The following is a 144179-nucleotide window of genomic DNA, read 5'->3' on the forward strand; positions in this document are numbered from 1 at the left end:
AGCCCTTTATGCCTTGGAGGTGCTGGCCTGCCCGGCAGCCAGCGTCTTGTCTGAACGTGTATTCAGCACTGCCGGGGGCGTCATTACAGACAAACGCAGCCGCCTGTCTACAGCCAATGTGGACAAGCTGACGTTCATAAAAATGAACCAGGCATGGATCCCACAGGACCTGTCCATCCCTTGTGCAGATTAGATATTAACTACCTCCCCATAACAATATATTATTCTACTCCAGGGCACTTCCTCATTCAATACTATTTTTATTTTCATTTTACCATTATATTGCGGGGCAACCCAAAGTTGAATGAATCTCTCCTCAGCCTGGGTGCCGGGGCCTAAATGTGTGACAGTGGCCTGTTCCAGTGGTGGGTGACGTGAAGCCTGATTCTCTGCTATGACATGAAGACAGATTCTGTGCTGACATAAGGCCAGATTCTCTGTTACGGGACCTCTCTCCTCTGCCTGGTTGCCTTTGCCCAAATATGTGACAGTGGCCTGTTCCAGTGGTGGGTGACGTGAAGCCTGATTCTCTGCTACGACATGAGGACAGATTCTGTGCTGATATAAGGCCAGATTCTCTGTTACGGGACCTCTCTCCTCTGTCTGGGTGCCGGGGCCTAAATATGTGACAGTGGCCTGTTCCAGTGGTTGGTGACGTGAAGCCTGATTCTCTGCTATGACATGAAGACAGATTCTGCGCTGACATAAGGCCAGATTCTCTGTTACGGGACCTCTCTCCTCTGTCTGGGGTGCCGGGGCCTAAATATGTGACAGTGGCCTGTTCCAGTGGTGGGTGACGTGAAGCCTGATTCTCTGCTATGACATGAAGACAGATTCTGTGATGACATAAGGCCAGATTCTCTGTTACGGGACCTCTCTCCTCTGTCTGGGTGCCTGGGCCTAAATATGTGACAGTGGCCTGTTCCAGTGGGTGGGTGACGTGAAGCCTGATTCTCTGCTATGACATGAAGACTGATTCTGCGCTGACATAAGGCCAGATTCTCTGTTACGGGACCTCTCTTCTCTGTGTGGGTGCCGGGGCCTAAATATGTGACAGTGGCCTGTTCCAGTGGTGGGTGACATGAAGCCTGATTCTCTGCTATGACATGAAGACAGATTCTGTGCTGACATAAGGCCAGATTCTCTTTTATGGGACCTCTCTCCTCTGTCTGGGTGCCGGGGCCTAAATATGTGACAGTGGCCTGTTCCAGTGGTGGGTGACGTGAAGCCTGATTCTCTGCTATGACATGAAGACAGATTCTGTGCTGACATAAGGCCAGATTCTCTGTTACGGGACCTCTCTCCTCTGTCTGGGTGCCGGGGCCTAAATATGTGACAGTGGCCTGTTCCAGTGGTGGGTGACGTGAAGCCTGATTCTCTGCTATGACATGAAGACAGATTCTGTGCTGACATAAGGCCAGATTCTCTGTTACGGGACCTCTCTCCTCTGTCTGGGTGCCTGGGCCTAAATATGTGACAGTGGCCTGTTCCAGTGGGTGAGTGACGTGAAGCCTGATTCTCTGCTATGACATGAAGACTGATTCTGCGCTGCCATAAGGCCAGATTCTCTGTTACGGGACCTCTCTTCTCTGTCTGGGTGCCGGGGCCTAAATATGGGACAGTGGCCTGTTCCCGTGGTGGGTGACGTGAAGCCTGATTCTCTGCTATGACATGAAGACTGATTCTGCGCTGACATAAGGCCAGATTCTCTGTTACAGGACCTCTCTCCTCTGTCTGGGTGCCGGGGCCTAAATATGTGACAGTGGCCTGTTCCAGTGGTGGGTGACGTGAAGCCTGATTCTCTGCTATGACATGAAGACAGATTCTGTGCTGACATAAGGCCAGATTCTCTGTTACGGGACCTCTCTCCTCTGTCTGGGTGACGGGGCCTAAATATGTGACAGTGGCCTGTTCCAGTGGTAGTGTCACGAGGGTATCAAGAGCCACGTCTGATTCCGTTATACCCGGGGTCAGGAGGTCGCAGCCGGTGGCTGCGCGCTCTAAATCTAAAGATCACGTTGTTTCTTAGTGATTGTTTTCTGTGTTTGCCTTGCTATCCTTTTTGTCTCAATCAGGGATCCGTAGCTTCTCCTCCTCAGCTGTTTCTTGTCTGCCACTCCCAACCTCCTTATATTCTCCCCTCACTCTTCTCTAGTTGCCAGTTATAGAGCTTCCTGCCTGGACATCTATACTGACCCACTGGAGTTGTGAATCCTGGTTGTCGTTCCAGAGTGCTTCCCTCCGGATCCCGGTTGGGCTTCTTGTTGTCTCCTGTTGTCGCCCACCTGGGATTATATGTTGAGTTTGTATTGTCTGTCCTTCCCTTGGTGTTTTCCTTTAGAGCTAGTGGTGCGGACTAGTGTTCCCACCGCCCTGTTCACTATCTAGGGCTCAGCTTAGGGAAAGCCAGGGCTTTAGGCACGTGATCGGCGTACGGGTGAGGAACCCGTCTAGGGACGTCAGGGCAGCCAGGTGCCAGCCGCTAGGTGAGTCAGGGGTCACCACCTTCCCTCTCACTTGGCAGGGCCTTCCTTGTTCCCTCCCTCTGTGTCACGTATGTGATAGTCACGCCGACCGTGATATTATAACTGGCCTTTACTTTTTGAGAAAAAAAAAAAATATTTTTTTTTTTTTCTCTACTTAGAATCCAATATGGATCCTATTGCTGCCTTGGCGAAACAGCTTCAAGGCCTGTCTTTGGAGGTGGCAGGATTGAAGGCGTCTGTCCTCCAACAACAGCAGCAAATGCAGCAGACCGCACCCCCAGCGGTTGCTATGGGTAACCAGGTTGTTACAGAACCCAAGGTTGTTCTTCCTGACAGATTTTCTGGGGGAAGGGACAAATTTGCGACGTTCCGTGAGGCCTGCAAATTATACTTTAAGTTGCGCCCTTACTCCTCAGGTAATGAAGAACAGCGGGTTGGGATTGTCATTTCCCTGCTTCAGGGGGACCCACAATCCTGGGCGTTCTCGTTACCTCCTGGTTCCCAGGCTCTCCGGTCAGTGGAGGGATTTTTTTGGGGCTTTGGGTCTCATATATGATGACCCTGACCGAGTCGCCCTGGCTGAGTCGAAGTTACATAGACTCCTACAGGGAGATCGGTCAGCAGAGGAATATTGCTCAGAGTTCCGTAGGTGGGCTACGGATACTCAGTGGAACGACCCGGCTCTCAGGAGTCAGTTCTGCTCTGGGTTATCTGAAAGGGTTAAGGATGCACTGGCGCTGTATGAGACCCCCCTTTCCCTTGATGCTGTTATGTCCCTCTCTATCAGAATAGATAGGCGTCTTAGGGAGAGATCGAAAATTCCTGAGCAATTGGTTACCTCTCCCAAGCAACAATTAGTCTGTACTTACTTAGATGAGCCTATGCAGCTAGGCGGAACTTCTCGTCAGGTCCGTCCTCCTGAGGTTCGCCGTAGGGGGGGGGGCTTGTTTTTTCTGTGGGGGGAAGGGTCATTTCATTAATGTCTGTCCCTCCTTTGTCAAAAACAAAAGACCGTCGGAAAACTACTAACCCCAGGCTGTGCGGAGGATGTCAGCCGGGGGGTATACGTTTCCTCCATACGAACATCTCAATTTGTGTTACCAGCGGTTATTGTTTTTGGTGTTAAGACGGAGTCTATTTCTTTTTTTCTAGACAGTGGAGCAGGGGTAAATTTGATAGATGCCCATTTTGCCCGCACTATGGGTTTGTCTCTCTGTACGCTGAAGAGACCTATTCCTGTATTCGCTATAGATTCGGCTCCTCTATCTCAGAGAAACCTCACCCACATTGTTCATAATTTACACCTTCGGGTAGGGGACCACCATAATGAGTGTCTTTCATGTTACGTTCTGGAGGGCCTTCCCTCTCCTGTGGTATTGGGTCTTCCCTGGTTGGTAGCGCACAATCCAGTGGTGGATTGGCAGGCCAGGGAGATATTGGAGTGGAGTGAGCATTGCAGAGAGAATTGCTTAAATAACAATTGCTTAATCGCCTCCATAGCTTCCCTACCTACATTTATTTCGGACTTTGAGGACGTTTTTTCTGAAAAGGGTTGTCAGAAGCTACCACCTCATCGTCCTTATGATTGCCCGGTTAACCTGATTCCCGGTGCAAAATTACCCAAGTCCAGGTTGTATAATCTTTCGGGTCCCGAGAGACAAGCCATGAAAGATTATATCTCCGAGAGTCTGGCTAAGGGACACATCAGACCCTCTTCTTCACCCGTGGCTGCAGGGTTTTTCTTTGTTAAAAAGAAAGATGGGGGCCTGCGTCCTTGCCTAGATTTCCGTGAGCTAAACCAGATAACCATCCGAGACCCATACTCTCTTCCTCTCATTCCTGACCTTTTTAATCAGATTACGGGTGCTAGGTGGTTCTCCAAACTTGATCTTAGGGGGGCCTACAATCTGATTCGTATCAGGGAAGGGGATGAGTAGAAGACAGCTTTTAACACCCCTGAGGGTCATTATGAAAATCTAGTTATGCCTTTCGGTCTGACCAATGCCCCCGCTGTCTTCCAACATTTCGTTAATGATATTTTTAGTCATCTCATCGGCAGGTTTGTAGTCATATACCTAGATGATATCTTAATTTATTCGGCTGATCTGAAAACACATGAGGTGCATGTCAGGCAAGTACTGCAGGTCCTACGGACGAATAAATTATATGCGAAAATTGAAAAATGTGTCTTCGCCGTTCAGGAAATACAGTTCCTGGGATATCTATTATCTGCTTCAGGTTTCCGTATGGATCCTGGGAAGGTCCAGGCAATTTTAGATTGGGATCTTCCTGAGAACCTTAAAGCCCTACAACGGTTTTTGGATTTCGCAAATTTCTATAGAAAGTTCATTAAAAATTATTCAGTGATCGTTAAACCCCTTACCGACATGACTAGGAAGGGGACTGATTTTTCTAAATGGTCTGACGCCGCTAAAAATGCATTTTCCTCTCTAAAAGAGAGGTTTACCTCGGCACCTGTTCTAATTCAACCTGATGTCTCCCAGCCTTTTATTGTTGAGGTAGATGCGTCAGAGGTGGGAGTGGGGGCTGTATTGTCTCAGGGTCCGTCTCCTGGCAAATGGCGCCCTTGCGCTTTCTTTTCCAAAAAATTATCTTCTGCAGAGAAGAACTATGATGTTGGAAATAGGGAACTGCTGGCGATTAAGCTGGCGCTTGAAGAGTGGCGTCACTTCTTAGAGGGAGCAATCCACCCGGTCACGGTGATTACGGATCACAAAAACCTTCTGTACCTAGAATCGGCTAAGCGTCTCACCCCTAGACAAGCTAGGTGGTCGCTATTCTTTACCAGATTTAACTTTGTAATCACCTATCGTCCTGGGGCAAAAAATACCAAGGCAGACGCGTTATCTCGTAGTTTCCCTGGAGGGGGTAATGCTAGTGATCCGGTACCTATTTTACAAAGAGGAGTGGTTGTCTCTGCTGTACACTCTGTTCTAGAGGGAAAGGTGTTAGAGGCCCAGGGGGACGCCCCGGCCTCTTGCCCCTCAGAAAAATTGTTTGTACCGTTTAACCTGCGTCTTGAATTATTAAAAGAACATCATAATTCGGCACTTGCTGGGCACCCGGGTAGTAAAGCAACCTTGGAGCTATTATCTCGTCGTTTTTGGTGGCCAAGGTTGCGTCAGGATGTAATGGATTTCGTGTCTACTTGCTCTACTTGTGCACGCGCGAAAGTCTCTCATACACGTCCAGCAGGGTCTTTATTGCCTCTTTTTATCCCCAATAGGCCATGGACACATCTGTCAATGGATTTCATCACTGACTTACCGTTGTCTGCGGGTAAAACAGTTATTTTGGTAGTAGTAGACAGGTTTAGCAAAATGGTACACTTTATTGCGCTACCCGCACTTCCTAATGCTAAAACTCTTGCTCAGGTGTTTATCAGTGAAATCGTGAAGCTTCACAGGGTCCCTTCCGATGTGGTTTCGGATCGGGGAACCCAGTTTATTTCTAAGTTTTGGAAAGCTTTTTGTTCCCGTTTGGGGGTACACTTGTCCTTTTCCTCAGCTTTCCATCCTCAGTCGAATGGACAGACTGAGCGTACCAACCAAAACCTAGAAACATATTTAAGGTGTTTTGTGTCTGAAAACCAAGAGTTGTGGTCATCATATTTACCGTTAGCTGAGTTTGCCATAAATAATCATTATCAGGAGTCCACTGGCAAGTCACCATTCCTTGGTGCATACGGTTTTCATCCCCAATTTTGTACTTTCAAAGAGGGGGGGTCTTCTGGGGTTCCCGAAGAGGAAAGGTTTTCTTCATCTCTTTCTTCAGTATGGCAGAAGGTGCAAGTTAACTTGAAAAAGATGAGTGGTAAATATAAATGCATGGCCGATAAGAAACGGTCGCCAGGTCCGGACCTAGGGGTGAATGACTATGTGTGGTTGTCTACTAGGAATATTAGGTCCTAGGTTCATTGGCCCTTATAAAATAGTAGCCGTCATTAACCCTGTGGCTTTTCGCCTGGAGCTACCTCAGACTTTTAAGATCCATAACGTCTTCCATAAATCGTTACTCAAGAAGTATGTTCCACCTCTAGAACCATCACCGCTGCCACCTCCTCCTGTTATTGTGGATGGTAATCTGGAGTTTCAAATAGCCAGAATTGTTGATTCTCGTCGGGACCGCCGCTCTCTTCAGTATCTGGTGCATTGGAGGGGTTACGGTCCCGAGGAAAGAATGTGGGTTCCAGCGTCAGAGGTAAACGCCAACAGGTTAATTCAGGCTTTCCATGCCTCTCATCCGGAGAGACCTGGTCCTGAGTGAAAGGGGGAGTACTGTCACGAGGGTATCAAGAGCCACATCTGATTCCGTTATACCCGGGGTCAGGAGGTCGCAGCGGGTGGCTGCGCGCTCTATATCTAAAGATCACGTTGTTTCTTAGTGATTGTTTTCTGTGTTTGCCTTGCTATCCTTTTTGTCTCAATCAGGGATCCGTAGCTTCTCCTCCTCAGCTGTTTCTTGTCTGCCACTCCCAACCTCCTTATATTCTCCCCTCACTCTTCTCTAGTTGCCAGTTATAGAGCTTCCTGCCTGGACATCTATACTGACCCACTGGAGTTGTGAATCCTGGTTGTCGTTCCAGAGTGCTTCCCTCCGGATCCCTGTTGGGCTTCTTGTTGTCTCCTGTTGTCGCCCACCTGGGATTATATGTTGAGTTTGTATTGTCTGTCCTTCCCTTGGTGTTTTCCTTTAGAGCTAGTGGTGCGGACTAGTGTTTCCACCGCCCTGTTCACTATCTAGGGCTCAGCTTAGGGAAAGCCAGGTCTTTAGGCACGTGATCGGCGTCTAGGGACGTCAGGGCAGCCAGGTGCCAGCCGCTAGGTGAGTCAGGGGTCACCACCTTCCCTCTCACTTGGGCAGGGCCTTCCTTGTTCCCTCCCTTGTTCCCTCCCTCTGTGTCACGTATGTGTCACGTATGTGATAGTCACGCCGACCGTGATAGGTGGGTGACGTGAAGCCTGATTCTCTGCTATGACATGAAGACTGATTCTGCGCTGACATGAAGCCAGATTCTCTGCTATGGCATGAAGAGACTGATTCTCTGCTGACATGAAGCCAGATTCTTTGCTATGGCATGAAGAGACTGATTCTCTGCTGACGTGAAAGCCAGATTCTCTGCTATGGGACCTCTGTCCAATTGATATTGGTTAATTTATATTTTTTTAATTTTAATTTTAATTCATTTCCCTATCCACATTTGTTTGCAGGGGATTTACCTACATGTTGCTGCCTTTTGCAGCCCTCTAGCTCTTTTCTGGGCTGTTTTACAGCCTTTTTAGTGCCCAAAAGTTCGGGTCCCCATTGACTTCAATTGGGTTCGGGTTCGGGACGAAGTTCGGGTCGGGTTCGGATCCCGAACCCGAACATTTCCGGGAAGTTCGGCCGAACTTCTCGAACCCGAACATCCAGGTGTTCGCTCAACTCTAAAAATATGTCATATTCTAGGTTCTTCAAAGTAGCCACCTTTTGCTTTGATTACTGCTTTGCACACTCTTGGCATTCTCTTGATGAGCTTCAAGAGGTAGTCCCCTGAAATGGTTTTCACTTCACAGGTGTGCCCTGTCAGGTTTAATAAGTGGGATTTCTTGCCTTATAAATGGGGTTGGGACCATCAGTTGCGTTGAGGAGAAGTCAGGTGGATACACAGCTGATAGTCCTACTGAATAGACTGTTAGAATTTGTATTATGGCAATAAAAAAGCAGCTAAGTAAAGAAAAACGAGTGGCCATCATTACTTTAAGAAATTAAGGTCAGTCAGTCAGCCGAAAAATTGGGAAAACTTTGAAAGAAAGGGCTATTTGACCATGAAGGAGAGTGATGGGGTGCTGCGCCAGATGACCTGGCCTCCACAGTCACCAGACTTGAACCCAATCGAGATGGTTTGGGGTGAGCTGGACCGCAGAGTGAAGGCAAAAGGACCAACAAGTGCTAAGCATCTCTGGAAACTCCTTTAAGACTGTTGGAAGACCATTTCAGGGGACTACCTCTTGAAGCTCATCAAGAGAATGCCAAGAGTGTGCAAAGCAGTAATCAAAGCAAAAGGTGGCTACTTTGAAGAACCTAGAATATGACATATTCTCAGTTGTTTCACACTTGTTTGTTATGTATATAATTCCACATGTGTTAATTCATAGTTTTGATGCCTTCATAGTCATGAAAATAAAGAAAACTCTTTGAATGAGAAGGTGTGTCCAAACTTTTGGTCTGTACTGTATATACGTGGCAGAATGAAGGGTTAAAGAAACAGATGCCTCCGTACCGGCCTGTGAATAAGAAATATTAACAGTCTGGACAGTCTGCGTCTACAGTTACTCCTATTTCATCCTCTTCACAGTCTTTTTTGGAGATGGGTTCGGCAACAGCAAAAGAACCTGATGGGGTGGCAGAAGGCACCACAGATGGAGGACACTCCAAATCTCTAAGACTGACAAAACCAATGGCACTTCGCAAGAAGGGCATCCAGTCCTGATGGATAATGAGTCAGAATGTAAATCTACTGTGGTAAATATATCCTCTGTACCTCTGTCTGATATGCAAAATGATGTGCTTTCTAAGGGTCTTTCTTTTTGTCCCTCTTCCAGAGTTGATTGGTTTCAGTTGGAGGTCGATCTGCAGCGCCTATACAGGAACATCGAACTTAAGGTTTGGTTTGCGGACCGACCTCCTACAGACCAATCGATTGGTATAGTGACACGTACTGAGTTGAGGTTGAAGTCATTTGGATTATATACTAAGAGTGATTTCACACCTCATAGTAATTTACCTGCACTTGATACATTTATTAAAGCCATTTCTGTGGATATGACCACCTTGCGCAATGAGGTTGCCAATATGCCTCTTAAACATCCCAACATGACTACCTCTAATATTAAATTGCTTGAGGGGTTTTGACATTACAACAGCCTCACAATTAAACCCGCTGACAAGGGGGGTGCGGTTGTTGTCATGGATACCTCCAAGTATATCTATGAAATCAGGAGGCAGCTGAGTGATCAGAATGTGTACAAGGCATTGATGGGTGATCCAAGATTTGAAATTGCTCGACATATCAAAAAGGTCCTTGATGTCGCTTTGAGTCGGGACATTATTGAGGAGGAGCTTTATTCTTTTTTGGTTTTACAGCATCCACGTATACCTGTTATTTACGTGTTACCAAAGATTCATAAATCGATGGTTGACCGTCCAGGTCGACCTATCGTTGCTGGTACTGGATCAATTTTTTCTAACATCTCAATTTTTTGGATCGCTTACTCCGTCAATATGCAGTTAGTGCCAGATCCTATATTAGAGATACGGGTGATTTTCTTGAAAAAATCGCCGGAATCACGTTACCTGATGGTTGTCTTGTGGTCTCTTTTGACGTCAGGAGTCTTTATACTTCCATTGACCACACAAGGGGGGTGTCTGCTGTCCGGAGGCAACTGTTGGACAGTAAATACTTTGTGGAGTGTCAGGACTTCATTATCCAATTATTGGATCTGGAACTGAGGAATAATAATTTTTTGTTTATGGATGATTTTTTTCTGCAGTTACGAGGGACCGCCATGGGGTCAAATGTGGCGCCCACCTACGCCAATGTCTTCATGGCGGCCCTCGAGGAGGACCTTGTCTATGTATCCCACCACTTCAGTCTTGTACTGGGGTGGTGGCGGTACATAGACGATGTCTTCCTAATTTGGCATGGTGACTCTACTTCTCTTGAGTCATTTCATACTTTTTTTAATCAATTGGATACCGACATTGCATTTACTTTGACATATTCTGGCACTCAGGTGCAATTCCTTGATACTACGGTTACTATGGCTGGTGACAAACTATCCACTAATATTTTTACTAAACCAACTGATTGCAACACCTTGTTGCATTATAATAGCTGTCATCCTAGGTCTACTATTGATTCATTACCATATAGTCAGTTGCTTAGAGTTAAGAGGATAGTACAGGACTCTGAGATACTACCCACTCGCTATGCCCAGATGGTGCATAAGTTTCGACAGAGAGGATATCCCTCTCCGGTGATTAATAAACATCTGAATAGAGTTAGTGTCATGGATGAGATTTGCAGATAACTGGAACTTATAAATAAATGAGCGACTTACTTGATCCCAAACTAAGGAGCTATTAGGTGAGCCCTATTAAACCCTAAGAGCTCTCCCTGACTGCTATGCATATACAAGTGTCTCGATGGTAGACGATTGCATGCCCACGTACCTAAGCCTGTGTGACACCTGAAAACCCTATAATAGTGAGGGGACACGACCACCGGCTCCCTGCACTTAATACGGAGGGAGTCAGGGTCACCTAGAATCAAGCCAGCAAGAAAACACAATAAAGTAAAGGACTTATCTGAGCAAACAGCAGACACAGCCTCCAGCAGTGAACACTTCATCCAGGAAGTAGTATAAACCGCAAAGTGAGGCAGTATGGGAGAGAATATAAAGGAAGACGATTATGTCTAAATAAGTGACACCTGGCAGAAGGAAAGGAGATGAGAAAGTGAAACCAAAACAATGAACATCATACAAGAGGTAGAGAAGAACGTCTGCCAGACCTTCTCACAGAAGTGGCAGTGACAGTTAGGGATCCACAGCAGATTGGAACTGACACCGTATCCAATAAAGCGGTAAGGATTCCGTTTATATTCACATATTCTGAACAAAGTGGGATGGTTGCCAAGATCATTCACAAACATTGGTCCATATTGAAAAGCAATCTGCCGCATATTGCAGCTTTCACTGTACCCCCCCTTTTATCCTATAGGCGCCCCCCAATTTGCGTGACAAATTGGTTCGGGCTGACATTCCAGTCAAAGGTTTGGTACAAACTCACATTGGGTCCTGAAGAAGGGGATGTTACCCCTGTCTGAATTGTGTGAACTATTAATTTATGATCAAGGGAGACAGATTTATCCATCCCACAACAGGAACCCGTTATGACATTCGTTAATTTCTGACATGTGACAGTGCATATGTTGTTTATGTGCTTTCGTGTCCATGTGGTCTCCTATATGTTGGAGAGACCACATGTGACATGAAGACACGTTTAAACAACCACCGTTTTTCTATTAGACGCAAGAGGAAAGATTTGCCAGTTGCAAAACATTTTGTTGAGGCAGGCCATAGTGAGAAGGACCTGAAATTCATGATATTGGATCAGATCAATTTGTCAAGGGGGGGGGGTTGATCGGACATTGGCTCTCAAGCAGAGAGAGCTACGTTGCATTCATCGCCTACATACTCTAAAACCATTTGGTCTTAACGTCGAGTTCAAATGGAGTGTGATATAGATGTGGGTTTCTCATCATCCTGCTGTTTTTTTTTTATTCGTGTCCTGGTTATGTCAATTCAATTGGTGCTGTACATCTAATTTTGATAAATGTATTTATATTTATCTTTTTCTTTATCTTTTAGATCTTATCTATCAATGCTTTTGTAGCGGTTGGGACAGATGGCGGATGCGGAATCCTTGGTCTTTTTTCATATGAATCTTGGGAGGGAGGGGACTCATAAGGCACAATTATTTTAGATTAATTATTATTATCTATTATTCTGGCCGCATGTATAGGGCTTTGTAAAGTGAGTGGTGGTCCAAATTTATCTGTCTGTAGAGTCTAGGGGAGATTTTGGGCTAGGATGTTTTGGGCATGGACGTGTCCTGGACCTCCTTCCCGTTATAGGCCTGTGGTGATGGTCATGGAAATGATATAACTACTGGTCTCTCTCTATTTACTCTCAATATGTAGGGCATCTATCTTATAGGGGTTTTTCCCCTTGTGTGTTCTAATACAAAAGATACCATGATCGCTCCAGTATATATCCTGAGTACAGCGGCTAGATGGGTGTCTTTATTTATTCAATTTGGACATCCATTCTATTGGTCTTTTGACCTTTTTTTCTTCCTTTTCTTTTCTTTTGTGCCTTCTGTTTTTCCCTCTCCTTGAAGTTGTGACTGCGTTGCCTCCTTTTTTCTGGCCGGTATTCGCTTTGCCAGCGGTGTGCGGCTGGCTGTTGCTGGGGCAACGACGCCAGTATAACTGGTGTTGTTGGCCTGTGTGCGCTTGCCCCGCCCCGCCCCGCTGGCGTGGCGAATCCAAGCGCTGCTCTCGGCTTGGTCTCGCGATGGCTGCACGAGTCATGTGGATGGTCAGGTGATCAATCACGTGGCTCTGGTGGCGTCTCCTGGCTCTGTCCGTTTGAGTTGCGGTTGCTAGGTTTTTGGACGTGTGCAGTCTGACTTGGAGGACGTGGATTTTGGCGCCGCTAGTCTGTCTCCGCTGAGTGAGTTTTTATTTTTTATTAATTATAGCTATTGCTGATACTTATGCACAGGTGATGTAACACTGCCTTAATGAGTTCAATTTACACAGTTTATAGTATATATTTGTACTAATCATGAATATTGTTGATTTGCACATTTGAATACAATCATGTAAACCATATTATTGATACACTGAACACTGTATGAAGATATTGTATGTATTTTAACACTTATTTTTATGATTGCATTGTTTATTTATTGATTGTCACTATATTTGCTGCTATGTATTCTGGGTATATATACCCCTGTGAGACACCATGTTTTATGCTTGATAAAGACTGCATTGAGCAGTTCAAACATTGCAGAGGGGTCAATAAAGGGTCCATTATTTTTTCACTTTACTTCTGGAGTGCTGCCTCATCTTTTGAATGTATATATATATATATATATATATATATAATATATTTTTTTTAACCTTATTTTTCTATCTCTTTTTTTTTTTTCTCTCAACAGTGCAACAATTACTTGTAGTAAAGTGGCCACTAGAGGGAGCAAACATGGGAACTGTAACTCTCCTCCTGCCTGCAGTACCTGACAGACCACTAACGGGGCACCAGAGACACCTACCTCGCTAGCAGCACGGCGGCCCGTGCCATACATTACAGGTGTGAGATACGTGAATCGATTCAGGATCGCGCTGACCCCTGCTCCCTACGATTCATGCCGCGTGGGAGCCGAAGCTGCCGGGCAGAACGCTCCGGTGCGGTGTAGCTCCCCCTTACCTTACCTTACCTTACCTAGGGAGCCGGCACCGCCGGCCGGACTTACGACATCGGAGCTGCGATACAAGGCAGCCACTTGCCTGTTCTTGGCGCGAGTTTGTCGGCGAAGTTGTGAGGCACGAAAATTTCTCTGGCTAGACGCTAAAGCTGTAGCGTTCCCCCACACATAAACGACGCCAGTGCTGAAACAATGTTCGTTGAGGGAGGGGGCATTCTGCCATGATATAGGAGCGGTGCCCCTCCCACAAATACAGGCCAATGAATCGGCCTTAAAACATATATTTCTCTCAAAATTTAGTGCAACATAAAACATAAACAAAAACTGGAATTTGCGCTATATGTCTGTTCAGACATAATTAGTCTCTTTCATATTATAAGCTCCCCTTATATATAATTTACTTACAGTTCTGAAGACTCAGTGGTGCTGGCTGGCTTAACCTCAGGGGTGCTGGCTGGCTTGGCCTCAGGGGTGCTGGCTGGCTTGGCCTCAGGGGTGCTGACAGGCTTGGCCTCAGGGCAGAAGGAGTGTGGGAGACTGTTGAGACCTTTTATCTCCAAGCTGCTCCGGAAAAAATAATATTTTCATTATACCTCAGGTCAGACCACCAATGTTAATCAGACATCAGCTAACAGCCCCAATAAGATCCCCAATGTTAATAAGACCCCAATAAGACCTCAGATAACAACTCGTCACAGGTCTGTGTGGCACATTGCTTATGCTTATAGCAATGCGCCGCACAGACCTGTGACGAGTTACAAGAAGATGGAGCGCTGGGTGGCCACAGCGCATGTAAGTATGCTGCTGCAGAGTAACTGGCCATGGCAGACAGGACTTCAGTAGCGTCCTGGCTGCCATGGTAACCAATCGGAGCCCCAGCATTACACTGCTGGGACTTCGATCGGAACTGCCGCTGCCACCAATGATGGGGGGAGGGTTGGTTGGGGGGAGAGGCCGCCCCCTATCACACCACCACATGATTTATTTATTTTTTTAAATCCTCAGCCGGCGGTCCAGGCCCCCAGTGGCGTAGGGCCCCATAGCCATAGCTATGGCTGCTATGGCGATCCCTATGCCACTGAATCTAGGACTGGGTGATTGGTATTCTTATGAATATAAGGGGACACAATCTAACTAGAGAGTTCTTCAAAATTTGATCCGGCTGCTACGCCAAATTTTACCAAAAAAATTTGCTTTGTGGCATGAAGCGCATTTCTTTGTAAGTATCAGGTGCAATGACAGGGAATGGCGATTGCGCCCCCTCATCATTGAATCTCTCAGATGCTGTGTTAATTGCTGATCGCGGCATCTGAGATAAATATTAAGGCCTTTCAGGGGTTGATCAGTTAAAAAAAAAAATTACATTTTACTAACCTTATCCATTTCAGCGTGAAGAGGCTGCTGCGGCTATGTTGCTTGAAGATCCAGCACAAAATGACATCATACGTCACCGCGCACAAGATTTGACGCCGGATCCTAAAGCTTGATGGCCGCGATGGCTGATTCGCGCTCAAGTGGATGAGTATGATTTTTTATTTTTTATTTTTACTGTCATTTCAGTGAAAATTGATTCGTTACCACGAAGCACAAGGAAATTCGCCTTTGTGGCCAATTGGATTTTCCCTAAAATTCGGATCAAAGTCCACTTCTGATGCTTTGATTCGCTCAACACTAAATTTAACATTAAAGGATTAATTATTCTCAGGAATGTATAGGATATGTAAAAACATTCTGATCAATGGGGGAGGTAAACCACCACAGTCCCTAAAATGAACAGGGATAGATTTCCCTACTGTAGAGTGATGCACCTGGCCACCTACAGTGAAGGAAACTGCAACACCACTCCATTCAAATGTATGGTACAATGTTGTAATTCCCTGCCCAGCGGGTGCTCAGGAGCTCCACTGTTCAGGAAAATCAGTGCAATACAGACCCTTCCTTCTATTACACCGTATAGGTACTGGCTTTCAGATCCCCATCGATTAGAACATGATAGTCATGGCCGTAACTAGAAAAGGCTTGTCCCCATAGCAAATGTTCTCCTCAGCAGCAGGCACGATACAGTGATGTCATCACACCTTCTGAGCTGAGCAGGAGAGTGCAGAGGACTGGAACAGGCCGGAGGATGATCATCAGCCCATGCGCTCTCCTACTTAGCCCAGCAGGTCCGATAATGTCAGTACATTGTGCCTGCTGGGAAGATTACAGGAAGGGGAATAAGGCCATAAGGGCTCGTAGACACAGCAGTTGGATTCAGTCCTGCATTTTGGGCCTGAGTCATGTATTATGGCCCAGGCCTCACCTCACCTAATCATTACTGTGTGTGTGTGTACTGGCCTGTAAGTCTTGATCCACCTGCTAGTGTGGGCCATACAGGGAGCGCAGAATTATTAGGCAAGTTGTATTTTTGAGGTTTAATTTTATTATTGAACAACAACCATGTTCTCAATGAACCCAAAAAACTCATTAATATCAAAGCTGAATATTTTTGGAAGTAGTTTTTAGTTTGTTTTTAGTTTTAGCTATTTTAGGGGGATATCTGTGTGTGCAGGTGACTATTACTGTGCATAATTATTAGGCAACTTAACAAAAAACAAATATATACCCATTTCAATTATTTATTTTTACCAGTGAAACCAATATAACATCTCAACATTCACAAATATACATTTCTGACATTCAAAAACAAAACAAAAACAAATCAGTGACCAATATAGCCACCTTTCTTTGCAAGGACACTCAAAAGCCTGCCATCCATGCATTCAGTGTTTTGATCTGTTCACCATCAACATTGCGTGCAGCAGCAACCACAGCCTCCCAGACACTGTTCAGAGAGGTGTACTGTTTTCCCTCCTTGTAAATCTCACATTTGATGATGGACCACAGGTTCTCAATGGGGTTCAGATCAGGTGAACAAGGAGGCCATGTCATTAGATTTTCTTCTTTTATATCCTTTCTTGCCAGCCACGCTGTGGAGTACTTGGACGCGTGTGATGGAGCATTGTCCTGCATGAAAATCATGTTTTTCTTGAAGGATGCAGACTTCTTCCTGTACCACTGCTTGAAGAAGGTGTCTTCCAGAAACTGGCAGTAGGACTGGGAGTTGAGCTTGACTCCATCCTCAACCCGAAAAGGCCCCACAAGCTCATCTTTGATGATACCAGCCCAAACCAGTACTCCACCTCCACCTTGCTGGCGTCTGAGTCGGACTGGAGCTCTCTGTCCTTTACCAATCCAGCCACGGGCCCATCCATCTGGCCCATCAAGACTCACTCTCATTTCATCAGTCCATAAAACCTTAGAAAAATCAGTCTTGAGATATTTCTTGGCCCAGTCTTGACGTTTCAGCTTGTGTGTCTTGTTCAGTGGTGGTCGTCTTTCAGCCTTTCTTACCTTGGCCATGTCTCTGAGTATTGCACACCTTGTGCTTTTGGGCACTCCAGTGATGTTGCAGCTCTGAAATATGGCCAAACTGGTGGCAAGTGGCATCTTGGCAGCTGCACGCTTGACTTTTCTCAGTTCATGGGCAGTTATTTTGCGCCTTGGTTTTTCCACACGCTTCTTGCGACCCTGTTGACTATTTTGAATGAAACGCTTGATTGTTCGATGATCACGCTTCAGAAGCTTTGCAATTTTAAGAGTGCTGCATCCCTCTGCAAGATATCTCACTATTTTTGACTTTTCTGAGCCTGTCAAGTGCTTCTTTTGACCCATTTTGCCAAAGGAAAGGAAGTTGCCTAATAATTATGCACACCTGATATAGGGTGTTGATGTCATTAGACCACACCCCTTCTCATTACAGAGATGCACATCACCTAATATGCTTAATTGGTAGTAGGCTTTCGAGCCTATACAGCTTGGAGTAAGACAACATTCATAAAGAGGATGATGTGGTCAAAATACTAATTTGCCTAATAATTCTGCACTCCCTGTATATCAGCCCCTACATCAGTAGTTCCGCCCCCAGCAATAAGTGAACAATTCATATAGCAGAAAAACTCCTTTAACCCTTTTATTATGTGGCAATTTTCCGTTTTCGTTTTTTAGCTCCCTGCCTTCCCAGAGCCATAACTTTTTCCTTTCACATGTCTGTATGAGAGCTTGTTCTTTGCAGGACAAGTTGTACTTTCTAATGCCACCATTTAATGTTACATAGGATGTAGTGGGGAAAAAATGGGGTGGAATTGAAAAAAAACAACACAATTCTGCCACAGTTTTACAGGTTTTTTTTGTTTGGCATTCAACTGTGTGGTAAAACTGACTTGTGCTCTTCATTCTCCAGGTCAGTATGATTCCAGCGATACCACATATGTATAGTTTTTCTTACGTTTAAGGCTACATGCACACGACCGTATGTGTTTTGTGGTCCGCAAATTGCGGATCCGCAAAAAAAACTGATGACCTTCCGTGTGGCATCCGTTTTTTTTGCGGATCCGTTTTTTTTGCGGATCCATTGTAATAATGCCTTTCCTTGTCCGCAAACTAGAAAAAAATAGGACATGTACTATTTTTTTTGCGGAGCAACGGAACGGACATACTGATGCGGACAGCACACGGTGTGCTGTCCGCGTTTTTTGCGGACCCATTGAAATTAATGGGTTCGCATCCTATCCGCAAAAAAAATGGAACGGACACGGAAACAAAATACGGTGGTGTGCATGAGGCCTTATACTGGTGAAAAAAAATATTTTTTTCTTTTCATTGCCATATTCTGACCCCCATAACTTTTTTACAGTTATATCTTCAGAGATGTGTTCTGGCTCATTTTTTGCACAACGATCTTTAGTGTTTGATAATACCATATTGGGGTGTGTATGACTTTTTGATAATTTTTTTATTAAATTTGTTGGGAGATAAAGTGATCAAAAAAACTACAAATCAGCCATTTATTTTTTCCATTATGTGATTCGCCGTATGGGCTAACTTTTTTATATTTTAATAACATGGGAATTTTGCATGCAGCGATACCAATGATGTTATTTTTAATAAAAATTGAAAATTGTATTTATTTTTATTTTGGGGAAAGGGGAGAGATTTGAATTTTTATATATTTTTTTAAATGTAAAATATATTTTTTTGTGTAATTTTTTTTTTTTTTTTACTTTTTGTTATGTGGACCACAACTTGCAATCATCAGATTGCAACTTATACAGAATAATGGAAAAGGACCATGGCATCTCAGGGGTTAAATGTCCATGGTTGGCATTACCACTCATCACAGACATTAGCTGCTGGTGTCTGCTGTATGAAACAGCAGACACCAGCTTGCTATGGAGCCTGCTTTGCTCCAGAGCAGGTGCCATCTTTAAAGACCCGACATGCACCGCACATGTCGGGAGGGGTTTAAAGAGGACTTGTTTTTACCTTCCTGAGCCTATTTTTACAAATCTGATGTGTCATTTTGTGTTAGTAACTTTGGAATGCTTTTACTTATCCAAACGATTCTACAAATATTTTCTCATGACACATCGTATTTTATGTTAGTGGTAAATGTGGGTTGATATATTTTACCTTCTTTTATTTAAAAAATCCAAAATATACAGAATTTTTTTTCGACGTTTAGCCCTAGCCTAAAAAAGCACAATGTGCATTTGAGCCCCAATTTGGTGGTTTACACCTTTTGTGCTCGCAGCTGGGGAGGATCTTCAGTGAAATAATACATGGAACCTCTCAGAAGTGACCCCATTTTGTAAACTCTTCTCCCACTAACGAATTTCAACTTTTGGGGGTCTGATCCCTTTTAGAATATAGTCCAATGCAGGCTGTACTGTACTTCATTGGAACTGTCAGTGTCCTAGCACAGCGTTCCCCAAACACCAGGCGGAGGCCTCATAGGCTGAAGGCTGCGAGGCAGTGCTAAGTTGCAGGATGGACAACATCATCATGCCACCAGAGACCCAGCACAGGAGGTTGCAATGATGAGTGCTACTACCTGTACCGTAACACAGGAAGCTGGGGCAGCAAGCTGGAAGAGGCATGCATTGCAGACTGATGGAGGGGGTGAGTTTTTTGTTCTTTTTTTTTTTTTTTTGTGAACACTACTGGGGGCGCTTAGGTGGAGGGGTTGGTCCATTACATTCTGGTGGGCATTATAAGTAAAGAGGCACTACTGGGGGCATGCTACAGTATATTTAAAGAGACCATTAGTGGGAGCACTAAGGAGGAGGGGTTATTATTATTAATATTTGGTATTAAAGCACCATTCATTCCATAGCGCTGTACATATAATTATACATACATAATACAGACAATTGCACTAAGCATGAACAAGACAAGTTACAAATTGGTACAGAAGGAGAGAGGGCCCTGCCATGAGGGCTTACAATCTACATGGTATGGGACAAGGACACAGTAGGTGAGGGTGAAGCTGGTCATGGCGGTATAGAGGCAGCAGGGTCACTGGTTGTAGGTTTGTCTGAAGAGGTGGGCTTTTCAGGTTTCTTTTGAAGGATTCCACTGTAGGTGAGAGTCTGATATGTTGGGGTAGGGAGTTCCAGAGTGTGGGGGATGCACAGGAAATATCTTGGAGGCGGTTGTGGGAAGAGGTAATAAGAGGAGAGGAGAGAAGGATGTCTTATAAGGATCAGAGATTAGGTGTGGGGATGTATCAGGAAAGTAGCTCAGAGATGTATGGAGGGGACAGGTTGTGGACAGCCTTGTATGTATTTGTTAGTATTTTGAACTGAATTCACTGGGCAATGGGGAGCCAGTGAAGAGATTGGCAGAGGGGAGAGGCAGAGGAGTAACAGGGTGAGAGGTGGATTAGTCGGGCAGCAGAGTTGGGGATAGATTTGAGGGGTGCAAGAGTGCTAGATGGAAGGACGCAGAGGAGACTGTTGCAGTAGTCTATACCGGAGATGATGAGGGCATGTACAAGCATTTTGCAGACTGCGGGAGATGTTTTTGAGTTGGAGGCGGCAGGTGGTGGAAAGGGCTTGGATGTGTGGTTGGAAGGAGAGGGCAGAATCCAAGGTTACTGCAAGGCAGCGGACTTGGTTGACCGGGGAGAGAGTTCCGCCATTGATTGTAATAGATAGGTCTGTTGGGGGAAATTGAGCAAGATGGGGGAAAGATGATGAATTCTGTTTTATCTATGTTAAGTTTTCGAAAGCGAGAGGAGAAGGAGAAGGATCTTGGAAGATAGGCATTGTGGGATTCTGGATAGTAAGGTGGTGATGTCTGGACCAGAGAGGTAGATTTGTGTGTCGTCAGCATAAAAGGGATACTGAAAGCCATGGGACACCATGAGCTGTCCCAGGCCAAAAGTGTAGATAGAGAAGAGCAGGAGTCCTAGGACAGAGCCTTGCGGAACACCAACAGAGAGGAAATGAGACGAGGAGGTGGTGTGAGAGTGGGAGACGCTAAATTTCCGGTATGTGAGGTATGATGTGATCCAGGAGAGGGCCAGGTCAGTGATGCCAAGAGATGAGAGTTTGTAACAGAAGGGAGTGGTCGACAGTGTCAAAGGTAGAGGACAGGTCAAGGAGAACGAAGACAGAGTAATGTTTTTTGGTTTTGACTGTTATTAGGTCATTGGTGACTTTGGTAAGGGCAGTCTCAGTTGAGTGGTGGGGTCGGAAGCCAGATTGTAGCCTGTCAAAGAGGGAGCAGGAGGAGAGGTGACAGTTCAGAATGGACATGTTGCTCAAGTAACTTTGAGGCATACGGAAGAAGTGATATGGGGCGATAACTGGACAAAGAAGATGGGTCAAATGAAGGCTTTTGAGAATGGGTGTAATGGTAGCATGTTTGTGAATTATTTACTGGGGGGCACCATATGTAAAGAGGCTCTACTGGGGGAGGGGCCATAATTAAATATACCACTACTGGGGCGTTTCACTATGTTTAAAGAGGCCACTACTGTTGGGCACTTTATATAAAATGGGCAGTACTGGGGGACACTATATTGTGAGGAGGGCACCACTGAGGGCCATTATATGTGAAGAGGCCACTACAGGCGGGCACAATATGTGAAGAGGTTGTTATTGAAGGGCATTATATGGAAAGTGGGCACTACTGCATAGTTGCCAACTTTCCCGAATTGGCAGGGACTGTCCCTGGTTTTCAGAGACAGTCCCAGCAAATTCTAGATGTCCCGGGACAAAAATAGGTGTGGTTAATGATAACCACGCCCATACATGGGCATTTATGGGCAGAGTTAGGGGTTTTCCGCAGCAGGGTTTTCAATGTCCCGATTTTTATCAATCTAAATGTTGGTAAGTGTTACAAACCAGCGGGTGTAAACCCACTGTTCCACGTGTCCTACCTCCTCTAAGGGCATTGTCTAAGTGAACCCCTTATTCTTCACAGTGCTCCTGTTTGTGGAATTAGACTTTCACCGAGGGGAACACCAGGTCGCTATCTCTTGAGGAGAATTGGCACACATGGCAGCTGGTCTAGGCGGACCAGGAGGTACCTGAACAAGGTACCAGAGGTACAGACGTAGTCGGCTGGCTGAGTCATAACCAGGATCAACAGTGCTGGACTGAAGGACGAGGCAGAGTCAAAGTCAATCAAGCAATTGGTCAGGCAGCACAGGAACAGGTTAGGAAATACGCGTCAACAAGAGGAGAGGCAAGCAGGCAGGGAGGGAGGGATCAAACAGGTAGCGGAGTCCAGAAACACAACTTAGGTACACAAGCAGAGATATCAGCAACCTTAGCAGGACACAATGACCTTGAAACTGAGGAATCTGGGAAGGGGCTGAGCCTCTTATATATGTGCAGGAGGGCTAGGATTGGTCAGCGAGGTCACATGATCTAGCACATAAAGCATAGGAAGTGATGTTCGCTGGCCCTTAAGGAAGTGTTGCAGGTAATAAGCAGCAAGCATGCTGTGGCCAGGGCTGAAAGGAAACTGTGGAGCGGATCCCAGAACAAATAGTACCTACTGTACAAGGACAGAGCCCAGGACTGCAGAGGTGAATGGGGAAGCACTGGCAGCAGATCACCGCTGAACAAGGAGCTTGGGACCGTGGTGGTAAGCAGGGGAACAGCGGCGCACAGCAGCCACTGTTACAGTAAGTATGTTACTGGGGGGAGTTATATGTAAATAGGGCATTACTGGGGTGGCATTATATCTACTGGGGCCTAAATGGGCATGATTATTAAGAAGCGCATAAAAGGAGGCATTATTACTAAATAGGTGTGTTCAATTATGCAGAAAGAAGTTGTGGTCAAGAGATGTCATCAAAGTGATCTGTGCAGGACTGAGAAAAAAGGAAATAGAACACCTCCAGCCAGAGGAGACATCATCTGCAAATCACTGAGTGGGGGCTGAAACAGGATTATTAATGACTGTGTTTTGTTATGTGTGTGCGCCCCACTGACCCCCCCCCCCCCCCCCCCCCACACACACACACACACACACAAACACACACATACAATGGGACATAGGCAAATTATTTTGCATTAAACTGGTCCCTGGTACATAAAAAGGTTAGGGGGACCACTTTCCTAGGATCCCCCAGCTATGCTGAAAATCTCCATGCTGGCGGATTAACCCTTAGATGCCATGCTCAAAGCTTACTGCTGTCAGTAAAAGCCAGGACCTGCTACTAATCAGGTTATGTATGGTGATGGTCGGGAAACCACTTCCTGGAGTGCCATACATGTACCATGCTGGTCAGGAAGGGGATAAATAGTATACATTTTTAATATATTGGTTCATTTGAGAGTAGTTAAGTAAAATTAAGGGAAAAAAATGCCACTCCTCCTTTGGGCTCTCACAGTTGTCATCCCCCACCCACAGAGATTGGTCACATTCTGGATCTGATCTGTACCAACCTCTGCTTCCCAACCTCTGCTTCCTATCTAACCTTTCTAACTCGCCTCTCCTCTTATCTGACCACAACCTACTCACCTTCTCTTCACTGATCTCTGCTGCTGCTCCCCCGGTCCACACACTAGCACACCCCCGCAGAAACCTTAAACATCTTGACTATCGCTTGCTTTCTGACCTTCTTCTGCTACTCTCTACCATTTGTTGCCTCCAGGATGCAGATGTTGCCACCACTCTGTATATCACCACAATAAGTACAGCTCTGGACTCTGCTGTCCCCTCACACACAACAAAACCTGAAAAATCAACAGACAACCCTGGCACACCAGCCTGACCAAAAAATTCAGACAAACATCCAGGGCTGCAGAGCGGCAATGGAAGAAATCTCATTCTAAGGATCACTTCACCACATACAAGCAATCCCTTCTCATTTTTAAATCATCACTCGCTGATGCAAAACAGGCCTACTTCTCATCTCTCATATCTTCCCTGTCCTACAACCCTAATTTTTTTTTTTAACAATTTCAACTCTCTTCTCCCCCAGAACCCCCACCCTCACCTCTCATGTCAGCTGAGGACTTTGCAACATATTGCAAACAAAAGATCGTCAAGAGAGATGAGTGAATTTCTAAAAAATTTGATTTGGACGGTTCGCTGAATTTTCCAAAAAGATTTGATTCGATCTGAATTTATTTGTGGTGAATCACATTAAAAAAACTGCTGTTTCCTAGCTACAGAGAACCTGTATAGTGGTGTAGAACAATGTGCCTTGCAGAAACACGCATAGGGAGTCTGCTGTGGTAGTGAAACAATACTATGAATCACTATGACACACAGATGACAGACGTCGCTTTTAAAATCACTGCACACTTCACTTATTTAGGCAGTTTTGGGGCCAAAACTGACCAAATAACTTAAGTGTGAACTCAGCCTTACAGGTCAATGTTAGTGCCAGGTATAAAGAACCGTGCAGAGGCCCAAGATCCTACTATAGCATGAAAGAGTGCACTCCTTTTACACCGATTCACCGATTCCACATAGATTTATACAGAACCTGTTCTATTAAACGCTTATACAAGTAGAACCCCCCGACTTATTTGGGCAGTCACGGGGGCAAAACTGACCAAATAACTCACATATGAACTCATCCTTACAGGTCAATGTTATACGCCAAGAAGAAGCGCACTCCTGTTACACCGTCGTCAGCTGATTCCACATAGATGTCTACAGACCCTGTTCTATAAAATGCTTATACAAGTAGAGCCCCCTGACAGAGTGGAAAGGGTGTCAGCAGTAAGTTTGTGTTGACGTCACTGATTATTTTGCCCTTCCTCTGATCGGTCAGAAGAATAACCCCCCAAAAAAGAATCCTGTCTGTTGAGCATCTGCCTTCACTTGGTCAGCATTTGGTCAGTAATTCATCAGTATTGCTAAAGCAAAAAAAAACAGGAGTGGATACAAAACAGAGATGCCACGTGGAATATTTGCATGTCTTCTGTAATTTTTACCCACTCCTGCTTTTGGCTACCAAATCATAATACAATTCTGATGCAAAATAGGGACAATGTCATACAGGCCTTACAGCTGCTACATAGACATAGATTTGTTGTATATGTATTTCGCCATAGTGATGTGCACCTACATACGGGTTGTGCTGACCCAATCCCCCACATTTTTTCTTTGTAGCATATAATGGAGGCGTGGCGATCTCCTTTGAGTCATGCACACCTGACCAGTCAATCTGTCCTGGAGGCTGGTTTTAAAGTCAGTATAAAACTGAGTCTGCTTATATAGAACCTACCAGTAGCCATGTGGCTCCAGGAGAAGTATATGGTGGGCTCAGCATGCATGTTGGTACTTGCATCCCTGGATCCGATGAAAGCTGTAATGGCACCGGACGGGGTTAAAAGCAGAGTGTGCTTGGCTTGCATGCTGACCTGCATTCCCTGGACTTTGTGTGGCTGTCATGGCCCATGAACAGGTAGGAACTAGTGTTAGGGACCACTCTAATGAGACGACCTTGACGCGGTGAGTGGCTTATTACGCTTTGGCCAAAATGTACACCAATGTCTCATCCAGCATGGAGGCAGGGCAGAGTGCTGGATGTAGTGTGCGATCACATTTGCATTTTCCGTTTATAGATCTGTTGTGCGTCTCATTTTTCCCTCCTTCTGACATATCAGAAGGGTCAAATAAATGATGTCAACCAGGCCAAAAATGCAAAATAGTGGCCTAGTCATGGAGTGGGGAGGGTGGGAACAGCATGGGAAGTCCACAGAGTGGCCCAATAACAGAGTGTTGTGGTGGCAGCAGCCTGAGGAGACCACAGAGTGGCCCAGTGACAGAGTGGTAAGGTGGCAGCAGCATGAGGAGACCACAGGGTGGCCCAGTGTCAGAGTATTGAGGTGGCAGCAGCTGTCACGGCGGGGAGTGGGGAAAACCCCCCACCGTGCGGCGTCAAAGGGTAAAAGGGGATCAGCCTGGCCAAAAGGAGTAATAAGGGAGCAGGTCACCTCCTACAGCATCCCTAATCCTCTCCCTGACTCCTCACTGTATGAGCGGACCCCGATGGTAGGACGACTCATACTCAGGATTCCTAGAGACCCTAAGTCGCCCTGGTAATCCCTCACCAAGGAGCAGGGAAGAGACGACCTGTTCATCCCAGTCATGGAGGAACAGGAGTCTCTATCTGAGGCCAGGGTGCAAGGAGAGGGGAACACATACAGCAAAAGGAAATGGCAGGTAAGCAAAACCAATAACACACTTACCTGCCACAGACACACTGACACACACCACAAACCACACAGGAACCCAGGACACAGCACACACCACAAACCACACAGGAACCCAGGACACCATAGCTGCAATAACATGAGACAGGGGAATGTCTAGTAAACATGACACCAAATACCACCAGACATGTAACACAAACTAGATATACAAACACCCTGAACATAACCCACTCCATACAAATAGGGACAGGAAGGGAAAGAGATACCGGAATGACATTCATGACCACAAGGGTGGCCCTCACTGGACAGATGTAACAACCAGACAAGGAGCTTAACTCCAGCACACACCACGGCTGGAGTACAACTGACTCCTGACCTAAAGCCACAGGTATAAGAAGCACAAGTGACCACACCCAGCAAGGTAGTTAACCCTTAGATCACCAGACAGGGGAAGGAAGCCACTTAAAGGGGAAGTGCACACACAAGCATACCAAACCACGTAACCACCGGCAACAGCATGCATGGCAACCATGTCACAGCAATCACCCAGAAGGCCGAGACACTGCCACCGCATGCTCTCACAGCAATACATTGCCGCCAGCAACCGCAAGTGTGGCAACAGCGTCACAGCGTACACCATAGGCCGTGACAGTAGCATTAGGAGACCACAGAGTGGCAATGTGGCAGCAGCATGAGAAGACCACAGAGTGTTAAGGTGTCAGCAGCATGAGAAGACCACAGAGTGGCTGAGTGACAGACTAGGGAGGTGTCAGCAGCATGAGAAGACTACAGAGTGGCCGAGTGACAGACTAGGGAGGTGAGAGCAGCATGAGGAGACCACAGAGTGGCCCAGTGACAGAGTGTTGAGTTAGCAGCAGCATGAAGAGACCACAGAGTGGTGATGTGGCAGCAGCATGAGGAGACCACAGAGCGGTGAGGTGGTAGCAGCATGAGGAGACCACAGAGTGGCCCAGTGACAGAGTGGGGAGGTGGGGGGCAATAGTAGTGCCAGCTGAAGATGGTGGGAGGCAGTAGGAGCACCTGGCAGTAGGTGTGGCATCAGGCGGGTGGCAGCATCAGAATAGTAGCTGAAACAAGTAGTCAGAAGAAACAGGTCTCTTTTGACAACGTTTGGGTGTCACCATGGATGATCTAGTCTGATGCATCAGGCACTAGTGTTTGAAAATACTGGCTGATCCATGCCTGATTCATCTTTACAAAGGTTAGTTTCCCCACACTTTGGGTGGACAGGCGAGTTCTCCTTGGGGTAACTATGGCCCCTGTCGCACTAAACACCGGCTCTGTTGCCACACTGATGGCCAGGCAGGAAAGCTTGAAGCTTGTCCAGCGCAAACTCGGAAAGTTGTGGCCACCAATCAAGTTTAGCTGCCCAGTAGTCCAGGGGATCTTCGATGTGGGGTGGCAAGGTGCAGTCCAAGTATTGCACAACCGTCTCGTTCAGGTTCTGATCTATGTCTAGTAGTTCAGTTTGTACTCCCTCTCAGCGAATGCAAAAAATGCCCCCATTTTGGACCATTTGCGCAAGTGACTCGGAGAGACTCCCTGCTTCTATCTCCACTGCATACTGCCACAATGTGTCTTGGTTCATCTTTCTCATATTTCTCATCACCCTGTAGCTTCTCTGGCTGCTCCTGCTGCTCCTCTCCTGTCACCTGTGTAGAAAAAACAGCTACACTGTGCTCGAATGTCCTCCCCCTCCTCCTCCTCCACTAGTTCAACCCCCACAGGGCTCATGTGGCCAAGAGATGTAGTCGCCATGTCTCCTGTCCCCTGGCCAGCGATATTTAGCAGGATCTGTTCCAGGAAATGACTCATTGTTCATCCCGTTGTCCTGGCGACTGATAAATAAAGTGACCTCCTCAAAGGGCCCGAGCAAATGGCAGCTGCCACTGGCTAATATCGAAGTTACACAGGGGAGTACCTCTGTCTGCCTGTATCATCAAGAAATTGTTTATGGCCTTTCTCTGTTCATATAATCTGTCCTACATATGGAGGGTGGAATTCCAACGAGTGGAAACCTCACATATCAGCCTATGTTGGGGGACCCCGTTCTTCCGCTGCAGCTAAAGGAGGGTGTCCTTTGCAGTGTAAGAGTGGCTGAAGTGCATGCAAAGTTTTGTGACCATTTTCAGGATGTCTTGCAGATGGGGTGAATACTTCAGGAACCGCTTTACAACCAAATTGAACACGTGCGCCATACAGGGCGCATGGCTCAGCCCTCCTTGATGCAGCAACGACACCATGTTCTTCCCGTTGTTGGTCACCATGGTTCCAATTTTGCAGGTAGGCTCCTGCAAAGCGGGTGCTCTACCCTGGGCACGTCTGGCTCCTGACCTCCCACTGCTGCCACCCTGCTGACTCATGGCCACGCTACCACCTTGCTGGCTCAGCCGCTGCCTCATGCGCAAGCTTCCTCCCTCTTCTCCTGATAATGATGATGAAGCAAATTCTTCAACCGGCGCCCAAATGAGATCGGCTACATCGTTATCATCCACTACTCTCTGCATGTCACTGATGTCCCCCTCAACAGTCTTAGGGCCAGGAGCCTGACCGCTTGCAACACCTGCTCCCACGCGACTCTCATTATCACTACTTGCCAGCCTACCGGAGGAAGTGGCAAATGTCTCCTCCAGATTTTGGCTGGGCAGTAGCTGCTGACTGTCCTCTAGTAGCTCCTCCTCGCTGAAAAGTGGAGCCGAGCCTACAGCATATAATACTTCTCACGCTGAGGGAATAGAAAATGACAGGCAGGTTCAGGACAGGTGGGGCACAGGGCCTGCTCCCGGATCATGCCAACTAAGCGTTGTGTCAGAGGAACCCACCGACTCTTGGCTGGGGGTGTCTGATGTCACTTACGACGAAGTCGAAGACCTAGTCAACCATTTAAGCACCGCTGGGCTGCTGGTCAAGACAACACTGCTAGATGACACTGGGAGCTCAGGCCTCTCACTGCGACTCCTGCTGTCACCCCACCCCCCTTCTTCTGCTGCTATTTCTGCCTGCGACAGATACATTTTGGCCACATCCTGTTCCCGTTGAAGGACCTGTCACCGGTCTGTCTGACATACTGTATAATAAGAGAATTAAATTAAAAATAAAATAAGGCACCCCAAAAAAGGAAGGTACAATGTAACTTCACTGCAGAACTGCAATTAAGACGTATTCTTTTTCCTATTAATACACCCCAAAAAAAAAAATATATACAATTCACCGCAGAACTGCTAATAGGACATACATATATTTCCTATTAATACACCCCATAAATGGCTCTAGTACACTGTAATTTCACTGCTAAACAGCAATTATGACATATATTTTTTCCAATTAATAACCCCCCCAAAAAAAATATAACAATCACAATTCACTGCAGAACGGCTAGTAGGACGTATGTATCTTTCCTATTCATACACCCCGTAAATTGCTGTAGCACAATGCAACTTCACAGCTAAACGGCAATTATAACATGTATTTGTTCCTTTTTTTTTGCCTATTAATACACCCTCCAAAAAGTGTAAAACAATGTAAAATTCACCGCAGAACGGCTAATAGGACATATGTATCTTCCCTATTAATACATCCCGTAAATGGCTATAGTACAATGTAACTTCAACGCTGAACGACAGTTATAACATATATTTTTTCCCTTTATTTTCTATTAATACACCCACCAAAAAAAGGTAAAACAACATAAAATCAACGCAGAACAGCTAATAGCATGTACGTATATTTCCGTAATATGTAAATAGCTGCATCACACAAAACTTGAGCCCCAATAACAACTAAGGTTTGCTGGATTTACTGATGCATCATATAGTGCAAACAACCTAAAAACAGCAGTATAACTGCAATTTGGATCCCCAATTAGTGCAGCATGGTGTAATAAAATCACTCCTGTTATCCAGGCTGTACACTCTCCTATTGCAACCTGTTTTCCTTTTATAATGTGGACGAGCCTCCCTATGCTTTCCACATGTTTAAAAAAAATGCGGTTCGTTACCGCGAAGCGTGAGGAAATTCGGCTTCAGTGCGAACTGAATTTTTACTGTCTATCACAATCAATGGCTGCACACTCTCCCCGGTCAACCAAGTCCGCTGCCTTGGAGTGACCTTGGATTCTGCCCTCTCCTTCAGACCGCAAATCCAAGCCCTTTTCGCCACTTGCCGCCTCCAACTCAAAAATATCTCCTTCATCCACACATTCCTCAACCATGAGTCTGCAAAAGTACTTGTACAGTGGATATAAAAAGTCTACACACCCCTGTTAAAATGTCAGGTTTCTGTGATGTATAAAAATGAGACAAAGATAAATAATTTCAGAACTTTTTCCACCTTTAATGTGACCTATAAACTGTACAACTCAATTGAAAAAAAACTGAAGGTAGAGGGAAGAAAAAATATAAAAATAAAATAATAGGGTTGCATAAGTGTGCACACCCTTAAACTAATACTTTGTTGAAGCACCTTTTGATTTTATTACAGCACTCAGTCTTTTTGGGTATGAGTCTATTAGCATGGCACATTTTGACTTGGCAAGATGCCCACTCTTCTTTGCAAAAAATACTCCAAATCTGTCAGATTGCGAGGGTATCTCCTGTGCACAGCCCTCTTCAGATCACCCCACAGATTTTCAATCGGATTCAGGTCTGGGTTCTGGCTGGGCCATTCCAAAACTTTAATCTTCTTCTGGTGAAGCCATTCCTTTGTTGATTTGGATGTATGCTTTGGGTCGTTGTCATGCTGAAAGATGAAGTTCCTCTTCATGTTCAGCTTTCTATCAGAAGGCCCCAGTTCCAGCTGAAGAAAAACAGCCCCACAGCATGATGCTGCCACCACTATGCTTCACTGTAGGTATGGTGTTCTTTTGGTGATGTGCAGTGTTGTTTTTGCGCCAAACATATCTTTTGTAATTATGGCTTCCAAGATTTCTCCCTTGCATCCCCCTTAATCTGGAACTCTTTACCCCAACATATCAGACTCTTACCTACAGAGGAATCCTTCAAAAGAAACCTGAAAACTCTCCTATTCAGACTAGCCTACAACCAGTGACCATTTTGCCTCTATACCGCCATGACCAGCTTTACCCTCACTGGTTGTAAGTAAGTTGCGATACCAGACACAACCTATGGACAAGAGTAGCTCCAATTCCCATTAAAAAAAATAAAAAATTTCTAAGCTCAGAAAATCCCTTTAAATTATCAATGACTGATGCAATTTCATTGAACACTGAAATTGTGTTTTTTTCCTACAGTGTAAACTCAATCTCTGGCATATATGTAGTTAATTAAATTTTACAATTCCCTACACAGCTGGACACTGGATCCATTTAAATCTCCTTTAATTATTTGGCCAGACACATTGCTGAGTGGATGCCTAATGGAGGATTATAGTGTTTGTAGTATGATCCCTCAAATATCAAGATTTACAATACTTAGAGGACTTCAGAAAGGAGCTCAGAGCGGATAATTTCTTTGTGTTTGTATATTTTTATTGTGCCAAGGGCATTTGGATAAAAAAAAAACTGGATCTAAAGCCATGGAAGCATGATGAAGCATAATAAGTACAAATACAGCAATGAAAATTATGAGAGTTATAGAGGCTGCCTGGATTGCTGATAAAAATGAAATGTTACTTATTAGTGTTGGGCGCGAATATTCGAATCGCAAATTTTAATCGCAAATATCGCCACCTCAAGAATTTGCAAAGATTTAGAATATAGTGCTATATATTCGTATTCGCGAAAATTCTAGATTTTTTTTTCATCGGAACCCATGATCCCTCCCTGCTTCTTGCTTGTGGGCCAATGAGAAGGCTGCAATGTTATTGTCTGAGCTTAGCAACATCCCTAGCAACCAATAGGAAAGTTGCCTACCCCTTACTATATAAGAACCTCCCCAGCAGCCATTTTCTGAAGTTTTTTAAAGTTCTGAGAGAGACAGCAGTGTCATTGCTGTGCTCTCTGCTTTCCTGTGTCATTACATTAGATAGTTAGTTAGCTCATATACAGTACAGACCAAAAGTTTGGACACACCTTCTCATTCAAAGAGTTTTCTTTATTTTCATGACTATGAAGGCCTCAAAACTATGAATTAACACATGTGGAATTATATACATAACAAACAAGTGTGAAAAAACTGAAAATATGTCATATGCTAGGTTCTTCAAAGTAGCCACCTTTTGCTTTGATTACTGCTTTGCACACTCTTGGCATTATCTTGATGAGCTTCAAGAGGTAGTCTCCTGAAATGGTCTTCCAACAGTCTTGAAGGTGTTCCCAGAGATGCTTAGCACTTGTTGGCCCTTTTGCCTTCACTCTGCGGTCCAGCTCACCCCAAACCATCTCGATTGGGTTCAGGTCCGGTGACTGTGGAGGCCAGGTCATCTGGCAGCACCCCATCACTCTCCTTCATGGTCAAATAGCCCTTACTTTCAAAGTTTTCCCAATTTTTTGGCTGACTGACTGACCTTCATTTCTTAAAGTAATGATGGCAACTCGTTTTTCTTTACTTAGCTGCTTTTTTCTTGCCATAATACAAATTCTAACAGTCTATTCAGTAGGACTATAAGCTGTGTATCCACCTGACTTCTCCTCAACGCAACTGATGGTCCCAACACCATTTATAAGGCAAGAAATCCCACTTATTAAACCTGACAGGGCACACCTGTGAAGTGAAAACCATTTCAGGGGACTACCTCTTGAAGCTCATCAAGAGAATGCCAAGAGTGTGCAAAGCAGTAATCAAAGCAAAAGGTGGCTACTTTGAAGAACCTAGAATATGACATATTTTCAGTTGTTTCACACTTGTTTGTTATGTATATAATTCCACATGTGTTAATTCATAGTTTTGATGCCTTCAGTGTGAATCTACAATTTTCATAGTCATGAAAATAAAGAAAACTCTTTGAATGAGAAGGTGTGTCCAAACTTTTGGTCTGTACTGTATATAATACAGATAGTTAGTGGGAGATAGTCAATGTAGGCAGTGGTGTAGCGTGGGTTGCCAGCACCCGGGTTAAACCATGTATTGCGCCCCCCCCCCCCAACCTGTGGACATGCCCCTTTTTACAGATAATGTAGTAGTCCTATGTAACACAGTGATAACTCTCTGAGTACAGATAATGTAGTAGAAGGGTGTGAGGCCCCAGAATTCAGAACACACACAGTGTGACCTGAAGTCTGGGGCCAGGATGTGGCAGGGTGGGCCATATTCTCAATCCACCCCTCAACCCTACCGTTAAACAAATATGTGTTTGGACATTACATACATCACTACAAAATATACAGAATAATACAGCACCACATACCTCATACATCCAGTGATGTCTCCTGTGATGTAGACTTTCCTCAACGTCTTCATTCAGAGATAAGACCACCATGACACCTTCTTTCAGCTGCGTCTCATCTCTGCATAGTTTTATTATTATTAGTTATTATTATTATATATAATGGCCCCGTCTATATAATATTTAATGGCCCCCTCTGTATAATATATAATGGCCCCTCTGTAATATTAGGATATATAATGGGCCATTATATATCCTAATAATATGGAGGGGGCCATTATATATTATAATAATACAGAGGGTGCCATTATATATCCTATTATTACAGAGGAGTCATTATATATAACAATTATACAGAGGGACCATTATATATTATAATTATACAGGGGGGTATTATATATTATACAGAGAGGCCATTATATATAATAATTATACAGGGGGACCATTATATATTATACAGAGGAGCCTTATATATTATACAGAGGGGCCTTTATATATAATAATTATACAGGGGGGCCATTATATATTATGCAGAGGGGCCATTATATATAATAATTATACAGGGGGCCATTATATATTATACAGAGGGGCCATTATATATAATAATTATACAGGGGGACCATTATATATTATACAGAGGAGCCTTATATATTATACAGAGGGGCCTTTATATATAATAATTATACAGGGGGGCCATTATATATTATGCAGAGGGGCCATTATATATAATAATTATACAGGGGGACCATTATATATTATACAGAAGGGCCATTATATATAATAATTATACAGGGGGACCATTATGCAGCCAGCCAGTCGCAGGGGACACGTGAGGTGCATGGTGGACCGATGAGGGGCCAAATAGTATAACACACAGTTCAACAGTTTACTCACCGTTAGCAGATAGCCTCCCTGGGCTGGCAGCACAGTGTTGAGGTGGACAGCACGAAATCCTCCGGGGCACGCTCTGTGGTTGGAACCATGGTGGTTGAGGTGCCCTTGATGTTAGGGGTGCTTATGGTACTTGTTGCGGCTGAGTTCCTTGATGTTTTTTGTCGTGACGCCATTACCATTATTGGTGGTACAACCATAGGTAGTAATAATGAGGTAGACAGTGGTAAGATGCAACTCACAACTTTTACTTTGGATGTCTTTTAGTTGCAGCAGTACAATTATGCAGTCTCTAGATGGTACAGAGTTAATTCTGCAAATCCACTGTTTTAGGCTGTTTAGATTTCGTGGCTTTGGAGCAGTGGTTTACTTCAATGTCAGTGGAACTTCTGGTGAGGTTGCCGGAGGCTAGGGTATCCTTCACCTAAAATATCCCAAAGGTCCTTTATGCCTGGTTTACAGCTTTTATCCTTTGGATGAATTTGAATTTGTCCTTTTTCCTTGTCCCTTTCTGGGCTAAAACTTCTCTTTAGAGCTGAAGTGCTGGATCTGCATCTTTCCACTCTCTCAGTATCATTCTACTTACTGATCTTCACACTGACCTCTGGTCTCAACTGAACTCCACTTTTAATCTGCCTAATCTCTTCTGTCCCACTAGGCCTGACCTGGATATATATAGGACCTGAACTTTATTCCCATCTAGTGGTGGGATGTATAAATTACACCTAATAGGCCTGTTAACAGGGATTTTGCAGATACATAAATGCAAAGTTATACCATACTGTACAATGCAATTGTTAGGATCAAAAAGTACTTTTAAGCAGTGCCCACACACACGTAATGGGACGCTGCAATTATATATTATACAGAGGGGCCATTATATATTATAATTATATAGAGGGGGCATTATTAATGGTCCCCATGTATAATTATAATATATAATAGACCCTCTTTAAAATGTATAATGGCCCCTTTGTATGATATCTAATGGCCCCCATTCCTTCGCCCACCTCTATAGTGCCCCCAGTATGGCCCCTAGTACCTACATAAAAAAAAAATATATATACTTACCTCTCTTCATCGCCTCTTGTAGCCTTTGCTCAGGCGTCCCGGCTCAGACGGTCAGGAACACATCACCGTGCCCTCCTGCACCACGTCATCTCGCGAAAACCAGCGCAGGAGATCATGGTGATGTAATCTCGATCAGGGCTGGCCTTAGGTGTTCAGGCGCCCTGTGCGAGCTAATCTTGTGGCGCCCCCCCCCCCCTGGTTCACCTAAACATACACAAAGAGGAAAACAATCTTTGTAACAAACTGTTTTTTTCTAATTACAGATAATTTAAGTGCAAACAAGTACAATCATACCCAGTGTCACCCATAGCCAGTCTCCTGCCCTCCTTAATCATACCCTGTCACCTTTACCCAGTCCCCTGCCCTCCTTAATCATACCCTGTGTCACCCAGAGCCAGTCCCCTGCCCCCCTTAATCATACCCTCTCACCTTTACCCAGTCCCCTGCCCTTCTTAATCATACCCAGTGTCACCCTTACCCAGTCCCCTGCCCCCTCAATTAGACCCTGCCCCCCTAAATTAGGCGTGACAGACACTGGGTATGATTAAGGGGGCAGGGGACTGAACAAGGGTGACACTGGGTATGATTAAGGGGCAGGAGACTGGCTTTGGTTGACATTGGGTATGATTAAGGGGGGCAGGAGACTGGCTATGGATGACACTGGGTATGATTAAGGGCCTTATAATGTTCCAGTAAAAAGGGACCCCAATAATGTGCCAGTAAGTGTCCCCATAGATGCCCCCCCATCATGAGCCAGTACCAAGTGCCTCTCTCCTCCCCCCCACATGTCCCAGTATCATAGTGCCATCTCGCCCCCCCAAAGTGCCAGTATCATAGTGCCCTCTCCCCCCCCATGGGCCAGTATCAAGTGCTTCTCTCCTTCCCACCCCCCATGTGCCAGTATCAAGTGCCAAACCCCCCCATGTGCTTCTCTCCCCCCCATGTCCCAGTATCATAGTGCCATCTCGCGCCCCCAAAAGTGCCAGTATCAAGTGTCTCTCTCCTTCCCACCCACCCCCCCCATGTGCCAGTATCATAGTGCCATCTCCCCTCCAATGTGCCAGTATTAAGTGCCTCTCTCCTTCCCACCCTCCATATGTGCCAGTATACTAGTGCCATCCCCCCCTTAAAAGTGCCAGTATCAAGTGCCTCCCCCCCATGTCCCAGTATCATAGTGCCATCTTCCCCACAAAAAAGTGTCAGTATCAAGTGCCTCTCTCCTTCCCCCCCATGTGCCAGTATCATAGTACCATCTCCCCCCCCCCAATGTGCCAGTATCAAGTGCCTCTCCCCCCCCCCCATGTGCCAGTATCATAGTGCCATCTCCCCCCCAATGTGCCAGGATTAAGTGCCTCTCTCCTTCCCCCCTATATGTGCCAGTATCATAGTGCCATCTCCCCCCCTCCCAATGTGCCAGTATCAAGTGCCTCTCTCCTTCCCACCCACCCCATGTGCCAGTATCATAGTGCCAACCTCTCCCATGTGCCAGTATCAAGTGCCTCTCTCCTTCCCCCCATGTGCCAGTATCATAGTGCCAAACCCCCCCATGTGCCAGTATCAGGTGCCAACACCCCTCCCCCCATGTGCCAGTATCAAGTGCCTCCCGCTCCCCCCATGTGCCAGTATCAAGTGCCTCCCGCTCCCCCCATGTGGCAGTAACAGTCGGCAGTAAAAAAATAAAAATACTTACCTCCATGTCAGCGATTCAATGCAGCCTCTCCCGGCCTCTGTCCCGCGCTGTATGTCCATATATGGAGTCAGTGATTGTGTATTCTAATTTAGCCTTTATTTCAGAGAAGTTTCTGCTGGGACTCAAACCCACGACCTTCTGTATCCGAGGCAAGGCACTTAACCACACAGCTATAAGAGCTGCATAGCCACTGCCTGAAAAAATATGAGACTTCTACTGTAGACTCGTTTATAGCTTTGATATCTAGTGTACATCCATACACATGAGAGCTGCCCCAGCGCACTCAGCTCTGCTATATCTCTATATATGATAGCTGCCCCAGCACACCCAGCTCTGCTACATCTATACACATGACAGCTGCCCCAGCACACCCAGCTCTGCTACATCTATACACATGACAGCTGCCCCAGCACACCCAGCTCTGCTACATATATACACATGACAGCTGCCCCAGCACACTCAGCTCTGCTATATCTCTATATATATATCTACTGTATAGTAATACTTAGAGATATATATATATAGCAGAGCTGAGTGTGCTTGGGCAGCTGTCATGTGTATAGCTGTAGCAGAGCTGGGTGTGCTGGGGCAGCTGTCATATATAGAGATATAGCAGAGCTAAGTGTGCTGGGGCAGCTGTCATATATATATATATATATATATATATATAGTACTGGGTGTGTTGGGGCAGCTGTCATGTGTATAGATGTACACTGGCTATAACAGCTAACAGAGTCTACAGTAGAAGTCTCATATTTTTTCAGTGGCTATGCAGCTCAGCACAGCTCGCACACCCCAAAGGCTGGCCCTGATTGCAATCTCCTGTGCTATTCTACTGCTTCATAGGCTTCAGGCCTGGCCTGAAGCTTATGAGACAGAAAAAAGGGGATGGGAGCCATAGGCGCTCCCTACAATTTGGTGCCAGGCGCACTCCGCCTGCGCCGTGCGCTTCTGTATTCGGCTCAGGAGCGGTCCGACAGTCACTGCGCCTGCGCCGAATACAGAAGCGCACGAAGCAGGGGCGGGAATTCGAGCTGGAGCGAGGTTGGCTGTCAATCAAGAGGAGCGAGGCGGGCTGGAGGGAAGCGGTGGGCGGCAGAAATAGTGAGTAGACGGAGCCTCTAGGTGCTGAAAAGATGCCTCCATAGCACCTAGAGGCTCATTTGCATATCAATAAAAGTATGTTTTTAAGCTTAACGGCAGCAGACAAAGGTAATACAAGCTTACAGCGAAAAATGTCAAACGCTGGTGGTAGATACCCTTTAAAGGAGTTTTCCACTGTTACAAGTAGAGATGAGCGACGTTTTCAAAAATTCGATTTTTGCTTTGTTCTGAATTAATTAATCACAAAACATGCTAAATCGGCTATATCCCAGCCTACAGAGTGTGTTTCTCTGTGTACATCACTGTGCATTGCAGCAACATGCATAGCTAGTCCTTTCCGGTAATGAAACAGTTACTGTGTGTCAGTATGACAAGCACATCTCATATAGTATATGGACGAGCGAATCATTGTGCAGGCCACCAACAGTCCTAGCTCAACCAAAGGAAAAGCATACAGCACTCTTTAGTAAAAGAAAAAAAAAACACTAGGCCCCCCTGCAAGACCTGTGTCCCAATTACTCTTTAGTAGAACAACAGAAGGGCATAGAGGTAGTGCTACTTAAGTAGTGGAGAAAAAAAAAGTACTTATAAGCCATGTTGTGGCATTGCAAACACATGCTTTTGAGTCACTTCTTTTAGCTGTAAATTGACTGCGTCACTATTAGACTCAGTTCACACTTCGCTTAAATGGTAATTTATGGGTCACAAACACAGAACAGGTGCAGATCTTTTCATGATACCTTATCTGAGAGTAGGATTGGCTCCTGGTTTTGGCTCACCATACAGTAACTGACCAAATAACTGAAGTGTAAACTCAGCCTTAGGGCTCATTGCCCGGCCGTGGCCGCATTGCAGCCTGCAAACAGCGGGTCCGCAATACACGGTCACCGGCAGTATGCACTTGAATGGGTCCGCAATCCAGGAGACACGGATTGGAAGCCCATGGAAGCACTATGGATAGCTTCCATGGGTTTTCTGTAAGTGCCTCCACACCGCAAAAAGTCCTTGAGACTGACAAGCAGGGGCGTACATAGAAATCATTGGGCCCCATAGCAAGAATCTTAATGGGGCCCCACTAACTCCGTCCACTGGCCCATCCCACCACCTGCCCTGGCTTCTCCCCTGCCATACCCCCAGCAGTTGCAGCCGTGTAGACATTAGGAGCTACTTTCACACTTGCGTTTCTATTTTCCGGTATTGAGATCCGTCATAGGGTCTCAATACCGGGAAAAAACCCGCTTTTGATTGTCCCCATTCATTGTCTGAGGGCACTGTCCACTATAAGCAGCACACAGGGGGTGCTATGGTGGTGCTGGCATAATAGTATACCAGTGCCACCATAGCCCCCCTTGCCTTATGAACTGTCAGAACCTCCTAATGCATACCTCAGCTGCTGCAGAACATATAAAGCTTCGTTCACATCTGTGTTGGGGCCTCATTCGTGGATCAGGTCATAAATGCTGGACACAATTTTATAGCCTGGAAGATGGAAACCTGACAGATCTCATCATAGTCAGCGGGATCCGTCAGGTGTTGTCGTCCATGAAGTGCCAGATCCGGAACTGCAGTGATTTTCGTTGTTGTGCTCCTATGACGGCAGAACAGCGACCGTCACCAGCACAGAAGTGAACAAGTAATATACACCTCAGCTGCTGCAGAACATTATAATAGTGACAAGGGAACTACAAGTCTCATCATCACCAGATTATTATTGGAAATTAGGGAGCAACACAGGGAGAGGTGAAAGTGGAGAGAACTACAATTTCCAGCATGTCCAGGCTGTTATGATCAGATACAAGTAGATATTACACAGAGTATAAGGCCGGGTTCATATCACCGTTTAGTTTTCAGTTCTTCTAATCCGTCAGATAAACAGAAAAAGAAAGAAAAAAAAATGATCCTGTATTTCAAGCATCAGTTCTGCACATTTGGCATCCGTTTATGCCATTTCTGTCGGAGATCCGTTATTTTAGACAGAAAAAAGTCCTGCATGCAAAACGGAAAACTAAACTGTGATGAGAATCCAGCCTAAGAAAAGAGAACTACAACTCTCAGCATGTCCAGATTATAGGACATCATCTAGTTGTACCAGGTAAGAGCTTTAAAAAGAAATAACTATAACCCCCAGTATGGCCAGACTTATTATGGGTCATCAGTATACATTCCAAAGAGAGGGTATAAGAGGAGAGAACTACAACTCCCAGCATTGCCAAACTGTACTAGGGCATACGTTTAAATTACATTGAGAAACATATAATACGACAAAACTACAACTCCCAGCTTTTCTAGGATGTTATGTTATCCCAGAACACCACTAACCTCTCCTTCAGGCACCACACAGAAGCTCCGCCCCCTCACAGTGATATGCCACAGGTCTTTCACCAGTCCTCTGCACTGGTCACATGATGATGACATCACCAAAGGTCCTTTAGACTTCTGCTGCTCTGCTATTCATTGGCTTCCTGCACTGGTCACATGGTTGGTGACATCACCAAAGGTCCTTCTCCACCTCTTACTTTCTCAGGTAGCCATACAAGTGTAATTAGTGGGCGGGGCCTATCCTCCACTGCGGGCCCCCTTCCCCCAGGGGCCCCATAGCAGCTGCGTGGTCTGCCTCTATTGGAGGTACGCCACTGCTGACAAGTACTTAATATGTAAGCCCTCGGATAAAGGGAATAACTTGGTTATCCTTGATCATAAAACATACGTAAAAATGTGCCACAACAGATCCAGCTGAAGAGTTCCATCAGTCCCTTGAACAGTTACTGATGGCGGGTTTTGAACAGGGGTTACTGTCTAGGTAAGAGATTCAATTCATGATACCTAGGCATCCACAAATACCTACATTTTACTCACTCCCGGAGATTCATAAAGGGGCATCCCCTCTCAAGGGTAGACTAATAGTATCAGGTATAGACTCTATTTCTCAAAATACCAGTATATACATTGATAAAATATTGTGCCCTTATGTACTGTTGTTACCATCGACATCCGTGATACTACAGATCTTCTAAACAAGATAGATAAAATCACTGTGGAGGACCAGACTTTGCTAGCATCTATAGATGTAGAAGCACTCTATAGTAGCATCACACACAAATGTGGCCTCTTTGCAGTGCAATATTTTTTACAAACTAGGGGGACCCAATATGGACCCCATAATCAACTGGTCCTTAAACTCCTAGAGTTTGTACTAACACACAATTATTTCACATTTGACTCCAAATTCTACCACCAGCACATGGGCACCGCGATGTGGAGTCCCTGCACGCCAACATATCCAAATCTGCTCCTGGGCTGGTGGGAGGACTCAATAGTCTTCAAGGAAGAAAAGGTAGCTTGGACATCTGAAATCCTATACTAGTGACGATTTATAGATGACGTCCTTGTACTCTGGAATGGAACAAAAGAGTCATTTAGAAAATTTGTGGAGACCCTGAATGAAAATCAGGTGGGTCTTACGTTTATTTGGGAGGCAGATGAGAAAATGATTCCCTTTCTAGATATAATGATAAAAAAGGAAGGAGGTTGCCTACAAACTGAGATCTACCGTAAATCCATGGTTACAAACAGTTTTTTAAGGTGGGAAAGCTATCACCCACTACCACTGAGAAGGGGGATCCCAAAAGGACAGTACATGAGGGTGAGAAGAAATTGTTCAAGGACCCATGTGTTGTTTGAGCAAGCATGAGATCTTAAAACCAGATTCCTTGAGAGGGGATAACCTGAGAAAGTATTAAGGGAAGCTTTCAGATATTCCCTCTCATGTGATAGGGACTCCCTGCTACAATCCAGGGATAAAATCAACAGCGAACAGGATCAAATACTGTTGATAGCAACATGCGACAACCAGCATGAATGAGTTATGAATATTCTGCGAAAATATTGGAGGGCCCTACTTATGGACGCAGACATAAAATAGATAATAGCCCCATATCCATCAGTAACATTTAGGAAGGGCAGATTGGTGCACAGTATGTATCGGAGACCCAGACTGGAAAACACTTGTTTGGACCGTAAGCCACTGGGAATATACAGGTGCGGTAGTTGTATTGCTTGTCTATACATCCTAAAGTAAACAAAAATTACCACTGTTACGACTGGAAAGGATTATTTAATGAGGGACTTCACTAACTGTAGATCTTAGGTTGTGGTCTATATGTGCACATGTAGTTGCCCTTTAAATTATGTGGGGAAAACCAAAAGGGAGTTGAAAAGAATAATTGGAGATCACCTAGGGCAGGGATCGGCAAACTGTGGCTCTCCCGCTGTTGTAAAACCACAACTCCCAGTATGCCCAGTCTGCCTACAGCTATCTAATATATAGGACCGCGGCACTCGAATTTAGTAAATAGTTATATTTATTTATTTTTCCATCCAGAAATAGGCTGAGGCCATCCACCGCACCAGACGTGTCCAACATTCAGGCCGTGAACAAGGTCTCGGGATGAGACTGAAACGTTGGCCTCAGCCTATTTCTGGATGGAAAAATAAATAAATATACAGTCCTGATCAAAAGTTTAAGACCACTTGAAAAATGGCAAAAAATCATATTTTACATTGTTGGATATTAACAAGGTTACAAGTAGAGCTTCAACATGCAACAAGAAGAAATGGGAGTGAGACAAAACATTTTTTGAGCATTCAATTTAATGAAAACAATGAATAAACTGAAACAGGCTGTTTTTCAGCTGATCAAAAGTTTAGGACCACACCTCCAAAAAAAAACTAAACCCCCCCCCCCCAAAACGGAAATCCAACTTCCAAACATAAACTCAGTAATGAGTAGCTCCGCCGTTATTGTTTATCACTTCCAAAATTCGTTTCGGCATGCTTGATGCAAGCGTTTTCCTGAGGTGAGTGGGAACATTTCTCCAAGTGGTGAAGACGGCCGCACGAAGGCCATCTACTGTCTGGAACTGTTGTCCATTTTTGTAAACTTCCCTTGCCATCCATCCCCAAAGGTTCTTAATTGGATTTAGATCAGGGGAACACGCAGGATGGGCCAAAAGAGTGATGTTATTCTCCTGGAAGAAGTCCCTTGTCCTGCGGGCATTGTCTACTGTAGCGTTGTCCTGTTGAAAAACCCAGTCATTACCACACAGACGAGGGCCCTCAGTCATGAGCAATGCTCTCTGCAACATCTGGACATAGCCAGCGGCCGTTTGACGCCCCTGCACTTCCTGAAGCTTCATTGTTCCACTGAAGGAAAAAGCACCCCAGACCATTATGGCGCCCCCTCCACTGCGGCGCGTAGAAAACATCTCAGGTGGGATCTGCTTGTCATGCCAGTAACGTTGGAAACCATCAGGACCATCAAGGTTAAATTTTTTCTCATCAGAGAATAAAACTTTCTTCCACCTTTGAATGTCCCATGTTTGGTGCTCTCTTGCAAAGTCCAAACGAGCAGTTCTGTGGCGTTCAAGGAGACGAGGTCTTTGAATACGTTTTTTGTTTTTGAAGCCCTTCAGTCTCAGATGCCGTCTGATGGTTATGGGGCTGCAGTCAGCACCAGTAAGGGCCTTAATTTGGGTCGAGGATCGTCCAGTGTCTTGACAGACAGCCAATTGGATCCTCTGGCTCAGTGCTGATGAAATTTTTTTGGGTCTTTAACTTGACTTTTTTGTTCCATAACCCTCAGGATCATTTAAGAAATTCCAAATGACTGTCTTACTGCGTCCCACCTCAGCAGCGATGGCGCGCTGTGAGAGACCCTGCTTATGCAGTTCAACAACCCGACCACGTTCAAAAAGGGAGAGTTTTTTTGCCTTTGCCATCACAATGTGTGACTACCTGACAGAAAATGACAATGAATCCACATCTTTGCACAGATTTGGCCTTTTAAAGGCATGTGGTCCTAAATAGGGATGAGCGAACCCGAACTGTATAGTTCGGGTTCGTACCGAATTTTGGGGTGTCCGTGACACGGACCCGAACCCGAACATTTTCGTAAAGGTCTGGGTTCGAGTTCGGTGTTCGGCGCTTTCTTGGCGCTTTTTGAAAGGCTGCAAAGCAGCCAATCAACAAGCATCATACTACTTGCCCCAAGAGGCCATCACAGCCATGCCTACTATTGGCATGGCTGTGATTGGCCAGTGCAGCATGTGACCCAGCCTCTATATAAGCTTGGGTCACGTAGCGCTGCACGTCACTCTGCTGATACAAGTGTAGGGAGAGGTTGCAGCTGCGACGTTAGGGCGAGATTAGGCAGTGATTAACTCCTCCAAAAGACTTCATTCAGTGATCGATCTACAGCTGTGGATCATTGAACTGCTGCTATTCAATTGCTCAGTGTTTTTAGGCTGCCCAGAGCGTTTTTTCAGTCACTTTTTTCTGGGGTGATCGGCGCCCATTTTGGTGCTTGTGGTGCGCCAGCACAAGCTGCCACCAAGTACATTTAACCATCAATAGTGTGGTTATTTTTTGCTATATCCTACATCAGGGTCAAGCTTTCATCAAGTGCATTTAACCATCAATAGTGTGGTTATTTTTTGGCCATATACTACATCAGGGGCAAGCTGAGCCTGTCACCCAAGTGCATTTAACCATCAATAGTGTGGTTATTTTTTGCTATATCCTACATCAGGGTCAAGCTTTCATAAAGTGCATTTAACCATCAATAGTGTGGTTACTTTTTTGGCCATATACTACATCAGGGGCAAGCTGAGCCTGTCACCCAAGTGCATTTAACCATCAATAGTGTGGTTATTTTTTGCTATATCCTACATCAGGGTCAAGCTTTCATCAAGTGCATTTAACCATCAATAGTGTGGTTATTTTTTGGCCATATACTACATCAGGGGCAAGTTGAGCCTGTCACCCAAGTGCATTTAACCATCAATAGTGTGGTTATTTTTTGGCCATATACTACATCAGGGGCAAGCTGAGCCTGTCGCCCAAGTGTATTTAACCATCAATAGTGTGGTAATTTTTTGGCTATATCCTACATCAGGGTGAAGCTGTCATCAAGTGCATTTAACCATCAATAGTGTGGTTATTTTTTGGCCATATACTACATCAGGGGCAAGTTGAGCCTGTCACACAGCGCCTAAAAAATAGGCCTCACATTTATATTCATCCAAATCTGTCATTACTGCTTTAGCTGGTCAAGTTATTTAGTGTCCGTCAAAGCACAGTTTTTGTTCTGGGTTGAAATACAATTCCCAATTTTGCAATTCTCAAAATGAGTGGTTTCTGCTGTATCAGGCCTACTTTAAATCTATCCCTAAAAGGGTATATTAGATTCAAGGTGCTGATAGGGTAATTCTGAAGAACTTCACACACACGCTACAGTGCAGATCCAAGTCTAATTCTGTGATTAAACGTATACCTGTCACCCAGCGCCTAAAAAATAGGCCTCACATTTATATTCATCCAAATCTGTCATTACTGCTTTAGCTGGTCAAGTTATTTAGTGTCCGTCAAAGCACTGTTTTTGTTCTGGGTTGAAATACAATTCTCAATTTTGCAATTCTCAAAATTTGTGGTTTCTGCTGTATCAGGTCTACTTTAAATCTATCCCTAAAAGGGTATATTAGATTCAAGGTGCTGATAGGGTAATTCTCAAGAACTTCACACACACGTTACAGTGCAGATCCAAGTCTAATTCTGTGATTAAACGCATACCTGTCACCCAGCGCCTAAAAAATAGGCCTCACATTTATATTCATCCAAATCTGTCATTACTGCTTTAGCTGGTCAAGTTATTTAGTGTCCGTCAAAGCACAGTTTTTGTTCTGGGTTGAAATACAATTCCCAATTTTGCAATTCTCAAAATTAGTGGTTTCTGCTGTATCAGGCCTACTTTAAATCTATCCCTAAAAGGGTATATTAGATTCAAGGTGCTGATAGGGTAATTCTCAAGAACTTCACACACACGCTACAGTGCAGATCCAAGATTACTGCTTTAGGTGGTCAAGTTATTATATTGCGGGGCAACCCAAAGTTGAATGAACCTCTCCTCTGTCTGGGTGCCGGGGCCTAAGAATATCTGACAGTGGCCTGTTCCAGTGGTGGGTGACATGAAGCCTGATTCTCTGCTATGACATGAAGACTGATTCTCTGCTGACATGAAGCCTGAATCTCTGTTATGGGACCTCTCTCCTCTGTCTGGGTGCCGGGGCCTAAAAATATCTGACAGTGGCCTGTTCCAGTGGTGAGTGACATGAAGCCTGATTCTCTGCTATGACATGAAGACTGATTCTCTGCTGACATGAAGCCTAAATCTCTGTTATGGGACCTCTGTCTGGGTGCCGGGGCCTAAAAATATCTGACAGTGGCCTGTTCCAGTGGTGGGTGACATGAAGCCTGATTCTATGCTATGACATGAAGACTGATTCTCTGCTGACATGAAGCCAGATTCTCTGCTATGGGACCTCTCTCCTCTGCCTGGGTGCCTGGGCTTAAAAATGTGACAATGGACTGTTCCAGTGGTGGGTGACGTGAAGCCTGATTCTCTGCTATGACATGAAGACTGATTCTCTGCTGACATGAAGCCTGAATCTCTGTTATGGGACCTCTCTCTGTCTGGGTGCCGGGGCCTAAAAATATCTGACAGTGGCCTGTTCCAGTGGTGGGTGACATGAAGCCTGATTCTCTGCTATGACATGAAGACTGATTCTCTGCTGACATGAAGCCTGAATCTCTGTTATGGGACCTCTCTCCTCTGTCTGGGTGCTGAGGCCTAAATATATGACAATGGACTGTTCCAGTTTTGGGGGACGTGAAGCCTGATTCTCTGCTATGACATGAAGACTGATTCTCTGCTATGGGACCTCTCTCCAATTGATATTGGTTAATTTTTATTTATTTTATTTTTATTTTTATTCATTTCCCTATCCACATTTGTTTGCAGGGGATTTAACTACATTTTGCTGCCTTTTGCAGCCCTCTAGCCCTTTCCTGGGCTGTTTTACAGCCTTTTTAGTGCCGAAAAGTTTGGGTCCCCATTGACTTCAATGGGGTTCGGGACGAAGTTCGGGTCGGGTTCGGATATCGAACCCGAACATTTCCGGGAAGTTCGGCCGAACTTCTCGAACCCGAACATCCAGGTGTTTGCTCAACTCTAGTCCTAAACTTTTGATTAGCTGAAAAACAGCCTGTTTCAGTTTATTTGTTGTTTTCATTAAATTGAATGCTCAAAAAATGTTTTGTCTCACTCCCATTTCTTCTTGTTGCATGTTGAAGCTCTACTTGGAACCTTGTTAGGATCCAACAATGTAAAATATGATTTTTTGCCATTTTTCAAGTGGTCTTAACCACTTGCCATCTGGGCCATTTGCCCCCTTCCTGACCAGCCTAATTTTGCAAAACTGACATATCTCACTTTATGTGGTAATAACTTTGGAACGCCTTTACTTATCCAAGTCATTCAGAGATTGTTTTCTCGTGACACATTGTACTTCATGATAGTCATAAATTTGAGTCAAAATATTTCACCTTTATTTATGAAAAAATCCCAAATTTACCAAAAATTTTTAAAAATTCGCAATTTTCTAAATTTCAATTTCTCTGCTTTTAAAACATAAAGTGATACCTCATAAAATATGTATTACTTAACCACCTCAGCCCCCATAGCTTAAACACCCTGAAAGACCAGGCCACTTTTTACACTTCTGACCTACACTACTTTCACCGTTTATTGCTCGGTCATGCAACTTACCACCCAAATAAATTTTACCTCCTTTTCTTCTCACTAATAGAGCTTTCATTTGGTGGTATTTCATTGCGGCTGACATTTTTACTTTTTTTGTTATTAATCGAAATTTAACGATTTTTTTTGCAAAAAAATGACATTTTTCAATTTCAGTTGTAAAATTTTGCAAAAAAAACGAGATCCATATATAAATTTTGCTCTAAATTTATTGTTCTACATGTCTTTGATAAAAATAAATGTTTGGGTAAAAAAAAAATGGTTTGGGTAAAAGTTATAGCGTTTACAAACTATGGTACAAAAATGTGAATTTCCGCTTTTTGAAGCAGCTCTGACTTTCTGAGCACCTGTCATGTTTCCTGAGGTTCTACAATGGCCAGACAGTACAAACACCCCACAAATGACCTCATTTCGGAAAGTAGATACCCTAAGGTATTCGCTGATGGGCATAGTGAGTTCATAGAACTTTTTATTTTTTGTCACAAGTTAGCGGAAAATTATGTTTTTTTTTTTCTTACAAAGTCTCATATTCCACTAACTTGTGACAAAAAATAAAAACTTCCATGAACTCACTATGCCCTGCAAAAAAGTGTCACACATGTGGTATCTCCGTATTCAGGAGAAGTTGGGCAATGTGTTTTGGGGTGTCATTTTACATATACCCATGCTGGGTGAGAGAAATATCTTGGCAAAAGACAACTTTGTATAAAAAAATGGGAAAAGTTGTCTTTTGCCAAGATATTTCTCTCACCCAGCATGGGTATATGTAAAATTACACCCCAAAACACATTCCCCAACTTCTCCTGAATACGGAGATACCACATGCAGCTTAGGTGGACAAAGGGGCCCACATTCCAAAGAGCACCTTTCAGATTTCACCAGCCATTTTTTACAGAATTTGATTTCGAACTCCTTACCACACATTTGGGCCCCTAGAATGCCAGGGCAGTATAACTACCCCACAAGTGACCCCATTTTGTAAATAAGACACCCCAAGGTATTCGCTGATGGGCATAGTGAGTTCATGGAAGTTTTTATTTTTTGTCACAAGTTAGTGGAATATGAGACTTTGTAAGAAAAAAAAAAAAGAAAAAAATCATCATTTTCCACTAACTTGTGACAAAAAATAAAAAATTCTAGGAACTCGCCATGCCCCTCACGGAATACCTTGGGGTGTCTTCTTTCCAAAATGGGGTCACTTGTGGGGTAGTTATACTGCCCTGGCATTCTAGGGGCCCAAATGTGTGGTAAGGAGTTTGAAATCAAATTCTGTAAAAGTTGGGGAATGTGTTTTGGGGTGTCACATTCCCCAACTTTTACCCCAAGGTATTCGCTGATGGGCATAGTGAGTTCATGGAAGTTTTTATTTTTTGTCACAAGTTAGTGGAATATGAGACTTTGTAAGAAAAAAAAAAAAAATCATAATTTTCCACTAACTTGTGACAAAAAATAAAAGATTCTATGAACTCGCTATGCCCATCAGCGATTACCTTGGGGTGTCTTCTTTCCAAAATGGGGTCACTTGTGGGGTAGTTATACTGCCCTGGCATTCTAGGGGCCCAAATGTGTGGTAAGTAGGTAAATGACCTGTGAAATCCGAAAGGTGCTCTTTGGAATGTGGGCCCCTTTGCCCACCTAGGCTGCAAAAAAGTGTCACACATGTGGTATCGCCGTATTCAGGAGAAGTTGGGGAATGTGTTTTGGGGTGTCATTTTACATATACCCATGCTGGGTGAGAGAAATATCTTGGCAAAAGACAACTTTTCCCATTTTTTTATACAAAGTTGGCATTTGACCAAGATATTTATCTCACCCAGCATGGGTATATGTAAAATGACACCCCAAAACACATTCCCCAACTTCTCCTGAATACGGAGATACCACATGTGTGACACTTTTTTGCAGCCTAGGTGGGCAAAGGTGCCCAAATTCCTTTTAGGAGGGCATTTTTAGACATTTGGATACCAGACTTCTTCTCACGCTTTGGGGCCCCTAAAATGCCAGGGCAGTATAAATACTCCACATGTGACCCCATTTTGGAAAGAAGACACCCCAAGGTATTCAATGAGGGGCATGGCGAGTTCATAGAAAAAAAAAAAATTGGCACAAGTTAGCGGAAATTGATTTTTTTGATTTTTTTCTCACAAAGTCTCCCTTTCCGCTAACTTGGGACAAAAATTTCAATCTTTCATGAACTCAATATGCCCCTCAGCGAATACCTTGGGGTGTCTTCTTTCCAAAATGGTGTTATTTGTGGGGTGTTTGTACTGCCCTGGCATTTGAGGGTCTCCGCAATCATTACATGTATGCCCAGCATTAGGAGTTTCTGCTATTCTCCTTATATTGAGCATACGGGTAATGAAATTTTTTTTTTCCGTTCAGCCTCTGGGCTGAAAGAAAAAAATGAACGGCACAGATTTCTTCATTCGCATCGATCAATGTGGATGAAAAAATCTCTGCCAAAAAAAAAAAGGAGGGGAAAGGCGTCTGCCAGGACATAGGAGCTCCGCCCAACATCCATACCCACTTAGCTCGTATGCCCTGGCAAACCAAATTTCTCCATTCACATCAATCAATGTGGATGAATAAATCATTGCCGGGATTTTATTTAATTTTTTTATATACAAAGTGTTTGCCAAAGCATAGGAACACCGCCACCTCCTCAGCTCATATGCCTCGGCAAACGTATCTTTTACTGCAGAGGAGAAATCTCGTCTTGCAGCGCCACATACACCAACTTGCATGTAATCTGACAGCAGCGCAATGCTTCTGTCAGAATGCACATCAGTGCTGCAGCTAGTCGATCAGTTGGTCCACCTGGAAGGTAAAAAAAAAAAAAAAGAAAAAACCAGGCCGCAACACAATAATTTTATTAACTTTGGAAGAGAACATATAAACTTTAACTTTTTGAACTGAACATTAACCTTTTTGCTTACTGGTGTTTTTTTGTTTTTTTTACCTTTATAGAACAAACCTCTCCTTCCCCATGGGTCAATGTGCAAAGCGCAAATCGCCCAAAGATGTGGCGAAGTACGTTATGCACTTTGTCCCATGTGAAAGGAGACGTTTGCAGCAGCTGTGAGTGAATGGGCCCTAATAGCCCTGTGTGCCTGTCCTGGTGAGATGTTATCCCTATGCTAGGTGTACCTGTGTGTGGTACTTCCGGAAACACTCTCCTAAGCATAGGGCAGGGTGGTCAGGACAGTCAGGACAGAAATAGCGGGTGTCACGCCTTATTCTACTCCTGCTACAGACACAACATCTTTTTCGGGGTGACGGTTGGGTTGAGGTACCAGCAACGAAATTGGGGAAATGTCGCTCGTGTAGACGGCTAACTACACTGGTGGATGGGGCCACAGAACCTTCTGGATACAGGAAGTTCTCGATGATCTCTTCCTGGAATTTGAGGAAGGATCGTGTTCTCCCAGCCTTACTGTAGAGAACAAAACTATTATACAGAGCCAAATGAATCAAATATACAGACACCTTCTTATACCAGTGTCTGGTTCTGCGGGAAACTAAATACGGAGACAACATCTGGTCATTGAAGTCCACCCCTCCCATGAGCAAATTATAGTCGTGGACTGAGAGGGGCTTTTCAATGACACGGGTTGCTCGCTCAATTTGGATTGTCGTGTCTGCGTGAATGGAGGAGAGCATGTAAACGTCACGCTTGTCTCTCCATTTCACCGCGAGCAGTTCTTCGTTACACAAGGCAGCCCTCTCCCCCCTTGCAAGACGGGTGGTAACGAGCCGTTGGGGGAAGCCCCGGCGACTAGGTCGCACGGTGCCACAGGCGCAAATCCGTTCTAGAAACAAATGCCTAAAGAGGGCCACACTTGTGTAGAAATTGTCCACATAAAGATGGTACCCCTTGCCAAATAAGGGTGACACCAAGTCCCAGACTGTCTTCCCACTGCTCCCCAGGTAGTCAGGGCAACCGACCGGCTCCAGGGTCTGATCTTTTCCCTCATAGACACGAAATTTGTGGGTATAGCCTGTGGCCCTTTCACAGAGCTTATACAATTTGACCCCATACTGGGCACGCTTGCTTGGGATGTATTGTTTGAAGCCAAGGCGCCCGGTAAAATGTATTAGGGACTCGTCTATGCAGATGTTTTGCTCGGGGGTATACAAATCTGCAAATTTCTGGTTGAAATGGTCTATGAGGGGCCGAATTTTGTGGAGCCGGAGAAAAGCTGGGTGGCCTCTGGGACGGGAGGTGGTGTTGTCGCTAAAATGCAGGAAACGCAGGATGGTCTCAAATCGTGTCCTGGACATAGCAGCAGAGAACATGGGCATGTGATGAATTGGGTTCGTGGACCAATATGACCGCAATTCATGCTTTTTAGTTAGACCCATGTTGAGGAGAAGGCCCAGAAAAATTTTAATTTCGGAAACTTGGACTGGTTTCCACCGGAAAGGCTGGGCATAAAAGCTTCCCGGGTTTGCTGTTATAAATTGTGTGGCATACCGATTTGTTTCTGCCACAACTAAGTCTAAGAGCTCCGCAGTCAAGAACAGCTCAAAAAATCCCAGGGCCGAACCGATATGAGCCATCTCAACCCGAACTCCAGACTGGGCGGTGAAAAAGGGAACTAATGGTGCAGCTGAAGTTGGTGACTGCCAATCAGGGTTTGCCAGCACCTCAGGGATTCTAGGGGCTCTACGGGCCTGTCTGTGCGGTGGCTGCGACGGGGTAACTACTGCACGTGTCACCGTACCAGCTTCAACTGCCCTTCTGGTGCTCGCTACTTCACCATGTTGTATGGCAGTGCTGGTACTAGGTCCAGGAAGGGCTGCGCTGCTGGTGTATGCCTCACCACGTGATCCGGCAGCGACAGCCCCACTCTGCTGCTCTTGAAGCGGATCCTGCGCAACCTGTGGTCTAGCGACACGGGGCCGGGTACGCCTGGTGCTATCAGGGACCTCAGCCTCTTTGTCCGAACTTTGGGTCAGAGAGCCACTGCTTTCTACAGGTTCATATTCTGACCCGCTAGATTCGTCAGATGAGGGTTCCCACTCCTCATCCGACTGGGTCAGAATCCTGTAGGCCTCTTCAGAAGAATACCCCCTGTTTGACATTTTGGACTACTAAATTTAGGGGTATTCCCTGAGACTACCCAAGAAAAAAAGCAAGCCTGTCTTACAAAGGGGAGGCTAGCGAAGTACCGGAGGCCGCTGCGGTTGATAAAAAATATCAAAACTGATTTTTTTATCGCCGCAGCGCGTGTAAAGTGAATGTGCAGTGATCAAAAAATATATATTTTTCGTCACTGCGGCGGGGCGGGCGTGGGTGAACGCACGTGTGGGCGACCGATCAGGCCTGATCGGGCAAACACTGCGTTTTGGGTGGAGGGCGAGCTAAGGTGACACTAATACAATTATAGATCTGACCATGATCATTTTTGATCACTTACAGATACTATAAAAGTACAAATGCTGATTAGCGATACGCTAAACAGCGAATAAGTGACTGAGGTGCGGTGGGATGGGCGCTAACTCATGCTAAACTACCTAACCAAGGGGCCTAAACTATCCCTAAAACCTAACAGTCAATACCAGTGAAAAAAAAAAAGTGACAGTTTACACTGATCACTTTTTTCCTTTCACTAGTGATTGACAGGGGCGATCAAAGGGGTGATCAAAGGGTTAATTGGGGTGCAGGGGGGTGATCTGGGGCTAAAGTGTACTGTTGTTGCTACTCACAGTTCAGTCTGCTGCTCTGCTGGATCCAACCGACGAAAAGGACCAACAGAGGAGCAGACAAGCCATATAACAGATCATATTTACTAATATGATCTGTTATACGGCTTGTGATTCGTCTTTTTGAAAATCGCCAGCCTGCCAGCCAATAATCGTTGCTGGCAGGCTGGTGACAAAATTGTTCTTTAACTTTTGCCGGCCCGCGATGAGCATGCGCGGGCCGGCTTTGAGCGAAATCTCGCGTCTCGCGAGATGACGCACGGATGTGTCCAGGAGGAATGAATCAACCACCTTCCGGACGCATCCGTGCGTTAGGCGGTCGGGAGGTGGTTAACATTCCCCATATGTCTACTTTATGTTGGCATCATTTTGGAAATGTCATTTTATTTTTTTAGGACGTTTCGAAGGCTTAGAACTTTAGAAGCAATTCTTCCAATTTTTAAGAAAATTGCCAAAACCCACTTTTTAAAGACCAGTTCAGGTCTGAAGTCACTTTGTGGGGCCTACATAGTGGATACCCCCATAAATGACCCCATTGTATAAACTACACCCCTCAAGGTATTCAAAACCGATTTTACAAACTGCGGCGGGGCGGGCGTGGGTGAACGCACGTGTGGGCGACCGATCAGGCCTGATCGGGCAAACACTGCGTTTTGGGTGGAGGGCGAGCTAAGGTGACACTAATACAATTATAGATCTGACCGTGATCATTTTTGATCACTTACAGATACTATAAAAGTACAAATGCTGATTAGCGATACGCTAAACAGCGAATAAGTGACTGAGGTGCGGTGGGCTGGGCGCTAACTCATGCTAAACTACCTAACCAAGGGGCCTAAACTATCCCTAAAACCTAACAGTCAATACCAGTGAAAAAAAAAAAGTGACAGTTTACACTGATCACTTTTTTTCCTTTCACTAGTGATTGACAGGGGCGATCAAAGGGGTGATCAAAGGGTTAATTGGGGTGCAGGGGAGTGATCTGGGGCTAAAGTGTACTGTTGGTGCTACTCACAGTTCAGTCTGCTCCTCTGCTGGATCCAACCGACGAAAAGGACCAACAGAGGAGCAGACAAGCCATATAACAGATCATATTTACTAATATGATCTGTTATACGGCTTGTGATTCGTCTTTTTGAAAATCGCCAGCCTGCCAGCCAATAATCGTTGCTGGCAGGCTGGTGACAAAATTGTTCTTTAACTTTTGCCGGCCCGCGATGAGCATGCGCGGGCCGGCTTTGAGCGAAATCTCGCGTCTCGCGAGATGACGCACGGATGCGTCCAGGAGGAATGAATCAACCACCTTCCGGACGCATCCGTGCGTTAGGCGGTCGGGAGGTGGTTAACATTCCCCATATGTCTACTTTATGTTGGCATCATTTTGGAAATGTCATTTTATTTTTTTAGGACGTTTCGAAGGCTTAGAACTTTAGAAGCAATTCTTCAAATTTTTAAGAAAATTGCCAAAACCCACCTTTTAAGGACCAGTTCAGGTCTGAAGTCACTTTGTGGGGCCTACATAGTGGATACCCCCATAAATGACCCCATTGTAGAAACTACACCCCTCAAGGTATTCAAAACCGATTTTACAAACTTTGTTAACCCTTTAGGCGTTCCACAAGAATTAAAGGAATATGGAGATCAAATTTTTAAATTTCACTTTTTTGGCAGATTTTCCATTTTAATAAAATTTTTTCTTTAACACATCGATGGTTAACCGCCAAACAAAACAAAATTTTTATTACCCAGATTCTGCGGTTTACAGAAACACCCCACATGTGGTCATAAACTGCTGTATGGGCACACGGCAGGGCACAGAATAAAAGGAACTCCACATAGTTTTTAGATGCCATGTCCCATTTGAAGCCCCCTGATGCACCCTTACAGTAGAAACTCACAAGAAGTGATCCCATTTTGGAAACTAGGGGATAAGGTGCCAGTTTATTGATTTTTGGGTACATATGATTTTTTGATCATTCATTATAACACTTTATGGGGCAAGGTGACCAAAAAATTGGTTGTTTTAGCACAGTTTCTATTTATTTATTTTTACAGCGTTCACCTGAGGGGTTAAGTCAAGTGACATTTTTATAGAGCAGATTGTTACCGACGTGGCAATACCTAATATGTATACTTTTTCTTATTTATTAAAGTTTTACACAATAATAGCATATTTGAAACAAAAAAATTATGTTTTAATGTGTCCATGTTCATCGCCATCGCTGCTGAGGTGGGACGCAGTAAGACATGTTCATCACTATTGCCTAATATTATAAAGTAAAAAATACAATGTCTCCTATCATTAGCTGCAAAACATGGCTGGGATTTACATGGCTACGATTTTAAATTAAGCTCTAAAACCCAACCAAAATGCTGCTCCAGGTATAGACAAATCACAATTAAACAATCACATAGGCATAGTCCAATGCATACTAACCCAAAACCAAGGAGGAATGAGGTTTCCCCTGACGTACTGTACGTCTCGCCTTGCTTTTTCAACATATTGGTTTACGTTTGTTGTTTTTGGTATTCTATTTTATGATGGGGCCCACATATGAGCGAATTGCTGATTATTAGGACTACATGGGAGAAAATTTTGGGGAGAAGTTAGGAGGATATATAAGTGATTAAAGGGCTAGTACAAAGTTGCACCTATTCCTATATCAAAGGAGGCCACTCATTACCAATGTAGCGTTATTAGAGAAGGTTTACTGGATTCTATTACAGTATTGTCTGCTTGAGCCTATTTAATCTAAGGTCACCTGATGAACCATTACATCATAGGCATTGGAAAAACGCATTGGGAGCGACTTAGGATCTGGAAAATTAGAAGCTGGCATATCATAGGTAAATTTTAGGGTATTCTGAGGGCTTAGCCGCCGAGAAGTGGGAATATCCCTTTTGGGGCGAGTGTTCTGCTTGTAGGCAGGGGTAGTGCAAGGGAGAAATCAGGGACAGCTGACCCGACTTCACAAATGAACCCCACTTTTCCTCAAAAATGATACTGAAATGAAAAAAAAAAACTATCAAAGGAAAGAGATCCATGAAAAGAAATCTACATTTGTCTGCTTACTCTGATAACGGTGTATGACGGGCTTGATAATTTACCCTAAAATAACCTAGATTGAGTGATATGATGCCATAAATGTGCTTTATACATATTTTTTTGAATATAGAGTTATATTTATGTGGTTTTAATAGTATCATTAAAAGTAAATTTTTAAATAGGGGTGAATTCTCTTGTAAGTTATTTTATAATATACTTAACCGTAAAGTGGCCAAAGAAAATTCTATTGTTTGCATTAGAGTTGAGCGAACACCTGGATGTTCGGGTTCGAGAAGTTCGGCCAAACTTCCCGGAAATGTTCGGGTTCGGGATCATAGCAGAGAATCGGGCTTCACGTCAGCAGAGAATCAGTCTCTTCATGCCATAGCAGAGAAAATGGCTTCATGTCAGCAGAGAATCAGTCTTCATGTCATAGCAGAGAATCAGGCTTCACGTCACCCACCACTTGAACAGGCCACTGTCACACATTTAGGCCCTGGCACCCAGACAGAGGAGAGAGGTCCCGTAACAGAGAATCTGGCTTCATGTCAGCACAGAATCAGTCTTCATGTCATAGCAGAGAATCAGGCTTCACGTCACACACCACTGGAACAGGCCACTGTCACATATTTAGGCCCCAGCACCCAGACAGAGGAGAGAGGTCCCATAACAGAGAATCTGGCTTCATGTCAGCACAGAATCAGTCTTCATGTCATAGCAGAGAATCAGGCTTCACGTCACCCACCACTGGAACAGGCCACTGTCACATATTTAGGCCCAGACACCCAGGCAGAGGAGAGAGGTCCAGTAACAGAGAATCTGGCTTCATGTCAGCACAAAATCAGTCTTCATGTTATAGCAGAGAATCAGGCTTCACGTCACCCACCACTGGAACAGGCCACTGTCACATATTTAGGCCCCGGCACCCAGACAGAGGAGAGAGGTCCCGTAACAGAGAATCTGGCTTCATGTCAGCACAGAATCAGTCTTCATGTCATAGCAGAGAATCAGGCTTCACGTCACCCACCACTGGAACAGGCCACTGTCACATATTTAGGCCCCGGCACCCAGACAGAGGAGAGAGGTCCCGTAACAGAGAATATGGCTTCATGTCAGCACAGAATCAGTCTTCATCTCATAGCAGAGAATCAGGCTTCACGTCACCCACCACTGGAACAGGCCACTGTCACACATTTAGGCCCTGGCACCCAGACAGAGGAGAGAGGTCCCGTAACAGAGAATCTGGCTTCATGTCAGCACAGAATCAGTCTTCATGTCATAGCAGAGAATCAGGCTTCACGTCACCCAACACTGGAACAGGCCACTGTCACATATTTAGGCCCCGGCACCCAGGCAGAGGAGAAAGGTCCCGTAACAGAGAATCTGGCTTCATGTCAGCACAGAATAAGTCTTCATGTTATAGCAGAGAATCAGGCTTCTCGTCACCCACCACTGGAACAGGCCACTGTCACATATTTAGGCCCCGGCACCCAGACAGAGGAGAGGTTCATTCATCTTTGGGTTGCCCCGCAATATAATGGTAAAATAAAAATAAAAATAGGATTGAATGAGGATGTGCCCTGGAGTACAATAATATATTGTTAAGGGGAGGTAGTTAATGTCTAATCTGCACAAGTGATGGACAGGTCCTGTGGGATCCATGCCTGGTTCATTTTTATGAACGTCAGCTTGTCCACATTGGCTGTAGACAGGCGGCTGCGTTTGTCTGTAATGACGCCCCCTGCCGTGCTGAATACACGTTCAGACAAAACGCTGGCTGCCGGGCAGGCCAGCACCTCCAAGGCATAAAAGGCTAGCTCTGGCCACGTGGACAATTTGGAGACCCAGAAGTTGAATGGGGCCGAACCATCAGTCAGTACGTGGAGGGGTGTGCACAGGTACTGTTCCACCATGTTAGTGAAATGTTGCCTCCTGCTAACACGTTCCGTATCAGGTGGTGGTGCAGTTAGCTGTGGCGTGGTGACAAAACTTTTCCACATCTCTGCCATGCTAACCCTGCCCTCAGAGGAGCTTACCGTTGGCGACCTCTTGCTCCTCCTCTGCCTTCGCCTTGGGCTTCCACTGGTTCCCCTGTGACATTTGGGAATGCTCTCAGTAGCGCGTCTACCAACGTGCGCTTGTACTCGCGCATCTTCCTATCACGCTCCAGTGTAGGAAGTAAGGTGGGCACATTGTCTTTGTACCGGGGATCCAGCAGGGTGGCAACCCAGTAGTCCGCACACGTTAAAATGTGGGCAACTCTGCTGTCGTTGCGCAGGCACTGCAGCATGTAGTCGCTCATGTGTGCCAGGCTGCCCAGAGGTAAGGACAAGCTGTCCTCTGTGGGAGGCGTATCGTCATCGTCCTGTGTTTCCCGCCAGCCACGCAACAGTAATGGGCCCGAGCTGCTTTGGGTGCCACCCCGCTGTGAACATACTTCATCCTCATCCTCCTCCACCTCCTCCTCATCATCGTCCTCCTCGTCCTCCAGTAGTGGGCCCTGTCCCGGCCACATTTGTACCTGGCCTCTGCTGTTGCAAAAAACCTCCCTCTGAGTCACTTCGAAGAGACTGGCCTGAAAGTGCTAAAAATGACCCCTCTTCCTCCTCTTCCTCTTGGGTTACCTCCTCTTCCATCATCGCCCTAAGTGTTTTCTCAAGGAGACATAGAAGTGGTATTGTAACGCTGATAACGGCGTCATCGCCACTGGCCATGTTGGTGGAGTACTCGAAACAGCGCAACAGGGCACACAGGTCTCGCATGGAGGCCCAGTCATTGGTGGTGTAGTGTGCTGTTCCGCAGTGCGACTGACCCGTGCGTGCTGCAGCTGAAACTCCACTATGGCCTGCTGCTGCTCGCACAGTCTGTCCAGCATGTGCAAGGTGAAGTTCCACCTGGTGGGCACGTCGCATATGAGGCGGTGAGCGGGAAGGCCGAAGTTACGCTGTAGCGCAGACAGGCGAGCAGCGGCATGGTGTGAACACAGGAAGCGCGAACAGACGGCCCGCACTTTATGCAGCAGCTCTGACATGTCGGGGTAGTTGTGAATGAACTTCTGCACCACCAAATTCAGCACATGCGCCAGGCAAGGGATGTGCGTCAAACCGGCTAGTCCCAGAGCTGCAACGAGATTTCACCCATTATCGCACACCACCAGGCCAGGCTTGAGGCTCACCGGCAGCAAACACTCGTCGGTCTGTTGTTCTATACCCCGCCACAACTCCTGTGCGGTGTGGGGCCTGTCCCCCAAACATATGAGTTTCAGAACAGCCTGCTGACGTTTACCCCGGGCTGTGCTGAAGTTGGTGGTGAAGGTGTGTGGCTGACTGGATGAGCAGGTGGAAGAAGAGGAGGAGGAAGCTGAGTAGGAGGAGGAGGAGACAGGAGGCAAAGAATGTTGCCCTGCGATCCTTGGCGTCTGAAGGACGTGCGCCAAACAGCTCTCCGCCTGGGGCCCAGCCGCCACTACATTTACCCAGTGTGCAGTTAGGGAGATATAGCGTCCCTGGCCGTGCTTACTGGTCCACGTATCTGTGGTTAGGTGGACCTTGCCACAGATGGCGTTGCGCAGTGCACACTTGATTTTATCGGACACTTGGTTGTGCAGGGAAGGCACGGCTCTCTTGGAGAAGTAGTGGCGGCTGGGAACAACATACTGTGGAACAGCAAGCGACATGAGCTGTTTGAAGCTGTCTGTGTCCACCAGCCTAAATGACAGCATTTCATAGGCCAGTAGTTTAGAAATGCTGGCATTCAGGGCCAGGGATCGAGGGTGGCTAGGTGGGAAATTACGCTTTCTCTCAAATGTTTGTGAGATAGAGAGCTGAACGCTGCCGTGTGACATGGTTGAGATGCTTGGTGACGCAGGTGGTGGTGTTGGTGGTACATCCCATGTTTGCTGGGCGGCAGGTGCCAACGTTCCTCCAGAGGCGGAGGAAGAGGCCGAGGCGGCAGCAGCAGAAGAGGTAGCAGGGGGAGCCTGAGTGAGTTCCTTGTTTTTAAGGTGTTTACTCCACTGCAGTCCATGCTTTGCATGCAGGTGCCTGGTCATGCAGGTTGTGCTAAGGTTCAGAACGTTAATGCCTCGCTTCAGGCTCTGATGGCACAGCGTGCAAACCACTCGGGTCTTGTCGTCAGCACATTGTTTGAAGAAGTGCCATGCCAGGGAACTCCTTGAAGCTGCCTTTGGAGTGCTCGGTCCCAGATGGTGGCGGTCAGTAGCAGGCGGAGTCTCTTGGCGGCGGGTGTTCTGATTTTGCCCACTGCTCCCTCTTTTGCTACGCTGTTGGCTCGGTCTCACCACTGCCTCTTCCTCTGAACTGTGAAAGTCAGTGGCACGACCTTCATTCCATGTGGGGTCTAGGACCTCATTGTCCCCTGCATCGTCTTCCACCCAGTCTTGATCCCTGACCTCCTGTTCAGTCTGCACACTGCAGAAAGACGCAGCAGTTGGCACCTGTGTTTCGTCATCATCAGAGACGTGCTGAGGTGGTATTCCCATGTACTCATCATCAGGAAACATAAGTGGTTGTGCGTTAGTGCATTCTATCTCTTCCACCCCTGGGGAAGGGCTAGGTGGATGCCCTTGGGAAACCCTGGCAGCAGAGTCTTCAAACAGCATAAGAGACTGCTGCATAACTTGAGGCTCAGACAGTTTCCCTGATATGCATGGGGGTTATGTGACAGACTGATGGGCTTGGTTTTCATGCGCCATCTGTGCGCTTTCTGCAGAAGACTGGGTGGGAGATAATGTGAACGTGCTAGATCCACTGTCGGCCACCCAATTGACTAATGCCTGTACCTGCTCAGGCCTTACCATCCTTAGAACGGCATTGGGCCCCACCAAATATCCCTGTAAATTCTGGCGGCTACTGGGACCTGAGGTAGTTGATACACTAGAACGTGTGGCTGTGGCAGAACGGCCACGTCCTCTCCGAGCACCAGAGGGTCCATTAACACCACCACGACCATGTCCACGTCCGCGTCCCTTACTAGATATTTTCCTCATTGTTCCCGTTCACCACAATAAGAAAAATATTATTCGGGCCAATGTATTGAATTCAAATTCAGGCCTTTTTTTACAGACACCTAACACTATCTGGCTATCTATTTAGGTACCGTATTACACTAATACAGGCACACCAGTAATGACAGATTTAGCTGAATATAAATGTGAGGCCTATTTTTTAGGCGCTGTGTGACAGGTATATGTTTAATCACAGAATTAGACTTGTATCTGCACTGTAGCGTGTGTGTTAAGTTTTTCAGAATGACCCTATCAGCACCTTGAATCTAATATACCCTTTTTGGGATAGATTTAAAGTAGGCCTGATATAGCAGAAACTACTAATTTTGAGAATGGCAAATTTGGGAATTGTTTTTCAACCCAGAACAAAAACTGTGCTTTTACGGTCACTAAAAATAACTTGACCAGCTAAAACAGTACTGATTTGGAGGAATATAAATGTCAGGCCTATTTTTTAGGCGCTGGGTGACAGGTATACGTTTAATCACAGAATTAGACTTGTATCTGCACTGTAGCGTGTGTGTTAAGTTTTTCAGAATGACCCTATCAGCACCTTGAATCTAATATACCCTTTTAGGGATAGATTAAAAGTAGGCCTGATACAGCAGAAACCACTTATTTTGAGAATTGCAAATTTGGGAATTGTTTTTCAACCCAGAACAAAAACTGTGCTTTTACCGTCACAAACAATAACTTGACCAGCTAAAACAGTACAGATTTGGTTGAATATAAATGTGAGGCCTATTTTTTAGGCGCTGGGTGACAGGCTCAACTTGCCCCTGATGTAGTATATGTCCAAAAAATAACCACACTATTGATGGTTAAATGCACTTGATGAAAGCTTGACCCTGATGTAGGATATAGCAAAAAATAACCACACTATTGATGGTTAAATGCACTTGTTTGACACAAGCTCAGCTTGCCCCTGATGTAGTATATGGCCAAAAAATAACCACACTATTAATGGTTAAATGCACTTGATGAAAGCTTGACCCTGATGTAGGATATAGCAAAAAATAACCACACTATTGATGGTTAAATGTACTTGGTGGTAGCTTGTGCTGGCGCACCACAAGTCACAAAATGGCCGCCGATCACCCCAGAAAAAAGTGATATAAACACGCTCTGGGCAGCCTAAAAAAAGTGAGCAATTGAATATCAGCACTTCAATGATCCACAGCTGTAGATCGATCACTGAATGAAGTTTTTTGGAGGAGTTAATCTGCCTAATCTCGCCCTAACGTCGCAGCTGCAACCTCTCCCTACGCTTGTATCAGCAGAGTGACGTGCAGCGCTACGTGACCCAAGCTTATATAGAGGCTGGGTCACATGCTGCACTGGCCAATCACAGCCATGCCAATAGTAGGCAAGGCTGTGATGGCCTCTTGGGGCAAGTAGTATGATGCTTATTGATTGGCTGCTTTGCAGCCTTTCAAACAGCGCCAAGAAAGCGCCGAACACCGAACCCGAACCCGGACTTTTACGAAAATGTTCGGGTTCGGGTCCGTGTCACGGACATCCCAAAATTCCGTACCAACTCGAACTATACAGTTCGGGTTCGCTCATTCCTAATAAGAAGTTCTGAAAATGTCGATGTTTAGAAAGATGGATCGAAAACATAAAGAAAGATAAAAATGCATATGCGTTTTACTGTGACTCATATAATATATGAGGAGAATACATTGAAAGTATGGAAATCGCATATGCGTCTTTCTACAAATACACATTTGGACTGTTGCTATTCCGAAATCCATATTCAGGTCTTCTGAGTCCCTCACTGTCCCAGCATGCAATCTACCAATTAACGATAATATAAAAAGGACATTTGGTCATCACTGTCTGTACCACTGAGGAAGGGGCGTTTATACCCCGAAACGCGTATGGTAAACAGACAGTGAGGGACGGCAAAAGGAAGAGACTTATATCTATAACTGGACGCAAAACAAATTTGAAAATCCCGCCTGAAATTGGTAGATTACCTGACCATCCAGCAAACCACGTGGGACGCCACAAGTAGGTCCTGGAAGGCCAAAGCGGCAAGTTTGCTGCAAACGAATATCCTAGAACATGGAGCGATCTCTACAGATAGACCTGATTCACAGGTCCTTGCAGCTCACAATAGAGCGCTACACTGCAAAGCGGTCCATAGGAGCGGTAAAGTACCTTGCGAACATTATAATTAATATTGACTCTTTACCTTTGTGTCACTATGCAAATTTCTGATGATCACTACATATGCCTCTGAACTCACACTGCTGAGGACAATTGATAATAGTTAGGCTCACCAGGGCCTCAGAGACTCAGTGCCATTCAAGTAGTTTTAGTAACATGATATTTTAGTATGTATTGTTTTCACTTTTACTGTATTGTTTTATGCAACATGTTGTAATATTTTAAAGTGTGATATAAATAATTTTCAGACATCATTTTATCCTATTCTATTTGATTGCCTGATATTGAGTGACGCCCAACCCTATTTAAAATTTAGGTAGCCAACACTGATTTGTGTTATTTTTTATTTTTAAATTGGGGTATCCCCCAAAATATTGGGACATATAAAAAAATAAAACTAAGAATATGTGCACTTGAGAATAAATGGTTGAGGCTGGTATAAATGTCTACTCTGCACAAGGTACGGACAAGTCCTGTGGGATCCATGTCTGGTTCATTATAATAAACGTAAGCTTGTCCATATTGGCTGCGGCCTGTGATAATGCTCTCTGCCGTGCTAAACACACGTTCACACTATACACTGGCTGCAGGGCAGGTCAGCACCTCCAAGGCTGGCAAAGCTTTTCCACATTTGGGCCATGCTAACCCTGCCTTCTCAGGTGCTGGCGGTGCCCCAGCTACGTTGGCGACCTCTTCCTCCTCCTCTGCCTTCGCCTTGTGCTTCCACTGTGCCCCCGCTGTCAGTGTTGATCACAAACTTTCGAATTGCAAATTTTTATCGCGAATATAGGTACTTCAAAAATTCGCAAATATATAGAATATAGTGAATATATAGATTTTTTTATTGTGAAATTTCGTAATGCAAATTTTTATCGCAAATTTTTCAATTGCCGAGTAAAAACATGATTCCTCCCTGCTTCTTGCTTGTGGGCGAATGACTAATTGGCCCACAAGCAAGAAGCAGGGAGGAATCATAACTTTAAATGGGAAAAATTATGAATATTCAAAAAAACTAATATATAGCACTATATCGAATATATTCATTTTTTCGAATATTCATAATATTCTAAAACAAGAATATATAGCAATATAGCGAATATTCGAAAAAAATACGAATATAGAGCAATTTAGCTAATATAGTGCTATAATCTTCTTGTCTAATAGTTGTAATTTTTTTCTCATCTGAAGTTCAGATTGGAAAAAAATTTCAACTATTGAAAAAAAAGATTATAGCAAGAAGCAGGGAGGAATCATGTTTTTGCTTGGCAATCGAAAAATTCGAGATAAAAATTTGCATTACAAAAATTTGCATATTACGCGATTATTACCTTGTCGATTTTTAGAGTAAAAAAATCGTAGAATATAACGAATATTTAAATTCACAAATATTCGCGAATATTCTACAAAATATTGGCGAAATATCGCGAATTCGAATATGACCCCTTCGGCTCATCACCATCAGCAGCGTGCGCTTGTAGTCGCGCATTTCCGATCAGTAACAGATGTTTTCACCAAATTTAGTTCCCTGTCAGCAATGCAGAGCAGGGGTTCATTCACGGCAAAAGGGGGTTCATGTCACCCAGCAATAGAACAGAGGATTTTGAGAGATTTAGGCCCCTGTCACCCAGGCACAGCAGGGGTTCATTCACGGCAAAAGGGGGTTCATGTCACCCAGCAATAGAACAGAGGATTTTGGGAGATTTAGGCTCATGTCACCCAGGCACAGCAGGGGTTCATTCACGGCAAAAGGGGGTTCATGTCACCCAGCAATAGAACAGAAGATTTTTTGAGATTTAGGCCCATGTCACCCAGGCACAGCAGGGGTTTATTCACGGAAAAAGGGGGTTCATGTCACCCAGCAATAGAACAGAGGATTTTGAGAGATTTAGGCCCCTGTCACCCAGGCACAGCAGGGGTTTGTATATGCCAAAAATGGTAAAATGTCACCCGACAATTGAAAATAAGAATTTTTTCAATTTAGGGCACTAAAATTTGAACTTTTTTGCATTAAAATGGCTCTAAAATAGCCCTTGACTAGAAAAGACTAGAGGGATGTAAAAGGCAGTAAAATGTGCTTAAGAGCATGGCAACTGCTCTGCAAACAAATGTGGATAGGGAAATAACTTAAAATGAAATAAAATAACAAAAAATTACAAATTATTAACCTGCAACTCAGAGAAGGAGGTGGATATGGAGTCGGAGGTTCAGGAGGCGGTGAATGTGGTGACGGAGGTGGTGTTGTTGGTGGCACATCCTCTGTTTGCTGGGCGGCAGGTGCCAACGTTCCTCCAGAGGCGGAGGAAGAGGCCGAGGCAGCAGAAGAGGGAGCAGGAGGGGCCTGAGCCCTTTCTTGGTTTTGAAGGTGCTTACTCCACAGCAGCCTTTGTCTCGCATGTAGATGCCTGGTCATGCAGGTTGTGCTAAGGTTCAGAACGTTAATGCCTCGCTTCAGGCTCTGATGGCACAGTGTGCAAACCTCTCGGGTCTTGTCGACAGCACATTGTGTGAAGAAGTGCCATGCCAGGGAACTCCTTGAAGCTGCCTTTGGTGTGCTCGGTCCCCGATGACGGTGGCCAGTAGCAGGCGAACTGTTTTGGCGACGGCTGCTCTGCTTTTGCACCCTGCTCCCGCTTTTGCTACGCTGTTGGCTCGGTCTCACCACTGCCTCTTCCTCCGAACTCTGAAAGTCAGTGGCACGACCTTCATTCCATGTGGGGTCTAGGACCTCATTGTCCCCTGCATCATCTTCCACCCAGGCTTCCTCCCTGACCTCCTTTTCGGTCTGCACACTGCAGAAAGACGCAGCAGTTGGCACCTGTGTTTTGTCATCATCAGAGACGTACTGAGGTGGTATTCCCATGTCCTCATCAGGAAACATAAGTGGTTGTGCGTCAGTGCATTCTATGTCTTCCACCCCTGGGGAAGGGCTAGGTGGATGCCCTTGGGAAACCCTGCCAGCAGAGTCTTCAAACAGCATAAGAAACTGCTGCATGACTTGAGGCTCAGACAAGTTCCCCGATATGCACGGGGGTGATGTGATAGACTGATGGGCATGGGTTTCAGGCGCAACCTGTGCGCTTTCTGCAGAAGACAGGGTGGGAGATAATGTGAACGTGCTGGATCCACTGTCGGCCACCCATTAGGCCCGACCAAATATCGCTGTAGATTCTGGCGGCTACTGGGACCTGAGGTAGTAGGTTCAGTAGGACGTGTAGCTGTGGCAGAACGGCCACGTCCTCTCCCTGCACCAGAGGCTCCACCAACCCCACCACGATGACCATGACCGCGTCCCTTATTAGATGTTTGCCTCATAGTTAGCGTTCACCAAGCAAAGTAAAAAGTGGTTAAGTCTGTTAAAAATAATTAACCGCCAATAAAAACCCTGATGTAGGCTATTCCACTCAATTTATATATTTTTTTACTCTATATGACAGCGGTATTTGTGGCCTAAATTTCACAGTCACTAATGCACGTCTAATCCCAGATGTGCACTATATCAGAGGTTTTTTTTTAACCCCAGTAAGCAAAAAGCCATATTTCTGGCCTAAATGTGACACTCACTTATGCACGTGTAATCCCAGATGTGCAGTATATCAAAGGGTTTATTCAGCCCAGTATGCCAAAGCCGTATTTCTGGCCTAAATGTGACAATCACTTATGCACGTGTAATCCCAGATGTGCAGTATATCAGAGGGTTTTTTCAGCCCAGTATGCCAAAGCCGTATTTCTATCCTAAATGTGACAATCACTTATGCATGTGTAATCCCAGATGTGCAGTATATCAGAGGGTTTTTTCACCCCAGTATGCCAAAGCCGTATTTATGGCCTAAATGTGACAATCACTTATGCATGTGTAATCCCAGATGTGCAGTATATCAGAGGTTTTTTTAAGTCCAGTATGCCAAAGCCGTATTTCTGGCCTAAATGTGATAATCACTTATGCATGTGTAATCCCAGATGTGCAGTATATCAGAGGCTTTTTTCACCCCAGTATGCCAAAGCCGTATTTCTAGTCTAAATGTGACACTCACTTATGCACGTCTAATCCCAGATGTGTACTATATGAAACAGATGTATTTTTTTCACCCCACTAAACAAAAAGCTGTATTTCTGGACTTGCAGATAGCCTGTGCTGGTGCACTATCGTTGCATGAAATTGGCTCAGGGCAGGCTTAAAAAAAATGTGCACTGCACCCAAAAAACACATTTGCTGTAGATCGCTGAGTAAAGAAGCAGTTCTATATCTTCATAAGATTTCTCCCTGATCTCTCCCTCACAGCAGCTGCAGCCTCTCCCTACACTAATCCGAGCAGAGTGACGGGCGGCACTACGTGACTCCAGCTTAAATAGAGGCTGGGTCACATGCTGCAGTTAGCCAATCACAGCCATGCCAATAGTAGGCATGGCTGTGATGGCCTTTTGGGGCAAGTAGTATAACGCTTGTTGATTGGCTGCTTTGCAGCCTTTCAAAAAGCGACATATAAAATAGCCGAACACCGAACCCGAACTTTTTTTGTAAATGTTCGGGTTCGGGTCTGGGTGTCGAAAACCCTAACGTTCGGTGCGAACCCGAACTTTACAGTTCGGGTTCGCTCAACTCTACTGATAAGTGTGTGGAAACTGCATATTTGCACATTAATGGTTTTTGTTGCTATGGAATATGCACCATTTTTGGATATGAAATATGGAATAATTAAATTCATTTGTTGAAGAGTCATGTCTTCTATCTATATATTGAGCTACCAAATTAGTACCAGACAGAAAAAGTAAGAAAAAATTAAGAAAAACTTATGTTTACTATATGTAGAAGTTTGTCCTTATTTTTTGGTGATATATATCTATATATTGATGTGAGTATTGATCTATAGACACACATGCCTGCAGTGATCCAGTAGATTGCTGGTTTTACTACCATTAGCATATTTTACTCCAATATTACTACTACTGCCCCTACACAGTAATACACATAAATCCACTGCCTTGTCTGTTTCATGCTGTGCTGCTACTGCTGATTGTTGCAGCCACATGCCTCTATTACCCTACCCATTCCACATCCACACTGTACTGGTGCTGCTCACAATTGAAAGGGATAATTTTTGTAGGCTCATTCAGAACAAGCCACTCTTTTTGCTTTGATATATAAAATTGAAACAAGGTGGTAATTTGAATTTTAACCTCTGTCAGATGATATTGGGGGAAAGAGGGATTGGGCATGTTGAATTTTAACCACGAAACCTTTTTCTTAAAGGAGATTAACCCCCAGAGGTGTCTGTCAGCTCTTTTGCTAGAATGCTGGTGTATCTTTTGATCCCCTAAACTTTAATCCGGCACTGGATAAACTTTGGTGTACCCCATAAGAAGGGATGCACATTTCCACAGTAAATTCCCAGGTTATACTCACCTAATGTAGCCTTGGATTGATGGCAACAATGTAGCAGTAGCAAATGTAGTCTAGTAACAAGCAGAAGTTAGCTACAGGAGGTCAGCAGTCAGTGGCATACCTAGTATGAAGTAAGACCACATGACTGCTATGGGGCCCAGTGAATAAGAGGGCCAGTGCAGCACATTTTTTTGCAGCCAGCACTTGGGGGAACTCAGTGCATCGATAATTTTACAGTTTGCATTCATTTCAGTGGTAACTTTAAATTTCATTCCTTTGCACTGCGCTCTATCTAATGGTGGCTGCTGGCAGCTAGTTTCATTATGTATTATATAAGGGGAATCTAAGGCTTACCTGTTCCACTTTTTCCAAAATAAAAGTTTGCTAAATTGGGTAAGGTGAAGTTTGTCTTTTTAAAATTATTATAACAATTTTCTCAACTTTATAAAAAAAAAAATTGGCACACAACTCATTGGAGGGGGCATAAGCTCCGTGTTCACCACTAGTAGAAGTACCAGGGGCAAATGCAGTGGCTGGGTTTGGAGTGGCCCCAATGATACGATAAGTCCCTGAGACACCGTCAAGTGGTCGCCACATGTTCCTGCTCTCCAGAAGGGTAGGTAAGGTGTAGTGCACCCCAATGTGAAATAAGTCCAGAGAGTCAGGGTCTGAAGTTAACCAATGTGCTTCTTTGCTGGAGGAATTCAGGTGCAAAACAATACAAGCGAGGCATAGGGCTGGCTTCTCCAGTCGCCTGCCTGGCAGAAAAAGGGTTTGATGCCGAGGAAAGGCCTAAGCTAGCTGTCCCTCTCTCTTTCAGAAGGTTGGTATACTGGTCAAAGGCCCACGGTCTGTAGCTCAGTAGTCCAGGTGGCTCCTTGGTCACAGGGCTGATGACCCATGGTTTGTGGCTCAGCATCCTCATCTCAGTGTCTTGTTCGGGTCACTCATTAAGAATGGCAGAGTTTTCCCCTCCAAGCACTGGCCATGAACTGCATAAAACTAGGGGCTCTGACTGCTCCCCTTATATACCATCTCTAGCTAAACTTTGCCATTACAACAATTTCCATATGTCATAGACTTACCTTAGAGCTTCAATGATACATAATGGCAATCACAAAATTTCCAGACAAAAACAAGTTCCAGACATAACAACAGAGCTAAATGAGACATTCAAAAAGTCAGTCTGTCTGGTTTTGGTGGTAAACAACGTCTGGCTTTTTCCCTCAAAAACATGATCCTCTTTAAAGCCTATCGCAGCTGTGGAAAATTACCAGCTTCTTATTAAAAGTCCCAAAAATCATTCAGTATTCATTAATCCTTTCCACAGAGCCTCACAAATACAGTGCAAATGAACAAGAGATATCATAACATACATATAAAATGCATTTACATAGTATTAAACAGTGCATGTTAACCCTTTCAAGTGACAAAGTGAGAAGTTTATAACTTTGCAAAGGGGAACAGGCAAATGTCCACAAATGTTCAGACTTCAGAGTGTCCCTGCTCCAGGGAACTACACAAATAGAACATCAAAATAAAAAGAAAGCCAGAGAAGCGATATAAGTGTACTTTCACACTAGCGTTAGAAGAATCCGTCAGGCAGTTCCATTGCCGGTACTGCCTGCCGGATCCGGATATCATTTGTTTACGGCTCCAGATGCGGATCCATATGACAAATGCATTGCAATACTGGATGCGTCTCTCCAGTGTCATCCGGAAAAACGGATCCGATATTTATCTTTTTCACAGATTTAAAGGTCTGTGCATGCGCAGACCGGGAAACCGGATCTGTTTTTCTGGAACACTTGGTACAGGATCAATTGAAAGAAAATTTGAAGGGCACCCATTATCACGCCATTACAGGGAGAAACAGGGAGGTGGAGACTTCATCAAAGTTATGTCGAGATTGGAAACTAAATGGATTTTCAATATGGACACATTAGCCCCATCTGGTTTAAACATGGAAATATAATTATTTGCGTTTGATTGAGAGTACAGCAATAGGTCCACACCAATAGGCATCAGAAAGATCATAATATATTAGGAAGCAGCAAACAATAGGCTAAATCAGTGAAGGTAATAGAAGGCATACATAAAGGGGAGTATCTAGTAACACCTACCAGTTTTCCTGACAAAGGAGAGCGATCTATCCGAAACGCGTTCAGAAGCATTGTGGTACCTGTTACAATTTGTAGTTACAGAAGTGACGTCCAGTGATGGTCAGTTCGCAGTGTTCGCCAGTGAACACATGCAGGCTGCCATCTTTAGTAAGGTAGACTCACCCGTCCGGCGATGCACAGGTAAGCCCTTACCTGTGCCTCTGCCGGGAGCCGGTCTGAAATCAAATGTGGTAACCGGGAGCAGGCAGTTCCAAGAACAGGCACTGGGGGCCTTCATCGGGCTGTTCTTGGAACTGCCTGCTCCTGGTGACCGCATTTAATTTCAGACCGGCTCGCAGCATAGGCACAGGTAAGGGCTTACCTGTGCATCGCCGGACAGGTGAGTCTACCTTACTAAAGATGGCAGCCCCCATGTGTTCGCTGGCGACCACTGCGAACTGACCATCACTGGTGACATCACTCCTGCTCCGTGTGACCACGAACCTCAACTTTGCATTGACAAAGTCGCACCACCGGCCGGGGCACGACTCCTAACTCTAGATATTAGACCCGTACCTGTAACAACCCTACACTGTGCTATAAAAGAATGAGGATCCTGTGGAATGTGAAGTCATTGATAAGGTAACTTGGACTGATCATACAGTCAGGTCCATAAATATTGGGACACCGACATAATTCTAACATTTTTGGCTCTATACACCACCACAATGGATTTGAAATGAAACAAACAAGATGTGCTTTAACTGCAGACTGTCAGCTTTAATTTGAGTGTATTAACATCCAAATCAGGTGAACGGTGTAGGAATTACAACAGTTTGCATATGTGCCTCCCACTTGTTAAGGAACCAAAAGTAATGGGCCAATTGGCTTCTCAGCTGTTCCATCGCCAGGTGTGTGTTCCCTCATTATCTCAATTACAATGAGCAGATAAAAGGTTCAGAGTTCAAAAAAGTGTGCTATTTGCATTTGGAATCTGTTGCTGTCAACTCTCAAGATGAGATCCAAAGAGCTGTCACTATCAGTGAAGCAAGCCATCATTAGGCTGAAAAAAACAAAACAAACCCATCAGAGAGATAGCAAAAACATTAGGCGTGGTCAAAACAACTGTTTGGAACATTCTTAAAAAGAAGGAATGCACCCGTGAGCTCAGCAACACGAAAAGACCTGGAAGACCACGGAAAACAACTGTGGTGGATGACCAAAGAATTCTTTCCCTGGTGAAGAAAACACCCTTCACAATAGTTGGCCACATCAAGAACACTCTTCAGGAGGTAGATGTATGTGTGTCAAAGTCAACAATCAAGAGAAGACTTCACCGGAGTGAATACATAGGGTTCACCACAAGATGTAAACCATTGGTGAGCCTCAAAAACAGGAAGGCCAGATTAGAGTTTGCCAAATGACATCTAAAAAAGCATTCACAGTTCTGGAACAACATCCTATGGACAGATGATACCAAGATCAACTTGTACCAGAGTGATGGGAAGAGAATAGTATGGAGAAGGAAAGGAACTGCTCATGATCCTAAGCATGCCACCTCATCAGTGAAGCATGGTGGTGGTAGTGTCATGGCGTGGGCATGTATGGCTGCCAATGGAACTGGTTCTCTTGTATTTATTGATGATGTCACTGCTGACAAAAGCAGCAGGATGAATTCTGAAGTGTTTCGGGCAATATTATCTGCTCATATTTAGCCAAATGCTTCAGAACTCATTGGATGGCGCTTCACAGTGCAGATGGACAATGACCCAAAGCATACTGCAAAAGCAACCAAAGAGTTTTTTAAGGGAAAGAAGTGGAATGTTATGCAATGGCCAAGTTCATTACCTGACCTGAATCCGATTGAGCATGCATTTCACATGCTGAAGAGAAAATGCCCCAAGAACAAGCAGGAACTGAAGACAGTTGCAGTAGAGGCCTGGCAGAGCATCACAAGGGATGTACCCAGCGTCTGGTGATGTCTATGCGTTTCAGACTTTAGGCTGTAATTGACTGCAAAGGATTTGCAACCAAGTATTAAAAAGTGAAAGTTTGATTTATGATTATTAGTATTATGTCCCATTACTTTTGGTCCCTTATCAAGTGGGAGGCACATATGCAAACTGTTGTAATTCCTACACAGTTCACCTGATTTGGATGTAGATACCCTCAAATTAAAGCTGACAGTCTGCAGTTAAAGCACATCTTGTTTGTTTCATTTCAAATCCATTGTGGTGGTGTATAGAGCCAAAAATGTTAGAATTATGTCGGTGTCCCAATATTTATTGACCTGACTGTATCTCTGTGGGGAGCTTTCCAGCAGGGGGAGGGTTGCTTGCAGCTACTTTCAATATAGGGAGAGCGCGGTATCACTGTTTTTATTTTTAGATTGTGTACCCCAGTGCAACAGTTTCTTTGCGGTTTTGCTGCGATACTGCAGCTACATAGTGAGGAGATAAGTTAGCGCTATTTGGATTAAAATTTTTGAACAGTGTGTGCAACTATATCTAAAGTTATTAACTTTTTGAGATCTTTCTTTATTGATCCATTTTATTTTGTTTGTTTGCTTTTAAAGGATGAAAGGCTGAGAGCATTTTTTATTTGGTTCCCAAGCCGGAACGTATGCCCTAGTTTACCAGTGCAAGATTAAAAATGAAGATTAAAGAAGCTTTATCATTTATCTTACAAATGTAGTTTGGCTTAAATAAACTAGATCTATAAAATATATTCCTCCTTAAATAACTCGCTAATTTATGAACAGCAGAGACGAACAACCTTCAAAGTTTACTAAAGTCCTTGATAAACCTGATATGGAGGTAATATGAGAATCTGGAGGCAAAACAATGCTTACTTCAGAATTCTTAACTGCTCTTACTCTTTAAGAATGCCACAATAAAACACCTTTAGGTATTCAAAATCCAGAATGGAGCCACCTATTAGTGTAAATTAGGGAGGGGGATTTAAAATTCAGCTTTTCCTTGAAGTTAACTCTGCCTACTTATACATTAAAGCAGTTGCCCCATATCGACCTTTCATGGTGTGTCTATAATGACCCCTCCCCCAATGCCTGGGCCACTTGTATACATTATACTTACCTGCTCCCTGGCTGTGCCACTCCGGATCCCTGCATGAGCCCCCCTAGTGTCACCCATGATACTAGAGAGGCTCGTCCCCATCGTGGCCTGCTATTGGCTGCTCCCCCCGTCGCTGGATGTTTTCATCTGCATGATGGAGAGATGCAGCGGTGGCCATGCAGGGATCTGGAGCAAGGCGGTTACCAGGGAGCAGGTAAGTATAATGTATACGAGTGGCCCGGAAATTTTAGAGCTTCTCTACTCTTTCCATAAGTCCTATAACAGTGAATTGGAACTACTCAAACAGCCTAGCGCAGCACGCTACTCTGCTGTTGCTTGTCCGTTTCCGTAATTTTGCCTCCCGTTTGACTGTTGCTGTGGGTTATTCAGTCTCAGCCCTGAAAGATTGTGATAAGACAACCCCTTTAAGATTTGCCTGGTGGAGGCAGGGTGCAAGGCAGGAGGAGAAGAGCAGGGTCAGAAGGATGGTGATGTCACGGACCAGGCCTGCTTAGTTAGAATAAACAAAATCTCTCTTTACTAAATAGACGATCAGAGTTGCAGTAGAAACATAAGCAGTAGACACTGTTTCAAGTAGTTCACAAGGTAGTAATACTCCAGAAGGTTTTGTATCAGGGGTAGACAGTGCATCTAAGTCTCTCTCTAAATATATTATGAAATCTTCCCAAATTGACCACAGGCTTGCAATTACTCAAACTTTCTGCAGTTCCTAGTTGCAGGGTACAGGCCTCCAATTGATAGCCAGTCCATCTCAGAAGTGTGGCGGGCACCAGAATGAATAAACCCAGACCACAAGCAGTAAAGTAAAAAATTATAAGCGTGTGTTACCTTTACTGTCCAGATAAATTCAATACTTCTTTCTTTTAGAGGTAGCTTGAAGCAAAGTTTTCCTTTCTGATATACTTTGAGTAACTCCTATTCACTACAAAGGCATTTAAAGAAACAGTTAAGCACCAGCCCGCTCTGCAAGGTTAGCCTTCTTGGGCTGGCATTTAATCCCATTTCACCATGGAAAAGGCGAGATTGGACAACCCCTCTAATTGGAGGGGGAATTTGTGCAAGTCATCATTTAGGATTAAGGAGTTTTTGTGAAATATGTCTAAAATTAGTAGGGTTTTTGTCATCAGTCAAACCTGAGAGAACAACAGGAGCGCTAGGCTTGGGGTGCCCATGGCAATCTGGGTAAACACACTCTACATTCTTAAAGCTGATGGTAGTGAAGCCAGGGTGGCAGATGCCGAAAGAAACTTTGTCTCCAAGGGCTCACATGCTTGAAACAACCCAAAAAAATTGTGTAGAAGAAACCAGGGAAATAGACACCTTTGGGGGGTACTTATTAAAGGATTTCCTCAGGATATGTTATTAATATCTGATCAATCTGGCTCTGACTCCTGACATCACTACATATTAGCTGTTTGAAGAGATTGTGGCGTTCCAGTGAGCACTGCGGTTATCACATAGCATACCAAGCATAGCACCATCCATTATGTGTACATATTGTACAGCTGAACTTGGTATTGCAGCTCAGGTCCATTCACTTGAATGAGGATGAGCTGCACATAGCCAACCCAAAAACAAAACCAATAACCCCAAAGAAAAGTGGGAGACACACATATAAAATATATGTAATTTATTAAGACATGATCAAATAACAAATATTATATGAGACATAAGGCACAAGTGTACAGGAGGGGGAGAGACCTCATATAAGGAGGTCAGATACAACCTCTCTCCCAAACACCCAGCTGGCAGGGAAAAAGAGGTCACAGCCCTAGGTATACATCAGCATGAAAATTGTGAGAACTATAGGTTCACTCAAAATAACATGTACTGGTATGTATGTTGCATGCACAGAAAGAAAAATGAAAAAAATGTACAAATAGCACAAGGCAAACTATCCCACCCAAAGACCTGGGATGGCCGCATAAAGTATGCACATAGCCATTGAACTGTAAAATACAGACAGAGGCAAGTGTGCCAAGTGCAAGTGGTAATAGAAATATAAAAGGAAAAATAACAACTAACTGAGCAAAACAACAAAACATGTATTACCCATGATATGCTAGACCCAGAGCGTGTGACGAAAAGCTGCACCTCGGCATACGTTTCACCTGGAGAGGCTTCGTCAGGAGGTAAAGTAACAAACTGAGTTCATCCTTAAATGGTGTGGTCCACAGCTGGCAGCTGATTAGCGCATCCGCCCAGTGTTGCAGGGATGACATCATAAAGACGCGCCACCCAGCTTACAGAGCAAGGCGAGGCACGGTCTGGTCATGTGACACGGTGGGCGTGCCTCGCCTTGCTTGGGAAAACTTTGAAAGTAAGGGCTATTTGACCATGAAGGAGAGTGATGGGGTACTGCGCCAGATGACCTGGCCTCCACAGTCACCGGACCTGAACCCAATCGAGCTGGTTTGGGGTGAGCTGGACCGCAGAGTTAAGGCAAAAGGGCCAACAAGTGCTAAGCATCTCTGGGAACTCCTTCAAGACTGTTGGAAGACCATTTCAGGGGACTACCTCTTGAAGCTCATCAAGAGAATGCCAAGAGTGTGCAAAGCAGTAATCAAAGCAAAAGGTGGCTACTTTGAAGAACCTAGAATATGACATATTTTTAGTTGTTTCAAACTTGTTTGTTATGTATATAATTCCACATGTGTTAATTCATAGTTTTGATGCCTTCATAGTCATGAAAATAAAGAAAACTCTTTGAATGAGAAGGTGTGTCCAAACTTTTGGTCTGTACTGTATATATATATATATACAGTACAGACCAATAGTTTGGACACACCTTCTCATTCAAAGAGTTTTCTTTATTTTCATGACTATGAAAATTGTCGATTTACACTGAAGGCATCAAAACTATGAATTAACACATGTGGAATTATATACATAACAAACAAGTGTGAAACAACTGAAAATATGTCATATTCTAGGTTCTTCAAAGTAGCCACCTTTTGCTTTGATTACTGCTTTGCACACTCTTGGCATTCTCTTGATGAGCTTCAAGAGGTAGTCCCCTGAAATGGTTTTCACTTCACAGGTGTGCCCTGTCAGGTTTAATAAGTGGGATTTCTTGCCTTATAAATGGGGTTGGGACCATCAGTTGCGTTGAGGAGAAGTCAGGTGGATACACAGCTGATAGTCCTACTGAATAGACTGTTAGAATTTATATTATGGCAAGAAAAAAGCAGCTAAGTAAAGAAAAACGAGTGGCCATCATTACTTTAAGAAATGAAGGTCAGTCAGTCAGCCGAAAAATTGGGAAAACTTTGAAAGTAAGGGCTATTTGACCATGAAGGAGAGTGATGGGGTGCTGCGCCAGATGACCTGGCCTCCACAGTCACTGGACCTGAACCCAATCGAGATGGTTTGGGGTGAGCTGGACGACAGAGTGAAGGCAAAAGGGCCAACAAGTGCTAAGCATCTCTGGGAACTCCTTCAAGACTGTTGGAAGACCATTTCAGGGGACTACCTCTTGAAGCTCATCAAGAGAATGCCAAGAGTGTGCAAAGCAGTATTCAAAGCAAAAGGTGGCTACTTTGAAGAACCTAGAATATGACATATTTTCAGTTGTTTCACACTTGTTTGTTATGTATATAATTCCACATGTGTTAATTCATAGTTTTGATGCCTTCATAGTCATGAAAATAAAGAAAACTCTTTGAATGAGAAGGTGTGTCCAAACTTTTGGTCTGTACTGTATATATATATATATATATATATATATATATATATATTACAGATAGTTAGTGGGAGATGGTTTTGCTGTCCATACATACATTCTACATACATGGTGTCATATACTCCATTCCAAAACCTCAATTATATTAAATTCATAAATAAACAACAACTCTTAAAGTATTAATTGTTTTATTAATGGATAAAAATAGCCACGGTGTATTAATGTTACTTTAAATTAACAGCAATAAACCATACTAAATTACTTTTCCAATTTAAACCAAATCAATTAATTAATATTTACTTAGTCCACTCAAAGAGTGACTCATACCCCATACTAAACACTGTGACATTAATTGAAAAGGGGATGGAAGGGAGGCGGATTAACTGCTGCCACTTACGTGAGTGCGCAGCAACTGACAAATCCTTTCTTTTATAGGTGTCCTCAAGATCGTTTGTTGATACATAATCCAATCAAGGTGAAGATTAGCTTTTCTTAGTATCTCAGACTGCACCATTCACATCTGTTACCAGGTAAGAACATGCACATGCTATAATACTTGTACACACAAATAACTAGGGGTCATGACACCATGTCCCCCCCTTTATTTGCATACGCAAAAAGGGTCAGATCATGGTGTCATATACTCCATTCCGAAAACTCTATTATATTAAATTCATAAATAAACAACAACTCTTAAAGTATTAATTGTTTTATTAATGGATATGAATGGCCATGGTGTCTTAATATTACTTTAAATTAACAACAGTAAACCATGCTAAATTATTTTTCCAATTTAAACCAAACCAATTAATTAATATTCACTTAGTCCACTCAAAGAGCGACTATTACACCTAAACTGCCATATAGCAGAGCTACATGGCTAACAAATACTGCAGCCTCTTTCAATCAAGTTCTGTAGTCCTACATTGAAAATGCCCAAGCCTATGTCAGATAATGACTGTTTTGATGAATTGTATAAACCCAATACAAATCCTTCTACACTGCGTGCAGAATTATTAGGCAAATGAGTATTTTGACCACATCATCCTCTTTATGCATGTTGTCTTACTCCAAGCTGTATAGGCTCGAAAGCCTACTACCAATTAAGCATATTAGGTGATGTGCATCTCTGTAATGAGAAGGGGTGTGGTCTAATGACATCAACACCCTATATTAGGTGTGCATAATTATTAGGCAACTTCCTTTCCTTTGGCAAAATGGGTCAAAAGAAGGACTTGACAGGCTCAGAAAAGTCAAAAATAGTCAGATATCTTGCAGAGGGATGCAGCACTCTTAAAATTGCAAAGCTTCTGAAGCGTGATCATCGAACAATCAAGCATTTCATTCAAAATAGTCAACAGGGTCGCAAGAAGCGTGTGGAAAAACCAAGGCGCAAAATAACTGCCCATGAACTGAGAAAAGTCAAGCGTGCAGCTGCCAAGATGCCACTTGCCACCAGTTTGGCCATATTTCAGAGCTGCAACATCACTGGAGTGCCCAAAAGCACAAGGTGTGCAATACTCAGAGACATGGCCAAGGTAAGAAAGGCTGATAGACGACCACCACTGAACAAGACACACAAGCTGAAACGTCAAGACTGGGCCAAGAAATATCTCAAGACTGATTTTTCTAAGGTTTTATGGACTGATGAAATGAGAGTGAGTCTTGATGGGCCAGATGGATGGGCCCGTGGCTGGATTGGTAAAGGGCAGAGAGCTCCAGTCCGACTCAGACGCCAGCAAGGTGGAGGTGGAGTACTGGTTTGGGCTGGTATCATCAAAGATGAGCTTGTGGGGCCTTTTTGGGTTGAGGATGGAGTCAAGCTCAACTCCCAGTCCTACTGCCAGTTTCTGGAAGACACCTTCTTCAAGCAGTGGTACAGGAAGAAGTCTGCATCCTTCAAGAAAAACATGATTTTCATGCAGGACAATGCTCCATCACACGCGTCCAAGTACTCCACAGCGTGGCTGGCAAGAAAGGGTATAAAAGAAGAAAATCTAATGACATGGCCTCCTTGTTCACCTGATCTGAACCCCATTGAGAACCTGTGGTCCATCATCAAATGTGAGATTTACAAGAAGGGAAAACAGTACACCTCTCTGAACAGTGTCTGGGAGGCTGTGGTTGCTGCTGCACGCAATGTTGATGGTGAACAGATCAAAACACTGACAGAATCCATGGATAGCAGGCTTTTGAGTGTCCTTGCAAAGAAAGGTGGCTATATTGGTCACTGATTTGTTTTTGTTTTGTTTTTGAATGTCAGAAATGTATATTAGTGAATGTTGAGATGTTATATTGGTTTCACTGGTAAAAATAAATAATTGAAATGGGTATATATTTGTTTTTTGTTAAGTTGCCTAATAATTATGCACAGTAATAGTCACCTGCACACACAGATATTCCCCTAAAATAGCTAAAACTAAAAACAAACTAAAAACTACTTCCAAAAATATTCAGCTTTGATATTAATGAGTTTTTTGGGTTCATTGAGAACATGGTTGTTGTTCAATAATAAAATTAATCCTCAAAAATACAACTTGCCTAATAATTCTGCACTCCCTGTAATTCCAAATGTCGAACAGATAATTTGTTATTAGCCGCCATGAATTTTTCTATATTCTTATTGATACGTATCCTAATTTTTTCCTTAAAACTTAAGCTTTTTGAGTTCCAATCCCATTTGGGTACAATTTCGGAGAAAGCCAGTTTGGATTGTGGGAAAAGTATACAAATTTTTAATAAGGTATCTTTTAATTCATTTATGAATAGATGTGTACTAACTCTGCCCAAATCATTTAATCCAACATGTAAAATTATCAAATTAGGAACTGGCCAGAGGTTGGCCAAAGATAGACAAATAAAATAAGTGTTTTTTAAATGAAGGTCTAAATTACCTCTCCAGAATATAACAACATTACTACCGAAACCTAAGTTATCAGATTTGAATTTCAACCTTGAAAGATTACTGGCCGAAGTGATAATTTTGTCTCCAATAATCCATATAATCTTTAATTCTGAAAAAGAGATTAAAACAATAAATCAGGCCTAATGTATAACCTGTATCTATTACAGTTCCATCTACTGATCTTTTTTATGGTATTCTCTTTGAGTTCAAGTTTGTAAGCAAGCGTAGCGGCTCCAATTCTAAAGAATTGTGCTGATATTTTGTCTGTATGCAAATTAAAGTGTTTTTTGCATTTAGAAAGTATAAAATTTAATTGGAATCTGATTAATGGGGTATTATCTGAATGTATAAAAAGTGGCCCCGGAAGTTTAGTCCTTTTACTTAGCCAATCTTTTAATGCCAGAACGGGACATATCATTGAATATTTAAGATCCTTCAGACTACACCATATACCTTTTGCTTGTTGATCAGTTTTGGATCTTTTTAAGAAAATACAAATTATTTTTGAATAAATAAGAATGTCATCAATTAGTAAGGGTGCTTCTGATGATCTATTTGAGCAGTAAATTCACTAATACGAAGCGCACCGAAAAATGAAATTAAAAAGGCCGCTTTAAAAAGTGATGTTTCATAAGGAGAATGGTCGGTAAGTATTCAACAAATTTTTGTGACATTTGTAAAGATAATGGTCTTGTTCTAATTTTAACTGGGTTAATTCTTTTAGATCCTTTGATAATTTGTTTTATCAGAAAATCGGACGTAAAGGAAGGGATATTAAGTATTTTTTGAAAGAAAGATATAGCAGATAAAAATTTTTTGAATATACTGTATATTCCTTTTTTTCCTTTTTTAAAAAGATTCTGAATAAAAAGGATAATAGGAAACAATTAAATTTATAGAATGAACAGAAATTACTCTACATATGCCATGTGGCTGAATAACCAGCCCATGTAGAAGGAGCAAGTGCATTTCTAATTAGCCAGTTGATAAATTTTGTATCAATTTCCATAGATTTTGTGGGCATGGGATTTCTTCCTTCTCGGCATCCGGTACTAGTTGTTGGAATAGTGTAAAATTCTGGCGAGATAAAGAGTCAGCAATTATATTTGATCTTCCCTCCACCTCCAAATATTTAGCTTTAATCCATATATTATTTTTTAAACATATTAAGACTATTTGAAAAAACGGGGTTAGATGTCGCACAAGGATATCTGAAAACCAAAAAAGGTGCACCTTACCAATCGAAAACTCTCACTCGATCACTATAAAATAAGAAATGAAGGAATAAAGAGCAGGGCACTCTCAGAAATTTCGGACCATTAAGAGAACCATTGTAAAATATATATTTATTGATATACTGAATATTCTAAAACGATGGAACTCGCTATAAAAACATATAAAAACCTAAATGTTAGTAAATGAAAGCAGTTGATATATCTGGATAGCAGTAAATTTGGTCTAGACAATATTCAATTAAATAATACGCAGCCCCAACAACAGTATATCGATGGTGATGATCTAAAATGGCCAAACTAAAATAAATCGAAGGTAAATATTGAGTCCACCTCTATCATTCAATGGTGGTTCCTTAATATTTTTCACACCAAAGCCAATCCGTCCTATGAATACTATTTTAAAAAACTCTCCTGAGCAGAGCGGCGTCCCGCTCAATTATAATGAGTAGCGGCGTCCCGCTACTTTGAAGCTTGCAAGCGATTATAAAGTTACCTTTTATCCAGCTTCCATCGAGTCAGTCTTAACCAAGCTGTGGGATCTTGCTGCTCCCTGCGTTGTGCTAATGATGTTGTCGCACATACAATATCGGGAGCTTTTTCTTCTAGTGAAGACCACGCTGGCGGCTTATTGTTCCACACGTGGGCCAGTTGGTATCCCGGTCCTTTCTTGTGTTTGGCCGTCAAATCGCGCGGGTAGCTTTCGAAGGTGATAGATCCCACTTTTTTCGGGTCGGTTTGGATCGATGGATGTTGATATATCTGGTCACAAATGGCGGGGGATGTGGCAACAGACGCGTTTCGGGGTATGTTCATTCACCACTGAAGGGGTGGTCTAGAATATTGTCTAGACCAAATTTGCTGCTATTCAGATATATCAACTGCTGTCATTTACTAAGATTTAGGTTTTTATAGGTTTTTATAGCAAGTTCCATTGTTTTAGAATATTCAGTACATCAATAAATATATATTTTACAATGGTTCTCTTAATGGTCCGATATTAAGACTATTTGTCTTAATAAATTAATTACCAAATCAGATTTAGCTGATAAACAATTCATAGCAAAGTCCACACCCTTATTGTCAGAAAAAAATAAGATGTTTTTGTTACTGAATTCACTTTGCCAGATCGTTAAGGATACTAAAACTGGAAAAAGTTCCAAAAAATTTATATTTTTCGCAATTGGCTCATATAACCAATCATTCGGCCATTTCTCTGTGGACCCCTGTTTTCTAAAAATTGCACCATGACCTATTGATGCAGCTGTGTCTGTAAATATCTGTAGTGAGTCGGAAACAATGAAATCCTGTGGCCATATGGATCTACTGTTAAAATCCTCCAAGAAACATAGCCATATTTGTCGTCTTTTAATTGCTTAGTTAAACAAACATAATTGCATGGGTGTTTCTTTTCTGCAGTAGCTGCAAACATCCGCTTTGAAAATATCCTACCCATTGGAATAACTCTAGATATAAAATTTAAAGATCCCAAAGCAGATTGTAAATGTTTCAGTGTAGTTGTATTGGACTTCAATAGATTGTGTAGCAAAATCATAGGAGAATTTTTTTTATCCTCAGGGATTTTGAACTCCATTCGATTGGATCAATCTCTATACCCAAAAATGTTATATTTCTTGTAGGATAAACATTTTTTTTCTTCTGCTAGAGGGATTTTAAAATAATCATAAATTGTTTTAAATACATTGAGTAAATTAATACAATCATCTGATTTATCTTTTTAAATGAATAAAAAAAAATCACCCAAATATTGGATTGTATAACCTCCGTTGGTATGTTTTTCAAGCATCCAATGCAGAAAGGTTGAAACAGCTTCAAAATAGTAGCATGATAATGTAAAACCCATGGGAAGTGCTCTATCGTAATAAAATTTACCTTCAAATTGAAATCCAAGGGAATTATAACCAGACGGGTTAATAGGTATTAGTCTAAATGCTGATTTAATGTCTGTTTTTGACATAAGCGCATTTTTTCTGGCTTTTATAAGTAAAGATGAATTTGTATCAACTAAATCATTTAAGGATCCATCTTTTGGATAAGATAAATTGTGTATAAGTCGGTAAGTATTTTACTCCTTTTTTGGGACTAAAGCTAACGGAGATAATCTAAAATTATCAAAAGGTGGATGAGAAAGAGGGCTGGCTACTCTATTTATAGATATTTCCTTGTTTATTTCTTCTAAAACCACATTTTTATTAACATTAACAGATTTAGAATTTTCAACAAATGAACATCCTGACCCAGAAAAAGTAGGTACGTAGAAGCCGTGAGTGAATCCTTCAATTAATGTTTGCGCTTTCATTTTGTCTGGGTAGATTCTTAAATAATAAATGAGTCTTGGCAGAATCATGGGAGTCACCTCCTCTATTGGGTTCTTTGTTTGAATGATGCTGTCCATGTTTTTTAAAACATTTGGATGCTGGGTGGTTACTAGTGCAAAAAGTGCACTCGTGCTTGTGTCTAGTTCTTTTGCCATCTGCAGATAGATTTATTGAAGTCGAAACAAATACCTTTTTTGGGAAATTGTTGGCGAAAAAAATTAGACCTTTGGGGCAGCATGAGATTAATCCAAAGGCCTACATCTTTGGATCCCCAATTCAATTCGGGATATACAGATAATTTTTGTCGGTAGGATTCGTCACATGTAATCCAAGAAGATCCACCAATATTTTTATAGGCTTCTAATACTGTATACTATCTAAATGGTGGAATAATCCGCTACAATGTGACGGTTGTTTTTCGCCCATAACTGTCGCATAAATGCAGCCAGTTTAAAAAGGATTTATTTTGGCTTCTTTATCTTTTTTCCTCTTCTTTTTTTTTCAAGTTTTGCTATTTCTTTAGAAGAGGGAAGAAGAGAAAATATATCGATATATACTCTTTTCCAAAATTTTTATTTTGTTTGGAAGGATAAATGGAAACCTAGGGGTGATATGTGGCAGGGCATGGTTTCTTTTAAGGATGTTTCTGGAGAAGACCAGACAGGATTTGCATTTATAGTGTTCTCCGTTTGAGAGATAAATGAAATAAAGTCCTTAAATAACTGAACTTTATCAGAACTGAAAGTGTCAGTATTCAAGGACTAATTCTTATTAGTTAAATCAGTATCTTGTAAAATAACTTCATTAATTTGTGTTGGTACATCGTAATTCTCACCATCCTGTATACTTGTAGTATCCCCAGGTTGATTGACAGTTTCCTGTGTCCTAGCTGTTGCTAAAGACGACCGTTGGTAAGTGTTCTGTTTCTTCTCCTTGCTTCTCGAGCTGTGTGGCACAGAAAAATTAATAATACAGCATTTTACGTGAAGTTGTGGTGGAGAATAATTTTGTGACGGTCACGTACACTACATACAGGGGGGAGGATAGTGACCACTGCGCTCCACCCTCACCCCTGGCCCTGCCTACTTGCCTCGCAAGTCCTAATGACAGGGGACAACTATATGGCAGTCCCTAACTTAGGATACGTGCTGGGAAGACAGACAAGACAAATAACGGAATGTGAACGGACCGGGTCAGAACCAAGAGAGCTACGCAGTACAAAGGGTTAAGCAAAGAATGCTCAGGAGAAGCCGGTATCAAATACCAGAAGAGTAGAGAAGTACCAGAGGAGTCCGCAAAGAGTAGTCAGGTGGGAGCCGAGGTCACAATACCAGGAAGGATGCGCAGTACAGGAGGAGCAGGCAAAGGATCGTCAGGGAACAGGATCAGGTGAGTAATCAGTAGTCCAACAAATAGCCAGGAACCTAGAATTAACAGGCAACCTGTGGCCAGCAGGCTGCCTGTATTTATAGTGGGGTCTGAGGATCATGTGACGCGGCCAGTGTCACATGACCGACAGACAGACAAGTCGAGCACCGAGTGATCAGCTCGGCACTCAAGGCAGACCTAGGAGCACGGAGCCTCCCAGCTAGCAAAGCCGCCCTGGAAACGACGCCAAACACAGATCCTCGCTCCTGAAGCTAAGCAGCAGGTCTGCGGCTGATAAGAGACCGAGTGCGCCTTTGGCGCCCCGTGACAGTACCCCCCTTTTATGAGGGGCCACCGGACCCAAGACTTCAGGCGATGGCCTTTCAGGGTGTTCTAAATAAAAAATTTGAACCAGTCTAGGAGCATGAACCTCCCTAGCAGGAACCCAAGATCTTTCTTCGGGTCCATATCCCTTCCAGTGAATCAGGTACTGTAAGGAATTACGCACTCTCCTAACATCCACTATCTTAGACACCACATACAGCATCATTAACAAGAACCGGCGGAGGCGAGGCTTTCGACGTACAACAGGTTCAAAATATTTTTTAAGTAGAGATTTATGAAATACATTATAAATGTGGAACGACTCGGGCAGCTCCAACTTAAACGATACCGGATTAATCACCTCTGTGATCTTATACGGTCCAATAAAACGAGGAGCAAATTTTCTAGAAGCTACCTTGAGAGAAAGATTCTTGGAGGACAACCATACTTTATCCCCAACCTGAAATTTCACCCCCTTGGAAAGTCTCCTATCAGCCTTGAGTTTTTGGGAACTTTGAGCCTTTTCTAGGTTCGATTGAACCCGGGCCCAAACTGTGCACAGTTCGGAGGAGAGTTTATCCGCCTCAGGGTTAAAGGAGGAGACGGACGACCCAGAATGAAAACGGGAATTAAACCATGGTTACAAAAGAAAGGGGAGACCCCAGCAGAAGAATTAACATGGTTATTCAAAGCAAATTCTGCCAACGGAAGGTATTTAACCCATAATTGCTGGTCATCAGCAACATACGACCTCAGGAATTGTTCCACAGACTGATTAAGGCGTTCAGTCTGCCCATTACTCTCAGGGTGGTAGGCGGAGGAAAAAGACAACGAAATCTGACATCTTTGACAGAAAGCCCTCCAAAATTTGGACACAAACTGCACACTCCTGTCAGATACAATATTTTCCGGGATACCATGTAACCGTACAATTTCTTTCACAAAAATAGACGCTAGGGTCTTGGCATTCGGGAGTTTAGACACAGGAAGTAAATGAACCATCTTGCTAAACCTATCGACCACTACCAAAACCACAGTCTTACCCTATGCCGGTGGCATGTCAGTAATAAAGTCCATCGAGATATGGGACCAGGGTCTACTGGGAATGGGTAGGGGTCGTAGATTACCAGCAGGGCGAGTCCTAGGTGTCTTAGACCTAGCACAAACCTCACAGGCTGACACGTAGGACTTGACATCCCTAAATAGAGTGGGCCACCAATAAGATCTAGAAACCAGCTCTCTAGTGCCCTCAAAACCAGGATGTCCACAAAAGGCAGAATCATGACACTCACCCAACAGCTGGAGACAAAATTGTATGGGGACAAACAACTTATCTGTTGGGGGGGTTGCCGATGCCAGATGTTGTTCAGCCTTAATGAGATCCGAGATATCTTGGGTTAAGGCTGCTATGAAGATATTTGCTGGTAGGATAGATTCAGGCAATGCCTCTGTAGGCTGAAAAGCATGGAAGCTCCGAGATAATGGATCAGCCTTCACGTTTTTCCTTCCAGGCCTGAAAGTAATGGAGAATTCAAAACGAGTAAAAAACAGTGCCCATCCAGCCTGACGGGGATTCAACCTCTTAGCAGATTCGAGAAACATAAGGTTCTTATGGTCAGTGACAACAGTTACACAATGCCTTGCCCCCTCCAGAAAATGCCTCCACTCCTCAAATGCCCACTTAATGGCCAGCAACTCCCGATTCCCTATGTCGTAGTTTCTCTCGGTAGAAGAACATTTTCTGGAAAAGAATGCACACGGTCTCAGGTTAGTTAAACTAGCAGGACCTTGTGAAAGGACTGCTCCGGTGCCGTCCTCGGACGCATCCACCTCCACAATAAAAGGTCTCTCCTGATCAGGCTGGATCAGAATGGGAGCGCTACTGAATGCCTTTTTTAGTGTTTCAAACGAAGTAATGGCCTCAGTAGACCAGTTCTCCAAATCCACCCCTTTCTTAGTAAGGTCAGTCAACGGTTTAGCAATAGAGTTGAGCGAACACCTGGATGTTCGGGTTCGAGAAGTTTGGCCGAACTTCCCGGAAATGTTCGGGTTCGGGATCCGAATCCCGACCCGAACTTCGTCCCGAACCCCATTGAAGTCAATGGGGACCCGAACTTTTCGGCACTAATAAGGCTGTAAAACAGCCCAGGAAAGAGCTAGAGGGCTGCAAAAGGCAGCAACATGTAGGTAAATCCCCTGCAAGCAAATGTGGATAGGGAAATGAATTAAAATTAAAATAAAATATATAAAAATAAACCAATATCAATTGGAGAGAGGTCCCATAGCAGAGAATCTGGCTTCACGTCAGCAGAGAATCAGTCTTCATGCCATAGCAGAGAATCTGGCTTCACATCACCCACCACTGTAACAGGCCACTGTCACATATTTAGGCCCAGGCACCCAGGCAGAGGAGAGAGGTCCCATAACAGAGATTCAGGCTTCATGTCAGCAGAGAATCAGTCTTCATGTCATAGCAGAGAATCAGGCTTCACGTCGCCCACCACTGGAACAGGCCACTGTCACACATTTAGGCCCCTGCACCCAGACAGAGGAGAGGTTCATTCAACTTTGGGTTGCCCCGCAATATAATGGTAAAATAAAAATAAAAATAGGATTGAATGAGGAAGTGCCCTGGAGTACAATAATATATTGTTAAGGGGAGGTAGTTAATGTCTAATCTGCACAAGGGATGGACAGGTCCTGTGGGATCCATGCCTGGTTCATTTTTATGAACGTCAGCTTGTCCACATTGGCTGTAGACAGGCGGCTGCGTTTGTCTGTAATGATGCCCCCTGCCGTGCTGAATACACGTTCAGACAAAACGCTGGCCGCCGGGCAGGCCAGCACCTCCAAGGCATAAAAGGCTAGCTCTGGCCACGTGGAAAATTTGGAGACCCAGAAATTGAATGGGGCCGAACCATCAGTCAGTACGTGGAGGGGTGTGCACAGGTACTGTTCCACCATGTTAGTGAAATGTTGCCTCCTGCTAACACGTTCCGTATCAGGTGGTGGTGCAGTTAGCTGTGGCGTGGTGACAAAACTTTTCCACATCTCTGCCATGCTAACCCTGCCCTCAGAGGAGCTGGCCGTGACACAGCTGCGTTGGCGACCTCTTGCTCCTCCTCTGCCTTCGCCTTGGGCTTCCACTGGTTCCCCTGTGACATTTGGGAATGCTCTCAGTAGCGCGTCTACCAACGTGCGCTTGTACTCGCGCATCTTCCTATCACGCTCCAGTGTAGGAAGTAAGGTGGGCACATTGTCTTTGTACCGGGGATCCAGCAGGGTGGCAACCCAGTAGTCCGCACACGTTAAAATGTGGGCAACTCTGCTGTCGTTGCGCAGGCACTGCAGCATGTAGTCGCTCATGTGTGCCAGGCTGCCCAGAGGTAAGGACAAGCTGTCCTCTGTGGGAGGCGTATCGTCATCGTCCTGTGTTTCCCCCCAGCCACGCACCAGTGATGGGCCCGAGCTGCTTTGGGTGCCACCCCGCTGTGAACATGCTTCATCCTCATCCTCCTCCACCTCCTCCTCATCCTCGTCCTCCTCGTCCTCCAGTAGTGGGCCCTGTCTGGCCACATTTGTACCTGGCCTCTGCTGTTGCAAAAAACCTCCCTCTGAGTCACTTCGAAGAGACTGGCCTGAAAGTGCTAAAAATGACCCCTCTTCCTCCTCTTCCTCCTGGGCCACCTCCTCTTCCATCATCGCCTTAAGTGTTTTCTCAAGGAGACATAGAAGTGGTATTGTAACGCTGATAACGGCGTCATCGCCACTGGCCATGTTGGTGGAGTACTCGAAACAGCGCAACAGGGCACACAGGTCTCGCATGGAGGCCCAGTCATTGGTGGTGAAGTGGTGCTGTTCCGCAGTGCGACTGACCCGTGCGTGCTGCAGCTGAAACTCCAATATGGCCTGCTGCTGCTCGCACAGTCTGTCCAGCATGTGCAAGGTGGAGTTCCACCTGGTGGGCACATCGCATATGAGGCGTTGAGCGGGAAGGCCGAAGTTACGCTGTAGCGCAGACAGGCGTGCAGCAGCAGGGTGTGAACGCCGGAAGCGCAAACAGACGGCCCGCACTTTATGCAGCAGCTCTGACATGTCGGGGTAGTTTGCGAATGAACTTCTGCACCACCAAATTCAGCGTCAAACCGGCTAGTCCCAGAGCTGCAACGAGATTTCGCCCATTATCGCACACTACCAGGCCAGGCTTGAGGCTCACCGGCAGCAACCACTCGTCGGTCTGTTGTTCTATACCCCGCCACAACTCCTGTGCGGTGTGGGGCCTGTCCCCCAAACATATGAGTTTCAGAACGGCCTGCTGACGTTTACCCCGGGCTGTGCTGAAGTTGGTGGTAAAGGTGTGTGGCTGACTGGATGAGCAGGTGGAAGAAGAGGAGGAGGAAGCTGAGTAGGAGGAGGAGGAGACAGGAGGCAAAGAATGTTGCCCTGCGATCCTTGGCGGCGGAAGGACGTGCGCCAAACAGCTCTCCGCCTGGGGCCCAGCCGCCACTACATTTACCCAGTGTGCAGTTAGGGAGATATAGCGTGCTTACTGGTCCACGTATCTGTGGTTAGGTGGACCTTGCCACAGATGGCGTTGCGCAGTGCACACTTGATTTTATCGGACACTTGGTTGTGCAGGGAAGGCACGGCTCTCTTGGAGAAGTAGTGGCGGCTGGGAACAACATACTGTGGGACATCAAGCGACATGAGCTGTTTGAAGCTGTCTGTGTCCACCAGCGTAAATGACAGCATTTCATAGGCCAGTAGTTTAGAAATGCTGGCATTCAGGGCCAGGGATCGAGGGTGGCTAGGTGGAAATTTACGCTTTCTCTCAAATGTTTGTGAGATGGAGAGCTGAACGCTGCCGTGTGACATGGTTGAGATGCTTGGTAACGCAGGTGGTGGTGTTGGTGGTACATCCCATGTTTGCTGGGCGGCAGGTGCCAACGTTCCTCCAGAGGCGGAGGAAGAGGCTGAGGCGGCGGCAGCAGCAGAAGAGGCCGAGGCGGCAGCAGCAGAAGAGGTAGCAGGGGGAGCCTGAGTGACTTCTTTGTTTTTAAGGTGTTTACTCCACTGCAGTTCATGCTTTGCATGCAGGTGCCTGGTCATGCAGGTTGTGCTAAGGTTCAGAACGTTAATGCCTCGCTTCAGGCTCTGATGGCACAGCGTGCAAACCACTCGGGTCTTGTCGTCAGCACATTGTTTAAAGAAGTGCCATGCCAGAGAACTCCTTGAAGCTGCCTTTGGGGTGCTCGGTCCCAGATGGCGGCGGTCAGTAGCAGGCGGAGTCTCTTGGCGGCGGGTGTTCTGATTTTGCCCACTGCTCCCTCTTTGTCTTTTGCTATGCTCTTGGCTCGGTCTCACCAATGCCTCTTCCTCCGAATTCTGAAAGTCAGTGGCACGACCTTCATTCCATGTGGGGTCTCATCGTCCCCTGCATCGTCTTCCACCCAGTCTTCCCCTCTGACCTCCTGTTCAGTCTGCACACTGCAGAAAGACGCAGCACTTGGCACCTGTGTTTCGTCATCATCAGAGACGTGCTGAGGTGGTATTCCCATGTCCTCATCATCAGGAAACATAAGTGGTTGTGCGTTAGTGCATTCTATCTCTTCCACCCCTGGGGAAGGGCTAGGTGGATGCCCTTGGGAAACCCTGGCAGCAGAGTCTTCAAACAGCATAAGAGACTGCTGCATAACTTGAGGCTCAGACAGTTTCCCTGATATGCATGGGGGTGATGTGACAGACTGATGGGCTTGGTTTTCATGCGCCATCTGTGCGCTTTCTACAGAAGACTGGGTGGGAGATAATGTGAACGTGCTGGATGCACTGTCGGCCACCCAATTGACTAATGCCTGTACCTGCTCAGGCCTTACCATCCTTAGAACGGCATTGGGCCCCACCAAATATCCCTGTAAATTCTGGCGGCTACTGGGACCTGAGGTAGTTGGTACACTAGGACGTGTGGCTGTGGCAGAACGGCCACGTCCTCTCCCAGCACCAGAGGGTCCACTAACACCACCATGACCATGTCCACGTCCGCGTCCGCGTCCCTTATTAGATGTTTTCCTCATTGTTCCCGTTCACCACAATTTGAAAATGGCAAATTTGGGAATACTTTTTCAACCCAGAACAAAAACTGTGCTTTTACGGTCACTACAAATAATTTGACCAGCTAAAACAGTACAGATTTGGTTGAATATAATTGTGAGGCCTATTTTTTTCGCGCTGTGTGACAGATATACCTTTAATCACAGAATTAGACTTGTATCTGCACGGTAGCGTGTGTGTTAAGTTTTTCAGAATGACACTATCAGCACCTTGAATCTAAGATATCCTTTTTGGGATAGATTTAAAGTAGGCCTGATATCGCAGAAACTACAAATTTTGAGAATGGCAAATTTGGGAATAGTTTTTCAACCCAGAACAAAAACTGTGCTTTTACGGTCACTACAAATAATTTGACCAGCTAAAACAGTACAGATTTGGTTGAATAGAAATGTGAGGCCTATTTTTTACGCGCTGTGTGACAGATATACCTTTAATCACAGAATTAGACTTGTATCTGCACGGTAGCGTGTGTGTTAAGTTTTTCAGAATGACACTATCAGCACCTTGAATCTAAGATATCCTTTTTGGGATAGATTTAAAGTAGGCCTGATATAGCAGAAACTACTAATTTTGAGAATGGCAAATTTGGGAAAAGTTTTTCAACCCAGAACAAAAACTGTGCTTTTACGGTCACTACAAATAATTTGACCAGCTAAAACAGTACAGATTTGGTTGAATAGAAATGACCTGATGTAGTATATGGCCAAAAAATAACCACACTGTTGATGGTTAAATGCACTTGGGTGACACAGGCTCAGCCTGCAGCTGATGTAGGATATATCAAAAAATAACCACACTATTGATGGTTAAATGCATTTGGTGGTAGCTTGTGCTGGCGCACCACAAGCCACAAAATGGCCGCCGATCACCCCAGAAAAAAGTGATATAAAAACGCTCTGGGCAGCCTAAAAAAAAGTGAGCAATTCAATATTAGCACTTCAATGATCCACAGCTGGAGATCGATCACTGAATTAAGTCTTTTGGAGGAGTTAATCTGCCTAATCTCGCCCTAACGTCGCAGCAGCAACCTCTCCCTATGCTTGAATCAGCAGAGTGACGTGCAGCGCTACGTGACCCAAGCTTATATAGAGGCTGGGTCACATGCTGCACTGGCCAATCACAGCCATGCCAATAGTAGGCAAGGCTGTGATGGCCTCTTGGGGCAAGTAGTATGACGCTTGTTGATTGGCTGCTTTGCAGCCTTTCAATAAGCGACAAGAAAGCGCTGAACACCGAACCCGGACTTTTACAAAAATGTTTGGGTTCGGGTCCGTGACACCCCAAAATTCGGTACGAACCCGAACTATACAGTTCGGGTTCGCTCATCCCTATTTAGCAATTACTGAAAAATTCTTAATAAATTTACGGTAGCAATTGGCAAAACCTAAGAACCGTTGTAAGGCCTTTAAGGATGAAGGCCTTACCCATTCCTTAATAGCTAGTAAGTTACCAGAATCCATCTTGAAGGCGTGAGGGGTCAGGACATGCCCTAGAAACAGTATCTCCTGTACACCAAGGACACATTTCTCTTGTTTAGCGGACAACTGATTCTCCCTCAACACCTCTAATTCTTGTCTAACATGAGACACATGAGATTTGAAATCAGGAGAAAATATCAAAATGTCGTCAAGATAGACAATGACAAATTTACCTAAAAACTCTCTAAGAATATCATTCATAAAGTTTTTGGAACACAGCTGGGGCATTGCTGAGTCCAAAAGGCATAACCTGATATTCAAAGTGTCCTGCCAGGGTATTGAACACCGTCTTCCATTCGTCTCCCTCCTTGATTCGGATTTGATTATATGCCCCTTTCAGGTCAATCTTAGAAAACCAGTTTGCCCCCAGAACCTGGTTAAATAATTCCGGAATCAATGGGAGAGAGTATCTATTCTGGATAGTGATCTTATTTAATTTCCGGTAATCTATACAAGGCCTAAGACCACATGCTTCTTCTTAACGAAGAAAAACCCCGCTCCCATAGGAGAGACAGAAGGTCTAATGTGCCCCTTACCGAGGCTTTCCTTAATATAATCCTCCATGGCCTTGCGTTCGGGCTTAGAGAGATTATATATACGCCCCTTAGGAAACCTGGCACCTTCTACTAACTCTATGGCGCAATCATAAGGTCTATGGGGTGGTAGAACATCCGGGGTAGGTGATGAGAACACATCAGAATATTCCCTAATGACCGTGGGTAATATATCAGATTCTACTGAGACCCCAGCTTGTACCACAGACAAGCACGAGTCACACTTAGGTCCCCATTTCACCAATTTCCCCCTGGACCAATCAATAGTGGGTTTGTGTAATCGGAGCCAAGGCAACCCTAGTACCACCTCAACCGGTAAGCTCTCCAGGACTAAGAGGGAACATTTCTCAGAGTGGCACACCTCCACGGGTAAAGAAATCTCTGAGGTACGTGACCTCACCATACCACCTACCAGGGGAGTGGCATCAATAGCCATGACATGGATAGGTGTAGGAAGAGAAAAAATTGGAATACCCAGTCTAATGGCGTACTCAGCATCAATAAAGCTGGCCGCTGAACCAGAGTCAATAAAGGCCTTACCCGGCCATTTATTAACCCCCAGATATATTGTTATAGGTACCAAAAGATTACATTTCGTAATATCAGGGTGTATCTGGTCTTTAGGTTGTCTTGCCTTAGGAGACTTAACGGAGAGGGCCTTCTTAGGACACTGGTTGATCCAATGGTCAGGATCTCCGCAGTAAAAACACACTCCACGTCTGCGGCACAGATTCCCTTGAGTCATGCCGACCTGCATGAGTTCTTCGGTAGAGACCTCAGCGTTGTTTCTGGGATAGACCTCAGGCTGGACCGCCATCTGAGAAGAGAACTGTCGTTCCTGTCCTCTCTCTCTAACCCGTCGGTCAAGTCGGACTACAAGGGTCATCATCTCCTCTAGAGTCTCTGGAAGCTGATAACTCACTAGAAGATCCTTTAAGTTATCAGACAGACCTGACCTGAACTGACTCTTAAGTGCTGGTTCATTCTATCCTGAGGGAACACACCACCTTCTGAATTGGGTGCAATACTCCTCTGCAGGTAGATCGCCTCCGCAGGTAGATCGCCCTGAACCAGTGTCCTGTCTGGTTCATCATACAGGGTACCCAGGGCCTGAAAAAAAACCTCCACTGATGTTAAACAACTGGCGTCAGCAGGTAAAGAAAATGCCCAGTCCTGGGGATCAGCCTGTAACTGGGAAATGTGAAATGCCCACGCGTTGACTCTCTGGGCCAGAAGATACGGGGCGCAAACGGAAAATAAGTTTACAATTTTCTTTAAAGGAAAGAAACTTCTTCCGATCTCCAGAAAAGGGCTCAGGAAGCTTAATCTGGGGCTCTTAATGTGGACTGGAGGCCTGAGGGATGGAAGTACCTTGTCCTAGCTCAAAAGAACAGAGTTTCTCCCCTAGCTGCTGCACCATCTGCGTCAGGTTAGAGACATGGTCAGTCAGGGTCACCAGAGGATTTATGATACAGTGGTTACGTTACGGCCTGTTAATCTGTGACGGTCACGTAGATACTACACACAGGGGGGAGGATAGTGACCACTGCGCTCCACCCTCACCCCTGGCCCTGCCTACTTGCCTCGCAAGTCCTAATGACAGGGGACAACTAGACGGCAGTCCCTAACTTAGGATACGTGCTGGGAAGACAGACAAGACAAATAACGGAATGTGAACGGACCGGGTCAGAACCAAGAGAGCTACGCAGTACAAAAGGTTAAGCAAAGAATGGTCAGGAGAAGCCGGGGTCAAATACCAGGAGAGTAGAGAAGTACCAGAGGAGTCCGCAAAGAGTAGTCAGGTGGGAGCCGAGATCACAATACCAGGAAGGATGCGCAGTACAGGCAAAGGATCGTCGGGGAACAGGATCAGGTGAGTAATCAGTAGTCCAACAAATAGCCAGGAACCTAGAATTAACAGGCAACCTGTGGCCAGCAGGCTGCCTGTATTTATAGTGGGGTCTGAGGGTCATGTGACGTGGCCAGCGTCACATGACCGACAGACAGACAAGTCGAGCACCGAGTGATCAGCTCGGCACTCAAGGCAGACCTAGGAGCAGGGAGCCTCCCAGCTAGCAAAGCCGCCCTGGGAACGAGGCCAAACACAGATCCTCGCTCCCGAAGCTAAGCAGCAGGTCTGCAGCTGATGGGAAACTGAGTGCGCCTTTGGCACCCCGTGACAAATTTCTTCTTTCTTTCCTGGATTTTTTTGTAGGAGGGGGAAGAGTTGGAGCTAGGCTGAAAGTATGCGCAGCTGCGACATCATCTCTAGGTGCCGACTCTGCGCTCCTAGATGAATTGGCAGCGTAGACCAGATAAGTAGCTAACAGATCGGGATCTTCACATGAATGATCTTCCTGGAGGCATCTTTTAAGCCAGGCTTCTCCTCCTTGAGCTTCTGCCTTTGTTATAAATTGCTTGAGCAGATCTTCCATTCTACTCTATAAGTATGGGTCTGGATTAACTGCTGCCACTTATGTACGTGAGTGCGCAGCAACTGACAAATCATTTCTTTTATAGGTGTCCTCGAGATAGTCTGTTGATACGCCCTCCAATCAAGATGAAGAGTCGGTTATCTTAGGATTCCAGACTGCACCATTCGCATCTGTTACCAGGTAAGAACATGCACATGCTATAATACTTGTACACACAAATAACTAGGGGTCATGACACCATGTCCCCACTTTATTTGCATATGCAAAAAGGGTCGGATCATAGTGCTGTATGTGCTACATACATACATACATAGTGCTATGATGTCACAAGTTCACAACAATACTTAGCGCACCAATCAATAATAAGTAGTCAGACCTGTTAAAATGTGAAGTTGCACGCATTGCACCAAAATATTCGCATCATTAGTGCTAATTTCGCAATCGCAAATATATTGGAGCACTCTATCTGCATATAAAGCCATTGTAATGTTCTGCCGTGCCAACCATTTTCTCCAGTCTCAGGAAACTTCTAGCAGCTTGAAAAATGTAGCTATAGTGACCCACGCCTTTATTTCATGCGCATTATGCAAATATTACATTGCCAATTTTTCGCAATCAAAAAAATCATCTCGAATTCGCAAATTTGTGAATATATGATGGATATTCTACCAAATATTTGCGAAATATCGCAAATTCGAATATTGCCCCTGCCGCTCATCACTGTAAGGGAACACATTGTGCCCCTAGTTCACAACCCCAGGGAGCAACAGCCTGGGGGGGTACATCATGACACATCATCATCATGGCCACTACTACTCCCATCTGCAACGGGCGCCTCCCCCTAGGGCCCTCGATATAAAAACGCGTCCCAGATGTAGGAATGCTGAGTGGTAAGTGCGTCTTTTTATGTGTGTCACTGTGCTCCTATCTGGATATGGCTGGACCCCAGGCTTTGGCTCCGAACAAATAAATAGGAGGAATAATTGAGGCATTTTTAAAAATAACTTGAGTCCAGACCTTGTATGTAGTTGAACAGCAGCTTTACTTTGCGTAAACGTTCTCCAAAACTGTTTACAGATCTTCTCTTGGTCCCAGCAGGCTTTAGCATGAAACTGGCTGGCAAACTCGACTCTGCTAAATCTGTTTCTCTCTGGCTCTTCTGTACTGACAAGGCTGACTGTATGACTTTTAAAATATGAGTGAAACTGGATCGCACCTCCTCAATACTATGTTTTTATCTAATAACTGCTTCTCAGCATAATTAACATCGCTTCTCAGCGCAATTTATAGTATACCTACCCCTATGTTGCATATTGTACATGAGGCATTGGTATACAATTTGATCATGACAGAGTAAGTTCCCATTCAAAGAGGCAACCTTGTCGTGGTGAGTGGGCCTATGCTTTTTGATCAAATTGTATACTAATGCCTCATAAACAGCATGCAACATAGGGGTAGGTATATGATAAATTGCGCTGAGAAGCGATGTTAATTATGCTGAGAAGCAGTTATTAGATAAAAGCATGGTATTGAGGATGTGCGATCCAGTTTCACTCTTATATTTTACACGTTTTGTAGAATCTTTGCTTTACCCCCCCCTCTTGTATCAGCACTCCTCCCCATTCGGAGACTGCATAAGGGTGTATAAATTCTTACCACCTCTCAGTTGGAGTTCCTGAGAGCATGTGATAAGGTGAGCTTTGACAACTGTTCACATAGTGTGGTGCTGTGCGGCGGCCATTGTTGCTCTGGTGCTGTGCTGGTGGGTTGGTGGGGCCCAGTCCCAGGGTGGCTCAGCCAGACAGTGGGGGCGTTGCTTGGCTGCTGGGTCCCGCTGCCTATTGGTGCAGTGCTGCAGCGCCGGTGGTCGCCGCAGAGCGCCGCGCCAAATTTAGAGTAGGTTCCCACTCGAGGAGTCAACCTTGTCATGGTGAGTGGGCCTATTTTTTTTAATCAAATTGTATACCAATGCCTCATGTACAGTATGCAACATAGGGGTAGGTATACTATAAATTGCACTGAGAAGCAATGTTAATTATGCTGAGAAGCAGTTATTAGATAAAAGCATAGGATTGAGGATGTGCGATCCAGTTTCACTCTTATATTTTACATGACTGTATGACTTTGCTTCTTCTTGTTTGCTGCACTTCTCTTTGTATGGTTTGTCTCTAAATTAGGCAAGAAAACTTTCCTCCTGGCTCATGAGGCTCTAAGCTTTGGCCTTCATGGCCAGCAGAGCTGAGGGTGCTCTGGCTGGCTTGGGCACATACAGCAGAGACATATTCCCTGCACACCTGTCCCTTAGCAGGGGGTAAGCTAGACTGACTAGAAACTGGGACCTACCCTTCCTGCAGGAAGTAGGACTCGCCCACTTCTCTCCGGGGGGGGGGGTTAGAATGGAATGGGATGCTCCATTCTACCTAACTGCAGCTCTGCCGTGAACTAGGCACATTACATGGGAACATAACAGTTACAAACATTAGAAATGCACAGTTTATAGGACCTTAACAAAATACATAAGATGATGTTTGCTAGCCCATTAGAGATAGTAGCAGGGTGCAGAAGTGGTAATGCCACTCTGGGGCGTTACACATCATCTGCTACGGCAGCTCAGGGGCTTGCTGCACATTAAAACTGCTATATCAGTGTCTTTCTTGTTGGCTGTCTTCACTTATTGAAAGTCCAGATTAATAAAAGACAGTTCTGTGAATTGTATTGATTTTATTAGGGGCAAACAAAAATAAAATGCTATTCAAAAATTTTTTTGCACAGTAAAAAAAAAAAAATTCTCAGGTTACAAAATTGTCACCTCTGCTCGGTCAACAAGACGGCCCGGCGTGAAATCAGTGTGTGTTGTATCTTACACGAGAGCCTAAATAATATGTCTTTACTCCATCTCAATTTTATTTCATTGACATGCAGGTGGTTTATGGTCTCCGCTCTACACACCATTCTGTCTAATCTTTCTGGTCACTTGATAGATTGAAATGGATGCAGATATTTTTGTAATTGCCTTCTGATATCTACAATTATGCTCTCTTTCTGTTCTATCTACGTGAGTAGCTGCTTCAAATTTTATTGAACAAGGCCTTTGCTTTCAGTGACTACTGATGCACAGGCTCACTATATTTTTCTCAAATGGCAAGCATCAATTGAGTCAAATAGAACAGGCTGACACTGATGACATTAGAAAAAAGACAAGACAGGGGAAATAACAGAAGAGTGTAGCTTGTTATTCCGGAATACTTTCATGATATCATGATCTATAATATTTGATTTTACATTAGTTTGACTCTGCAGTTAAAGGGGTTTTCCGGGAGTAGAATATTGATGACCTATCCTCAGAGTAGGTCATCAATATCTAATCGTAGGAGTTCACCACTCAGCATGATCACCGATCAGCTGTTTGAAGAGGCTGTGGCGTTCTGGTAAGCACTGTAGCCATCTCACAGCTCAGCAAGCACAGTGTCATACTTTACAGTATATAGCAGCCCTTGGTATGGCAGCCCAGGTCTATTCACTGAGCTGCATATAGGCCAAGTGACAAATGAATGTGACATAACCGGCCTATGAAGAGACCGGAGTGCTGTGGCCTCTTCAAGCAGCTGTTTGTCGGGGAGCTGAGAGACGGACCCCTACTGATCAGATTTTGAGGACTTATCCTGAGGATAGGTCATCAGTATTCTACTCCTAGAAAACTCCTGCCCAACTAAAAGTTATATGCCATTCATCTGACATAAAAAATGCACAATTTCGAGCAAAGATGTGTGACCTTTTGAGCTTCTACACCACGGTTGGCGTTTTTCTGAAAAGTGGGTGAGGCACTGGTAGAGCTTAATGAAAAGGGGCGTAGCCATCCACAAACAAGCAAAATTGCTTTAATTTAGGAATTTAGGCCAAAATTTGACATACATTTGAATTTCTGGTGCACGAAGGTCCAGAGATGCACCTAAATTATATGAGACTTGCATCTCTTAATAAGGTGTACCAAACTCCACAAAATCAGTACTACCATGTGAGACATTTATGAAATATCAAAGTTAAAAGCCATAAATATCAAAAAGGTGTCAGTTGTACTTCCAGGACTCTCACCTATAATGAGATAAGGGGGTTCCTTGCTCTCCAGTTTCTCCAGAAAGCTTTCCCCATTGTAGCTTGTGAGTTGCTGAATTTGACGTTTCATTTATCATAGAAATTACAATGAATGTTGGAGTATCACATAGAAATCAGGAAATCCCCTTTCTGACAATACAGGAGTGCAGAATTATTAGGCAAATGAGTATTTTGACCACATCATCCTCTTTATGCATGTTGTCTTACTCAAGCTGTATAGGCTCGAAAGCCTACTACCAATTAAGCATATTAGGTGATGTGCATCTCTGTAATGAGAAGGGGTGTGGTCTAATGACATCAACACCCTATATCAGGTGTGCATAATTATTAGGCAACTTCCTTTCCTTTGGCAAAATGGGTCAAAAGAAGGACTTGACAGGCTCAGAAAAGTCAAAAATAGTGAGATATCTTGCAGAGGGATGCAGCACTCTTAAAATTGCAAAGCTTCTGAAGCGTGATCATCGAACAATCAAGCGTTTCATTCAAAATAGTCAACAGGGTCGCAAGAAGCGTGTGGAAAAACCAAGGCGCAAAATAACTGCCCATGAACTGAGAAAAGTCAAGCGTGCAGCTGCCAAGATGCCACTTGCCACCAGTTTGGCCATATTTCAGAGCTGCAACATCACTGGAGTGCCCAAAAGCACAAGGTGTGCAATACTCAGAGACATTGCCAAGGTAAGAAAGGCTGAAAGACGACCACCACTGAACAAGACACACAAGCTGAAACGTCAAGACTGGGCCAAGAAATATCTCAAGACTGATTTTTTTAAGGTTTTATGGGACTGATGAAATGAGAGTGAGTCTTGATGGGCCAGATGGATGGGCCCGTGGCTGGATTGGTAAAGGGCAGAGAGCTCCAGTCCGACTCAGACGCCAGCAAAGTGGAGGTGGAGTACTGGTTTAGGCTGGTATCATCAAAGATGAGCTTGTGGGCCTTTTCGGGTTGAGGATGGAGTCAAGCTCAACTCCCAGTCCTACTGCCAGTTTCTGGAAGACACCTTCTTCAAGCAGTGGTACAGGAAAAAGTCTGCATCCTTCAAGAAAAACATGATTTTCATGCAGGACAATGCTCCATCACACGCGTCCAAGTACTCCACAGCGTGGCTGGCAAGAAAGGGTATAAAAGAAGAAAATCTAATGACATGGCCTCCTTGTTCACCTGATCTGAACCCATTGAGAACCTGTGGTCCATCATCAAATGTGAGATTTACAAGGAGGGAAAACAGTACACCTCTCTGAACAGTGTCTGGGAGGGTGTGGTTGCTGCTGCACGCATTGTTGATGGTGAACAGATCAAAACACTGACAGAATCCATGGATGGCAGGCTTTTGAGTGTCCTTGCAAAGAAAGGTGGCTATATTGGTCACTGATTTGTTTTTGTTTTGTTTTTGAATGTCAGAAATGTATATTTGTGAATGTTGAGATGTTATATTGGTTTCACTGGTAAAAATAAATAATTGAAATGGGTATATATTAGTTTTTTGTTAAGTTGCCTAATAATTATGCACAGTAATAGTCACCTGCACACACAGATATCCCCCCTAAAATAGCTAAAAACTAAAAACAAACTAAAAACTACTTCCAAAAATATTCAGCTTTGATATTAATGAGTTTTTTGGGTTCATGAGAACATGGTTGTTGTTCAATAATAAAATTAATCCTCAAAAATACAACTTGCCTAATAATTCTGCACTCCCTGTATATGGAGCTCCCAGGGACAGCTACACAGTGGACCATAAGTATTTACCTGTTTCTGTTCTGAAGAGATATGCCACACATCTTTTCTTCGACATGAAAAATACAAGTTAGCAGTCACCAAAGACAAACTTATATTGTGATCAGAAGGGTAGGGGTCAAACATAGTACCATTGCTGACTGTGTCCCCCAGTCTTCAGGTTATGTACCCGTGGTATAAATGGCTCAGACCCCTGCTGAACTAGACTATAACCTACACTTTGCCACCATCCAAATATTATTAAACTACAGTAGTTTCTAGCCTGTTGCCAAAGAGCAACTGGTGTGTGTTTGTGTGTGTGTGTGTGTGTGTGTGTGTGGGGGGGGGGGGGGATACTCTTATTTAAACTACTGTAAGAGGAGAAGAGGGTAGAGACCAGAATGTGTAGCTGTCTAGGGAATAAAAAAGAGATGCCAGTGACTGGGAGAAGGCAATAACATAAAATTTAAATTTAAGCTGGGTGCAATATCTGAAGTATATTGCAAAAGAAAAGGGCAATCTTGAAGGAGACAGTAAGCCTGTAAACTTTTAAGGGGACATTAAGGCAAATTTACTAGTAGTGATAGACGAACATCGGTCGGGACATTTCGCGAACACACGTTCACGATCAAATATTCGTAAACCACGCGTTCGCGGCGGGCCCCATTCACTTTAATGGCAGCCAAACCTGAAAAACCTTCAGGTCATATTTGCAGCCACCAAATACTTACTAGACGTGCACAAATAGTCCCACAACAGGGACAGAGACATACCAGAGGGGGGTCAATGGCAAAAATTCCCACAAAAAATATGTATTTTAATCAGGGGCCATTTTTATGCTTCTTAAAGGGAAACTCTCAAAATTGTGCTCTGCAGGAGCCTAGAAATTTTTTATTTTAGGCTACGGGAGTACAGGCCCCAAAAAGTAGGCATTCACCTGACAGAAAAGAACAAGTGATTCTGTGGCTGGAGGTATATTAGGCGGTCAATATATAACAATTTTACTGTAGGCCAGTACAGGCACCAAAAATGTGGCATTCACCTGACAGAAAAGAAAAAGTGATTTTGTGGCTGGAGGTACATTAGGCGGTCACTGAATAACAATTTTACTGTAGGCCAGTGAGTACAGGCACCCAACAATTATGCATTCACCGTACAGAAAAGAACAAGTGATTATGTGGCTGGAGGGTACATTAGGCGGTCACTGAATAGCAATTTTACTGTAGGCCAGTGAAGAAGAGGCCCCCAAAATTAGGCATTCACCTGACAGAAAAGAACAAGTGATTATGTGGCTGGAGGTATATTAGATGGTCACTGGATAACAATTTACTGTAGGCCAGTGGAGTATCAGGCCCCAAAAAATTAGGCATTCACCAGACAGAAAAGAACAAGTGATTATGTGGCTGGAGGTATAATAGGCGGTCACTGGATAATAATATTAGTGTAGGCAACTGGAGTAGAGACCCCAAAATTAGGCATTCACCTGACAGAAAATAACTTTTATGCCGCTGTATATACATAAGAAAAGGACCATGCCTTTGGTCTGTGTGGTGGTGGATATGTGTGGGCTGGCATGAGGAAATTCAATTACCCTGGTCGTCACAGGTGTTGAATTCCTCCGAGATCCATGCCTCATTCATTTTTAGAAATGTGAGGTAGTCCACACTGTCGTGAGCTAGGCGAGTGCACTTTTCGGTCACAATCACCCCTTGCTGCACTGAACGTCCTTTCGGACAGGACACTCGACAAGGGGCAAGAGTTCCATGGCAAATTGTGCCAGCTCTGGCCACAGGTCAAGCCTGCACACCCAGTAGTCCAGGGGTTCCTCGCTTCTCAAAGTGTTCACATCGTCGGACACATGTCGGTCTAGGCGTTCCCTGAGGCTGGATCCTGAGGGCGGCTGTCGATGGGTTGCAAGAATGATCTCATATCCGAAGTGACCAATACATCTTCAAACGCCCTCTTCTTGCAGGCGCGGTAGGATTGGTACCCGCACCTGTTTCGCTGTGGGTGGAAATTCCTCTGCCAGCACCCGCAACAGCGGAATGCAGCATCTCTTGCAGCAATGCCTGGAAATGATGCATTCTGACAGCCCTCTTTGATGCTGATAAACATGTCCGCCATCTTTTGTGTTTGTACCGGGGTCAAAGTACGTTGCCACCCAGTACTGGTCCTTGCCCTTTATGCTTTTTATGCGGGGATCCCTCTTCAAACACCGGGAGCATGAAGGCCCCATTTGCACTAAATTGAAAGTGGTGGAGCGCCCTGGCTCCTGTTTTATTGCCCAGGAGAATGTCGTCCTCGGTCTCCTCCGCCCAGCCACGGACAACACCAGGGATCCCCGAAAAGTTTAAAGTCCTCTCAAAGCTGCTCTTCTTGCTCCTCTTCTCCCCCAGCCACCATCCTACTCTGACTAATCTTCACATTCCTTCTGACTTGTCTCAGATGGAGTAGCCCCCTGGAATTCATTCAGCATTGCGGACTTCCTCATCTTTCAGCTCATGCTCCTCGACAGCTTGATCAATGACACAACGCAATGAATGCTCCCAGAAAGAAGGTGGAAGGTACAATGTCAATGATGTTGCCCTGGCTGCGACTGACCAGTTTGGTGATCTCATCAAATGGCCGCAGAAGTCTGCATGCGTCACGCATGAACAGCCACTGGTCGTGGTAATAAGAAACCAAGCTCCCCAGAATCTGTCTTATTGCAGACTTCGTACAAGTACTGTAGTCATTAACAGCACGTTGCTGCTGGAGCAGCCTATCAAGCATATCAGTATTTTGTGGAAGCAGGTATATAGAACCCCTTAACCAATATTTGGTGGAGGCAGGTATATTGCACCCCTCCAATCAGTATTTGTGGAAAAAGGTATATAGAACCCCTTAATCGATATTTGTGGAAGCAGGTAATATCGCACCCCTCAACCAGTATTTTGAGGAAGTAGGTATATGAAAACCCCTTAATCAGTATTTTGTGGAAGCAGGTATAACTCACCCCTCAATCTCTATTTTGTGAAAGCAGGTATATAGAACCCCTTAATCAATATTTGGCAGAAGCAGGAATATCAAACCCCTTAATTTATTAGTATTTTGTGGAAGCAGGTGTTATCGCGGGCCTGTCACGGTGATTTTAGTGTTTGACCGTGACGCGGGTTGCCATGCAGACTCGTTGCTTTGTGGCAACGTGTAGCTTGTTGTTTGCACGTGCACTTTCATTTTATATAGTGTTTTCCCTGTTTTGGTTGGCACGGGGTTAATTACTAGTGGGGTGGTGGGTGTGACCTCAGGCCTCCTTATATATTGGTGTGTTGGAGCCTGAGGTCATAGTTTGTTGGTTGTCAGTCTGTGTAGGATCTTTGCTCCCTGGCTGAATGTGGGGTCTGTGTGAGTCACCCTTATTTTTTATATTGTTTACCTTGCCCTGGCTGTGTGTCCCCTCCGGTGTGTTTCTGTTATTCCTCCCCCACCTGGTGTATGTTGTTTTTGTGTGGACTTTGTTTGGAGGTTTATATGTTGGTGTGCCTGCTTACCTTCAGAGGCGGCTCATGCACTAGGAGTCTAGGGAGATTTCAGTGTTGCATTAGGAGGTGACCTGCTCCCTGTCCCTACTATCTGGCGTAGCAGCAACTGTCATTGCCCGGTGGGGGGTTTTCCCCACTCCCCGTCGTGACATTATAATAAATATGGCTCCGCAGTCGTGTCACCTTCGGAAGAGCGTTTGCAGCATGTGGCGCCCTCTGTTTTTGGTGTGCATGCGCGTTCTCCAGAGGGAGAGTGTTATGGGGGTTCACAGTATACGGCACGGTGAGTGGCTTTTTCCCCGCCATTCGTTTATACCGTTTGTCTGTGTTGGTGCCCCTCGTCCCTCTCTATGTTCTTATCTCTGGTCGTCTGCTGGCAGCACTCCTTTGGTGTTCCGGCTGTGTGCTGGTTGGGGAGTGGCTGCTGGCAGCGACCTGGAGTGGGAGCGTTTTTTTGAGTCGGACGCGGTGTCCTGTATGTTCTTCTAAACTGCTTAGGTGGCTGGCTGCCAGGGACCTAGGTGTTGGTCCTGGCGTGCTGGCGGCAGGTCTTGGAAGGACATGCTGACACTGAACCTTGAATTCTCCACCCCCCCTCCCATTTTTTCGTTGTGCCCCACCAAACTTCCCCTTTTCGGTTGGGGGGGCTTTGAGGGGTGGGAGTGTCACGGTCATTTAAGTGTTTGACCGTGACGCGGTTGCCATGCAGACTCGTTGCTTATGGCAACGTGTAGTTTGTTGTTTACACGTGCGCTTTCCTTTTATATGGTGTTTTTCCTGTTTTGGTTGGCACGGAGTTAATTACTATGGTGTGGTGGGTGTGACCTTAGGCCTCCTTATATATTGGTGTGTTGGAGCCTGAGGTCATAGTTTGCTGGTTGTCAGTCTGTGTGGAGCTTTGCTCCTGGCTGAATGTGGGGTCTGTGTGAGTCAACCCTTATTTTATTATATTGTTTACCTTGTCCTGACTGTGTGTCCCCTCCGGTGTGTTTCTGTTATTCCTCCCCCACCTGGTGTATGTTGTTTTTGTGTGGTCTTTGTTTGGAGGTTTATATGTGGTGTGCCTGCTCCGAAAGGGGCTTGCTTTCCCGGAGGGGTTTAAGCAATAGCAAGACTGTGGGCTTCCCAGCCTGAAGCCCTCCTTTCATCTCATCTGTGGCAGGTAGTGTGGATAGCATTTGTTTTGTTTGCTATGTTACTTACCTGCCATACTGCTATCCCATAGTCTTGCATTCTGCCAGCTACTGGGCCTCTGGGGACACCATTCATCCGTTGTGAAGATGAATGGTGGTCTCTGCCCTGTCATCAGGCCTAGGGCATAGAAGGGATACCTAGGGTTCTAGGTTGGTGAGCATGAGCCCCCCTTCCTTCAGAGGCGGCTCATGCACAAGGAGTCTAGGGAGATTTCAGGGTTGCATTAGGAGGTGACCTTCTCACTGTTCCCTGCTATCTGGCGTTGCAGCCACTGTCATTGCTCGGGGGGGGTTTTCCCCACTCCCCGCGGTGACAGGGCCTTAATCAACTTTGGTGGCAGCAGGTATATCAATTACCTTAATCATTATTTTGTGGAAGCATGTATATCGCACCCCTCAATCAGTATTTTGCGGGGGCAGCAGGTTCATAGAACCCCTTAATCAATATTTGGTTTTAAGCAGGTATCTTGCACCCTCAATCTGTATTTTGTGGAAGCAGTTATATCAAACCCCTTAATCAGTGTTTTGCGGAAGCAGGTATATCTCACCCCTCAATCATTATTTGTGGAAGCAGGTTATCAAACCCCTTATCAGTATTTTGTGGAAGCAGGTGTATCGCAGGCCTCAAAATTTGGTGGATGCAGGTACATCAATCTCCTTAATCAGTTATTTTGTGGAAGCAGGTATATCGCACCCCTCAATCTGTATTTTGTGGAGGCAGGTATATTGAACCCTGTATTCAATATTTGGTGGAAGCAGGTATTTCACAGGCCTCAATCAATATTTGGTGGAAGCAGGTATACTTGCACCCCTCAATCAGATTTTGTGGAGGCAGGTATATCAAATCCCTCAATCAGTTTTTTTGTAGCCAACAGGTATACAGTATCACACCCGTGCAAATAGTTGTTCCAATAATGCTTGTACCTATATTCCTGCGATATCGCAGCAGAACCGCACACAACTGCTGCACAATACAAATGCACTATATACTTTCTATGTTAGAAAGTATATTATAGGTATATCACAACCCCCAATCAGTTTTATCGAGGGGCAACAGGTAAATCACACCAGTTGCGATTAGTTATTCCAATAGCATTGTCCCTCTATATAGCTGCGGTTATCTAAAGTATATTACCACCCCTCAGTATATCACACCTATCAATAGCACACCTATACCAGTCCTTAAAAGGACTTTTGTGGCCTATTAGCTAGCTTTTAGTGTCCCTAACAGTCTAGTCCCTGCTCCACAAAGCAACCTCTCCCTACACTGGGAAAACATAGAATGTAAAATGCCTGTCAGATCGAGTTCAGTTATAGGGTGGGGCTGTGTCCATGTGCTTGAAACGGTCTCAATTGGCTGTCCTGTCCCACCTGATGGATGTGTCATGGGTCAAAGTTTGGCGCAATGCAAAAAAAATGGCGCATGCGAACATTGACATATGTTCTCATGTTCGACGAATCGCAAGCAAGCAAAGTTTGCGCGAAACGACCGCCGGTGCGACCGCAGTCCATCTCTATTTACTAGTGCAATTTTGCCTCATAGTTGTCACATTTAAACCAACTCTCTGAATCAAGAGAAGAAAATCATTAACAGGGAAATGGACAGAACATTTACCTGGTGACCTCCTTTAATATTTTTAGCTAGCTCCTCTACTGTCATCCCAATATGGCTGCACCGCTCCTCAGACCACCTAATGCATACTGTGCATTTGATAGTCTAAGGCACTTCCTGCTGCTCTCAGATTAGCCAGCAATGTTCATATAGACTGGCTGGCCAATCAAAACAGCAGAGCTGGATTACCAGGAAGTGTCTTGGACTACTAAAGGCACATTGTACATCAGGTTGTCTAAAAGCTGAAAAGATGAAAAGGAGATCACCATATAACGTATCCTGTCCATTCCCCAGTTTGATCGCTTTAAGCCTTGGTGCTTTCCAGATAAGTCCAACTGATTTATCTGAAAAGCAATGAGCCCTTTTGAGAAGCAGCACAAAACGTATCTAAAACGAATGTGTGTGGTGCTGATGGCCCATGCCTGCGCCTGCCCCACTGCTCCTGCAGGACTTACTATGCTTTACACTCTCTGTGCTGGTGGCACCCCTGGCAACTGGCATCTTAGATAGTTCCTAAATAGTTCCAGCAGATTGTGGCCTGTGTGTTACTGTAAGACCTCTTGGTCAGTTCTATAGGGTATGCAGTGGCTGTTTCCCCAGTCAATGTCTGAATGTTCATGGGTATATAAGGCACCCTCCCCAGGGAAAAGGGTGACTGAATTTAAGGTTCCTAGGTTTTAGTTGACCAGGGAAGGTATGATATTTAGCCTGATTACCTGTGTACCAAACTTCTGCCTGTTATATGTCTATGATACTCCACTGCCTGCTCTGACCTTAGCCTGTTCTATGCTTTTTTCTCATTGCTACCTGCCAGACCTTGGACTTCACCTACAGATATGCACAGACTATGCCTGTCCCAACCTCAGCTTGTTTCCTGACTTCCTGATCCATTGGTGCTTCACACCGATGTCTCTAACCCTGTAGGTCATCCATCAACTGCACCAGCACTACTCCTGGAAGTAGCAGCCTGGTTGGGTTCCCTGCAGCGAAGGCCAGATCCTTGTATAGGGATTATAAAGGGTAAAAACCAGGTAACCACCAGGACAATGCCATGGGTTTAGCCCTAAGTCAGACTAGTTAGTTGGCACAGTCCACTGTCTGTAGCACTGTGATGCAACAGTAGAATTCTGGTGCTTTTTCATTAATAAATCTGCTGCTTGTGTGTTCATTACATGTGTTGTTTCTAACTAGGCCATCACCCTCAAACACAGGCTTTCTAACCATTAAGTCAGTTGCCTCTTGTGAAAAATGCAATAAGGGTTCGGCCACACGGTCACGTTTCTGCATGCAGTTTTGGAGGTCAAAACCAGGAGTGATTCAACAAAGCGAAAAAGTTGTATCTGTCCTTTATACTTTCTCTCCTTTTATGATCCACTCCTGATTTTGGTTTCCAAGAACTACATGCAGAAACCTGATGTGTGGCTATACCTAACCACCAAGCTTTTTCCCCACATGGATTAAGTAAAGCTGTTTCACATTGCAGCTGTGTCTGCCATCCTTGAGTGGGGAAACACCTTATACCACTCATGGGCTGAAACATCTTGTAAGATCTGACCCGCTTACATGCTGGCAGGGAGGTCATGGCAGCTGCATATTACCGCTACACAATAAATAAACATGCATGCTCTGCTATGCCGAAGTGCATGCTTATAGTGAATTCAGTAAAACAGGTAGTAAGTTCGCAAATATTAATATGTATGACCACCTTTAGTAATGAGAGACAACTTTCAAGATTAAGGCTCATTCAATATAAAATATAGCCCTATAGGTGGCACTATCATGTCAGTGGTGTATTCCTACAAGCCAACTGCAGTACCACAGCCAGGCCTTAGCATCCATTTATAAATGAATTAACCAACGAGGACTACTAGAAAGTTGTACATAATGATAGCGGACACTAATTAGATTATACTGTAGCTATATGAATGCAGCCTTGGTAATCATTTATCTAACAAGTCCCAGGATGGATGTGCCATCTCTTATGTTATGAACATACACATCCAAAATATATGCAAAAACAAAGATTGAGAGACAAAGATCAGTGCAATTAGCCGATAATTCAGGAAAACCTTAATTCATTCCTCACATAATGCAGCCATTTTCATTATGCCCTTGAAACATCTTTTACAGAAACACTTATGTTTTGCACCTAAATATAACAGTGAATGAATATAATTGTTAGATAAATGAAAACAGAGGTAATCTGACTATTCCTGAACTTTAAATCTATTGTAGTGCATCATTATTTTACTACTCACATTTTTCTAGAGAAAAGCTCAAAAGCAGAAATGGATTTTAATACAAAGCAGAATTTGTTTGATTTCTACTGCATCTAGTGAGTTAGAAACGAACATGCAGTCAGCCTCCACTCTTATATATTTTTATTCCTTTGTTGTCTTGGTTGGCCATGTAATCTAAGGGCTCATGCACACGACCGTTAGTTGTTTTGCGGTCCGTTTTTCACAGATCCGTTTGTCCGTATCTGAGTTTTTTTTTCCCTCTGATTTAAGTCCTCTTTCCGTTCTGTTATTCCACAAAACATATCCGTATGGTTTCCGTATTGATCCGTCTTTTGCGGATCGGAAACGGAAACAGTAAATTATTAATCACCAAAGGACATGTACAATATGGGCTGGGCATAGCATTTCTACAGTATGGATTCGGGAAAATACGGATGACATACGGATGTGTTCCGTGTGCGTTCCGTATTTTTTGCGGAACCATTGACTTCAATGGGGCCTCGGAACCGTGATTTGGGGACAATAATGGGACATGCACTACTTTTTTGCGGAAACTGCTATGTGGACAAACAGAAACGGAATGCACACAGAGTCACAAGATATTTTCTATAGCCCATTGAAGTGAATGGTTCTGCATGGAGGTCCGCAAATAAACTGAACTGAAGTGGACAGAAATACGTTTGTGTGCATGAGCCATAAGGCTTCTTTCACATGACGGTCTTTTTTTTCTGTTTACAGGACGTTTTTTTGCGTTCCGTATGTGTAACCATTCATTTCAATGTACTCCGCATGCACTTCCTTTTCCGTATCTCCGTTTTTCCTTTGAAAAATAGAACCATGTCCTATTATAGCCCGCAATCATGTTCCATGGCTCCATTTAAGTAAATGGGTCCGCAAAAGTCGGAACACATACGGAAATGCATCCGTATGTCTTCGTATTTTTTCTATTAAAAAATGTTATACCCAGCCCATATCTTTCTATGTAATTACTGTAGAACGGAAAAACGGACTTAAACACAATGGAAACAAAAACAGAACAACAGATCCATGAAAATGGACCGCAAAACACTGAAAAAGCATCTGGTCATGTGAAAGAGGCCTATGACTCAATTCACACGTCCGTAGCGTGTTATGTAGATCGGCAAAACACGGACACGGCAATGTGCGTTTTGTATTTTGCGGATCGCACATCGCTGGCACTAATAGAATATGCCTATTCTTGTCCGCAATTGCATCCTCTTGAAGTCAATGGGGACCCGAACTTTTGAGCACTAAAATGGCTCTAAAAAAGTCATGGGAAGGGCTAGAGGGCTGCCAAATGCCAGCAAAATGTGGTTAAAAAGCATGGCAAGTGCTCTGCAAACAAATGTGGATAGGGAAATGACTTCAAATAACATAAAATATGTAAAAATTAAAACTAATAATCTTGATCTAGGAGGACGAGGTCCATATGGAGTAGGAGGTTAAGGAGGCGGTGGAATGTGGCAGAGTAGGTGGAAGCTGCGTGTGGAGGAGGAGGAGGTAGCCTACACTGCTTTTTTGTTTTAATTTTTTTTCTTTTTTTAAATTCGGGTACACCCCAAAAACATTGGGAAATATAACCTGTGATAACCCCCTCCTGTCGTGCTAAACACACGTTCAGATAATACACTGGCTGCAGGGCAGGCAGCACCTCCGAGGCGTAAAGGGCAGGCTCAGGCCATGTGCCCAATTTGGAGACCCAGAAGTTGAAGGGGGCAGACCCGTCATTCAGTACGTATAGGCGTGTGCACACATACTGCTCCACCATGTTTATGAAATGCTGCCTCCTGCTAAGACGTTCCAAATCAGCTGGTGGTGCTGGTTGTTTGTGGCGTGCTGACAAAGCTTTTCCACATTTCGGCCATGCTCAACCCTGCCTTCTGAGGTGCTGGCGGTGACCCAGCTGAGTTGGCGACCTCCTATTCCTTCGCCTTGTCTTCCACTGTGCCCATGCTGTCAGGTGGGAATGCCACCAGCAGCGCATCTACCAGCGTTGCGCTTGTACTCTCGCATCTATGAAGAGGGAATTAAGGACGGTACGTTGTCTTTGTAACGGGGATCCAGCAGCGTTGCCACCCAGTAATCAGCACAAGTTTAGAATGTGGGCAAACTCGTGGTCGTTGCGGAGACACTGCAGCATGTAATCGCTCATGTGTGCCAGGCTGCCCAGAGGCAATGAAAAGCTGTCCTCTGTGGGAGGTGTATCAGCTGTGTCCCATGTATCCCCCATCCATGCACCAGTGATGGCCATGAGCTGGTCTGGGTGCCACCCTGCTGTGAACATGGTTCCTCCTCCTCCATCTCCTTCTCCTCATCCTCCACCTCCTCCAGAACTGTGCCTTGGCTAGACAATTGTGTACCTGGCGTTTGTGGGTGCAGAACCCACCCTCGGAAGCCACTTGGGATGACTGGCCGGAAACCCTACAAAATGATACCTCTTCCTTCTCCTCCTCCTCTCCTCCTGTGGCACATCCTCTTCATCAACGCCAGCAGCGTTTTTTTCAAGGAGGCATAGAAGAGGAATAGTAACGCTGAGAATGGCGTTATCGGCACTGACCATGTTGGTGGAGTACTCGAAGCAGCGCACAAGGAACACAGGTCTCGCATGGAGGCCCAGTCATTGGTGGTGAAAGTGGTGCTGTTCCGCACATAGCGACACACCTGTGCGTGCTGCAGCTGAAACTCCACTATCGCCTTCTGCTGCTCGCACAGTCTGGCCAGCATTTGCAAGGTGGAGTTCCACATTGTGGGCACGTTGCATATGAGGCGGTGTGGGGAAGGCCACAGTTACGCTGCAGCGCTGACAGGCGAGTAGCTGCAGGGTGAGAACGCCAAAAGGCGCATATGACGGCCCACACTTGCAGCAGCTCTGACATATCGGGGTAATTTTTAAGGAATCTCTGCAAAACCAAATTCAGCACATGCGCCAAGCAAGGGATGTACGTCAAACCGGCTAATCCCAGAGCTGCTACGAGATTTCGCCCATTATCGCCACACCACCAGGCTGGAATTGAGGCTCAATGGCACCAACCACTCATCGGTCTGTTGCTCCACAGCTCATGCGCGGGTGTTGGGTTTGTCCCCCAAACAGATAAGTTTTAAACTGCCCTGCTGTCGTTTACCCTGGCTGTGCTGAAGTTGGTGTGAAGGTGTTACGCTGACCGGAAGAGGAGCCGGTAGATGAGAAAGCGGAGTAGGATGAGGAAGCAACAAGAGGCAAACTGAAGCACACTGCAATCTTGGTGCTGGAAGGACGTGCGCCAAACTGCTATCCGCCTCAGGCCCAGCCGCCACTGCATTTACCCAGGTGTGCTGTTATGGAGATATAACGTCCCTGACCGTGCTTACTGGTCCACGTATCCGTAGTCAGGTGCACCTTGCCACAGATGGCGTTGTGCAGTGCACACCTGATTTTGTCCCGCACTTGGTTGTGCAGGAATAGATGGCTCCCCTTGAAAAGTAGTGGCGGCTGGTCACGATGTACTGTGGGACAGTGTAGCGGAGGGTAGCACGATCCACAAGGTCTCCGCTGGTAGACAGGAAAAGCAGGCAATGATCCAAATAGGCCAGTACAGCATACAATCCTTCCCTCCCAAGAACTGATAACGGAACGCCTAGCACCCCGACCGGGTTACCTCTGTCGATAGAGGCTCCTAGTGCTTCCAGAGGACTCCAAGCACTCCACTTGACCCGTCAGGTAAACTGCAGACCCCACGAAACCGCCGAAGCTTGGTGGAGGTCTCGCCGTCTCCTACCCACCCTGGACCTATGACAAGGCTCCAGTGGGTGAACCTGTCTAAATCCAGAGACCGGAACCAGGAGCAAGCTCTTACAAGAGCTAGGAGTTATAGCCAGGGGAGTATACAGCGTATAGCAATCCCCACACACATGAGACAAGGCTCTATGTTGAGTGTAAAACAGGAACTCTCTTTATTTTAACACACAAGCATTTTATACACATCTTCCAACAAAGTTACCACCCCAGGGTTTTGTTAAAAACAGCCAATAACCACGTACAATACACTCAGACACTCCCACACAAAATCATCTCCTCTGTCCGTGATAGAATTACCTCACACTGGGTTGATGCATTCATCACAGACAGACAAATACACAATATCCTCTGTCCTGGAGACAACGAGAAGTAATTCAATTATCTCTCAGGACAAAGGACATCGCCAATACACACAGAGAGACAACAGGACGGGAATCCCCACCCAAACACACAATGTCACACTCTCCAGCAAACACAGACATTAACATATCCCAGATAGCTCCAGTCTGAGGGCATATCATTAGGTGAATGCCGCTCAGAATACACAAATACAATACAATTAGCTATCTGGGTGCCCTCACATAACAATCATACAATTGCATGAATGCTGGCGGTTTTCATGCAGCCAGCATAGGAACGTTACAGCCCACCTGAACCATATTACACAAAACATATATACGCTTGGTTCTTTAAAGTGGCATACACATATGCAATAACATCGTACATACAGGAATGACAATATACAGTGGCTGGGTTTGCCACAATGCTCCCCCAGAACCAAGCCGGCATACCCAGTTTGATCCTAACGGATCGGCTTGGGGATGTCCGGAGGAGTACTCAGAGTGGTTAGGTGGTGCTGTGTGCGAGCTGTTGCCGTGTCTCAACCGGATAAGCTTCATGGCTGATGGACTGGGGAATAAAAGCTGAAGTCAGCTCCCCCAGGTCGTTGCCCAAAATAACGTCTGCGGGTAAGTCCTGCATCAGGCCCACCTCCACATTCCCATTCCCCGCTCCCCAATTCAGGTGACTTTGGCCGTGGGATCATGTAGATCGCTCCCCCCTGCTACACGCACTGCTACACCCTCCCCCGTGAGGTTGCCTTTGGGTACTAGGTGGTTGCAGACCAGCGTTATAGTAGCCCCAGAGTCTCGTAACCCCTGTACCTTTCTCCCCTCCACCTGTACCTCTTGTCGGTGCCCTTGGTGGTTGTCAGAGGCGGCTTGGATAGGATTCACCTCATGTAGTGTGCCCAGGGGTTCCTCGGTGGAAGCTAGGCCCTCGGGTACTCTGTAGGGTTCCGCTTGGGCACAATGAACCGCTGCCCGGTTGTTGGGTACCGGGGGGTTCCAGCTGGGCAGTGGTCGGTTGCGGGGACAATCCCGCTGCATATGTCCCTGTTGGTTAGAGGTGTGGCATCGTATCGGGGGCGAGCTTGATACCTGGGGGTGTAGGTGCTATTGCTTACCCCCGGACGTGCTGGAACGGCTGTGTTTACGGTTGGTACTGGGGTGGTAGATCCATAGGTTGGTTTCGATTGAGTGCGCTGTTCCCTCCTGGTATCCTGGAACTCATCTGCTAGCTTGGCTGCGTCTTGTAGGGTGCATGGCTTCTGATCCCGCACCCAATTCTGCAGGTGCGCGGGTATCCCATCAAAGAACTGCTCCATTACCATGAGTTGGAACAGGTCTTCCAGGGTGTTAACTTGGGAGGCCTCCAACCACCCCTTTGCCGCTCATGTAGGCGGTGTGCCCATTCTGTGTGAGTGTCTCTGGCAAGCTTTTTAATGTCTCTGAACTTTAGTCGGTAGGCCTCGGAGGTAATCGCATACCTAGCTAAAATGGCCTGTTTTACCTTGGCATAGTTTGTACTGTCCTCGTCAGGTACGGCACGATATGCCTCTGCGGCGCGACCAGATAGTCTCCCTGCCAGTAGGGGTACCCGATCCTCCGCACTGATATTGTGCAACTGGCATAACCGTTCAAAATCCTGCAGGTAGTCATCTACCTCACCCTCCGCTTCCGAATAGCTCTTAAAAGCTTGGTAGGGAATATTAGCTTTCCCTGGCAGGATGTTAACAGGCGTCGTGGCTCTTTCTCCAGTCTGCTGGTTCATCTGCGACCTCCGAAGCATGATGTATTCCTGCACATCTCCAAAAACTCGGTCAGCCATCTGGTCATATAGCGCTGGTGGAAGTAGAGCCATCCTGCTCCTGTATTCCTTCTCAAATTCTGTTGGCTCCTCCTCCCTTGGAGGTGCTGCAGCAGCCGCGGCTCTGTCTCCTTCCATTAGCTCTGCGATTAATATAACCTTTGTCTTGTTGCTGGCTACTGTTCCCCTTGACTCCAGTAACTCTTTCAAAGTACTTTGTTTCAAAAGTGCATAATTCGTGCCCACTCACCGGTCGTTCGTGAGTTTCCACGTGTTCCGTTTTCAACCGAATGAGTAAACTCACGAATTGCTGCTTCCTTTCTTCTATTCGCTAGAATTCTGCCGAAAGTTGCTTTGCTGGGTAGTTGAAATCCCGTTGCTTGCCACCAATTGTAGCGGAGGGGTAGCACGATCCACAAGGTCTCCGCTGGTAGACAGGAAAAGCAGGCAATGATCCAAATAGGCCAGTACAGCATACAATCCTTCCCTCCCAAGAACTGTAACGGAACGCCTAGCACCCCGACCGGGTACCTCCGTCGATAGAGGCTCTAGTGCTTCCAGAGGACTCCAAGCACTCCACTTGACCCCTCAGCACTGCAGACCCCACGAACCCGCCGAAGCTTGGTGGAGGTCTCCGCCGTCTCCTACCCACCCTGGACCTATGACAAGGCTCCAGTGGGTGAACCTGTCCTAAATCCAGAGACAGGAACCAGGAGCAAGCTCTTACAAGAGCTAGAGTTATAGCCAGGGGGAGTATACAGCGTATAGCAATCCCCACACACATGAGACGAGGCTCTATGTTGAGTGTAAAACAGGAACTCTCTTTATTTTAACACACAAGCATTTTATACACATCTTCCAACAAAGTTACCACCCCAGGGTTTTGTAAAAACAGCCAATAACCACGTACAATACACTCAGACACTCCCACACAAAATCATCTCCTCTGTCCGTGATAGAATTACCTCACACTGGGTTGATGCAATCATCACAGACAGACGAATACACAATATCCTCTGTCCTGGAGACAACCGAGAAGTAATTCAATTATCTCTCAGGACAAAGGACATCGCCAATACACACAGAGAGACAACAGGACGGGAATCCCCACCCAAATACACAATGTCACACTCTCCCAGCAAACACAGACATTAACATATCCCAGATAGCTCCAGTCTGAGGGCATATCATTAGGTGAATGCCGCTCAGAATACACGAATACAATACAATTAGCTATCTGGGTGCCCTCACATAACAATCATACAATTGCATGAATGCTGGCGGTTTTCATGCAGCCAGCATAGGAACGTTACAGCCCACCTGAACCATATTACACAAAACATATATACGCTTGGTTCTTTAAAGTGGCATACACATATGCAATAACATCGTACATACAGGAATGACAATATACAGTGGCTGGGTTTGCCACAGACAGCCACTGCCATAAAGCCTTTAAAACTCTCTGTCTCCACCAGAGAGCATTTCAAAGGCCAGTAATTTAGAAATGCTGGCATTCAGGGCTAGAGATCGCGGGTGGGTAGGGGGGTACTTCCATTTCCTCTCCAGTGTTTGGGAGATGAGAGCTGAACGCTTCCGTGGGACATTGTGGAGATGCTTGGTGACCCAGGTGGTGGTGTTGCTGGCAGATCCTCTGTTTGAGGGGTGGCAGGTGGCACTGTCACTCCAGAGGTGGATAAAGAGGCCGAGACTGCAGCAGAAGAGGAAGCGGGAGGAGCCAGAGACCTTTCTTGGTTTTTGAGGTGTCTACTCCACTGCAGCTCGTGCTTTGCACTTAAATGCCTGGTCATGCAGGTTGTGCTCAGGTTGAGAACGTTTATGCCTCGCTTCAGGCTCTGATTGCACAGCGTGCAAACCACTCCTGCACATTGTCTGAAGAACTGCCATGCCAGGGAACTCCTTGGAGCTGGCTTTGGTGTGCTCGGTTCCTTGCTGTGGTGGGAAGTAGCAGGCCTACTGTCTAGGGGACAGCCGCTCCGCTTTTGCACCCTGCTCCCTATTCTGCTGTGCTGGTGGCTCTGTGCGACCCCTGCCTCTTCCTTCAAACTACACAGGTCACTCGCATGACATTGATTCCATGTGGGGTCGAGGACCTCATCATCCTCCATATCATCTTCCACCCAGTCTTCACCCCTGCCTTCCTTGTAAGTCTGCACACTTTTGAAAGCCCCAGCAGTTGGCACCTGTGTTTCATCATCATCCGAGACTTGCTGCGATGGTCCTTCTATGTACTAATCTTGAAACATAAGTGGTTGGGCATCGGTGCACTCAATCTCTTCCACTTCTGGGGCAGGGATAGGTGGATGGCCCTGGGAAACCCTTCTAACAGATTCATCAAAAAGCAGAAGAGACTGCTGCATGACTTGGGGCTCAGACTGCTTGGCTGATTTGAAGGGGGTGAGGTGAAAGACTGTTGGACATCGGCTGCAGGGGCCAACTCTGATCTTTCAGCAGGAGACTGGGTGGGAGACAATGTGAAGGAACTGGAGGCACTGTCAGCAACCCAATCTACTATCGCCTGTACTTGTTCTGGCCTCACCATTCGTAGAGCCGCATTAGGCCCGACCAAATATCGCTGCTGGTTCTGTCGCCTACTCGCAACTGAGGAAGGGGTTTCACTTGTGCGTGTAGCTGGCACAGATCGACCACGTCCTCTCCCTGCAACAGGAGCACCACCAGAAGCTCCACGACCTGGGCCACTTCCCTTATTTGATGCTCTCCTCATATTTCTCAAATTTAGGATCTTGCCCTAAATGGGTGTTTAATTAATAGCAGAATAGCACAACCAATTAGACAGGTGACACACATGTACAATTATGACAAATTTTATTGGGTAATAAATATTACAACAAACCATAGACAATTATAAAATGAGTAGCATCAGTGCAGGCAAGCGCTGCGATAAGCAGCTCGTCCACCAGACCCAGGATCTAAAAAATCCAAATCAAAGGGGAAAATTCAAAGGATAACAAATGCCGCTGATAGCAGACAATATTGAACTACTCCCAATAAGTATGAAAACCTCCCCCCCAAAAAACTGAACATGTGAAAACTACATAATTATAGGCCAACAAGAGGGCTAAATGTACAGCACCTCAAGAGGGCCCACAGACAGCATGGAGTAACAATATGCACCTAATCAGAAAAAAGTACTAAGATAAATTACCTAGAGTTGAGTGGAAGCACAAATGGATCAAACCCAGGTCCGGCAGGGAGCGCACCCCGACGCACGTTTCGCTCCGCTTTCTCAAGGGGCGTATCAATAGCAGAATAGAACAACAGTATGTAATGGTTGTATCTAACACGTACAGATGCAGGCTAGGCGTTAATTTTAGTAGTTTTTTGCCCAAAAAGGGATTTTTATTAATAGAAGAATATAAGCACACTATCTAAAGGGTGTATCTCACACGTCCTGATTCAGACTAGGCCGGAATTTACGTTTTTTGCACAAAATGGCTGTTTTTCAAATAATTGAATAGAACCACAGTATCTAAGGGGTGTATCTCACAATGACATATCCAGCAAAGGCTGCAAAATTAAGTTTTTGGCCTAAAATTGGTGTTTGTTTAACAGAATATGACAGCAGTATATAAACCTTGAATTTCACACGTTCAGATGCAGCAAGGGCTGTAAAATTGTGTATTTTGCCCAAAAAGGGTGTTTTATTAATAGAAGAATATAACCACAGTATCTAAAGGGTTTATCTCACACGTATTGATCCAGACTAGGCCGGAATTTAAGTTTTTTGCCCAAAATGGCTGTTTTTCAAATAACTGATTAGAACCACAGTATCTAAAAGGTGTATCTCACACATCCTGATCCAGACTAGGCCGGAATTTACGTCTTTTGCCCAAAATGGCTATTTTGAAAATAACTGAATAGAACCACAGTATCTAAAGGTTGTATCTCACACGACCTGATCCAGACTAGGCCGGAATTAAAGTTTTTTGCCCAAAATGGGTGTTTGTTTAATAACTGAATATGACAGCAGTATATAACCCTTGAATTTCACACGTGCTGATGCAGCAAGGGCTGGAAAATTGTGTATTTTGCCCAAAAAGGGTGTTTTATTAAAAGAAGAATATAAACACAGTATCTAAAGTGTGCATCACACACGGACTGATCCAGACTAGGCCGCAATTAATTTTTTTTGCCCAAAATGGTTGTCTTTCAAACAACTGAATTGAACCACAGTATCTAAAGTGTGTATCTCACAGGTACTGATCCAGACTAGTCCGGAATTTAAGATTTTTGCACAAAATGGCTGTTTTTCAAATAACTGAATAGAACCACAGTATGTAAAGTGTGTATCTCACACGTACAGATGCAGACTAGGCCGCAATTAACGTTTTTTGCCCAAAATAGGTGTTTGTTTAGTAACTGAATATGACAGCAGTATATAACCCTTGAATTTCACACGTGCTGATGCAGCAAGGGCTGTAAAATTGTGTATTTTGCAAAAAAAAAAGTGTTTTTAAAAACCCAGTAAATTATGGCTGTATTTCTAGCTTAAATTGCACACTGACTAATCCTGCAAAGGCACCAGATGTTGGATATTGCCAAAAATTTGTGTTTTTTCAAAGCCAGAAAATAATAAAAAAATTTAAAACTTGTTTTTAACAATCACAAATGCAGCAAGGGCTGCAATATTAAGTATTTTGCACAAAACGGGTGTTTTTAAAAACCCCAAAAAATTATGGCTGTATTTCTAGTTTAAATTGCACTGTGACTAATCCTGGAAATGCACCAGATGTTGTATATTGCCAAAAAAGTTTTTTTTTTTACTAACAGAATATGAAAGCTGTATATAACGTTTGAATTTCACACGTGCTGATGCAGCAAGGGCTGTAAAATTGAGTATTTTGCCAAAAAAGGGTGTTTGTAAAAACCCAGAAAATTATGGCTGTATTTCTAGCTTAAATTGCACACTGACTAATCCTGCAAATGCATCAGATGTTGTAGATTGCCAAAAAAGGGTGTTTTTTTAAAACCAGATTATTAGTGCAGTATTTCAAGCTTGGATTTGAATGTCACAAAAGCTCAGATGCCGTGCTGGTGCACTGAGCCTGCATAAAATGGCTGCCGCCGCCCACCTAACTAACAGACGGAAAAAAGTTATGGGCTCAGGGCAGGGTAAAAAGATTGTGCACTGCACCCACACAACTAAATCTATGTAGATCGCTGAGTTCAATTGGAGTTCTGATCACAGATTCTGTCCTATTCTCTCCCTCAAAGCACCAACAGCATCCTCTCCCTACACTAAGCACAGCAGAGTGACGTGCAGCGCTAAGTGACTCCAGCTTATATAGAGGCTGGGTCACATGCTGCACTGGCCAATCACAGCCATGCCATTAGTAGGCATGGCTGTGATGGCTTCTAAGTTCACACAGTTAAACGCTTGTTAATTGGCTGCTCTGCAGCCTTTCAAAAAGCACAAAGAAATCGCTGAACACCGAACCCGAACCCAAAATTTTACTGAAATGTTCGGGTTCGGGTCTGGGGTCCAAAAATCCTAAAGTTCGGTACGAACCCGAACTTTACAGTTCGGGTTCGCTCAACCTTACTTGTATATAAAGTGCAAGTACTGCCAAAAATTGCAAGGAAGAGGCACTCCGATACAACCTGTGTATCACATAAAGGAGGGCCTCATTCACATTGTGGTACAATTGTTCATGTAGTGGGACTCCTACACTCATAAAACCTATGCTCTAAGTAAAAGGGCTGCCAAAAATTTCAAGGAACCGGCACTTCAATACACCCTTTGTTACACATAAAGGAGGGCATCATACACAGCCCTGAAAAAATATGATTGTTGGCCTGCTAATGACCCTCAAAAACATTTCTAGCAAGGGCCTGCTGATCTGACCTTCTAAAACATTATGGGCGAGGGCCTGCTGCAGCTTTGGTGACGCTCGATAAACTGGGGACGATTGCACATCCCTGTGATTCGGACGATCCCTTTGAATGTCTGCCCTATCAACTTTAGATGTTGTTTTCAGCCAAAACCATGTAGACCATGGGCAACAGTGGAATTATGGTTCAATTCCGGAGAGGGAGCCTGAGAAGCAGCTATGGCTACCACATCCAAGCAAGGCAGCATGCGTGCAAATTACCTATAAGGGATAATTGGGTGAGGGCCTGCAGGTGAGCTGACCCTGTAAAAGATTGTAGGTGAAGGACTGCTGGTGAGTAGAGTTGAGCGAACCCGAACTGTAAAGTTCGGGTTCGTACTGAACTTTAGGTTTTTCGGCACCCGGACCCGAACCCGAACATTTACGTAAAAGTTCGGGTTCGGTGTTCGGCGATTTCTATGGCGCTTTGTAAAAGGCTGCAAAGCAGCCAATCAACAAGCGTCATACTACTTGCCCCAAGAGGCCATCACAGCCATGCCTAGTATTAGCATGGCCGTGATTGGCCAACTGCAGCATGTGACCCAGCCTCTATTTAAGCTGGAGTCACGTAGCGCCGCCCGTCACTCTGCTCGGATTAGTGTAGGGATTGGCTGCAGCTGCTGTGAGGGAGAGATCAGGGAGGAATCTTATGAAGAACTGCTTCTTTACTCAGCGATCTACAGCAAATGTGTTTTGTGGGTGCAGTGCACAATTGTTTTAAGCCTGCCCTGAACCAACTACTACTGAAAACAAACTTTTATTCCTTCAGTTAGTCAATACATAATCAGCAGCCATTTTATGCAATGATAGTGCACCAGCACAGGATATCTGCATGTCTGCAAATCCAGAAATACTGCTTTGAGACACTGGGGTTAAAAAAAAACACCTCTGTTTCATATAGGGCACATCTGTGATTATAGGTGCATAAGTGAGTTACATTTAGGCCAGAAATACGGCTTTGGCATACTGGGGCATACTGGGTGAAAAAAAAAACTCTGTTTTATATACTGCACATCTGTGGTGCAGTAAGATACTGTGAAATTTAGGCCACAAATACAGCTTTTGCTTACTGGGGTTAAAAAAAAACTCTGATATACTGCACATCTGGGATTAGAGGTGCATAAGTGACTGTTCAATTTAGGCCATAAGTACGGCTTTATCATACTGGGGCATACTGGGGTGAAAAAAAAAACTCTGTTTCATAAAGTGCACATCTGTGATTATAGGTGCATAAGTGAGTGTCACATTTATGCCAGAAATATGACTTTGGCATACTGGGGCATACTGGGTGAAAAAAAAACCTCTGTTATATATAGTGCACATCTAGGATTATCGCTGCATAAGTGACTGTTCAATATAGGCCAGAAATACAGATTTTTCATACTGGGGCATACTGGGTTGAAAAAAAAAACCTCTGTTTCATATGGTGCACATTTGTGATTATAGGTGCATAAGTGAGTGTCACATTTAGGCCAGAAATACGGCTTTGGCATACTGGGTGAAAAAAAAAACTCGGTTTCATATAGTGCACATCTAGGATTATATGTGCATAAGGGACTGTTCATTTTAGGCCAGAAATACGGCTTTCACATACCGGGGTGGAAAAAACACTGTTTTATATACTGCACATCTGGGATTAGAGGTGCATAAGTTACTGTGAAATTTAGGCCACAAATACCGCTGTTATATAGAGTTAAAAAATAAATAATTGAGTGCAATATTTTATTGGCGGTTAATTATTTTTAACAGACTTAACCACTTTTTACTTAGCTTGGTGAACACTAACTATGAGGCAAACATCTAATAAGGTCGTGGTCGTGGTGGTGGTGTTGGTGGAGCCTCTGGTGCAGAGAGAGGACGTGGCCGTTCTGCCACAGCTACACGTCCTACTGAACCTACTACCTCAGGTCCCAGTAGCTGCCAGAATCTACAGCGATATTTGGTCGGGCCTAATGCCGTTCTAAAGATGGTAAGGCCTGAGCAAGAACAGGCGCTAGTCAATTGGGTGGCCGACAGTGGATCCAGCACGTTCACATTATCTCCCACCCAGTCTTCTGCAGAAAGCGCACAGGTGGTGCCTGAAACCCATGTCCATCAGTCTGTCACATCACCCCCGTGCATATCGGGGAACCTGTCTGAGCCTCAAGTCATGCAGCAGTCTCTTATGCTGTTTGAAGACTCTGCTGGCAGGGTTTCCCAAGGGCATCCACCTAGCCCTTCCCCAGGGGTGAAAGACATAGAATGCACTGACGCACAACCACTTATGTTTCCTGATGAGGACATTTGAATACCACCTCAGCACGTCTCTGATGATGATGAAACACAGGTGCCAACTGCTGCGTCTTTCTGCAGTGTGCAGACCGAAAAGGAGGTCAGGGAGGAAGACTGGGTGGAAGACGATGCAGGGGACGATGAGGTCCTAGACCCCACATGGAATGAAGGTCGTGGCACAGACTTTCAGAGTTCGGAGGAAGAGGCAGTGGTGAGACTGAGCCAACAGCGTAGCAAAAGCGGGAGCAGGGTGCAAAAGCAGAGCAGCCATTGCCAAAACAGTATACCTGCTACTGGCCACCGCCACCAGGGACCGAGCACACCAAAGGCAGCTTCAAGGAGTTCCCTGGCATGGCATTTCTTCACACAATGTGCTGACGACAAGACCCGAGTGGTTTGCACGCTGTGCAATTAGAGCCTGAAGCGAGGCATTAACGTTCTGAACCTTAGCACAACCTGCATGACCAGGCACCTGCATGCAAAGCATGAACTGCAGTGGAGTAAGCACCTTCAAAACCAAGAAAGGGCTCAGGCCCCTCCTGCTCCCTCTTCTGCTGCTGCCTCGGCCTCTTCCTCCGCCTCTGGAGGAACGTTGGCACCTGCGGCCCAGCAAATAGAGGATGTGCCACCGACACCACCACCTCCGTCACCAAGCATCTCCACCATGTCACACAGAAGCGTTCAGCTCTCCATCTCACAAACCTTGGAGAGAAAGCGTAAATTCCCACCTAGCCACCCTCGATCCCTGGCCTTGAATGCCAGCATTTCTAAACTACTGGCTTTTGAAATGCTGTCATTCAGGCTGGTGGAGACGGACAGCTTCAAACAGCTCATGTCGCTTGCTGTCCCACAGTACGTTGTTCCCAGCCGCCACTACTTCTCCAGGAGAGCCATGCCCTCCCTGCACAACCCTGAACTCCACCTTGCATATGCTGGAGAGACTGTGTGAGCAGCAGCAGGCCATAGTGGAGTTTCAGCTGCAGCACGCACGGGTGAGTCGCACTGCGGAACAGCACCACTTCACCACCAATGACTGGGCCTCCATGCGAGACCTGTGTGCCCTGTTGCGCTGTTTCGAGTACTCCACCAACATGGCCAGTGGCGATGACGGCGTTATCAGCGTTACAATACCACTTATATGTCTTCTTGAGAAAACACTTAGGGCAAGGATGGAAGAGGATGTGGCCCAGAACGAGGAGGAGGAGGAGTAGTGGCGTCGCTAGAGGGAGGCGAGAAGGTACAATCGCCCCCCCCTATGTTGTTCTTTGCCCCCTCCGGGTGCCCCCCCGCTGATTCCCCCAGGTGAATACTAATGAGCGCTTCCATTATGGAAGCGCTCATTAGTAACGAAGGACCAGGAACTGGTGAACGCTCTGTACTTACCACTTTCTGGTCCTCGGCTGTCGGCTGTGCAGGGCTGCGCACAGCGTGAGGGCGCTCTGTGCCCTCACGCTGTGCGTGCCAGTTCAGAGCACAGTCGACTGAGGGGAGAGAAAATTGCAGGCGGCATCCAGGAGCAGGAGAGGTAATGGGGGCTAATCATGAGAGGCATAGTGGGGGCTAATCAAGAGGCATAATGGGGGCTAATCATGAGGCATAATGGGGGCTAATCATGAGGCATAATGGGGGCTAATCATGAGGCATAATGAGGGCTAATCATGAGGCATAATGGGGGCTAATCGGAGGCATAATGGGTGCTAATTGGAGGCATATGGGGGCTAATTGGAGGCATATGGGGGCTAATTGGAGGCATATGGGGGCTAATTGGAGGCATATGGGGCTAATTGGAGGCATATGGGGGCTAATGAGGCATAATGGGGGCTAATTAGAGGCATAATGGGGGCTAATTAGAGGCATAATGGGGCTAATTAGGGGCATAATGGGGGCTAATGATAATGAGGCATATGGGGCCTAATGAGGCATAATGGCTTATAATGGGGCTAATTAGGCATATGGGAGCTAATGAGGCATATGGGGGCTAATAAGAGGCATAATGTGGGCTAATGAGGCATAATGGCTTATAATGGGGGCTAATGAGGCATAAGGGCTGATATGGGGGCTAATGAGGCATAAGGGCTGATATGGGGGCTAATGAGGCATAAGGGCTGATATGGGGGCTAATGAGGCATAAGGGCTGATATGGGGGCTAATGAGAGGCATAATGGGGGCTAATAAGAGGAATAATGGTGGCTAATGAGGCATAAGGGCTTATAATGGGGGCTAATGAGGCATAAGGGCAGATATGGGGGCTAATGAGGAATGTGGGCTGATATGGGAGTGATGAGAGGCATAATGAGGGCTAATGAGAGGAATAATAAGTGTCATCAACAGATGCCCCCATAACAGTGTGTCTTCCACAGATCCACCATAACAGTTCGCCTGCGCACTGACGAGAGACAGAAAGAAGGGGAAAGAACCCACGGAAGCAAGCAGAGGACGGCACAGCAGACGACTGAATAGCTTCTTTTGTAAGTAAATTGTTTTATTATAAATGTATCCCTGCATACCGCAATTCTCTCGTATTTTGTAATCTTATTTATATATACTTATTTTGTTTTTGCCCCCCCATTTTTGACTGTGGTATCTTTGTGCCCCCCCTATATATTGTTCCTAGAGTCGCCACAGAGGATGAGGAAGAGGGGTCATTTCAAAAACTTTCAGGCCAGTCTTTTAGAAGTGGCTCAGAGGGAGTTTTTTTTTGCAACAGCAGAGGCCAGGTACAAATTTGGCCAGCCAGGACCCACTACTGGAGGACAAGGAGGATGAGGATGAGTATGAAGCATGTTCACAGCGGGGTGGCACCCAACGGAGCTTGGCCCATCACTGGTGCGTGGCTGGGGGGATACAAAGGACGCAGACGATACGCCTCCCTCAGAGGACAGCTTTTCCTTACCTCTGGGCAGCCTGGCACACATGAGCGACTACATGCTGCAGTGCCTGTGCAACGACAGCAGAGTTGCCCACATTTTAACGTGTGCTGACTACTGGGTGGCCAGCCTGCTGGATCCCCGTTACAAAGACAATGTGCCGTCCTTAATTCTCTCACTGGAGCGTGATAGGAAGATGCGCGACTACAGGCGCACGCTGGTAGACGCGCTCCTGAGAGCATTCCTGACTGACGCCGGGGGACAAGTGGAAGCACAAGGCGAAGGCAGGGGAGGAGGAAGAGGTCACCAATGCAGCTGTGTCAACGCCAGCACCTCAGAAGGCAGGGTTAGCATGGTCGACATGTGGAAAAGCTTTGTCACCTCGCTGCAACAACCGGCCCCAACTGCTGATATGGAGCGTGTTAAGAGGAGGCAGCATTTGAACAACATGGTGGAACAGTACCTGTGCTCACGCCTACACGTACTGACTGATGGTTCTGCCCCATTCAACTTCTGGGTCTCAATGCAAAATAACACACATCTGTGTTGGCTACCTATTCCTCCTTCGCCGCTGCTTCCTCCTATACCGCCACGTGAGCCTACACTGCCACATCCACCCATTCACCGCCTCCTCAACCTCTTCCTCCTACATCATTCCTAATATAATTTTTTTTAAGGTCTTTTATGTTTTTTTAATTCATTTCCCTATCCACATTTGTTTGCAGAGCATTTGCCATGCTCTTAAGCACATTTTGCTGCCTTTTGCAGCCCTCTAGCTCTTTCCAGAGCTATTTTAAAGCAATTTTAGTGGCCAAATGTTCGGGTCCCCAATGATTTCAATGGGGTTTGGGTTTGGGTTCAAGTTCGGGTCAAGTTCGGGTCCCGAACCTGAACTTTTTCTTCAAGTTCGGCCGAATCTGCCTAACCCGAACATCCAGGTGTCTGCTTAACTCTACTGGTGAGCTGACCCTGTAAAAAATTATATGCGAGGGCCTGCTAGTGAGCTGACCCTGTTAAAGATTTTGGGTTCAGGCCTGCTGGTGAGCTGACCCTCTAAAAATTATATGCGAGGGCCTTCAGGTGAGCTGACCTTGTAAAACTTATGCGAGGGCATGCAGGTGAGCTGACCCTCTAAAAAATTAAACGTGAGTGCCTTCAGGTAAGCTGACCCTGTAAAAGATTTGAGGTGAGGGCCTGCTGGTGAGCTGACCCAGTAATAGATTGTAGATGAAGGTATGCTGGTGAGCTGACCCTCTAAAGAATTATATGCGAGGGCCTGAAGGTGAGCTTACCCTGAAAAAGATTATAGGTAAGGGCCTGCTGGTGAGCTGACCCTTTAAAAAATTATATGCGAGGGCCTGCATGTGAGCTGACACTGTAAAACATCATATGTGAAGGGCATATATGCGAGGGCATTATATGTGACAAATGAGCATGTTGATATGATGGAAGAGGAGGAGGATGGGAAAAGGAAGATTCAACCATATACCCTTGTTTGTGGTGGAAGGGATGCATGGGAATACAGTGTATTCAGTACATTATAAACAACACATTTAAAGTTCTTTTATGTTCATCAGCTTTCCTCTGGTGAAGTCGAAAAGTCATGGTCAAACCAGGCCTTCTTCATTTTTATAAGAGTCAGCCTGTCAGCATTTTTAGTTGACAGGCGGATACGCTTATCTGTTATAATGCCATCAGCAGCGCTATAAACCCGTTCAGACAAAACGCTGGCGGCAGGGCAGGCCAGCACCTCCAAGGCGTAGAGCGCCAGTTCATGCCACATGTCCAGCTTGGACACCCAGTAGTTGTAAGGCACTGAGGGATCATTGAGGACGCTGACACGGTCTGCTATGTACTCCTTCATCATCTTCCAAAATGTTTCCCTCCTTGTGACACTAGGCCACGCATTTAGTGCTATGGCCTGTGGGTGGGTGGCTGGGTATTTGCACTTGCGTTCAAATTCCTGGGATAAGGACATTTGTAAGCTGCTTTGGGACACGGAAGTGGATGTGGTCGCTGATGGTGCTTGCGAAGGTCCAGGTGCAGGGTGGGATGCATCCGGGTCTGCACCTTCGACAGGGGATTGGCCAGTATGTAACACAGGGGAAGAGGAGGCAGTGGTGTGACTCGTAGACACAGATTGTAGACCCAGGCGTTCGTCCCACTTATTACACTTATTATGGTGGATCATGCTGGTGGTGGTGAGGTTGCTAGTGTTCACACACCAGCTCATTTTCATATGGTACAGGTTGCAAACTACTATTCTTTTGTCGTCTGCAGTTTCCTCAAAAAATCGCTATACTGAGGAACATCTACCCCTTGGCAAGGGAGATTTCCGCAAAGGGTGCTCCATGGAACAGTTGCTGGTCTGTGTGGTGTGGCCCGCCTTCTCCCTTTTGCCACCCCACTGCCTCTTCCAGCCTGTTGCGGTGCTGAAGATCCCTCCCACTCTGCACTGCTGTCCTCGCTCGGCTTTCCACATTTTCAGGTTGGGTCAGTGACCTCATCGTCCACCACCTCCTCTTCCAGTTTCTCACTCTGATCATCCTCCTGATTTGTTAACCTAACCCCAACATCAGTGATTGAAAACTGTATCTCATCCTCTTCATCAACCTCTTGAGACAGTAATTGCGGTTGACTCATTGGCAACTGTGTCTCATCATCATCCACCTCATTAAACAATAACTGCTGTTCCCCACAGTCATGTTCCTGTGACTGTGGATGTTCAAGAGGTTGCGAATCAGGGCAGGAGATCTCATGTCCATCATCAAGGATGCTTGTCGAGAGGGCCAAATCAAGTAATGGCGATCAAAAGAGGTCCACGGAATATCCAAGTGTGGGATCACTTGTTTGTCCAGACTGTAAATGGTGGGAGGAAGGAGGATCAGGGTGAAGATTGTGTTGACCAGACTCCTGGCTACTGAGACTGGACTTGGTGGAAGACAGGGTGGTGCTTAACCGAATGGAAGCATTATATGCTACAATCCAATGGACCACCTGGTCGCACTGGTCTGACTTCAAGAGTGGTGTCCTGCACCGCCCTGCAAACTGGGACATAAAGTTAGGTATCTTGGATGATTGTTTTTCTTGTGCTCTGGCAGCAGGTACTGTTTCTCCGCGCCCAGGGCCACTGCCTCTGCGTGCACCATCAGCATCATGGCCACTTCCCCATCACTTACTGCTCACCTTCTTCATTTTGAATGTGATATATACTTGAAAATATGTTACATGTACAGTAGAGTAGGATTTGGAAGTGTATGTGCAAAAAAATGTACAAAGGTATTTGTGATGAGAAAACGTTATATAGGACAGTTACCACAGGTAATGTCACAGTACGCAGTGTCTACAGAAAAAGTGCACTGGATGTCACTGATATTTTAAAGATGCACACACTTTAAACAGGAGATGTGGCGCGGATAATTTTACTGTCCGCAACAAACATTGTCTACGGAAAAAGTATACTAGATGTCACTGATATTTTTGGGAAGTGCACACTTTAAACAGGAGATGTTGGGAGGATAATTTAACTGTCCACAGCAGACACCGTCTACAGAAAAACTGCACTATATGTCACTGATATTTTAGGGATGCGCACACTTTAAACAGGAGATGTGGCGTGGGTAATTTAACTGTCCACAGTGGATACCGTACACGAAAAAAGTGCAATGGATGTAACTGATCATTTAGGGATGTGCCCACTTTGAACAGGAGATGAGGCGAGGATAATTTTACTGTCCGCAGGGGACACAGTCTACAGAAAAAGTGCACTGGATGTCACTGATATTTTAGGGATGCGCACACTTTAAACAGGAGATGTGGCGCGGATAATTTAAGTGTCCGCAGTGGACACCATCTACGGAAAAAGTGCACTGGATGTCACTAATATTTTAGCGATGCGCACACTTTAAACAGGAGATGTGGCGAGGATAATTTTACTGTCCACAGGGATTACCATCTTTGGAAAAAGTGTACTGGATGTCACTGATATTTTAGGGATGCGCACACTTTAAACAGGAGATGTGGCGCGGATAATTTAAGTGTCCGCAGTGGACACCATCTACGGAAAAAGTGCACTGGATGTCACTAATATTTTAGCGATGCGCACACTTTAAACAGGAGATGTGGCGTGGATAATTTTACTGTCCACAGGGATTACCATCTTTGGAAAAAGTGTACTGGATGTCACTGATATTTTAGGGATGCGCACACTTTAAACAGGAGATGGGTAATTTAACTGTCCACAGTGGATACCGTACACGAAAAAAGTGCAATGGATGTAACTGATCATTATAGAAACATAGAAACATAGAATGTGTCGGCAGATAAGAACCATTTGGCCCATCTAGTCTGCCCAATATATCTGAATCCTATTAATAGTCCCTGGCCCTATCTTATATGAAGGATAGCCTTATGCCTATCCCATGCATGCTTAAACTCCTTCACTGTATTTGCAGCTACCACTTCTGCAGGAAGGCTATTCCATGCATCCACTACTCTCTCAGTAAAGTAATACTTCCTTATATTACTTTTAAACCTTTGCCCCTCTAATTTAAAACTGTGTCCTCTTGTGGTAGTTTTTCTTCTTTTAAATATGCTCTCCTCCTTTACCGAGTTGATTCCCTTTATGTATTTAAAAGTTTCTATCATATCCCCTCTGTCTCTTCTTTCTTCCAAGCTATACATGTTAAGGTCCTTTAATCTTTCCTGGTAAGTTTTATCCTGCAATCCATGTACTATTTTATTAGCTCTTCTCTGAACTCTCTCTAGAGTATCTATATCCTTCTGGAGATATGGCCACCAGTACTGCGCACAATACTCCAAGTGAGGTCTCACTAGTGTTCTGTACAGCGGCATAAGCACTTCACTCTTTCTACTGCTTATACCTCTCCCTATACATCCAAGCATTCTGCTGGCATTTCGTGCTGCTCTATTACATTGTCTTCCCACCTTTAAGTCTTCTGAAATAATTACTCCTAAATCCCTTTCCTCAGATACTGAGGTCAGGACTGTGTCAAATATTCTATATTCTGCCCTTGGGTTTTTACGCCCCAGGTGCATTATCTTGCACTTATCCACATTAAATTTCAGTTGCCAGAGTTCTGACCATTCTTCTAGTTTTCCTAAATCCTTTTCCATTTGGTGTTTCCCTCCAGGAACATCAACCCTGTTACATATCTTTGTGTCATCAGCAAAAAGACAAACCTTACCATCGAGGCCTTTTGCAATATCACTTATGAAGATATTAAACAAAATTGGTCCCAGTACAGATCCCTGTGGAACCCCACTGGTAACATGACCTTGTTTTGAATGTTCTCCATTGACTACAACCCTCTGCTGTCTGTCACTCAGCCACTGCCTAATCCACTCAACAATATGGGAGTCCATGCTCAATGACTGCAGTTTATTGATAAGTCTTCTATGTGGGACAGTGTCAAAAGCCTTACTAAAATCTAGATATGCGATGTCTACTGCACCTCCACCGTCTATTATTTTAGTCACCCAGTCAAAAAAATCTAAAAGATTTGTTTGACATGATCTCCCTGAAGTAAACCCATGTTGTTTTTCATTTAGGGATGTGCCCACTTTAAACAGGAGATGAGGCGAGGATAATTTTACTGTCCGCAGGGGACACAGTCTACAGAAAAAGTGCACTGGATGTCACTGATATTTTAGGGATGCGCACACTTTAAACAGGAGATGTGGTGCGGATAATTTAAGTGTCCGCAGGCATTACCATCTTTGGAAAAAGTGTACTGGATGTCACTGATATTTTAGGGATACGCATACTTTAAACAGGAGATGTGGTGTGGAGAATCTAAGTGTCCGCAGAGGACACTATCTACGGAAAAAGTGCACTGGATGTCACTGATATTTTAGCGATGCACACACTTTAAACAGGAGATGTGGCGCGGATAATTTTACTGTTCACATGGGGCACCATTTCCGGAAAAAGTTTACTGGATGTCACTGATATTTTAGGGATGCACACACTTTAAACAGGAGATGTGGCGCGGATAATAACTGTCCGCAGTGGACACTGTCTACAGAAAAGTGCACTGGTTGTCACTGATATTTTAGGGATGCACACAATTTAAACAGGAGATGTAGCGCGAATAATTTAACTGTCCGCAGCGGCCTATTACATGGTATTTTGTGCAGGATGCGCTAAAAATATATATTGCTGCTTAATCACACAATAGTCCTTAAAAAGACTTTTAGGTTGTATAAAAATCTTCCTATTACATTCCCTACACTGTCTGTCCCTTCCTATGCACAGCTCTCCCTGAGCAATTTAATGCAGGTTGTGTTACAAACATATATTGCTGCTGTCACACACAATAGTCCTTACAAGGACTTTTGGGTCTATGAAACGTTTTTGTAGAAAAATGTAATTCAATTACACTCTCTACACTCTCTGTCCCTTCCTATGCTCAGCTCTCCTTGACTTAGAATGAGCTGAACACGCGTCATCGGGTGCTATATAGTACCTGATGCCGCTTTCCGGCCAGCCAATCACCAACATGGCTACTGGCATTATAGTGAGGGCAGTACTTAACTGCATGTTTTTTTTTGGCTGCTTAGAAGGCGCGAAACGTGCGGTAAGGAGACTCGAGCATTGCGCTCGAGCACATGCGGTACTCGGCCGAGTACTGCCATGTGCCAAGCATAGCGATGCTCGTGCCAAACTGGTATTTGGCCGAGCATGCTCGCTCAACACTATATCTATCTATCTATCTATCTATCTATCTATCTATCTATCTATCTATCTATCTATCTATCTATCTATCTATCACTATTGTTTTATTTGCATGTTGGGGGATGGATGAAATTATCCATTACAACTTGTTATGCTGTGCTAATATGGTACTTATCATCATCACATATGAAATAAGCAGACTTAATTTTAAGACAGAAACATTCTATGGCAGTTCTTAGCACTAGACTGATATGGAAAGAGACTGGAAGAAGGGGGCTAGGAAATGAAAGAACATACAAATAAAGAAGTAAGTAACGCTGGTTGTGTTGCAGCTACAGTCTTAATAAAATGAGATTATAGAAAATGGAACCAGAGCTGAGATCTGAGAATGATAAACCTTTCAAAATTTATGAAGTTGAAGACAAAAGCGCTCATACAGGCTTGGAACATCAGGCTTATAGATGTTAAAATTAAAATCCATAAAATATTCATCCCTTTGTGCCTGGCGTCTGTCAGCCATGCATGGATATGATATATTTTGCTTCTGTGGGCGGCAGTTTATTAGCTCTGGATGATGACCAATCTGGTAAATAGTCTACTTGATGAATATACAAATAATTTCCATTTCATTACAATGTATTATCTAATACTATAGTTACCAAGGCTTCATAACTTGCAAACCAAATAGGGGCATTGATCTTATTTATTTCTTGCTTAAGGACATATTTTCAGATAATTAAGATGATTATGTAATGCTGTTTAATAAAAAATGTTACAAAAAGAGAAGCCAACTAGACAGGCAAATGCAGAGGATTAATGAAATTTAGGTGGCTGGAAACTCGCCGAAATATCTATGAGACATTTATTGACTAATATGATTTTTTTCTGCTTCTATAGGAAATTTATAAATATATAAAATGCTATTAATTGATGTGTTAATATTTAGGATTTAGAAATAAAGGTGAGGCTCATTTTAACACATATTCCAGTTTCAGGAAAAATAGGCTATTTTCTATATAACAAAAAGTTATATACTTTGTGCATCCATTCTAAACAAATGCAGTCTCAGCACACAAGTCATGATGAGAGTGGCCCAAGAATCCTGGAAAAAGCTAGGAGGGGGAAACATAATACAGGCCCTTATGTCCTAGGTGATCAAAACCAACACTATATTGCAAGGGTATTTTTAAGTACTAATTGGTTTTGTCCCCTTTAATTCTGTTTAATACTCTGTGTAATAATTTGTTTCCTTGTAATGAAGTGGGGTAGAGATAGCACCCATCCCCCATTGTGCTGATAACATATCATTCCTGAGTGATCTCAGAGACATGCATGCTGCACACTGGAGGAGGGGCTAAGAGGTTTAAACTCTGTGACACACATTCCCTCAGGAGACTCCATTGAAGACTTCATCCTAGGTAGGATGTAGGTATGACTTGCCATATCGGTTGTACACCCTGGGGTGTCGGTCATGTGTTATAAAGTGTTAGACAGCCATGGGTTATAGCATGACTGACAGAGTCTCCACCCCATTTAGACTAGTGATTAGAGTTGAGCGAACACCTGGATGTTCGGGTTCGAGAAGCTCGGCCGAACTTCCCGGAAATGTTCGGGTTCGGGATCCGAACCCGACCCGAACTTCGTCCCGAACCCGAACCCCATTGAAGTCAATGGGTAACCCGAACTTTTCAGCACTAAAAAGGCTGTAAAACAGCCCAGGAAAGAGCTAGAGGGCTGCAAAAGGCAGCAACATGTAGGTAAATCCCCTGCAAACAAATGTGGATAGGGAAATGAATTAAAATAAAAATAAAAAAATTAACCAATATCAATTGGACAGAGGTCCCATAGCAGAGAATCTGGCTTCACGTCAGCAGAGAATCAGTCTCTTCATGCCATAGCAGAGAATCTGGCTTCATGTCAGCAGAGAATCAGTCTTCATGTCATAGCAGAGAATCAGGCTTCACGTCACCCACCACTGGAACAGGCCACTGTCACATATTTAGGCCCAGGCACCCAGGCAGAGGAGAGAGGTCCCGTAACAGAGAATCTGGCCTTCATGTCAGCACAGAATCAGTCTTCATGTCATAGCAGAGAATCAGTCTTCATGTCACCCACCACTGGAACAGGCCACTGTCACATATTTAGGCCCCGGCACCCAGGCAGAGGAGAGAGGTCCCGTAACAGAGAAACTGGCTTCATGTCAACACAGAATCAGTCTTCATGTCATAGCAGAGAATCAGGCTTCACGTCACCCAACACTGGAACAATCCATTGTCAGATATTTAGGCCCAGGCACCCAGGCAGAGGAGAGAGGTCCCGTAACAGAGAATCTGGCTACATGTCAGCAGAGAATCAGACTTCATGTCATAGCAGAGAATCAGGCTTCACGTCACCCACCACTGGAACAGGCCATTGTCAGATATTTAGGCCCAGGCACCCAGGCAGAGGAGAGAGGTCCCGTAACAGAGAATCTGGCATCATGTCAGCAGAGAATCAGTCTGCATGTCATAGCAGAGAATCATGCTTTACGTCACCCAACACTGGAACAGGCCACTGTCACATATTTAGGACCCGGCAGAGGAGAGAGGTCCCATAACAGAGATTCAGGCTTCATGTCAGCAGAGAATCAGTCTTCATGTCATAGCAGAGAATCAATCTTTACGTCACCCAACACTGGAACAGTCCATTGTCAGATATTTAGGCCCAGGCACCCAGGCAGAGGAGAGAGGTCCGGTAACAGAGAATCTGGCTTCATGTCAGCAGAGAATCAGTCTTCATGTCATAGCAGAGAATCAGGCTTCACGTCACCCACCACTGGAACAGGCCACTGTCAGATATTTTTAGGCCCCGGCACCCAGACAGAGGAGAGAGGTCCCATAACAGAGATTCAGGCTTCATGTCAGCAGAGAATCAGTCTGCATGTCATAGCAGAGAATCATGCTTTACGTCACCCAACACTGGAACGGTCCATTGTCAGATATTTAGGCCCAGGCACCCAGGCAGAGGAGAGAGGTCCCGTAACAGAGAATCTGGCTTCATGTCAGCAGAGAATCAGTCTGCATGTCATAGCAGAGAATCAAGCTTCACATCACCCACCACTGGAACAGGCCATTGTCAGATATTTAGGCCCAGGCACCCAGGCAGAGGAGAGAGGTCCCGTAACAGAGTATCTGGCTTCATATCAGCAGAGAATCAGTCTTCATGTCATAGCAGAGAATCAGGCTTCACGTCACCCACCACTGGAACAGGCCACTGTCAGATATTTTTAGGCCCCGGCACCCAGACAGAGGAGAGAGGTCCCATAACAGATTCAGGCTTCATGTCAGCAGAGAATCAGTCTGCATGTCATGGCAGAGAATCATGCTTTACGTCACCCAACACTGGAACAGTCCATTGTCAGATATTTAGGCCCAGGCACCCAGGCAGAGGAGAGAGGTCCCGTAACAGAGAATCTGGCTTCATGTCAGCAGAGAATCAGTCTGCATGTCATAGCAGAGAATCAGGCTTCACGTCACCCACCACTGGAACAGGCCATTGTCAGATATTTAGGCCCAGGAACCCAGGCAGAGGAGAGAGGTCCCGTAACAGAGAATCTGGCTTCATATCAGCAGAGAATCAGTCTTCATGTCATAGCAGAGAATCAGGCTTCACGTCACCCACCACTGGAACAGGCCACTGTCAGATATTTTTAGGCCCCGGCACCCAGACAGAGGAGAGAGGTCCCATAACAGATTCAGGCTTCATGTCAGCAGAGAATCAGTCTGCATGTCATAGCAGAGAATCATGCTTCACGTCACCCAACACTGGAACAGTCCATTGTCAGATATTTAGGCCTAGGCAGAGGAGAGAGGTCCCGTAACAGAGAATCTGGCTTCATGTCAGCAGAGAATCTGTCTGCATGTCCTAGCAGAGAATCATGCTTTACGTCACCCAAAACTGGAACAGTCCATTGTCAGATATTTAGGCCCAGGTACCCAGGCAGAGGAGAGAGGTCCCGTAACAGAGAATCTGGCCTCATGTCAGCAGAGAATCAGTCTTCATGTCATAGCAGAGAATCAGGCTTCACGTCACCCACCACTGGAACAGGCCACTGCCAGATATTTTTAGGCCCCGGCACCCAGACAGAGGAGAGAGGTCCCATAACAGAGATTCAGGCTTCATGTCAGCAGAGAATCAGTCTGCATGTCATAGCAGTGAATCATGCTTTACGTCACCCAACACTGGAACAGTCCATTGTCAGATATTTAGGCCCAGGCACCCAGGCAGAGGAGAGAGGTCTCATAACAGAGATTCAGGCTTCATGTCAGCAGAGAATCAGTCTGCATGTCATAGCAGAGAATCATGCTTTACGTCACCCAACACTGGAACAGGACACTGTCACATATTTAGGACCCGGCAGAGGAGAGAGGTCCCATAACAGAGATTCAGGCTTCATGTCAGCAGAGAATCAGTCTTCATGTCATAGCAGAGAATCAATCTTTACGTCACCCAACACTGGAACAGTCCATTGTCAGATATTTAGGCCCAGGCACCCAGGCAGAGGAGAGAGGTCCGGTAACAGAGAATCTGGCTTCATGTCAGCAGAGAATCAGTCTTCATGTCATAGCAGAGAATCAGGCTTCACGTCACCCACCACTGGAACAGGCCACTGTCAGATATTTTTAGGCCCCGGCACCCAGACAGAGGAGAGAGGTCCCATAACAGAGATTCAGGCTTCATGTCAGCAGAGAATCAGTCTGCATGTCATAGCAGAGAATCATGCTTTACGTCACCCAACACTGGAACGGTCCATTGTCAGATATTTAGGCCCAGGCACCCAGGCAGAGGAGAGAGGTCCCGTAACAGAGAATCTGGCTTCATGTCAGCAGAGAATCAGTCTGCATGTCATAGCAGAGAATCAAGATTCACATCACCCACCACTGGAACAGGCCATTGTCAGATATTTAGGCCCAGGCACCCAGGCAGAGGAGAGAGGTCCCGTAACAGAGTATCTGGCTTCATATCAGCAGAGAATCAGTCTTCATGTCATAGCAGAGAATCAGGCTTCACGTCACCCACCACTGGAACAGGCCACTGTCAGATATTTTTAGGCCCCGGCACCCAGACAGAGGAGAGAGGTCCCATAACAGATTCAGGCTTCATGTCAGCAGAGAATCAGTCTGCATGTCATGGCAGAGAATCATGCTTTACGTCACCCAACACTGGAACAGTCCATTGTCAGATATTTAGGCCCAGGCACCCAGGCAGAGGAGAGAGGTCCCGTAACAGAGAATCTGGCTTCATGTCAGCAGAGAATCAGTCTGCATGTCATAGCAGAGAATCAGGCTTCACGTCACCCACCACTGGAACAGGCCATTGTCAGATATTTAGGCCCAGGAACCCAGGCAGAGGAGAGAGGTCCCGTAACAGAGAATCTGGCTTCATATCAGCAGAGAATCAGTCTTCATGTCATAGCAGAGAATCAGGCTTCACGTCACCCACCACTGGAACAGGCCACTGTCAGATATTTTTAGGCCCCGGCACCCAGACAGAGGAGAGAGGTCCCATAACAGATTCAGGCTTCATGTCAGCAGAGAATCAGTCTGCATGTCATAGCAGAGAATCATGCTTTACGTCACCCAACACTGGAACAGTCCATTGTCAGATATTTAGGCCTAGGCAGAGGAGAGAGGTCCCGTAACAGAGAATCTGGCTTCATGTCAGCAGAGAATCTGTCTGCATGTCCTAGCAGAGAATCATGCTTTACGTCACCCAAAACTGGAACAGTCCATTGTCAGATATTTAGGCCCAGGTACCCAGGCAGAGGAGAGAGGTCCCGTAACAGAGAATCTGGCCTCATGTCAGCAGAGAATCAGTCTTCATGTCATAGCAGAGAATCAGGCTTCACGTCACCCACCACTGGAACAGGCCACTGCCAGATATTTTTAGGCCCCGGCACCCAGACAGAGGAGAGAGGTCCCATAACAGAGATTCAGGCTTCATGTCAGCAGAGAATCAGTCTGCATGTCATAGCAGTGAATCATGCTTTACGTCACCCAACACTGGAACAGTCCATTGTCAGATATTTAGGCCCAGGCACCCAGGCAGAGGAGAGAGGTCTCATAACAGAGAATCAGTCTTCATGTCATAGCAGAGAATCAGGCTTCACGTCACCCACCACTGGAACAGGCCACTATCACATATTCAGGCCCAGACACCCAGGCAGAGGAGAGAGGTCCCATAACAGAGATTCAGGCTTCATGTCAGCAGAGAATCAGTCTGCATGTCATAGCAGAGAATCATGCTTTACGTCACCCAACACTGGAACAGTCCATTGTCAGATATTTAGGCTTAGGCACCCAGGCAGAGGAGAGAGGTTCCGTAACAGAGAATCTGGCTTAATGTCAGCAGAGAATCAGTCTGCATGTCATAGCAGAGAATCAGGCTTCACGTCACCCACCACTGGAACAGGCCATTGTCAGATATTTAGGCCCAGGCACCCAGGCAGAGGAGAGAGGTCCCGTAACAGAGAATCTGGCTTCATATCAGCAGAGAATCAGTCTTCATGTCATAGCAGAGAATCAGGCTTCACGTCACCCACCACTGGAACAGGCCACTGTCAGATATTTTTAGGCCCCGGCACCCAGACAGAGGAGAGAGGTCCCATAACAGAGATTCAGGCTTCATGTCAGCAGAGAATCAGTCTTCATGTTATAGCAGAGAATCAGGCTTCATGTCACCCACCACTGGAACAGGCCACTGTCACATATTTTTAGGCCCCGGCACCCAGACAGAGGAGAGGTTCATTCAACTTTGGGTTGCCCGCAATCTAATGATAAAATGAAAATAAAAATAGGATTGACTGAGGAAGTGCCCTGGAGTACAATAATATATTGTTAAGGGGAGGTAGTTAATGTCTAATCTGCACAAGGGATGGACAGGTCCTGTGGGATCCATGCCTGGTTCATTTTTATGAACGTCAGCTTGTCCACATTGGCTGTAGATAGACGGCTGCATTTGTCTGTAATGACGCCCCCTTCCGTGCTGAATACACGTTCAGACAAAACGCTGGCCGCCGGGCAGGCCAGCACCTCCAAGGCATAAAAGGCTAGCTCTGGCCACGTGGACAATTTGGAGACCCAGAAGTTGAATGGGGCCGAACCATCAGTCAGTACGTGGAGGGGTGTGCACAGGTACTGTTCCACCATGTTATTGAAATGTTGCCTCCTGCTAACACGTTCCGTATCAGGTGGTGGTGCAGTTAGCTGTGGCGTGGTGACAAAACTTTTCCACATCTCTGCCATGCTAACCCTGCCCTTAGAGGAGCTGGCCGTGACACAGCTGCGTTGGCGACCTCTTGCTGCTCCTCTGCCTTCGCCTTGGGCTTCCACTTGTTCCCCTGTGACATTTGGGAATGCTCTCAGTAGCGCGTCTACCAACATGCGCTTGTACTCGCGCATCTTACTATCACGCTCCAGTGCATGAAGTAAGGTGGGCACATTGTCTTTGTACCGTGGATCCAGCAGGGTGGCAACCCAGTAGTCCGCACTAGTTAAAATGTGGGCAACTCTGCTGTCGTTGCGCAGGCACTGCAGCATGTAGTCGCTCATGTGTGCCAGGCTGCCCAGAGGTAAGGACAAGCTGTCTTCTGTGGGAGGTGTATCGTCATCATCCTGCATTTCCCCCCAGCCACGCACCAGTGATGGGCCCGAGCTGCGTTGGGTGCCAGCCCGCTGTGAACATGCTTCATCCTCATCCTCCTCCACCTCCTCCTCATCCTCGTCCTCCTCGTCCTCCAGTAGTGGGCCCTGTCTGGCCACATTTGTACCTGGCCTCTGCTGTTGCAAAAAACCTCCCTCTGAGTCACTTCGAAGAGACTGGCCTGAAAGTGCTAAAAATGACCCCTCTTCCTCCTCCTCCTCCTCCTGGGCCACCTCCTCTTCCATCATCGCCCTAAGTGTTTTCTCAAGGAGACATAGAAGTGGTATTGTAACGCTGATAACGGCGTCATCGCCACTGGCCATGTTGGTGGAGTACTGGAAACAGAGCAACAGGGCACACAGGTCTCGCATGGAGGCCCAGTCATTGGTGGTGAAGTGGAGCTGTTCCTCAGTGCGACTGACCCGTGCGTGCTGCAGCTGAAACTCCACTATGGCCTGCTGCTGCTCGCACAGTCTGTCCAGCATGTGCAAGGTGGAGTTCCACCTGGTGGGCACGTCGCATATAAGGGGGTGAGCGGGAAGGCCGAAGTTACGCTGTAGCGCAGACAGGCGAGCAGCGGCAGGATGTGAACGCCGGAAGCGCGAACAGACGGCCCGCACTTTATGCAGCAGCTCTGACATGTCGGGGTAGTTGTGAATGAACTTCTGCACCACCAAATTCAGCACATGCGCCAGCCAAGGGATGTGCATCAAACCGGCTAGTCCCAGAGCTGCAACGAAATTTCGCCCATTATCGCACACCACCAGGCCGGGCTTGAGGCTCACCAGCAGCAACCACTCGTCGGTCTGTTGTTCTCTACCCCGCCACAACTCCTGTGCGGTGTGGGGCCTGTCCCCCAAACATATGAGTTTCAGAACGGCCTGCTGACGTTTACCCCGGGCTGTGCTGAAGTTGGTGGTGAAGGTGTGTGGCTGACTGGATGAGCAGGTGGAAGAAGAGGAGGAGGAAGCTGAGTAGGAGGAGGAGGAGACAGGAGGCAAAGAATGTTGCCCTGCGATCCTTGGCGGCGGAAGGACGTGCGCCAAACAGCTCTCCGCCTGGGGCCCAGCCGCCACTACATTTACTCAGTGTGCAGTTAGGGAGATATAGCGTCTCTGGCCGTGCTTACTGGTCCACGTATCTGTGGTTAGGTGGACCTTGCCACAGATGGCGTTGCGCAGTGCACACTTGATTTTATCGGATACTTGGTTGTGCAGGGAAGGCACGGATCTCTTGGAGAAGTAGTGCCGGCTAGGAACAACATTCTGTGGGACAGCAAGCGACATAAGCTGTTTGAAGCTGTCTGTGTCCACCAGCCTAAATGACAGCATTTCATAGGCCAGTAGTTTAGAAATGCTGGCATTCAGGGCCAGGGATCAAGGGTGGCTAGGTGGGAATTTACGCTTTCTCTCAAATGTTTGTGAGATGGAGAGCTGAACGCTGCCGTGTGACATGGTTGAGATGCTTGGTGACGCAGGTGGTGGTGTTGGTGGTACATCCCATGTTTGCTGGGCGGCAGGTGCCAACGTTCCTCCAGAGGCGGAGGAAGAGGCCGAGGCGGCGGCAGCAGCAGAAGAGGCCGAGGCAGCAGCAGAAGAGGTAGCAGGGGGAGCCTGAGTGACTTCCTTGTTGTTAAGGTGTTTACTCCACTGCAGTTCATGTTTTGCATGCAGGTGCCTGGTCATGCAGGTTGT

The sequence above is a fragment of the Bufo bufo genome, chromosome 1 (genome assembly GCF_905171765.1).
Source record: "Bufo bufo chromosome 1, aBufBuf1.1, whole genome shotgun sequence".
Classification (NCBI taxonomy): Eukaryota; Metazoa; Chordata; class Amphibia; order Anura; family Bufonidae; genus Bufo; species Bufo bufo.